We start from the raw sequence: 144,179 nt of genomic DNA, 5'->3' as shown, positions 1-144,179 counted from the left end.
TGACTAATGATGTCTGTAATAATTCTGGAATATGAATTAGACCTTTTCCCTCTACACTGACATGAAAAGCTATCTTCTGAAAACATAAGCAACCATATAAGGCCACAGGATCTATAACATCCTTAGAACATCAGTAGAAGCTGGGAGTGCCATCAATGATTTTGGGGAGCAGAGGGAACATGCAGTGAAGTTGTAGGTAGACAGTGTTCCTGTTCTTGGGCTTCCAGAGGGAGGGGATGAAGAATCCACCAGCCTCCAACAAATGGGGGGGCTCCGTCTGAGGCTGCACTGAGCAACATCACCTCTGTCTGCTCCAGTCGTGTCCTCCTTGCATGCTCGAATGAGGCAAAAGTCAGACCCCAGTAAGAGGAGTGGGGGTTGGGGGAAGAACAGCATGTGGTTTTGCTGACTGGCCTCAGGGAAGACCTGGCTTGGAGTTGGGAGAGGTTTGTACAAAACGCTGCAGGACCTTGTTTCAATCCTGTAGACCAAAGATAGGATCATAAGAAGATAGTCCAGGGTTGTAAAACCCGAAGTGCAGCTGGACCGAAGCTTTCAATCAGAAACTTCTTAAACTGGCAGACCAGCTGTCACCACAGCTGTGATCAAGGCCAGCAAACAAACTAAATATGCCCACACCCACCTCCCCACCCCTCTTCTATCTGGTGGCCTCGCCGCAGGCTGGCGAGGCTCCTCTGTTCTGAGGTTTGTGTGAATCAGCTTGTGCTACAAGAAACTGTGAGAGCCACTGGACTGGGCATCAGAAGACTTAAAAGAGACACAAAGAACTGGACTCCCTTGAAGAAGCTCACACATCAAAAACAGAAAATGGGGGAGGAAGAGAGAGGGAAAGAAAAAAAAAGGAAGGGAGGGAGGGAAGGATGGAGAAGGGAGGAAGAGAAGAAGGAAAAGAAACATGTTTTATGTTCACCTGTATGATTTCATGTGGTATTTATCAGTAATCTATAACTTTTTTTTTAATCAAAAGTCACCAGTTAGGTTGTGACTCTCAATGAAATCAAATCGCTAGTCCAAGTTTATGACAGAAAGGGAAATTTGGGGGCAGGAATTGTTTGTGTGGAGCCCACATGATCAGTGGTTGTAGATCATTGCTCAACATGGAGCATAAAAGATCAAGCTGCCCACGTGAATCCATCAGACCCCCATGAGGCTTCTCTCCCCTTCGGGCCATGTGGGTCAGATGAGCCTGATCTAAACCCCCAGTGCAGGGAAAGCCTAGAACTTACGACTGGCCAGTAAGATAACAACTGGGGACCTCAGCTAGAACCAGTGACAAAGAGAAGGCATCTCTTTCTACCGGACTTGAAGGGAGACACCCTTGGGGACCATTCTGTGGGAAAATCTGCCTATGAGAGTGGCCAGCAGAAGAGAGTGATGTCAAAGGGCAAAGAGACACAAAGCACTATTGACATTTGAACTTTTGGTTACACCTGTGCCGGAAATGAATTACCTCTGGAACTTTCCATTAAGTGAATGAATGACCCTCCCCATCCACATATATACACATTTTTGTTTGTTTTCTGCTTTTATTTTTCAATTAAATCAGTTTAAATTGAGTTTCTGTTACTTGCCAACAAACATCCCAATGAATACCCAACTCAGAATTGTTTTATGTTCAGCAATCAGCATTGGACCTTCTTTAGCCCCAGGGCCTCTGTTTGGACCCACCTGCTTGTCCCTGGACCACACTCTCTTTCCATACAGACAAGGAAAATCCCTGTCATGTGTCCCTACAGAGGCCAACAGTCTTCACCACCAGCTTGCTCTTAGTGACGCCCCTCCCCGGTCTTCACCACCATCTGTAAGCTGACCCACCCACAGCAAGGACCCGCTCCACTCACCCCCGTGCTGCTCTAACACCATCTGCTCAAATGCATCCTCAGCTCCAAGACAACAAGCCTGCACACGGCTCGTGCCTTGGCAGCATCTCAAAGGCTTTCCCAGCTAAGCAGTGCCCTGGGGTCAGGCTCATCTCCTGGTCCACTCCTCCTTGCTTTTCCTCTTTCCAGTCCACATATAAACGAAGGGATTTTTAGCTACTATAGCAACCTGCTCATTATCAGATGCAATAACCATTCTAAATGATGCTCACTTGTTGCCTACTTGCTAATCTGTAGGGAATAAAGCCAGGCACCGTGAGCATCCTCACACCACCATCCAACCCCAGTCCCTATGATCCCACTGGAGTCACAGAGAACTTTACCTAAATCCTCGAAGTGGAGAAGACATATACAGATGTCCCGAATCCCACTCGGTGTCCTCTTGCATGTCATCTCTCCCTCCCCCGCTGCGTCTATTCACTCCCCAACACTCCAAAACCTTTCAAACAGGCAGGAACATGGACAAAAGGAAGTGGCTGATCACACACCCTGGACGGGTCTTTATCCCTGTGCTGGTGTATCTCGGTTCCCAGTCAGAACGGCACTGTTCCAAAAGCATCCTTTAACTTTTATTATGCTGTGATTTCACCTAAAAATCCTATCTCCCTGGTTTTTGAGCAAGCTGTTGTTTAGTCTCTAAATCATGTCCAACTCTTTGTGACTCCATGGACTGTGGCCCACCAGGTCCCTCTGTCCACGGGATTCTCCCAGCAAGAATACTGGAGTGGGCTGTCATTTCCTTCTCCAGGGGATCTTCCCAGCCCAGGGCATTGGCCCACGGATTCTTTACCGCTGAGCCACCTGGGAAGCATTTGGATAGACTGAGGCCTGCTGTTCAGGAAATGGAGAGACACGTGCACACAGACGCAGCACGGTGGTTAACAGTGTGGTCTCCGGAGTCGGACTGTCTGAGTTTAAATCCTAGGTCAACCATTTGGACACACTACACAACTTTCTTCTTTAATAGAGATAATGATAGAAGCCACACCATTAGGTTGCTGGGAAGGTCAACAGTGATAATGTACACAAAGAATGCAGCACAGCACGCAGCCTAGAGAAAGTGTTGGAAGGACATTCACTATGGAGATGCTGACCCTCCGGTTGATGAAGGAGCTTGTTGGGTCCTAGAGCTCACAATGTCCAGATGCTCTCCGTGTCCAGTTGTCTCCAAATGTGTGCCTGTAGCTCTCAAGTAGAAGTACTGTCTAGGGCGGTAGTTCTCAATCTGGGTCAATTTCACCACCATAGGTCAATTGACAGCATCTGGGGACATTTTTAATTGTACCAGTTGGGAGGGGTGTTTCCACCAGCATCTAGTGGTAGAGGCCAAAGATGCTGCTGACTGCTCTACAGGACAGACTCCCCCAGCTAAGAATCACCAGCCTGAATGTCAATAGTACTGAGATTACATAACTCTGCTCTATGGCTACATTTCTTGAAGTTTGGTTCTCTGGTGACCTGCATCAGAATTAGTTTAGAGTACAGGCTAGAAATGCATATTTTAGGGACTTCCCTGGTGGTTCAGTGGCTAGGACTCTGTGCTCCCAATGCAGAGGGCCCAGGCCCTGTCCCTGGCTGGGGAACTAGATCCCACATGCTGCAGCTAAGAGAAAAGAGTTCACATTAAGCGTCAAGAGCTAAGAGTTTATGTTAAGATTTTGGACTCCAAAATCACTGCAGATGGTGACTGCAGCCATGAAATTAAAAGACATTTGTTCCTTGGAAGAAAAGCTATGACCAACCTAGAGAGCATATTAAAAAGCAGAGACATGACTTTGCCAACAAAGGTCCATCTAGTCAAAGCTATGGTTTTTCCAGTAGTCACGTATGGTTGTGAGAGTTGGACTACAAAAGAAAGCTGAGTGCCAGAGAATTGATGCTTTTGAACTGTGGTGTTGGAGAAGACTCTTGAGAGTCCCTTGGACTGCAAGAAGATCAAACCAGTCAATCCAGGAGAAATCAGTCTTGAACATTCATTGGAAGGACTAATGCTAAAGCTGAAACTCCAATCCTTTGGCCACCTGATGTGAAGAACTAACTCATTGGAAAAGACCCTGATGCTGGGAAAGATTGATGGCGGGAGGAGAAAGGGACAACAGAGGATGAGATGGTTGGATGCCATCACCAACTCAATGGACATGAGTCTAAGCCAGCTCCCGGAGTTGGTGATGGACGGGGAAGCCTGGCGTCCTGCGGTCCATGGGGTCGCTAGGAGACAGACACGACTTAGTGACTGAACTGAAGAGTTAATGTGCTGCAACTGAAGATGCCGCATACCACAGCAAAGGTCGAGGATCGCATGTGCCACAGCTAAGACCCAGCGCAGCCAAATAAATATTTTTTAAAAAGAATGAAAGAAAGAAATGCACATTTTGAAGATGACCCCCAGACCTACTTGGTTAGACCCTCTAGGGCTCCCTGCCAATTCCCAGGAGGACCATAGTTTCATGGGACTTCTTCCATGCATCATGCCTGCCTTCACAGACACCCCCAGACCCATAAGCCTGCTTCTGTCCTGCTGTTCCCTGAACTAATTGAGGAAGACCGCAGAGGATCAACACTGGGAGCTGCTGTAGGTACTGACTCTAGGTACTGACTTTAGGTACTGACACATCGCTCTTCCGGGTTCTAGAACACAGTGGGGTTGGTGAGTCAGGGAAGGAGACTATGAAAGCCGGAAAGCATCAGTGAGATCACAAAAAAACCCTTCTATTTGCAAAGAAGGAAACTGACATCATTAAGAGAGAAAAAAAAAGAAAAATCCATACTTGGTCAAATTCCAGAGTAGGTCACCGTTGGGTTTTTTCCTATTTTTTTCCATCTTAATCAAAATTGTATAAAAAGGAAGTGGAGGAGGAAAAGCCTCATGGCAGGAGGTAGAAAGAGAAGGGCTTGGTAGTTGGAAAGGTGAGAATAATGTGTTCTTGCAGTAACGGAAGAGGAGGCAGCAGGAGCACAGACAGTCGGCCCGAACTCCCAGCTAATAACCATTGAGTCCTCCACCCTTCTCCTGTCATCTCAGAGTAGCTCTGGCCCCTGCAGAGTCTGTGGGCCTGAGGCAACTCCGGCTGACAAGGCCGTCAGCTATGAACAATCAGGGAAGCATCAGTGGCCGTATTTTTCTATCTTTCCTTTTGGAAAGGAAAAGCAAGAGTATTATCAGCCTTGGATTATAACATAAAAAGGCAGACATCTTTCACATGCTTTTTATTCAGCAAGATCACCGTTCAGGGGAAAACTTTATGTTCTACACACAAGCACACACACACACATACACACACATATGTAACACTGACAGATATATATACACAAATAGATAAATATACACATGCACATATATATATACATGCACAGAGATACACGTATGTATTCACCCATGCACACACATACACAACATACACAGAGACACAAGCACACACATACATATGCATGCACTGAGAGTCACAAATTCATATACACAGACACACAAGCACACATATACACACAGTTATACATACACACATACATATACATACATAAACAGTGATACACATACACCCAAATACACACGAATACACATAAGGTACACACGGAGACACATACTGTCACAAACATACACACACACAGAGTCTTGGGGAAAACAGCATATGGACGCCACACCTGCATTTCCCATCCTTCAAGCCTGTCTGTCCAAGCTTCTGTCTACTTTCAGAAATGGCATCTCTGAAGTTCTCCAAAGGGCCTGGAGGAGTAGAAACCACACTCCCTGCCCTCAAGAGATTTTAATCTGGGAAGAGGACACACGCATCCCCATGAACACAGACAAAGCCACAGGAAGCAAAGTCAGCTACGATGTTAGTGAGGTCAGGTGTGTGAGTTAGAGGGACCACCTACATCTGTGTCTACCCCTCCCTGCCTGGAGCAGCCTCCCTGCCCGCAGTCTGAACTTCAGGCCAGTCCCTGAGCCTCCTACCCCAGGGACAGTAAGGAGACACTGACCTGCTGTAAATCTCAAGGCCTTAAGGATTCCCACATCCTTGACCTCCGCTCCCCACATCCTCTGCCCCAAATCCTTCAAATGGAATCCTTCCTTACATGCCATGGCTGGAGCCAGGATTACCCTGGGATCCTCCCTGTGGAAGGGAACATTTGGTTCCCCTGCAGAGGAAGAAGGTCCATTTCACTCCATATTAGCACCTGCCCAAGTGCAACAGGCTGAGGGCGGAGGAATTTCCCTATCTCTGAAAGTTGACTGTGTACCAGGAGGGCCTACGGTGGAAGTGTTCACCGAGCACTCAGACTCAAGGGGAAAAACAGAGGCACTGGGGTCAGGCAGAATCTAGTTCCAATCCTCTCACTGCCACTTCAGAACTGTGAAAGAAACTATGCCCTTACTTAAATGTCCTGAAGCAGGCACCCACTTTCCTGATTTCTTGGTTGACCTATGGATGGTCTCTTTCTTTTGCTCCAGGTAATAGAACCACGATTTTCCTCTATGGAGAAGGTATCTGACTACCCCATCCCTAGCTCCAAAGGGGGGCATCATAGCCCAAGAGGTCAGTCAGTATATTCCAACCCCTCAGTCACATGGATCAATTAATCAGCATGACCCATGACCCACATTAGACCAAGGAGATTCAATTCAGGGATTTAGAATTGGGACCTCTGAGAAGGAAATCTCCCTTTTTACTATATTTGAAACAAATATAGTAAATACTATATTTTACTATATAGTAAAATACTATATTTTTACTATATTTGAAACAAAGAAGTCATAAACCTGAAGTTGCTGGAGCTGTCACACCAAGAAAGCCCACCAACACAGAAGAAAGTAGAACCAAGACCATGAAATGGAGCCCTGACGACATCATGAAGACCCTGGATCCAGCTGTACCTGAAGCCATAGAATTTCTACTTACATGAATAAAGTCCTCTCTATTTGCCTCACACCAAATGAAACTTATTTCATGAAATTCTTAACATGTGCAAACATGAGTCCTTGGTAATATATCCTCCAAGCCTGTATTTCTTCATATTATAATATATATTTGTTTTTCATCTCATATGGTTGTGGTGAAGTTTAATCAAGATGTAGCAACAAATAGAAACTGTTTTCATGCCAGTTTCTCTTAAGGAAGAAACTCAACTAGATTAGATCAGAGGGTGTGGCAGAAACAATCACGTTCCTCAAACATTCCGTGCCTCACCCTGTATTTCCCAGCCACCCACATGTAGTGAGGCCATATGACCAGTCCTATCCAATGAGCTATGACCAACATTGCAGAGCTGGTGTGTTACCCTCCATCTCTCTCATCTTTCGCCCCAGTGACCAAGAAGCTTCATAAAGAGGTGATGGCGTCATATCAAAGCAGCCAGAATCTCTGAGTTATGGCCCGGAGGACAGCTGCCCTGAGTGTTGCTGAACCCAAACCTGCTGTGTGAAGCCACTGGGATTTAGACAGTATTTGTCACCACAGCATAGCTTATCTCCTACTGTGGGTCTTAGCTATGGCATGTGGGATCTAGCTCCCTGACCAGGGATCGAACCCAGGGCCCCTGCATTGGGAGCACAGAGTCTTAGCCACTGGACCATCAGGGAAGTCCTCCCTAACCCCAATTTACTAACAGAGTTCTCTTCTGAAGCAAGACTTCCACAGCCAGATGGGTGAATGTAGTAAACATTAGAGCCTGCACAAAGGGTGACTCATCCAAGGAGGTGGACGCTCCCACCCCAAGATCAACTGCAGGCCCTTGTGCAGAAGGCCCACCCCTCCCAACTCCTGAGACTCTACCTGAAATCTGTCAAGCACAAAGAGGGTAGGCCAGGTTTAGATGTCAACCAGAAGGAATCCATGGCCAGGAGGAGGGCAGAGGTTGGCAATGCTTTGCCAATGCTCTGAGGATCAAACATGCAATGCTAATTCACCACTATGACTCAGGAAACCCATGATGACTCAGAAAACCCATTACTCCATGCTGCAACTCATGTGTGGCCCCCTCAGTCATGACACCCCCACCTCATTGACCTTCCAACAATTTCTGGAATATCTGAGTCTCATTACTTCCTCAGGGCTTGTACACAGGCTATTGCCTCTGTTCAAATGCTCTTCACATGGTTGGCTCCCTTTCATTTTTCAGGTCTGAACTTTCATGGCATGTCTTTCGATGGGTCTTCTCAACCTCTCTTTTGGAAGCAACTCCCCTCATGCTGTCCCTCTCAGCATCCTTCCTGATTTCTCCTCCTCCTCCTCCTCCCCCACACCTTCCTCTTCCTCTTCTTCTTCATCAGCATAACATTGATTGGATGTTTCCTATGCGTTGGGTGGGACTCTAATCTGTCTACATGGATTATCCCATTGAATCTAGCAACAATCCTAGGTAGCAACTGGGAATCTTAATTTCACCAATAGACATGACTCATTTGAAAAGACACTGATGCTGGGAAAGACTGAAGGCAGGAGGAGAAGGGGATGACAGAGGATGAGATGGTTGGATGGCATCACCAACTCGATGGACATGAGTTTGAATAAGCTCTGGGAGTTGATGATGGGCAGGAAGGCCTGGCATGCTGCGGTTCATGGGGTCGCAAAGAGTCAGACATGAAGCTTATTTAGGACAAAAGTACATGTATTGGAGGGGTATTTGGTAACTCACAAAATAAGTAGGATGCCTAGAACCAAGCAGGACTGGATGGTCAGAGTCCCAGCCCCAAACCATAGGCAGAAACTGTCTAAGAACAGCTGCCACCAATGCTGGACATGGGCCACCATGGTTGTCACAACCACCCCCAGATCTCGATACACTTGCTGCCTTGGTCAACTCTAACTTCTCTTTCACCTCTCAGGCACTTCCTTGCTTGAGTCAAAGTATTAAGCAGGTGCATCCAATTTTCCAAGCTAAGACCAAGGCCCTTCCCTGGGGCAGGATAACATCTGGCAATGTCAGCCCACATGGATGGCAGTAGGGCTGCCTGGTGAGATGCATGGTGGGAGATTGCCAAAGCAGAAGGAGCTTCAGATGCTGCCCAGCTCTAAAAGTGGTGAATGCTCACTCACCTTGAAGCAGACAGAACATTCAAGTCCGAGTTTTTAAAAACTCCTTTCCAACACCAATGACACCCCTACTAAAAAAATACGATGAGCAAATATTTAAAGACTACCCATCTGAAGAGGAGGTCAGGTTTTTAGCCTGACAAGGGCACCCACACATTCCAATCTCATTCTGTTGATGAGGATGGGCAGAGAGGTTTTCCAGATGGATGTGTGCAACCTGAGTTTCTCGTGTTCATGTAGCTTCTGATAGCGGCAGAGCCAGACAGCTGAACCTTCTAGGTCTCACTATACAACCTGTGATCCTGGAACCAGCAGCAGTGTCACCTGGGAGCTTGTTAGACATGCATCTTCTCAGGTCCCACTACAGCCTACTGAATCCATATCCGCATTTCAGCAAAATCCCCAGTGATTCATGAAAAGTTTGGAATGTACTGTGGTAGCCCAGTGATTCTCAACCTCACCCACACGTCAGAATCACAGAGGCAACTTGTACAAATCATGAATGCCGAAGGGGCTTCCCGGGTGACTCAATGGTAAATAACCCTCCTGTCAATGCAGGAGACATGGGTTGGATCCCTGGGTCGTGAAGATCTCTTGGAGGAGGAAATGGAAACCCACTCCAGTACTCTTGCCTGGAAAACTCCATAGACAAAGGAGCCTGGGGGGCTACAGTCTATAGGGTCTAAAAGAGACTTGACTGAATACACGTCGATGTTGAAACTTCAGGAAGGCCAATGCAATGCTGAGATTCCACTCTGATTGTTGGGAGGTGTGGCCTGGTGTGGAGTATTTTGAATACGCCACAGAAAACTCTAATGAAAATCCAAGTCAAGAACTGCTTAGAAAGACATGATTCCATCCAATCTAGAGTACCCTTGGATTAAAAAAAATAAATAACATTCTTAGCAAAATTGTGTCAACCCAGGGAGTCATTTTTCAAATGACTCCCAAAGGCTCCCTGAGCATCTAGAGGTCCATTCCTGGACACGCAATTCTGAAAATCAAAGGGCGCTGATGAGGCTCTGCCACTCTGAACTAATTATTCTAGACTTTAGTGCGTTAATTTATTTTTTCCTACAAGTGTCCAAGTTTAATAAACCCTAGAGGTCACGGGGTCTAACCCTCTCATTTTACAGATGAGAAAACTGAAGCACAGAGAAAGGAAATGAGTTTTCAAGCAAAACCGAGGATCTGAACTCTAACTGCCCAATTCCCCAGGCAGCTCCTTTTCACCACGCACACTCCTTCTCCAGCGACAGGCACTTATGAGGAAGGATGTTTGATGAGCACATGGTCAAAAGTTCATCGCCAAAACGTTTATTATTAATAATAAGGTTAAAAGCTTCAAAGCCAATCCAGTGCTGGTGGCTCCCATGAAAGCCATTTTTCAGTTTGTTCTCATCTAATTACTGGTAGGTACAGTAATTGGAAACAGACTATATCCGACGGGCAGGGTTTCAGGAAATGGAAATCTCTAATACAATTCTGCCTGGGAAGGGTCAGCTGCCACCATCACGTGAGTGCAGCTGGGACTCTCACAAGGTCTGCCCTGGATAGAAGGAAAAGGGAGCACGTTCCAGGAGAAGTGGGGAAACAGACATAAAAGACAAGACGGCTGAGGTTGGGGAGAATTATGGCCCCACCAGGAAGCAAGCGCTAAGGGCCCTCTGGGTCGTGCCAGGGCTCCAGGGGCTGTTACTATGTCCACGTTATAGAAGCCCCTGCATGAGTGTGGTTGCTGGTGGTCTTGAAGTTACTCTTACTAAGTAGGTAATGCTGGTACAAAGTGGCAGGTACTGAACTAAGGGCTCTGTTGCTATTACCCCCACTTGTACCCATTCCATGAGATGGCACTGTGCTCAGTCATGTGCTACTCTTTGCGACCCCATGGACTGCAGCCTGCCAGGCTCTTCTGTCCATGGAATTTTCCAGACAAGAAATCAAGAGTGGGTTGCTATTTCCTTCTCTAAGGAGATACCCTCTTTGACAGAGGAGGGAGTTGAGGCTTCAAATGGCTTAAGTCACTTTGCCATAGTCCCGCAGACGGGTGTTGGAGCCAGGATGGGGACCCAGAGCTCTGTATCCACTGTGCTCCACTGTCCATCCTTCCTGGATGCAACAGTTTCAGCCTGATGGTTGCAGGTGGAGGTGAGCAGAACTGACTAGGTTCCATCGGAGCCGAAGGGCAGAGGCCAGTCAGAGGAACGGAAGAGAAAGGAAGGAAAGGGCACTCACAGAGCGAACAGATGCACCTCTCAAACGCTCAGAAGATGCCGGCAATGTTAGTTCAGCTGACCCGGGAGCTGCCAACCCCAGCATCTGCCAAGGTGCGTGTTGGGACCGTGAGACCACCACCAACACTGGCGCCATCTGGTCTTCCAGTGGCAGAGATTCGCCCCGTTTGCAGCTGAGCGTGAGCTGAGCCGGCCTCCAGCGGCTACCGTTTAACAAGTTCATGGCTCGGTGGTTCCTGCGATGGATTACTGGAAGCCCCATCCTTGGGTGCTGATTTTCTGCAAAGCCGGCTGCAGGTGGTTTCCTCGGGTTGCCATCAGCCTTGTTAACAGGCCCTGATCTGTAGATCATCGCTTTCCCATCTGGTGCCCACCAGCTGGGCTGCCTGTGGCTGGGGGATTGATTTTTCAATCTCTCTCTCTCCTTCCCCCTCCCTCTCTCTCCCATCCTCCCTCCCACCCTCTTTCTTTGCATTTTTATTCCAAGCTGACTTTTCTCAGCACTTCGAAACCCCATGCCTCATTTCAACCCCTTTGGTCCTTATTTTCCACCTCAAATTTGCATCGGCTAGGTGAACATATTCCTTCTGGTCTGATCAACCTGGTGATGTAACATCAGCTAATTCAAGTCCACCCTCCTTCCAGAGATCACACCGGAGGTTCAGGAAAGCCAACGCAATGCTGAGGTTTGGTGGGGGAGGCAGGAGAAAGGCCGTCTGGATGTGGTCATCAGCTGCCCCTGCAGGTCACAGCAGAGTCATCTCCACCCGACCCCCAGGGCCACTTTTGGCCTCATGACCCCCAACAATTGTCCACTGCTCGTTTTTCATTTTAGGTTGAGGAGACACTGAAGCTGTTAGTACGTTGCTTATCAAAACCCCTCAGGAAACCATTTCTTCCCCTAGTCCGGCGGCCCCAGACAGGGCTCTCTTCTGCTCTCGGCTCCCACAAACACATCTGTGTGGCTGCTTCTCTGCAGCTCAGCCAAGCTCCTCCAAGGATCTCTCTGGGTCTACACTGGGCCTCCTTCCCCTCCAAGACTCCTCCCTGCGTCTTCTGGGCAGAGACGGGAGTAGAAAAGGGCTTCTTTTCACATGCTTTGTTTCCTCCAAAATATTTCCCCTCTGATCTGAGCCCTTTCTGGTCCCCAAAGGGTCTAGGCTATTAAAACACAAGTAAGAGGGCTCCTTTTCCTTGTCCTTTCTGCTGTCACAGGAAGGGATATGGGGAAAGGGAAGATGTACCAACCAATGAGTGGAGGGGCCAAGAAGGAAAAGGAAAAATACAAGTTAACATTTTCAAAGTGTGACACTGTCACCGGTTAAGAGACAGTCTCTGAGACATGAGGTATGTTGCCCAAAGACACAGAACACATGATTGTGGAAGGATTTGAACTGGAAATTAGCCTCAAAAGGATGAAACATGACACCTTTAATCCACTGGGTCCGGCTGTGAGCCAGAATCACCTGGTCTCACGTGGAGTCTGACGTTAACAAGAGCCACTGGAAATTTTCTATGGTAATTCTGCACTCTTTGGAAATCATTTTCCAGATGAAAACACTAAGGCCCAGAGAGAGCAGGCTCTGATAGTTTGCTGTTGTTTATAATCTACCTCTGTCCAAAAAGAGTAGATACCATTCATAACAAGTTCACGGCATCACGGCTATACAATGAGGCTCAGGATTCCTTCTTCCAGAAGCCAACCTGTTTGTCCTCCATCCTGTCCACTCCTGGCAAGGGAAAATTTTATCCATCTTTTATGATTTGTAGCCAATGTATTCCCCAAAATCATCTAGGAGGCCAATGGAGTTAGAAGAGAAATGGAAAAGCTTGTGTCCAGGTGCAACTGCAGTGAGAAAGAAGTGATGTAAGTACACAGTCAGAAGTCATCTGTCCACCAGAGGGCGTGCACACGTGTTTGGGGCAAGCAGGCTAAAGATAGGGCTTCCTCAACAGCTGTGGATAAAGAATCCATCCGCCTGCAATGCAGGAGACACAGGAGACTGGGTTCGATCTCCATGTCGGGAAGATCTCCTGAAGTAGGAAATGGCAACCCACTCCAGGATTCTTGCCTGGGAAACCCCATGGACAGAGGAGCCTGGAGGGCTATAGTCCGTGGGGTCACAAAGAGTCAGACACACCTGATCACACACACACACATACACAGGCTAAGGATAACCCCCAAACACTGATATGACCAGTAATTAATTACTGAATTAGTCCTAGGAAACTACTGATCAGTGTCACTGAATCCTCCTATGTGCTCACCCCCACACTCAGACTGGGAATACAGGTATATATGTCTATAAGACCTCTATGCTCCAGGAATTTACATTTTTATGGGAAGACAGATCAAAAATAAAATTAAACATGAAAATATACACATTGATTTTTATATGTGAGAAATGACATCAAGAAAGCAAGCAAGAGAATTCCCTGGTGGTCCCGTGGTTAAGACTCTAGTGCAAGAGGCACAAGTTTGATTCCTAGTTTGGGAACCAAGATCCCATATGCTGTATAGCTTAGCCAAAATAAAAGAGCAACTACACTCCGATAAAAATGAATAAAGAGAATGCAAGCAAGCAAAAGGCTGAGCTAGAAGAGGAGTCAGCAAACGTTCTAAAAGGGGCCAGATGGTAAACATTTTAGGCTTTGTGGGCCAGATGGTCTGTACCGCAACTACTTGGTTCCGCACTTGTAAACCCATCACAGCCAAAGTTAACAGGTGAAGGAGTGGCCAGGGGCCATGAACCAATAAGCATTGTTTATAACACCAGGCTGCGGTCACATTTGGCCCACGAAGTTTGGTGACCCCCGAGTTCATGCGTGGTGAGTAAAGTGGACGTCTCTAAGGAGGTGACATTTCAACTGAGACTTGCAGGCTCTTCAGGAAAAGCAGCCACAGGAATTGAGGGGACAGCCTCAGGGGACATCAGAGGAGCCCAGGTCAGGCGGGCTTGGGCAGCGAGACAGCGGATGGAGGCTGGTGAGGAGCTGCAGGGCTGGAAGCCTCGCCAAGGACCCTATCTGTGGGCTGTGGGAGGGGTGGGAATTTTTATTCCAAGTGCAACAGAAAATCATGGACATTTTTAAGTAACAAACTGACAGAATCTGAGTGACTTTGATCCTAAAAGCATCCCCCCTTTTCAAGCTGCTTTGTGAGACACAGATGGTATGGAAGACACGAGTGGCCACACACACCAGGGAAGAGCTTCTGAGCAAAATGATGGTGGGGCCCTGGTGATGGACAGGGAAGTGGCATTAGAGACGTGGTCAGAGATAAAACTGCAGCTCTGGGGGTGGATTGCACGTGGAAGGGAGGATAGGATAGACTCAATGATGATTGCCAGGTCTCTGCCCTGAGCAGGTGTAGGAGATGGACCACATGGTCCCCTTCACTCTGAGATGCTGTACTTCTATACATGAGGGAGATCATGATGACACAGTGGATGGGTAAGTCACCAAAAGAAAAAAAAAATCATCTCAACTGCAAGTTCAGTTCAGTTCAGTTGCTTATCATATCCGACTCTCTGTGACCCCATGGACCGCAACATGCCAGGCTTCCCTGTCCACCACCAACTCCCAGAGTTTGCTCAAACTCATGTCCATTTGCTCAAACTCATGTCCATACCCTCCAACCATCTCGTCCTCTGTCGTCCCCTTCTCCTCTGTCCTTCAATCTTTCCCAGCATCAGGGTCTTTTCCAGTGAGTCAGTTCTTCACATCAGGTGGCCAAAGAATTGGAGTTTCAACTTCAGTATCAGTCCTTCCAATGAATACCCAGGACTGATCTCCTTTAGGAGTGACTACTAGTACTCAAGGCTATTCATCGACTCAGTCGATCTTAATTAAGCACTAACTGTGTCGTTCACTCGCTCAGTCACTCAGTCATGTTCGACTCTTTGCAACCCCATGAATCGCAGCACACCAGGCCTCCCTGTCCATCACCAACTCCCAGAGTTCACTGAGACTCACGTCCATCGAGTCAGTGATGCCATCCAGCCATCTCATCCTCTGTTGTCCCCTTCTCCTCCTGCCCCCAATCCCTCCCAGCATCAGAGTCTTTTCCAATGAGTCAACTTTTCGCATGAGGTGGCCAAAGTACTGGTGTTTCAGCTTTAGCATCATTCCCTCCAAAGAAATCCCAGGGCTGATCTCCTTCAGAATGGACTGGTTGGATCTCCTTGCAGTCCAAGGGACTCTCAAGAGCCTTCTCCAACACCACAGTTCAAAAGCATCAATTCTTCGGCGCTCAGCCTTCTTCACAGTCCAACTCTCACATCCATACATGACCACAGGAAAGACCATAGCCTTGACTAGACGGATCTTTGTTGGCAAAGTAATGTCTCTGCTTTTCAATATGCTGTCTAGGTTGGTCATAACTTTCCTGCCAAGGAGTAAGCGTCTTTTAATTTCATGGCTGCACTCACCATCTGCAGTGATTTTAGAGCCCCCCAAAATAAAGTCTGACACTGTTTCCACTGTTTCCCCATCTATTTCCCATGAAGTGATGGGACCGGATGCCATGATCTTTGTTTTCTGAATGTTGAGCTTTAAGCCAACTTTTTCACTCTCCACTTAACTGTGTGCCTGGCACAAAGCAGGACTTTCTGGCTCCACATGGATGGAGTGGGCAGCTTACTGAGAAATCAGGACAGGAACCGGGGACCGCAGGCCTCCTCTGGCCCGCCACTCCACCCCCTCCAGCCCCGCTTGTCTCAGGTTCCCGGACATCAGACAATCAGAAGGGCGGTGAAGACAGAAGCGGGGGCTGCAGAAGGACAGGAGTGACTTATCAGGCTACGCTGGTGGAAAAGCTAGGGAGTTTTTAAAAGTTTAACTTTTAAATGAAACAGAACTGCCACCTTTATTATCTTTAAGTAAAAGCTAGGCCTGATTGAGTGCTTTAAATGCCAACCCTGCAGACAGCCTATGGAGGGGTTCTCTGCTTCGTTTCTGATATGTTTTGTGCTTTTTTTTTAAGAGGAAAGAAAGGCCCTGGGGAGGACATATCTGCCTAGGGAGCCCTGGGTTCCAGGCCCACGCTGCCCGCCAGAGGGGACGCCCGAGTTTGACGCTCATCTAGCCACGGGCCCTCGTAGGATGTTGGTGGACCATATGCAAAATTGGAGAGGGAGCAGGCGTGCTCCGAGGCCCTGGAGTCTGGCCTGGGCCATAAATCTCTTCTATCGGGTGATGTAACTGCCCACAGTCATTTGGCCCAAATGGTCTGAGGCTCATGTAAATCATGCCCTCTCTCGGGGACCCATGAATCACAGCCCAGAGAGCCGAAGGCCTTTCCCGTAAACTCGGGGCGTGCAGAGCCAACTTCTGTCCATCTGGCAGAGAAGGCCGGCACAGCCATGAACCTCCCCGAGTTTAGGATGAGACCCAGGACTGGCACAGACCCACCTTCATCACCGTCTTCCCTGGAGGCTGTGGACTGGGTCGTCTGAGTCATTTCTGACCACCGCCCCCGCAAACCCACAGAACTCCCCTCCTCCTCGCCATGTCCCACTGACCCTGATCTGACCCTCCATACAGCCTCATCCCATGAAATATTGTCACTTGCACTTGTTGGCTTCATTTCTTCATCTGATGTTTATGAAGCCCCTACAACGTGCCAGACACACAGTACACAGAGCTGGAGATCCGGGACCAAGAAGACAGCCACACATGCCCACCAGGAGCCCACAGTCTGCTCAAGGAGCAGCACTGAAGTCTGTTTAAAATTACAACTTCTTAAAAGGTGCTATGGTGGAAGTTCAGACAGAATAAGATGTGAGAGACAGACGGGGGGACCGGGAAACGGGAGGTGTGAGAGGAGCACAGGCCCGGGTGGCAGGACAAATGGGGCCAGGGAACGCCCGGCTGGCAGGACATGCCGGTGGTCTGGGGTTTTAATCTAGGTGCAATCTTATTTTATTTTAAACTATTTATTTTGGCTGTGCTGAGTCTTCACTGCTGCACGGGCTTCTATTGCAGTGGCTTCTCGCTGCAGAACACAGGCTCTGCTTCCATAACTGTGGTTCCCGGGCTCCCAGGCATGAGCAGGTCAGGAGTTGTGACACGCTGGTTTTGTTCTTCCATGGAATGTGGGATCTTCCCAGACCAGGGATTGAGCCCGCATATTCTGCACTGGTGGGTGGATTCTTTACCACTGAGCCACCAGGGGAGCCCTATCAATACCATTTTGAATGCCATTTATGAAGCGGTGATTGGTTTCCTGCTGCTAAGTCACTTCAGTCGTGTCCGACTCTGTGCTCCTACCAGGCTCCTCCCCCCATGGGATTTTCCAGGCAAGAGTACTGGAGTGGGGTGCCATTGCCTTCTCCGGATTGGTTTCCTAGGGCAGCTTAAACTACAAAAATGTATTCTCTCACAGTTCCAGAAGGTGAAATCCAAAACCCAGGTGTTGGCAGGGCCCTGCTCCCTCTGAAGGCTCTAGGGAGGAACCCTTCCTGCTTCCTCCCAGCTTCTCTGAGCGGCTGGTGATCCTTGACTTTCCCTGGCTTGCAGGCATTAATGCAGTCCGCCACGGCCTTTATGTGGCTTTCTTCTCTCGGTGTCTCTCCATGCTCTCTTCTCATAAAGACACCAGTCACTGGGTTTAAGGCCCACCTTAACCTAGTATAACCCCATTTTAGTTACAAGTACCTTATTTCTATGGAAGGTCATATTTTGAAGTTGCAGATAGGCATGAGTTTGCGGAGGCGCGGGTCGGGGGTTGGGGGAGTGCTCTTCAACTCTCTACAGGATTTTCGGTAGAGAAGTATGATGAGATTCATGCTACAAAAATATGACTCTGGCTGCAGTGTGAGAATGGATTAGAATGAGGAAAACAGAAGCCTGGAGTTGGTGGGAAGCAGTGGGGATTTGATGGAGAGAATGGGACCAAACTAAAATTTGTTTGGGGGACTTCCCTGGCAGTCCAGAGGTTAGAACTCTTTGCTTTCATTGCTGAGGGCCTGGATTCAATCCCTGGTCTGGAAACTAAGATCCCACAAGTGCCAAGCCCGGCCAAAAAGTAAAACCTGTATTAAGGGTTGAGCTGACATAGTTGACCAGGGATTGGATGTGAGGGACAAACATGAGGGCTTGAGAACGCCTCCCTGTTCTTGGACACTGGTCATCAACTGGCTATAGTACTACATGCACACTGAGGGCACAAGTTGCCCTTTCTTCCCCCAGCACCAGTGAGGGCTCAGGAAATACCCTTGGGTAGATGGATGCTCCCAGAGCGAGCATCTCTCTTGCCAGATCAGGCATCCCTTGGAAGCTGAGCACAAGGCCTCTTTCTCCACTTTGCAGCTAACACCTCCAGTCTCTGTCTCCAGCTAGGATGGTGGTTTTTACCCAGTAGGAGAGGCGGAGAACAGACATGTGCTCCCTGCCCTGGCCCCTCTGTTTCCAGGGCATCCCCAGGGACCTCTGGCCGAGTGTTCGGGCAATTGCTGTCGCTGCAGTTTCCATGTCTGTTTGCCCCATCAGCCCAAGGGGCCTCCAGGGTTAGAAGCAGAGGTTCACGTTTAACTTCTCCACTTTGGCAGAGAACTGGTCCCAAAAGGTAGGCAGGAGCAGGAAGAGGATGCTAGGTCCTCAGACCTCGTAGGGTCCCTGACCGGAGAGACCCTGAGTCAAAACATGGGCAACAGAAGGAGGCAGGGGAAAGAAACTGGATGTAGACATCAAAATAAAATCTGTCTCCACTGAAGGTTTCTCCGAGGCAGCTTTCCAGGGGACTGGCTTGGAGAAAGTGTTGTTGTTCAGTCGCTCAGCTATGTCTTACTCCTTGTGACCCCATGCCAGCACGCCAGGCTTCCCTGTCCTTCACTATCTCCCAGAGTTTGCTCAAGCTCATGTCCACTGAGTCCATGATGCAATCCAACCATCTCATCCTCTGCCGCTCCCTTCTCTTCCTGCCCTCAACCTTTCCCAGCATCAGGGTCTTTTCCAATGAGTCAGTTCTTCGCATCAAGTGGCCAAAGGATTGGAGTTTCAGCTTCAGCATTAGTCCTTCCAATGAATATTCAGGGTTGATTTCCTTTAGGATTGACTGATTTGATCTCCTTGCAGTCCAAGGGACTCTCAAGAGTCTTCTCCAACACCACAGTTCAAAAGCATCGGTTCTTCAGCACTCAGCCTTCTTTGTGGTCCAGCTCTCACAACCATACATGACTACTGAAAAAACCATAGCTTTGACTAGACAGACCTTTGTCAGCAAAGTGATGTCTCTGATTTTTAATATGCTGTCTAGGGAGAGAGGGTACAGCTTGCATTCGTTCCTTGACAAGCAACCTTGAAGCAATTTTGTAACCTTGAAAGGAACCAGTGACCATGGGACAACAGTGGCTTCTGGGAGGTGGCCAAAGGCAGGAGAGAATAGCCCATATGCACGTGCGCGTTCACACACACGGGCATCCACACACACCATGCATTGCTCAGCAGGTGGTCGTTTAATTTTGTGCACTGAGAATGCTGGTGCTAGGAAAATTGAACCTAAATTGGTTGAAGCCACCAGATCGAAGTTCCAGGTGACAAGAAATACAGGGGACAGAGGAACAGGCTGTAAGGGACCCTGAAGACACCAACGGCCAGAGCCAGGTGGAGGGAACCACAGAGTAACTGACCAGACTGCTTAAATACGGATGTTGCAGTGGGAAAGAGAGAGGGAGAAAGAAAAGATAGCTCAAGGGAAACTGAAAAGATTTTTGCTGCCATGCGTGGCTGTTACTTGGATGCTGACCAACTGTTAAAAAAGAAAAACTGAGGCAATTGAAGACGGACTAGAATGAGTCCTGATGTTTTCAGGTGTGATAATGACATTATGATTATGGTTTTAAAACAGAGCCATTATCCTTTAGAGCTGCCTGCCGAAATACTTATGGATGAAATGATACAACATCAGGGATTTGCTCTGAAATAATCCATAGATGGTGGAGCAGAGAGGATACAGATGGAGCGGAACTGGCCCTGGGTTGGCAGCTGTTGAATGTAGGTGATGGAAGCGTGGGGCTTGTTACACTATTGTCTCCACTTGTGTGTGTGAAATTTTCTATGATGAACAGGAGTTTTTCTAAAAGATCCTTGACCTGCAGACTCCCAGCTCTCCACTGCCCAGCAGCAGCCCCCTGGCTGCCCCTGGCTCTCCAGGAGTCCCAGCCCCTTCTGGGGAGGGACTCCTGCCTTGCCGGGGCTGGATGGAGTCTACTTAGGACTCCATGACTACCACTTACTTTTTTATTTATTTGTTTGCTAGTGTTTATTCTCTTTGGGGACATTCTCAACAGGGCAGCAAATGATTGGCTTGGCCAAAAAGTTCATTTGGATTTTTCCATTACACCTTATGGAAAAACCCTAACAAATTTTTGGTCAACTCAATACTAGATTTTTTTTTCTTTCAACTACTTTTCACTTCCTCCATGAAGACTTGCTTGATACCCCATTCAACCAAGGTGAGTCCCTCCGCTGAGTCACCCTGACACCCGGCCTGGGCTCCCCACCACCCATATGTTGTAATGGCCTGTTGACTTGTCTGCATTCCCTACTAGCTGTCCTGGCCAACTCACATAAAGTGAGCACTCTGTAAAGATAATCTGACCAACTGAATAAAATGAACTCTGGGCTGCCCACCCTTCCGTGGCCTATTTTGTAGAAAGAACTTTGAAGATCGGGATGCAGAAATCTGCCTCCCCAGCCTTGCTGTGTCTCCACTTTACTGTGTGACCCTGGGCAAGAATCTCAACCAGTCTGAGCCTCTCTGCCTCTATAGTTGCGGTCACACTGCCACACAGAAAGGATAGAAAGCTGGCCACCACCCACTGCTTCTGGTTTCCTCCTGGAAGCTGCATTAGTAACACCACCCCTCTGTCATCCTCACCTTCAGAGGCATCACCATCTCCAACCCACCTGCCCCCTCCTTCACTGGATCCCTTCATGTTCCACGTGGGCTCTGCAGGAGTCCTCAGGCTCTGGACAATTGCCCTCACGAAGACTCTCATGTTGGAAATCGTCTGCCAATGACTTTTTAAATTAACATTTCAGACAAGCCCATTACACAACTAACCCAATGAGGGATTATTTTCAGCCTAGAGAAAAGGGTGTTGGAGACCAGCAAATAAGCAGGGACCTGCGGCTGCAGAGCAGAAGTGGGGAGGAGAAAGTGCAGCCTGGCCAACGTGCCTACAACCCACGTTACCAAAGCAGGAAACCCTCTCAAAATCTTAATGGAGCATCTTGATCCCCAGGTCCTGTGATGCTCAGAGATGCTGGTGGCAAGAACCACACCAACTGACACCCCTGCAGATGTGACCCCTACATCTGCAGTTCTCGGGGCTTCTGTGGACCCCATGGGGATCCTCCAGATAGCTCGGCCCCTATGGTTGAAGGCCAGGGAAAAATAAGGAAGACATTCCTCCTTGGTTGCCTAGCCCAGAGCAGCCTAGAGGTTAGAAGCTCTAGAAGCTGGGGGAAGAGCCAGTTTCATGAGTTAGTTTCCTGGGTCTCAAACAGCAGCAGCTGTGGTGCCCAGTGATTGAAACCCTCCCTGGATGTAGATTCCCCCACCCACCCACCCCAGGCTGTCTGAACCCTCCACCACACTTTCAGGAGCAGCTCACTGCCCTCCCCTGCCTCTTCCTCCTCCTCTTCTTCCTGCTCCCCCCCACACTGGGCATCAACAGCCTTTCGGCTGCTTCTGAACCCCACCCTGCACAACCACCACCTTCTCACCCACTCACTGGATTCCAAGGTGCTGCCACCACCCTAGCCAGCTGCCTGCTAGAAGCCACGCTCAGGAGGCACTGGGGCGCCCGTGGATTTGATGAGCTCCTACTTATTGCAGGATCCAGCCAGGCCCTGAAGTGCAGAGGAACAGAAAACAAATATTCCAAGACAGGTTCTCTTTCCCAGGAAACTCACCCCTCAGGGAGGAGGCCATAGGCACTTGCAGGCTCCTGGGCAGGCAGACCCAACTATGCACGCTGGAGCCAGTGCAGGCACTGGGGCGCCCGTGGATTTGATGAGCTCCTACTTATTGCAAGATCCAGCCAGGCCCTGAAGTGCAGAGGAACAGAAAACAAATATTCCAAGACAGGTTCTCTTTCCCAGGAAACTCACCCCTCAGGGAGGAGGCCATAGGCACTTGCAGGCTCCTGGGCAGGCAGACCCGACTATGCACGCTGGGGCCAGTGCAGGCCTCTGATGTTCATCACAGCAGCCCAAAGCCCCCACCTGTACCTGTACCTGGCCAGGGGTCCCTATTCCCCAGGGCTCATACTGGCAATGGTGGGGCCAGAGCTGGTCTATGAGATGCCCAAGGAAACAGCAGCCACATGTGAGCAGCAAAGCGAAAGAGGGGGCGAAGGGGATACAAGGCAGGAGTTCCAGACAGAATGGAATTTCTGAGGGCCCTGAGACACCTCTCTATCAGTGGCCTTTGAAGCTGCACCAGCAACTGCAGGGTGCTAGCGCCCTCTAGTGGATAGAGGGCACAGGATTCACGGGGACCTTCTTCCCTTAACATTCGCAGACAGGCGCCAGCCCGGGGCAAAACTGTGACGGACAGGACAGCAGCCTTCCAGCCTCAGCAGCACTGCCCTGGCCCTTCCTCAGCATCTCTCCATCTTCCCACCAGTCCCAGATGCGGTTCCCATTCCCCCTACAGCCCTTCCCAGCTTGCTCTGTGGATCTCAGTGTTTCTAAGTTACTTGACACCGTAAGATGGACTGTGATTCTAAGTTACTTGACACCCTAAGACGGACTACGACAGCCTTGTCAGAAGGAAGTCAGCTTAGAGCTGGCCAAGTCTTTGTTAGGAGTGAAGTCCCGATTTAACTCAGGCATCCAGGAGGCATTTCTGGGAGACATGGGAGGTCCCATTCTCCTCTTTCGCAGGGCAAGCTGAATTCTAGGGCTCCTGAAACCATCAGCACCCCACCTTCCAGAAGTGAAGAAGTATGCAGGTGGACCATTAAAAGGGAGGAAGCCGGACTGGGGTTCACTGCTTAGCAGCCACCAAAAGGACCAAGAAGACTTCGAGTCCCGGGCACAGAGCCAAGGAGAAAAGTGATAGCCTGACCTCTGCAGACACCACCAGCATCCTCAGTGCTCCCAAAGGGCAGACACCACCAGCATCCTCAGTGCTCCCAAAGGGCAGACACCACCAGCATCCTCAGTGCTCCCAAAGGGCAGACACCACCAGCATCCTCAGTGCTCCCAAAGGGCAGACACCACCAGCATCCTCAGCACTCCCAGGACAATCGCTGGTGGCAGGCAGTAAAGGGGGCCCTGCTTCGGTCCCCAGGGCACCCATGTCTCTAACAGTATCAAATCTTTACGTTTATTCTGCCAAAGGAAGGCCACCTAGGAGACGCTTTCTACAGTCACAATTCATCCAGTGCACTTCCTGCCCTCAGGGAGCTTTGCGTCCATCAATCAAATGTCAGATCCATCATCCATGCTCCAGCGCCCCTGAACCTCCCTAGATGGGGCGTGCTCAATCACGTGACTCTGCCCCTCCCTCACAGAGCCCTGGAGGCAGTGACCTCTCCACGGCCCTAGCCCCTGGAGTCAGTATCCAACTTGACACTCAGTCCCATGCCTTCATCACAGGGCAGATCTAGAACATCCCCACCCCCACCCAGTCCCAGCTGCCATCCTCTCTCTGCATAGCAGTTTCATTTCCTCCCCATCCCCCAAGCCACGTGCACAGAGAAGCAACTATACTCTCTAAAGAGCACCAACCCTGATGTTCCACTTCAGCGGCTTCCCTGCCTCCTGGTCTGGCAGCCTCCGGACTCAGGGGCTGCCCGGCCTCTTCCAGCCCTAAGCCTCTTTTGCAAAACTGGCTTTCTCAGCCTCAAGACTCTCAGCTTTGATGTCAACTTGCTCAGAGGAGACTCCCTGAACACACACCTCACAATTACCCTCTCCCACAGCGCCCAGTAGTTTCATTTACTACACTCACTACAATCTGTTTCCTCCTTTTCAGGGCTTCCCTGGTGGCTCAGATGGTAAAGAATTGGCCTGCAACACAGGAGGCCTGGGCTTGATCTCTGGGTTGGGAAGATCCCCTGGAGAAGGAATCTTGGCAATACTGGCAACCCACTTCAGTATTCTTGCCTGGAGACTTCCATGGACAGAGGAGGCTAGTGGGCTACAGTCCATGGGGTTGCCGAGTCAGACAGGACTGAGTGACTAACACTGACTGACTTTAGATCTATCTCAGCAACTAGAATGTAAGCTCCACGAGGGCAGGGATGGCAGCACTGTTTGCCTCTGCGCCCCCAGCCTCTCGCTGCGTACCGTAGGCGCTCCATGAATACTGGAACGGCTGAATGAAAGGGTCCGGGGCCACAGGAGAGATGCAGTACGGGTTCAGAAGAAGGAACAATCACCTCCAGGTGGCCCAAGGGGAAGAAAATAAGATTTAAATATGAGAGGGGGTGACAAAGAAACTCAGAAGCAAAGGAGAATGGAAAGGTGTGGTGGGGGTTGACTGCACGGAAGAGTGAGGGCAAAGAAAGGAGAGGTGGACTTGGGCTCTGAAGGTCTTCACAGAGGAGCAGAAAGGCTAATGGAAGATGCACCGCAAGGCAGAGGTGGGCAGGGGACCGGAGAGAGTGACAAAGTACCAGAGCCTGGACTAGCAGGGCGCAAGTTGCAGAAACGAGGCCACAGACAAGCCAACCCGGGGTTGCAGGAACCACTCCCGCTGCAGCCCCCAATACCTCACCCTTCCTTTCCCTTTCCTCCACTTAGGGGATTCAACCCGGAGCCTCATTTGTGACAATCGGTGAGGCGCTTCATTGCTAAGGCCCACCAGGAAGCACAAACTCCAGTCCCAGGGTCTGCGCGGCTGCGCCCTCCTTTCCGTCCCACATTAGATGCCCGAGATGAAGTTCCAGCGCCACCGCGTGGACCAAGCTGGAACCGCGGCCACATCCTGCATCCCGGTGGGGCCGGATTCAAGCAAAGTGCAAGTCGCTCAGTCGTGTCCGACTTTGCAACTCCATGGACGCATGGAATTCTCCAGGCAAGAATACTGGAGTGGGTAGCCTTTCCCTTCGCCAGGGGATCTTCCCAACCCAGGGACTGAACCCAGGTCTCCCGCATTGCAGGCAGATTCTTTATCAGATGAGCCACAAGGGAAGCAGATTCAAGCAAAGTTGCCCCTGAAACTCCACGGCCTCAGGAAGGCTTAGGAGGTTGGGGAAGCGCAAAGCACCAGGGTTAGGACCCCAGCGTCTTGCCAGAATATTCTGGGAACTGCTGGCTGAGAGAGCGAGAGGGTGGGTGGAAGTAGAAAAAGCAGAGGGGCCCAAGGAAAATTTTCTGAGTCACCAAAAAAGGGAAGACCTTTAACAGAGCTAACAGTTATGAAGCATTTACTATGTATGTGCCAGGCTTGGTATTAAATGATTCGTGAACATTCAGCACTTACTTGTACACTCGATTAAGCGGAGGCAATTCATCAAGAAACAGGCTCTAGCCACAATTACTAAGCCGGTGCTCTAGAGCCCGGGAGCTGGCAACTACCGAAGCCCCTACGCTACAGAGCCAGAGCTCCACGAAAAGAAAAGCCACTGCGGTGGGAAGTCCACGCACCACAGCTAGAGAGTAGCTTCTGCTCGCCACAGCTAGAGAAAAGCCTGTGCAGCAGTGAAGACGCAGCAGCGCCGAGAAATTAAGAAGAAAGAAGAGAGAGGCACCAGGTTGGGGCTGGTGAGCGCATAACTGGGATTCAAACCCACCAAGCTTTAGCCCGATCCTGGACACAGAATCACAAAGCAATAAACGCTTTGGCTACAGTCACAGCACAAAGATAACCCGGAAGCCCCCAGACTACCACAGGGGACATTACCTGTTCAATACTAGTTTGGTGGTAGATGGAGGCTCTGTACCCCCAAGAAAGCTGAGAAGATGGACTCACCTGTGACTTCTGTTCATCACCCAGAGGCTCCACACCTGGGACTGGCCCCCTGCATCATGCTCAAAACCAGCCGTCCCCTCCCTTCCCCTCCCCTCCCCTCCCGGAACACCTGTGGCCTCTTTGTCCTTGATTGGGCAGGTTTAATGCTGGAGGAATATGAGGAAGATGTGTCTGTCCTAGGAGGCAATCATAAAGCCCCACATCTTAGCACATCATCACTCTTTTCCTTCCCACCCTCATCCCTATCCCACCCCTAAATGTGGTCACAGAGGGGACTTAACCACACCAAGTTCAAGATCAAGGAAACTCCAGGGTGCCATAGAAAGAACAGGGGTTTGTGCAGCAGGCTGGCCAATGTTCCCTTAAGAAACCTGAAGCGCTTCCCAAGACTTCTCAAGGCTCCACTTCCCAGTCCTTAAAATGGGAGAAGCTAGTCATACCTGCGAAACTGTTGGCACAGAGATTGGCAGATCGTTTCAAGCTCAATACGTATTACTTTTTTCTCCTCACCTGCACGCTCAAAGGTCTTTCTTTCTCCACTTAGACATGTGCATTTAGAGACATTGTTGTTTGCTTTGGAAAATAAAACTGTATAAACCCATTGACTCAATGACCCCTGACCTCTGTCTAGCAGACAATCCTGCAGGCAGAAATGTAACAAACTGAAATGCGCATGCCCCTTGTAAATAACCTCGCCCCATTGTTAATCCATTGTTCCAAGTTGAGTGCAGACCCAGTGCTGCCAGATCCAAGTTTGTTTTTTTTTTTTTCAGGTCACTCCCAAACCCCATCTTTGTAAGGCACTGTCTTATCCTCCACACTGCACAACTGAGCCTTCTAATCAGCACATACCTAGAACCTGACAAGCGGGAGCCCCTCAGACCAGATCCAAGTTTTAACCAAAGCTACAATTTAGCTACAATTCTAGACTGCAGAAAAATCTGATGTCTTGAACTTTGACTCCATTCATTTATTTCTAAATTACCAAATGAGGTAAGTCTGCAGGCTGAATTATACCCATGGACACAGGTCTTGCACATGAGCCTTAGTATTAATTATTAGGTGAGATTTTGAAATAATTCTTTTTCACACTGTCTGGGTCTTTCCCTTCCTTCCAGGCACAATTAAAGACTGACTCTGCCAAGTGCCCCCTCAGTCACCACCCTCAGCAGGTTTTGTATTTTCCTGGACCAACTACAATATTGTTAAGTAACCTTTCTTGAGAAGAGTTGACTCATTGGAAAAGACCCTGATGCTGGCAGGGATTGGGGGCAGGAGGAGAAGAGGACGGCAGAGAATGAGATGGCTGGATGGCATCACCTACTCGATGGACTTGAGTCTGAGTGAACTCCAGGAGTTGGTGATGGACAGGGAGGCCTGGCGTGCTGCGATTCATGGGGTCACAAAGAGTCGGACACGACAGCAACTGAACTGAACTGAACCTTTCTTGGGTAACATCCTGGTCCCTAGGAGATGGCACTGCTCCCAGGTGAGCATGTGCTTTACGCTTGGCATCCTCTCCGCTGCCTACCTCTCATGCTGGTGCATGCTCATTTGCACAGTCATGTCTGACTCTCTGCCACCCCATGAACCATAGCCCACCAGGCTCCTCTGTCCATGGGATTTTCCAAGCAAGAATACTGGAGTGGGTTGCCATTTCCTTTTCCAATGGATCTTCTTGACCCAGGGACCGAACCTGCATCTCCTGCATTGGCAGGTGGATTCTTTATACCACTGCACCATCTGGGAAGGCCCCTGCCTACCTCTAGTCTGTCATTCTTGGTTACTGATAACTGTAACACTCCCCGAATCTTTACCACCCTGAGTTCTAATCTCTCTAACCACCATGTGGATCTTTCTCACTGGCAGCCAGCAAAGGGGGCAGGACGGTGTTTACCGATCCAGTCCTCATCACCATCTTCAAACACAGATGTCACACTGGGAAGTAGAGGTGTCGTGTTCTCTCCATCTCTACTTATTCTGCGTCGACAATGCATTGCTGAGTCCAGCTTAACAGTCTTTGAACAGTCTTTGGATAGCACTAGCTCTCGACATCACTTTGTGCTCAGCATCCAGTCAATGAAAAGTCATGAGGACTGTCTCAGTCTAAATTCCCCCCAAAAACAGCTCCCGAGACCACATTCGCTCCAAGTCCTTGATGTGTGAGCTCAGGTCAGGGAGCACAGGTAAGGGACAGGCAAGGTTAGACATGGGAGGGGAAGAAGGATTATTATACCCCAAGAAAAGGAAATAATGAATGGATCACTGCTGTGGCCAACTGGACTTAAACCCCATTGGGACCCTCTGAATTGTTCCAGTGGGGGGCTTTTTATCTTGTAGTTCCCAACTGTCTCTGATTGAGGGTCACTCCTGGGGTGTTGACCCCACCCCACCCCCCAGCAACTTCAGCAGGCTCTGTGGGCTCCCCATGCCCCCAAATCAGGGGCCACCCTCAGCAGGGACATCCAGGCAGACAAGGTGCAGGAATGTGCAGGTGACCTCTAGGTGGCCACAGGCGTATAGGCAGTTTCCTACAGAAGCCTCTGCCAGAACTCCACCTCAGGAAAACCCAGCACCTCACAGAAGCCTGTGTTTACATTTAGAGAATATATGACACTTTCCAAGCACCGCCCACTGGCTCTGGTGGCCTTTCAACTCTCCTGGTGGGCTGCCGTCTATGGGGTCACACGGAGTTGGACACGACTGAAGTGACTTAGCAGCAGCAGCAGCAGTGATAGACATGTGGGATGTTAATCTTTGCCCTAATTTACAGCTGGGAGAAAGTCGTGTAACCAGTTACTAACTCTTAATTTGCAGACCTGATGAACTTCATATAACTAAAGATCTTAAAATTGTATGTTCAGTTTACCGTTATGATTGGAAAAAGAATATTTTAAGCAGAAATGTGTTTTTTTTACTTTCAGTGAGTGATATTTTCTATAATATTTAGAGCAATAAATATTTGTGGGATGCACTAAAGCTTAGACAGGGGTTAGAGAAACACTGAGCTTCCCTGGTAGCTCAACCACTAAAGAATCCGCCTGAAAATCCGCAAGCATGAGACTCAGTTTTGATTCCTGGGTAGGGAAGTTCCCCTGCAGAAGGGATAGGCTACCCACACTCCAGTATTCTTGGGCTTCCCTGGTAGCTCAGACGGTAAAGAATCCACCTGCAATGCAGGAGACCTGAGTTTGATCCCTGGGTTGGGATGATCCCCTGGAGGAGGGCATGGCAACCCACTCTAGTATTCTTGCCTGGAGAATCCACATGGACCAAGGAGCCTGGTGGGCAAAGAATTGGATACGACCAAATGACTAAGCATAGCACAGGGCGTTACTTTAAATAGCAAAGCACGTAATACTTCGAAATTATTTTGTAATTTTTAAAACTGATTTCCTAACAGCTTTTAGGAAATTCACCTGGTTCTTGGTGCCATCTGTCTTGGTGTGCTTGTGCGATGGGCTTCGCCGCAGTGACACCCATGTAGAGGGTCTGCCACTTTCTGGCCCCTCACAGGATCCTGAGACCCAAATGCCCTCTCTGACAATTACTTTTTCAACCTCTGTACTTTACCTTTATTTGTCTAAAAGTATTTTCTGGGCCCTGACAAGATTTTATTGTTAATAAAACTGACTTAAAACAGGAACCATGGATATACCGTGTAAACCTACCCTCTTGGTTCAACAGATTAGAGAAACAATTTTCATCAAGAAGGATCTAAATGCAGGTTGCTGGCAATGAAAATTAAGTTTTATCCTGATCAGAGACAATGACTATGTTTCATCACCCATTTTAGACACACTTCTCAAATTAATTTTATTGCTTTATGCCTGCATTGTGCCAACGAAAGAATGTCACCATCTGGCTTTATAAGGATTAAGTCACCAGGCACTGCCACTGCTGACCTTTAACACATTCTGAAAGGAGATCAGGCCAAAGATCAGAAATGAGGCACTCTGTGCTCCGGGAAAACAGACAGAACAGGCCTTCAGAGAGTTAGCTATCTCCAGGAGAAAATTTTATGAACGTAATTTCTTGCACCTTCTCATACTTAGACAAGCTGCCCGTTTTCTTACAACCAGCGGCAACCTTCTACGGTGATGTGTGCCTGGTTGCACGCACCCCTTCGAAGTCCAAAATCACACTCAGGCCAATCTCCTCCCTACTTCTTTGGGGCAGTTCCTCACAGCTACCCAAGAGACCATCTCCCAAGATATCATCATTAGGAAGTCCCCAAATAAACTGAAATTCACAGCTCTCACACTGTGCATTATTATTTCAGTCGACTATTGGGAGGAAAAGTTTTCCATGAGGGAAAGTGAATGAGGCTGCAAGGCTCCAACAAAAGAGATTTTGTAAAAATTCCCAGTTCAGAGATGGAAGCAAACTTTATGGAAAACCTGACTTGCAGTTTAGAGCCTTACAGCATTACAAACGTGTGGGCCTGCTACCACCATTACTGTCTCAGGATTGCAGATTTAGAAGTGATTCATGCAGTGTCCTGGAGGGAGGGGACAGCTCCTGACTCCAGGTAGAGGGGCCAGGACTGAGTCTGCAATGAGGGCGGCCAAGCTGGAACTACATCTTCTTCGTTCTGCACAATAGGCAGAGATTTTCCAACTCAGCGAACATAGTGGAAGACGTCAGAGCAAGCACAGACAGCCTGTCCTGTGCTCGATACACCTGTCAAAGAAACGCCATCTCCAGATCCTGTTCCAGTATTATTCTCTCTTCTGGACATGGACCCTCAGAGAAGCCTGAGTGCCTCTACAGAGTGCTTATAAAACACAGTTTTGAAGCTCAAGTGGTCTGGTATTCCCATCTCTTTAAGAATTTTCCGCAGTTTATTGTGATCCACACAGTCAAAGGCTTTGGCATAGTCAATAAAGCAGAAAATAGATGTTTTTCTGGAACTCTCTTGCTTTTCTCATGATCCAGAGGATGTTGGCAATTTGATCTCTGGTTCCTCTGCCTTTTCTAAAACCAGCTTGAACATCAGGAAGTTCACGGTTCACATATTGCTGAAGCCTGGCTTGGAGAATTTTGAGCATTACTTTACTAGCATGTGAGATGAGTGCAATTGTGCACTCATCTGATCTGCCTCTTGAGAAATCTGTATGCAGGTCAGGAAGCAACAGTTAGAACTGGACATGGAACAACAGACTGGTTCCAAATAGGAAAAGGAGTATGTCAAGGCTGTATATTGTCACCCTGTTTATTTAACTTATATGCAGAGTACATCATGAGAAACACTGGACTGGAAGAAACACAAGCTGGAATCAAGATTGCCGGGAGAAATATCAATAACCTCAGATATGCAGATGACACCACCCTTATGGCAGAAAGTGAAGAGGAACTAAAAAGCCTCTTGATGAAAGTGAAAGTGGAGAGTGAAAAAATTGGCTTAAAGCTCAACATTCAGAAAACTAAGATCATGGCATCTGGTCCCATCACTTCATGGGAAATAGATGGGGAAACAGTGTCAGACTTTATTTTCTGGGGCTCCCAAATCACTGCAGATAGTAAGTGCAGCCATGAAATTAAAAGACGCTTACTCCTTAGAAGGAAAGTTATGACCAATCTAGATAGCATATTGAAAAGCAGAGACATTACTTTGCCAACAAAGGTCCATCTAGTCAAGGCTATGGTTTTTCCTGTGGTCATGTATGGATGTGAGATCCCAAGATGAGTGGATCTCCACCCCCATGGGCCAGAATCTTAAGTTATATTGGAGGCTTTAACTGGGTTCAGTCACGTACTCACTCAGTTCAGTTGGTCTTGACAGCATCTTACTCTCTTAAGGTCACATCCTTGTCACAGCTGCCAGCATGGGAATAGTAAGCAGCATGGACATTCCAAGGAAAAGGAGGGGATGAGGAACCTCCTATTGCTGAGATATAGCTCTGCAATCAACCAATGATCTCCTCTCCGTGATCTCCTTGGAACCCATTGCTGAATTTTGGCTCTGCACCATGACAAATTCACAGCAAATGGTCACAAATTCTAGCCATCTTTTCAACCTCAGAAACTCTCCTCCTGCTTAACTCTGGGCAAATGAGAGCTTCTGAGAAATCCTTTGAGCTGGACACATCACCTGAGTGACGTGGTTGCTCTCTGAACTGTACAGGGACACCCTCACAATGGACTTTTAAAGATGAAATTAGGTGGGATGAAGGAAGACAATGCTTACATTCTTTCCCCCCAGCCCGGATGAGATGTACTGCTTTCTGCCTTATTCCTCTGAGCCTGTCAGTCGTTCCAGGACAAGGGCAGAATTTACAAACCCAGGAAAACGTGTGTCCCTATGATGGAGAACAAATCTGAATTCTGCCTCGGCAGAAGCCCTCAGCAAATTGCCTCACCCTGAGCCTCAGTTTCATCAGTGGAAAGATGGAGCTAATTAATGGTACCAACCCTAGAGGACCGAGATGATACCTAGAAAGTGCTGGGCACAGTGCCCAACTCTGTACCCACAAATAAGTCCCAGGTACCAGCATGTCCAACACATGGTTTTGCTGGAACCAATTAACTTCCTTCCACTTTCACATCCTTATGTAACTTGCCAAGTTCCACACCAAACACAAGGATTGTCCTACTTCACCGGATGGGACTTGATCATTTTATTTTCTTGTGCTTTTTCATTTGGTTGGTGGTTATGGGACTTGTCGGGAGCCACGTTAGGCATTACTGACAAAATGGAGGCATGGCCCCAGCCCCCTCTCCTCATTCCGCAGGCATGGACCCGGGATGAAGGAGTTAGGCCTTGCAATTCTGACTTGTTTTTTCCTCTCCTCGGCTGAGTTGACTGAAAAGGAATATTAAGGTGCTTATTGTTCTTGAGAGGAGCATGAGAAGGCACAAAGCCTTCTGCAGCTGTGCTCAGAGAATAATTCATAAAGTTAATCATTGACATTTGTTTAAGGACTTTTACAAAAGAGTGTTCCAGGATGAGCACGTAGGCCGCAGCTTGAGGCCATGGGAGGGATTGCTATCTGAAGCCTATTTGTGAGGAAAATGTTTATGGCAAAGGAGTTTACTGAATTCAGGGCTTAGAAATAATTAAAATAGTTAGAAGTTAAAGATTTAAGGAATGTTGTAAAGTTATTATAGAAGTTAGGAATTTTTAGAGACACTATAGCTAGAAGCCTTTTTAAGAGATAGTGAGCTCAGGATGTTAGGGGCAAACAGGATTTAGGAAGATAAGTAGTAAACTGAGGAATGTAGCATGAGTTACAATGTAATCACAAGTTAACTATAGGACACATTAGAGGAAGTAGATAAAAGATGGTAAGGCTGATTCCCAGAGAATCACTGAAGCAGGAACTGTTTGAAGAGAAACAATGATCTACGGACATAATAAATCTGGGTGAGGGGGAACTGAAAATGTCAAACCTCTGACCATTTTGTAAAAGTATAAAAGAAAATCTTAAACTTGAAATAAATAGGCAGTCCAAGAAAACTGAGAGGCTGCCTCATCACCGACACCGTTCATTTCTTCAGGTTGAATCCCTGGCTGCTGGAGCTGGACTCTGGCAGGGACTGAAGAGTCAGACAATGCTGCTTCTGTTCCAGATTCTGTCATCACTTACTGTGTGAGCACCAGTGGTATTCTCTACTGTAAAACATGAGTGCCGAATGCCAAGTGACTCCTAAGTTCCCTTTCAGAGCTAAATTTTCTTTCCTAAATATGAAATGAAAATGAAGGTGAAAGTGTTATTCACTTAGTCTTGGTTGGCTCTTTGTGACCCCATGGAATGCAGCCTGCCAGGCTCCTATGTCCACGGGATTCTCCAGGCAGGAACACTGGAGTGGGTTGCCATGCCCTCCTCCAGGGGATGTTCCCCACCCAGGGATTGATCCAGGTCTCCTACTTTGCAGATTGATTCTTCACCATCTGACCCACCAGGGAAACCCTAAATATGAAATGGAGAAAACAAATACCACACAGTTGCCACACTTTTAAGTTTACAAAACACTTCTGCATTCATTCCACCTCATTTCATCAAAATCCAGGTGTCCCCATACAACACAGAGGATGCCCAAGTTCACTGGGGCGAGGTGACCAGCTCAGAGGCTTCCAGCACGTGCCAAGCCAGCCAAAGTCAATCCTCTAAGTTCTGTTCCCCAGACCCCATGCTCTTTCTGCTATATATTCCTTTTCTTTAAAAATAATAAAAACTGATCCGAAAGGCCATATAAAATCCACACACAGAACACAACTTTGACAAGTTTTCTTTTCCTCAATTGAGGGCTGAGAACCGTCCAGATGCCAAGCTTTCTGGTACAAGTCACAAAGTGCAGGCGCTACGCTGGTATCTACAGAGATGGCTAATACTGGCCATCCTATGGCCATCACAGGTGCTGTGGACAACATGATGCTTTGTATTTGGAGGCTAGAATTTTACTAGCTGTGTGTGTACCAGACAGGTGTTTAAAAAGGGAATAAACAGGACTAAAATCAGTGAATACAGGACTAAACATGAAAAGACCAGGCTTCAAAATTAATATCCAGTTAAAGACAACGAGTGGCTGTAAAAGTGGGCATTTTGCTTTGATCAAGGGAAGGCCGTGTTTGGCAGCAACAAGAAAGTTGCTAATGCAAAGGAAAGAACGAGTACACCCAAGGGTGAGGACACAGTCATGGCAACAACACCCAGAGGAGACCAAAGGGGCCCAGGTACAAAGTTCAGACGGAGGGGCTGGCACAGAACAGATGGGATGGCCCTGGGTGTTGCTCGTGTTCACAGCTCCATCAGGCGCTGTCATGCACCCCAAGGGCATGGATGGTGTCGCCAGGCACCCACACTTTCCAGGGGGCACACTGTCGACAGAAGGCTGCATCTAAGCAACCCAAAGCATCCACTGAAAACTGCTCCAATAAAGAACTTGTCGTATTTGTCAAAAAAGTAACCTATTTTGAGCAACTATTATGAACTAGTGGGAAAAACCCAAGACTTCCATTCATACTTTTATAAACTTAAACATATTAAAATGACAGAAGCACCATGTTTAAAGGAATATTCACAGAAACCCAAAGAATATTTCTGTGATGTGAATATTTACTGAGAAGGGCAGTAGCTAAGCTGTAGATATCTACAAACCCAAATGCTTGATCAAATTTGAAGAGCTCTGGCTCAATAATAAAATCATGCACTGCAGGTTCACAAATGTATTTAAGATTGTTTCCTATAAGCATTTTAATCATGGTCTATGTGAAGTCAAACAAGAAGTGTTTGTATAACGAATTATGTAGGGAACTTTTAACTACAGATACAAGACATCAAGAATATATTCACTTTTTGGTTTATTAAAACAAAGCTACACCTCTGTGCTTCTTACAATATATTAACAGGCATAAAAATCAATCCACATTTCCAAATCAGTTCATTCACATCATCACACCATGCTATTTTATGGTACTCTATAATCAGCCTTTTTACAACAATCTAACATTTCTTTGTACAACAGGCAAACAGTTTAACATATTCCATCAAGGCATTTCAGAACTCTAGATGTTTAGAAATAAAGTTGAAAGTCTCTTTCAAATGCCATCATTTTATATTAAACTGAAATGCCAGATGCCAAGTCTCAAGTTCCTAAAAAGAGTGCTTTAAAAAACAGATTGACATCCAAATTAAGTCTTATGAACCTCAGCGGTAGGTCCTGTCATTTCTAAACACTAGAACTATTTGTGGATAAAAAGCTGCATTTGATTGTGCAATGTCTTCTGCCAGGTCTGACTTAAAATCTTAATTTTTTACCCCAATTAATCCTAGTGTTAATTTTGCTCCTTTCAGGTAAAAACCCAGACACATTGAGGGCTGATCTTTCATCGAAGAGTTCTGACCACCTATATGATAGTTTCCTGTGCTTATTGTCTCCAGAGGAGGAAGTACACATCCATGAAACACAATGTTTGATCGTACAAGACGATGCAGATGTGCCTCTGTTGCAGTTGCTGTCTTGTCCTCTTACAGAAATACATAACATAGTGTTTCCCGGAATGTTTTCTGTGAACCTCAGGAGAGGTCCGTAGGGGTGTTGCAAAGGGGAAAAAGGCTCTGGGGTCGCACAGATTCGGAAATGCTGGGTTAATACAGGCTTGGGACCGGCGGGCCCTGAGCCCTTACTGTGCTAAAGTGCACTGTGAGTTTCTAGGAATGAGGGTTCATGTGCAAATTAATTTTATCAGCAACACTTTTTCTACAAAACACCTAAGAACATCTCATAGAGCCTTCGTACACACGGAGAACTCTGGGAAATGGTTTGTTCCTCAGACTGGAAATGCCACAACCTGAGCTTACACTCACCGCGGTCCCTGGTATGTTTTCTCGTCACCCTCATGACTTCAGAGACTTCAGACTTGTGGTCCTTTCTCTGTTACTAGTTCTACACACCTCACGCTACTTCCTTCCTCTTAAGAGGAATTTCTTGAATTTCTTAGGACTTTCTCATTTTGAAAGAGTGTAGCTTCATATTGCTTATTATTGGGTCCTTTTGTTTGCTTTTTAACTCGACTCACAGTCTGTCTTCCCCTGGAGGGCATGCATTTCAGTATTATAGAAATGCAGTAAACGGTAATAAATTATTTACAAGCACCTAGTTCGTTTAATCTTACGTGAAAGCCATTCGCTTTTGGAAAACAAGGAGAATAAATCTTTTAGCAAAACAGTGGTATCTGGAAGCCTTACTGGGATGATGGATGTTTGTTCAGTAACGAGGCACGAAAGAATGAGCTGTGCTAAAATTAACTAGAGGGTGAGCTTGTCTGGATGAGCAGAACTTTGGTTGAGATTTGTCTTCCTTAAAAAAGGTTTTCAAAGCACCAGTTAATTACAGAAAGCATGCATATTTATTCTCACAGTGAGTTAAGTGGTGAGAGAGCTAGCAAATCATACATTGCATTCCCCAAAGCATCTGAGTAGATTTCTAGAAAACAAACCAACTGAAAGGGCAAGTTAGAGCCAGAGAAGCCACTGCTCCTGCTCAGGCTGGCGGAGCAGCAGCTCTTAGTGGAAGTCACAGGCGGGGGCAGCAGAGTCCAGAGAGGTCAGTCCCAACCTTGACTCAGACAGTCTGAGTAACCCTTGGTCTACAATTTCATGGATGAGTAAAAAAGACTAGTGGAACGTTTGCTTACCTAGATAAGGAACACACAAGGGGATAAATAAGCTTCCCTGGCTGTTCCCCAAAACACAGAGTTCAATCCTACTTCGAATGTAAAATGGAATGTAACACAGTGAAGATCCCACCCCACATCAGAGCCGCTGCAACACTGACAAGGCTTAATGGGACGTGAGCTCCTATAAAGAAACATGTTTTAAATGCGGAATTTGAGAAGAGTGGAAGAAAATCACAACGGCATGGCATTATTGCTCCGAGTTTCAAAAATTTCATACAATGTGAAACACCAATCAGTATTTTTCCCTCTCCCAACACACACAGAATACTCACAAGACATTATTAGTGTTTAAAATCCAAGCTGATAAAAGTACAAACTTAATTCTCAGTACCTTTCTATTAAATTCAAAGATTACCTGCAGTATTTGTCAGGAAAAATTCCTAATTCCATAATACTACGGAGAGAAGAAGAAACAGTCAGCTGTTAGAAAACGTTTTCTATCACATGATCTTTAAGAAATCACCATCATTACCACAATTAGTGAACAATTACGATCCCTGCTCACAAAAAAGGCACCTACCTGTTATGAACAATTTTTCATAATTATCTGCCACTATATGGCATCAGGGTTTAGGAAAATAACCCATGCGTATTTTTAAAGAACCATGGTTTTCTTTTTCTCAAAGCTAAAAACATCTACAAATGCCAGTCCGCAGGGCCATCACATATGTGATGTACAACCCACAGGTTGGTACTCTGCCCAACTTGAGTGGGTACCAGCCACTCAAAAGCGTACAACCAGTCTACAGGACGTAAGAGGCCTGGGCCATGAGGCTGCAGCCAGAGTGCTTCACACTTACACAGGCAATCAGGCCAAGCTAATAGGTTAGAACAGTTGCTATCTCCAAGAAACAACTGTACCTGAGAGGCAGGTACTGCCTGAGGCAGGAGGTGGGCGGAGGGTGGCAGGGAAGTGACACAGACACGAAACAGGAGTTGCTCCCAAACACTTGCCAGTCATTTAAAACTCAATGGCACTTTTTCACATGAGCAAACATTTTCAAAGTCAATTTTCCGGCTTAGTTTATCTTGAATTTCACCAGCCAAATTTATTTCCTGGTACAAGCTGACTGGTCAGATTATCTCTATTTCTGACCTAAATTAATATCGTGTTTTCATTTAGCTCTTAAACACTTCTATACCTGACTACAACAGACAGCACAGTGACACCTATGTGTGAATAGCCCATTCATTTGTAAAGCACTTTGTGAGGGAAAAAAATGCTCCCATTTAACAGTTAGCTACAGTTGACATAGATAAAACCGAAAAAAAACAGAAAAAAATGAAAAAAACAAAAAACGGTGAATGGATGACTCAATTATTTTTAAAGGAAGCATTAATCAGAACATATACTAATAAATTACCTGACAGCATTAAGTGTACTAAACAAGATTCAGTTTTAGAATCAACTACATTTGTGTGTCCATCACAGTAATAAGTCCCTAACTGTTATATTTAGAATGTAAATCTTTAATAAACTCCAAAATCTCATTTTGCAATCTATTGATCGTGAACTGCAAACGGAGGCTGGGGCCCCCGTGGTGTGATCTGCAGGCTGCGTGTCACCTCAGTGCCCAGCGATCACAGATCACGGAGGGGAGAAGGCACTTGTCTTCCAGGAGGTCGCGTCAGGACAGGTCAGGCCCGACCACACGGTGGCGCCGTCCACTCTCGTGCCACAGGCGGGGCCTACGAGGAACCGGTCCCGCTCCCTTCACTTGCCAGAGGTGCCCGAAGTTACCTACAGCACCACAAAACTCAGAATATATTCCAGGAGTTTTTGCCGGTTGCATTGAGGTAGAAAAGTGTTGCTGAGTTCTAAAACAGACACTCTCTTTTGTTTGGTCTCTTTGAAAACCTAGAGAGAAAGTTTAGATTAAATTAAAGACAAATGAAAAAGGGTAAGGGGGTGGGGAGACATTCCTGTCACCAACCCTTACTTGATGTGCAGTAAGGTACATAAAGCCATATCCAGGCTTTAAGAAAATGTACGTGTAGGGTGTGTGTGAGCACGGGGTAGGAAGGTTACGGGGGTGGGAGATTATGGGCGCAGGAGTGGGGTTTACTAGTGTACTAGATTTTAAATTTTATGTTAGAGTAAAGTCACAGAAGAGTTCCTTACAAAGACCACTAGTACCTCCATGGAACTCATGTCCCAAGTAATTTGTGAAGATAAAGGATAGCTGAGGATACTTCTAGCAATACTGGTAAAAACACAAGAAAATAACTGAAAATCATATGGCATAATTAACATTCCCACCAAAACTGTAGTAGAATCTTGAAACACATGGACACCTTCATTTAGGATGAAGATGAAAACCAGGACAATTTTGGAACATTCAAGTAAATCTGTGCAGAGGGGCCTCACCTTCAACATGCCCCTCCTCCTCCCAATCCCCAGAAATGCCTGCATGATTAATCCTGCAGAAACTGCTTCTCTCAGGGTCCAGCCCAACACGAAGGTGACTCAGACAGCCTAGATCTAAACAGAGAGAGGACAGAAGTGAACACGCGCTCTCGTACCATAAGCGGTGGACACTCACCCCGATATCCTTAAACGTCTTCACAGCATTCTTCACGAGACAGTAAGTGGCGCTCTCAGCTGTGGAGACAGAATCAGGCCCCGTCAGATGTTTAGGCCCAGCGACAAAGAAAACCCCAGTACCCACAGGAAGAGAGTGTAGGAGGCTGGGAGGAGGTCAGAGCAAGTCCGAGGCCTGCGCCATGCTCCCTTTTCTACCAGTCACCTGTGAGGCCGTGAAGGGTCTGCTCTTTCTTTAAATTTACTGTCATCTTTTTGGGGAGGGGGGTGGTGGGGTTGGAGAGAGGGGTAGGGAGAGAAAGAGAAAAAAGGGAGAGAGGAAGGGGAGGAAGCAGGGAAGCACAGAGAGAAGAGGAAGGGAAACAGAAATACCCAAAACATCCATCTTGAAGGCCTTTTGTGAGACTCAAATGAGCCAGAAGGTAGAAGTTCTTTTAAACTGTGCAGGAATGCATAGGTGACTCCTACTGCAGTGAAACCAGAAACAGCGCAAGCCCAGAGGTCAGAAAAAAGGAATTCTAAACCCAGGTTGCCCTTTAACTAGCTGCATGATCTGGAACAGTGTCCTCATCTCTAAAGTGAGGTGATTCTGGGTCTTGATCTCAATCTAGAGATACAGCTATAGATGTAGCTATACATCTCTCTATATACCAATCTGTAGAGTTCTAGATATCTCTAGATAAATATCTAGTCATCGATTATCTCTAGATCCGTCATGGCTTTAAAAATTATTGAATCAAAGTAGCTGCAGTCCTAAAGCATAACTGTAGAGAATGCTACTCCCACCCCAATCACACCTTTTCCATAAAAGACAGAACCAGGTGTCAGCCGGGGGGAGGCCACAGAGGCGCACACTGCTGCTGGGAGTTCCCGGGTTTAGCACTCGGGAATGTTGGACCACACCTAACTAACGCCAAACACACCACACCCTGCCAACAGGCAATTCTCCTACACAGGCCTACATAAATAAGTCCATTTGTTCACCCAAGGACACACTCAAACATCTTCACGGCAGCACTATTCAGAGGAGCTCTGAACTGCAAAACCCAAATATCCATCAGTGATGGATACGAATCAGCGAAATGTGGTAAACATTTATACAGTGGAATACTACAACACAGCAAGAATAGACAACTACACGCAACAGCACGTATGAATCTCGCTTACAGTGTTAGGAGAAAACTGCCAGACATGAGTATATAATCTGTGTAATTCAATTTATACAACACACCCAAAGAGGAGCGATCCATGGAGTGAGAGGTCAGGATAAATTCTGCATTCTTTTTTTCCAACTATCTGCAATGAGCAGATTCCTGTAAACAAAACCGACATAGCTTTCAAAGAAGCCAAGAGAGGGGCACACATACCGTACACGGCAACCCTCCTCTCGGTTCTCGTGATCAGGTACTTGTGCAGCTTCTGCAGGAATTCAGGCTCGGGGACAGGACCGCCGAAGTTGTGAATGAAGACGGCGGCAGAGCTGTACGCCTCCAGCAGAGGCCCGAGGAGCTTCTGCAGGAAGGTGATGAACTGCTGGTGCTCCTTGGACTGGCTCACCTGGGAGGCGAGAGTGGGAGACCCAGTTGTGGGGGGACAGACGCACCACCTTGGAGCACCAGCAGCTCAAGAAGGCGGTCCCTCGCTGTCCCACACAGAAGCAGCCTACTGCTCCGTGGGCTCAGAATCGCCCCTGGAGACAACTGCTGGTTTTGAAATGTGTTCTTTATTGTAACCGGTGACTTTCGTGGTATTTGAGGTTTACGTTCATTGAATAGCTGCCTAGGAAAAACGGTTGTACTTGAATGACATAATTATGACATACTGTCATCACCGAAAATGGCTGGTCCCCAGGCTGGACCCTCCGGGCTTTGAAGCCTGGCTCAGCAGTCACTCAAGTGCACAAAAGACCACGTGCTAAGACCCCTGACGTCATCTCAGTCCCTCCCAGCCCTCATGGCCCGCCACTCCTACGTGGCCTCTGGCCCAGTCCAGCACCGCAGGAAAAGGTGGTGGTGGTGATGGGGTGCATAAGCCTCCCTGGGGCAAGATTACTGCCCCATTTTGAAACTAATAACACCTAAAAGGAAAAAACCCCCAAAGTCACTTGGACTCTCCTGACTCTGTATGCACATGTATGTCTGTGTGTGCCTGTGCATGCACGCATGCGTGTGTGTGTGTGTGTGTGTGTGTGTATTACCCACTGCAAAGAAAGCAATCCACTTAGGGTATTCAGGGAAGTAGGGTCATTATTACTAATTGCTAAAATTAAAATTAGACCAAATCGCTTTTACTAAAGCAGGGACAATCAATCTTTTAAAAATCAAATTTTCTCATAGGATTTGTTTAAAAAAAGGCAAAGAGCCTGATGCATGAAATTCTGGAAGCGATGGCAAGATGGAACACGACTCAAGCAGAGCAACTGGGCCAGCGGCAGCGGAACGTGAACGACTCCTCTCCCTCACCTGGCACCGCACTGCCTTGCCTTGGTGATGCCTGAACAGAACCTCTGCCTCTTCAGCGGTGAGTGCAGGGATGGCTACCGGTCTGTACCCGTGCATTCTGGTGAGAGTGTCACGAAGGGTATCATCTATGACGTTCATCTTCCTGAAAGCTGAGATTTTTATCTCTTCTTCCATTTATCTATACCCCAGACTGAATCGTTTCAGGTATTAATTCAGTTCAGTTTCATTGTCTTAACTGGGCAGAAAGTGCCACGGCCAGTTTGTGAGCTCTCTGAGTACATCACCAGAGGCCCAGTTTTTAAGCACCCTGTCAATCTGTGGCAACATGAGCCTCAACTCAGCACTGTGGTGTCCACCCAGATTCTTCACCCAAGTACCTTCAGGTAGCAATCTCGTTGCTCCTCACCAAAATCGCTGTCTTCATCTTCTTCATCACTTCTCCAAGACAAAGGTTCCGGAAGCTTCTTGTCCCACTGCTGCTCGGCAAGACCAGGACTGATATCTTCCTGATCATCTTGCTATGCCAGGGAAATGACCAACAGTTAATAAATATGCACAGGCACACAAACACCCGCCCGGCTGGACCCCAAAGTTGCCCTCTCTCATGCCCTCCCCTACTCTGTTCTGTCCAGCCAGTCATGAGATCAGCCCACCACCCTCTCCAAACCTAAAATCACTTGGGAGACAGCAGGAGAGGAAAGAAGAAAGGAGAGTGAGGGTGAAAGCTACCAGCATGTCAATTAAAGTACCATCAGCTCTGCTAAACTGGTATCTATTTTCCCAGGCCACACCCTTTATACAAAAGCTGCCAAAATTAAAACACAATCTCAAAAAAGAAAAATGTACACATGAAAGCTACAAGCACATAGATATGCAGAAGATCTGGTCTTGGAACACAGGCTTCTGGATGCCATGGAACCAAGTCAAGATATGCTTTATGCAACACCAGTTACATAAAAGGACCCAAAATAATGTTAGACCATTTCAAAAGACATTTACTCTCCATTCCTATTTTTCTCATCTCATCTTGGACATGACTCTCTCTCTATACACACACACACACACACACACACATCAAACGGAATCATTGGTAAAGCGGGTGGTAGAAAAGATAATAAAGAATAAGAAACTAAAGGCAAACAAAGGCAAACTCGTCTTCTTACCTCCGCCACTATAAGAATGCCATACTGGATAAACCTGCCCACTGTTTCATGGCAAATTTGGTAAAAGGTCTGGCAGGGCTGCAAAGAAAAGGCATTTCAGTGTAAATGTCATGGTCTCCCACTTATTTTTTTAGAGACAGAAGACAGCGTACAAAGTGGCTGCCAAATACTTTCATGGTATCCCCTGCCTCACTCCACTAGTCAAGCACTAAGATTTCCGACGCCACCCTCTTGACAAGCTCACACTGTGGACAAAGTCTGAGAAGAGACCTTGTTATCTGACTGGCAGGGCGCCCAGTGAGGCACCACCTGCAGACGGAGCTCCTGAGCTGAGTCCCCCGAGCCCCACCCCTCCAGGAGAGTGCGGCCTCCGAAGGGCTATGTGTCCGGCCCCTACACCTATTTTTTCCCATTATAAGACAATTTCCCTGCAAAATCTATCTTACAGTAAATGCTGTGCACAAGGTGGTGGATGAGGAAATGCAATATGTATTCAAGTAATTAAAAAAAAACCCAAGTGAAAGACAACACCACCTTGAGAGCCTTATCTACCCTTTTCTCTCCCATCCTGCCCCCCAGATTCATACAAAACAGATTCCACAACAGGACACAAATATAACATATACAGACAATGCTGTGGAGGAGGGCAGTACTCCCAACACCCGTGCTCAGAAATGTTGCAGGACACATTCCCATAAGTGGAAAACAACAGACTTTAAAATAAGAATTTTACTCATTGATGACTTTGAGGGAAAAAAAAAATCTCTCTACTGCTTAATATGTATGCCTCATTATAAATGTCAGCTGCTGCTGCTGCTAAGTCGCTTCGGTTGTGTCCAACTCTGTGCGACCCCATAGACGGCAGCCCACCAGGCTTCCCCGTCCCTGGGATTCTCCAGGCAAGAACACTGGAGTGGGTTGCCATTTCCTTCTCCAATGCATGAAAGTGAAAAGTGAAAGTGAAGTCGCTCAGTCATGTCCGACTCTTTGCGACCCCATGGACTGCAGCCCACCAGGCTCCTCCATCCACGGGATTTTCCAGGCAAGAGTACTGGAGTGGGGTGCCATTGCCTTCTCCGTATAAATGTCTAGAAGTGTTTAAATATAACATAAATGCTCGTTAGTTCTGGTGGGCCTTAGTTTCCCCATTTGGAGGAGGGGCTGAGCAGATGAGTTTTAAGACTGTTTCTGACTCTCATCGTCTAGGTTTCTCTCATCTGTGGGTGGGCATGTTAATCATTTGCAAACCCTTAACCCAGTGGCTTATGCATGATAAGAGGTTCTGTGCCTCTGGATCTGAGTGACGGAGAACGCTGAGCCCTTGGAGCCATCACAGCACAGGAAGGGTTCTCTGGAGCAGTGACCCCAAGAGCAAACCAAGACAGTAACAACCCAGTGGTCTGGTGGTCAGTGAGACCCAGGAGGAGGATGTAAAGCTTCAGTAATAGACCAAAACTTCTCTAAGAGGAAAGCATTTTATGTTTTCATTAAGATGCTCAAGAATAAGAGAAGAGGACACACTAAAGAGTCTTCACTTACGAGAGAGATGGTGCCTTCATTGGAGAGCAGATAGCACAGGCTGGCAGCCTTGTGCACCAGCTGCTCCTGGCTGACCAAGCTGGGAGACGTGGGTCCTCCTGGGCCCCTCTTCTTCAGAACTGCATAAAGGCTGCAGGCTGAGAAAGTAAAAGCATCAGCAAAGCTGCAGCCTTAGATCTCCAAGAAAAACCTCAGAGAGGCTCAGACTGGCTGGACTACCACAAAAGATCACTGATACATCCAAAATAATTATCTGCGTTCACTGGAGAAATTTAAGAAACTCCCTCCAGAATTTACTTCTTCGGATTCCATGTGCTTCCAACCCTGTCAAACCTTCCATCCCCTCTGCTCTCCGTCTCCCCTGTCCCCCAGCTCACTCCACTGCTACAAGTATGTCTCATCTCACCTAGATTTCCAGCTCCTGGGCAGCAAGACATCTGACCTCTCCTACTTGGTAAATCAGGTAATACTATGTATATAGTAGTTCAGTTACTACTCACTGAATAGCAAATACAAAAATAAGCTATAATCAGTGAAATAGCAGATGACACTTTTATTTTAAAACTATAGCAACACATTCCCTGAAACAAGGGACTATCATCCAAACTGAAGTAGACACCATCACGTGCTTCTGGCCACTTGATTTGCCATGAAAATACTTCAGGGCCTGACATACCTATGATGGCCTCCATGATAAAGACATGGAGCACCCCATTGCTGTAGAAGTTGAGTTCAAAGACTGATGGGATAGTTGTGCTAGGAGTAATAAAAAACTCATCATTCTTGCTGGTGTGGGTGATTGTGATACAATTTCCCAGGAGCTGTATGGCATGCATGACTACATCTTCTGAATTTCCTGAGAAACCCAAGTCAAAATCACGAGCCAGGACTTCCTCCTTCATCACAAAGAAGTCTTCCACCAATGTGGAGAGGCCAATTCCCTATAAAAACAGACAGAAGTGGTCTCATGAGAACACAAAACCCACTTCTCAAAAGATGGAAAGACTGCCCCATGGATTTTTTTTTTTCCCCTTGCCTTGGCTTTCCTAAAGTTTGCTGTCAGGAAAAAAAAAAAAAAAGCCAGAACACCAGTGTAAAGAAAGTTAGAAAACTGGTTAAAAAGCTGTCCCCCAGGAATGTCAAGATATTTCATGTCCAGAGCATACTCTAGCCACAAAACATGATGTAGCATGTAAGATCTCAAAGGAAAAAAGCCACCTTCTGGAGAGAAGCACTACTTATTTCTTAGCAAGAATTTCTCAAATTTCTTAGCTGGTATTTACGTAATGGTACTGCGTTTGGTGTTCAGAACATGACTGTGACAGAGACAGGCAGTCTCTTTCCCATCACAGGGCTTAGACAAGTGTGTTGTAGGAAAGCAGAGCGCAAGTCCTAAATACAAGTCAAATAGCTTGGAAACCATTAGCAATCAGAATACTTTCTATGTGTCGAAAGACATGCCTTATTTCCGTTAACTGTATTCCTCAAAGAATGCCTTCCTGTCAGATAAAACAGTTCTGAGGCTTTTTTCAGATAGATGTCTTCCTCCATTGGGTTGTAAGCCCCTGTGGGCAGAGTCCTTAGATTATTTTACTGTTCACCTCACAGGACTGTGCTTCCCTGGTGGCTCAGATGGTAAAGAATCTGCTTCCAATGCAGGAGACCTGGGTTCGATCCCTGGGTTGGGAAGATTTCCCTGGAGAAAGGAATGGCCACCCACTCCAGTATTCTTGCCTGGAGAATTCCATGGACAGAGAAGCCTGGAGGGTTACAGTCCATGGGGTCGCAAAGAGTCGGACACGACTGAGTGATTTTCACTCACAGGACTAGCTGAAAGGGGGCCAGATCTATCAGTGGACAAGCATCTGAAAAGCTGACACAGCATTTCCCTGCTTCCGGCTGAACTCCAGCGACGCTGCAGACGTACCTGCCTGTGTCTGTAGAGGAGCAGACAGGCCACGATGTGTGTGGACATAATAGCACAGGACTTGCTAGCAGCTGGAAGGCAAACACAAATCTTTTAGTTCTGCTTTTTTAATATAGCTGAAACTTTTTTTTAAAGTACCTAAATCTTGGAAAAAAAAAGTATCATAATTAGGAGCATATAAAACTATAAAAGACCTCTACCATATCTCTTATATCTGATTCACCAAAGGGAAATCACAATTTGCTCTGGACCAGTGGAAGCTCATTAGAGATCATTGCTCATATAATAGAATTCAGTCTAAGATAGGTCTACCCTCAACCCAGAAATCGATTTTAACTTCCTCTTTTCAACCTGGACCAGAGGCAAGTCAGAGGTAGGAAGGAAGGGTACAGACAGACATCTGAGAATGACTATAGTCCCAAACTCAATATTCCAAATTGGTAGAAATTTATAATCATACATATCAAATATGAGAACGTCTATGGAATAATCTAAGACAAAGACACCATTTATGGGTTTTCTGAGATGATAATGAATTCACGAATACTTCATTCATAATTAATGTTACCTCCAGTGTTTAAGAAACGAAAAAGTTCCCAGTACCACATATATTTGGCCTTTAAAAAGTATATTTAAAAAGCTTTCAAAATACTTGTTTTATAAATGGAAAACAGCACAAAACTGCAAAAAAAAAAATATTTTTATACACTAGTCAGCAACCCATCTGGTCATCTGGGTAGTGGGTTTTATCTTTACTTTCCAGTTTTTCAACATTTAAGGATGTATTATTTTCGGCATCCAGGATTTAAGCAGAGACTCCATCAGACATCCTCAGAAAAGAGGATCTTGGTCCAGCGTAAAGCAGTAGCAGCAGCGGCTAGACAGAAAGGAGCAAGATGAGGTGAGGATGCTCCACACTGACAGCAAGAGCGGAGGGCCCAACCTGATGGGGAGGAGGCACAGGGGAGGGTGAAGAAATCCCAGCAAGAGCGGAGGGCCCAACCTGATGGGGAGGAGGCACAGGGGAGGGTGAAGACGTCCCAGCAAGAGCGGAGGGCCCAACCTGATGGGGAGGAGGCACAGGGGAGGGTGAAGACGTCCCAGCAAGAGCAGAGGGCCCAACCTGATGAGGAGGAGGCACAGGGGAGAGTGAAGACATCCCAGCAAGAGCGGAGGGCCCAACCTGATGGGGAGGAGGCACAGGGGAGGGTGAAGACATCCCAGCAAGAGCGGAGGGCCCAACCTGATGGGGAGGAGGCACAGGGGAGGGTGAAGACGCCCCAAGCTGTTGCTGCTTCGGACCTTACAGCAGCCTCTACAATGTAATACAACGCTGCCATCTGCAACTTAAGAATGGCTAATTCTGCATGTAACTCACTCCACTCTGATTCACTCCCACTTGCATTATTAGTGTACAACCACCCCACTGAGAAGAGCAGAACCTCTTTAGGTACAGAGCCAATACTCAATGTGTAGTCCCCACAGGCAGAAAAAAGCTTTACATGCAAAAGACACACAATATTTACCAAATAAAAAGATCACGAGGTCACAGGGGAAAGGGACATGCACCATAAACCCAGAAGCTGTGCCACAAATGGGTTCAAAGAGACTAATTCATGAGCACCTACTAATTATCTGGCACTGTGTGAGATGTTTCATTTAGTTATCTCAAATCCTCTCAGCATGATCTTCCTTCTAATAACTTACTTAGTACCCCCCGCATGTTAGTTCTAGAACCAGAAGTAGAATCTAACTTTGGCAGATTCCAAAACCTGTATGGTTTACACTGCATCACACTGAATCTGAATTACGGAATGAAAGAGTGGAATTCTACTTACTGAAGAGAATGTGCTCAGCCAGATGTGCAATCAGTCTTCGGCGGGATTCATCTGTTGCATTTCTGGACTCATTAATGGACATGTCTGTACCTTCGTCAGCAGCATCACTGGGTCTAAAAAGTTTTTTGTGTTTTTTTTAATTAGACTTCTATAACCCCAATCTTTCACAAAGCAAATGACATGAGATACAAATGTATTAGATACTTTAAACTACTACATATTCTAAATTTAAACCACAAATAGATTATTTCTATGAGTTGTTTTACTCCAAAATATACTTCATTATAGGCTTCCCTGGTGGCTCAGATGGTGAAGATTCTGCCTGCAATGCAAGAGATGTGGGTTCGATCCCTGGGTCAGGAAGATCCCCTGGAGAGGGAATGGCTACCCACACCAGTATTCTTGCCTGGAGAATTTCATGGACAGAGGAGCCTGGTAGGCTACAGTCCATGGGGTCGCAAAGAGTTGAACACAACTGAGTAACTAACACACACATACCTCATTATATTTAAGACACTCTCCTGAACACATGTTATTTATTTATGACTAAGTAATCTGTTGGTACATCACTTTAAGAACTCACTGGCAGAAAGAATGCATAAAACAAGATGCTCCATTTTAAAAGTTTCAAAAATTCGATATTTGAACATATAAAAAGAAAGGCTTAATATTTCTCTCAGTGACCATTTGATTTGAATTCTGGAAAATTCACATAAGAAACTCTTTTACATGTTACATGAATGTGCAATATGGATAAGCTAAATTACTACCAAAAAGAACATTTCAAGTATTCAAAAACAGAAATCAAATAAGAACTCATATATGATTCACAAAATCAAAAGGATTTTAAGATCCAAATAATCAAAAACCTTCAAACTAATACACAAAAACATTATTTCAAGATCCTTTACTAGACCAAGAGAAAAATTACTCAAGTGAGGAAGTAAAAACAAGAATATAAACGTCCTTAACAAAGTTAACCAATTTTTTCCATGCAATATAAGAAATCTGTGTGTGCTGAGTCATTTCAGTCATGTCTGACCTCTTTGCAACCCTATGGACTTTGTAGCCTCCTCTGTCCATGGGATTCTCCAGGCAAGAATACAGGAGTGGATTGCTGTGCCCTTTTCCAGGGGATCTTCCTGACCCAGGGATCAAACCAGTATCTCTTATGTCTCCTGCATCGGCAGGCAGTCTCTTTACTACTGGCACCACCTGGGAAGTCCGATATAGAAAATAACAGATATTCAGTATAAAGAAGTTCCATAAATCTTCAGTTCAGTTCAATTCAGTTGCTAAGTCACGTCTGATTCTTTGCGACCCCATGGACTGCAGTGCGCCAGGCCTCCCTGTCCATCACCAACTCACGGAGTTTACTCAAACTCATGTCCATTGAGTCAGTGATGCCATCCAACCATCTTATCCTCTGTCATCCCCTTCTCCTCCCACCTTCAATCTTTCCCAGCATCGGGGTCTTTTCAAATGAGTCAGTTCTTCGCATCAGGTGGCCAAAGCAATGGAGTCTCAGCTTCAACATCAGTCTTTCCAATAACTGATCTCCTTTAGAATGGACTGGTTGGATCTCCTTGCAGTCCAAGGGACTCTCAAGAGTCTTCTCCAACACCACACTTCAAAAGCATCAATTCTTCAGCGCTCAGCTTTCTTTATAGTCCAACTCTCACATCTATACATGACTACTGGAAAAACCATAGCTTTGATTAGACGGACCTGTGTTGGTAAAGTAATGTTTCTGCTTTTTAATATGCTGTCTAGGTTGGTCATAACTTTTCTTCCAAGGAGTAAGCATCTTATAATTTCATGGCTACAATCACCATCTGCAGCGATTTTGGAGCCCAAAAAAATAAAATCTGCCACTGTTTCCACTGTTTCCCCATCTATCTGCCATGAAGTGATGGGACCAAATGCCATGATCTTAGTTTTCTGAATGTTGAGCTTTAAGCCAGCTTTTTCACTCTCTTCTTTCACTTTCATCAAGAGGCTCTTTAGTTCTTCTTCACTTTCTGCCGTAAGGGTGGTGTCATCTGCACATCTGAGGTTATTGATATTTCTCCCAGCAATCTTGATTCCAGCTTGCGCTTCATCCAGCCCAGTGTTTCTCATGATGTACTCTGTATATAAGATAAATAAGCAGGGTGACAATATACAGCCTTAATGTACTCCTTTCCCTATTTGGAACCAGTCTGTTGTTCCATGTCCAGTTCTAACTGTTGCTTCCTGACCTGCATACAGATTTCTCAAGAGGCACGTCAGGTGGTCTGATATTCCCATCTCTTTCAGAATTTTCCATAGTTTGGGGTGATCCACACAGTCAAAGGCTTTGGCATAATCAATAAAGCAGAAATAGATGTTTTTCTGGAACTCTCTTGCTTTTTCCATGATCCAGCGGATGTTGGCAATTTGATCTCTGGTTCCTCTGCCTTTTCTAAATCCAGCTTGAACGTCTGGAACTTCACAGTTCATGTACTGTTGAAGCCTGGCTTGGAGAATTTTGAGCATTACTTTACTAGCGTGTGAGATGAGTGCAATTGTGCGGCACTTTGAGCATTCTTTGGCATTGCCTTTCTTTGGGATTGGAATGAAAACTGACCTTTTCCAGTCCTGTGGCCACTGCTGAGTTTTCCAAATTTGCTGGCATATTGAGTGCATCACTTTCACAGCATCATCTTTGAGGATTTCAAATAGCTCAACTGGAATTCCATCACCTCCACTAGCTTTGTTCATAGTGATACTTCATAAGGCCCACTTGATATCACATTCCAGAATATCTGGCTCTAGGTCAGTGATCACACCATCATGATTATCTGGGTCATGAAGATCTTTTTTGTATAGTTCTTCTGTGTATTCTTGCCACCTCTTCTTAACATCTTCTGCTTCTGTCAGGTCCATACCATTTCTGTCCTTTATTGTGCCCATCTTTGCATGAAATGTTCCCTTGGTATCTCTAATATTCTTGAAGAGATCTCTAGTTTTTCCCATTCTATTGTTTTCCTCTATTTCTTTGCATTGATCACTGAGGAAGGCTTTCTTATCTCTCCTTACTATTCTTTGGAACTCTGCATTCAAATGGATATATCTTTCCTTTTCACTTCTCTTCTTTGCACAGCTATTTGTAAGGCCTCCTCAGACAGCCATCTTGCTTTTTTGCACTTCTTTTTCTTGGGGATGGTCTTAATCCCTGTCTCCTCTACAATGTCAAGAACCTCCGTCCATAGTTTATCAGGCACTCTTTCAGATCTAATCCCTTGAATCTATTTCTCACTTGCACTTTATCATCGTAAGAATTTTGATTTAGGTCATACCTGAATGGTCTAGTGGTTTTCCCTACTTTCGTTAAGTCTGAATTTGGCAATAAGGAATTCATGATCTGAGGCACAGTCAGTTCCCAGTCTTGTTTGTGCTGACTGTATAGAGCTTCTCCATCTTTAGCTGCAAAGAATATAATCAATCTGATTTTGGTATTGACCATCTGGTGATAAATCTTACCTTGAGGGAAGTATAGCTGGCAACAATGCTTGCTCCAAAGAAAGTGGAGCAGAAACAGGTTTCTGACTTTGGCTTTCTAAATATTCCTGGAAAAATAAAACACAACCATTTATTCCCACTGTTTCACTTCCATAAACATATATAAAATATAATTTCATCTTCAAAAAGTTAAAAGTGAGTTGTTAATAAAATGTGCCATACTATTGATCTATAACATGAGAAATACTTTCTATTAGCCTAAACTATCTTCAGAAGTGCAGAATGACTCATAGAATGTTGTTAAGCATGAAATCAAAGAACTGAAGCTCCAAAGACAGGATGACGCTTAAGAAAAATCATTTAAAAATTAAGTGCAAAATTTAACTTTTCTCACGTCTTCATGAAATTAGTTGGCATTCCCAATATTAATAACAGTGATAATTGACCAACTATACCCTTTTAAAGGAAATCTGACAACCCGAAGGTCATATTATATTCAAAAAATCTCAATTCAAAAGCAAAAACACGAGAAGCTCTGCAGCATTAAAAAAAAAAAAAAAAAAAGTGGTAAGAAATGACAAGGTCCTTAACCAGAAAGCATATAGCATAGCAGTTAGACTTCCTTAAAATAAAACCAAGTGGAACAGAAGGAGAGGCAGGACCTCTGTGCCTTATCTTGGGGTTCCCAACTCCCCATCCTCCTTTCTCCTTTCCCAATTTGAAAATCTGAAGAATTTAAAGCTGCAGGACCTCCAAGACCCAGCAGCCCCAGGCTTCTCATGAGGATGGTACTCTTCCTCTGAACATGTGGGTATCAGACTCCACCCAGTAGAACAGAGCATCACCCTGGACCATCAGTGTTACCCAGCTGCGAGACATGTTTTTAAAAATGTCTCCTGAAGGCAATTTTAAGACATAACATATAAAATATTGATATATGTAAAGCAATATGCAAAATTCTCATGAATTATAAAAGATAGCAAAAAATTATGAAACTGGTGTTTCCCAAAGACAGACATTTAGTCTCCTTTGTCAACAGGCATATTTTGGTGGGAAAATTCAGTTAATACTACTCTCGTCTGACTCTTGTTCTACAAGAGAAGAAACTGAGGCCCTAACTCACATGGAGAAGAGGCATCAGAGGCTGGTCTGGAGCCCAGATTTTCTGACACTGAGCTAGACTGATGCTTCCACACAGCTTCAGCTCAATAGACACTCACCTTTAAGGAAAATGGTTGTGCAAAATCCACTCTGACACATCCGTAGTTTTTTCGTAACATTCTGATAACGCCTCTTGCTATGCTCCAGAGGCTCTCATTCTTCTTGGGTTTTCCCTAGTTTGCAATTTTGAAAGAATAGTATGGTAAGCAACAAAGCTAACAAATATGCAAATATTATTATCCAAAGATAAAGTTTACGAATTTTTTTATGGAAACTGAAGGTTTATCTGGAAAAATAATGAACGAAGGAGGAAAATACCTATCCATTTGCTGAGACCTGTCAGAAAATGTTGAGCATTCAAAGATGCTAAAAGATGTAATGATATTATTGCGAAGGTAATTTGGCCAATGAAAAAGGAAACATTTAACACAACTTCTTTTAATGCATTGTTTACATCATTCACAAAAATACAATTGCAAACTACTGAAGGGTAAAGATGACATAATGGCCTGAAAATCTGTTCTACATTCTCAGATAAAATCAAAGAGACCACCTTATTGTGATCTGATGATCCTGATGGTCCAAATTCAAAACATTAAGCAACCAAACACCAAATTCAGCCCCAGAGTGCATTCAGTGAGTGTTTCCTGAATATTTAACATGCATAAGGCACAATGACAGCTGTAGAATGGACACAGGACTCAAATATGACATCATGAGACCCCATCAGGGTGCGGGAGCATATGTTCAGGATGCGCACAGGCAACACAAGGAGGGGGTCTCACAAGAGAGATACAGATAACTATCCAGGTCTATCACTTTATTTTTTATTAGGAGTCCTTGAGTTTTTAGTATGTTTTGAGCAATAAGCTTGACCTAAGTACCATGACCAGGACTTTCACACTAAATAAGAACAAAACTAAACCCCTCTGGAACTTGCAAACTGCTGGGGGGAACAGTAAGTTGGTAAAACCATTCTGGAAAACTGGCAGCAACTACAAAACTGAATGTACCTATGCTTTATGATCTATCAATTCCACTGCTAGGTACATACTCAACAAAATGCATACATATGGTCAAGAGAAAGGTTTAAGAATGATCACAGCCAAAACCAGGAAACCAAACCTTTTTTTCAACAGTAGAATATTCATACACTGCAATATTACACAGCTATGACAATGAACAAATTCTAACTATCTGTAATAAGTTGTTGCTTGAGCAAAGGCAACCAGAGACAAAAAGTCCACACACTACATAATTCCATTTATATAATGATCAAAAACAGGCAAGTCAATCTATTCCGTAAGAAGTAAAGATAACCGGCTACCCATGAGGGGACAGCAATGAGAGAAGGGATAAGGGGGATTTCTAGAGTCCTCGACCTCAGTGCGATTATGTAGGTGTGTTCACTTTGTGCTAATTCAAGCTACACGCATATGATGGATGCATTCTTTCATAACTGTTCAACAGAAAGTTCAACAAAAAAATCACTGCCACTTTTTAAATTAACTTGTAGCTGCTTTGCCAACATGATCCCACCAATTCTTCAGGTTTAACTTAAAACTCTACACATAAGCAACAAGCTCTGACTACACCAAGCCACATATACCCTTCCCAGGGCAAAGATGGTAACTCAGTATCAAGTATTCTTTCATTTCCCAACTCTATGACTAAGGCTGGTGTTGATTAATCTAATGGCAATTCCTCCAAATGCAGGAAGACACATTAGCACTACCAACCAGGCTGCGATAGGAGATGAAAGCCCAGCCTACCATGTCTAATAAAATTAGACAGTACCAAGAATATTCTCAACTAATTCTAAAAGCACTTGTCTAAAAGCAAAAGGCTAAAAAAGCAAAGATGACTTTTGTGCAGGTGGTCTTCTTACCAGTTGTTCGCCATTGTAATGACCTTCAATAATGCGATCGTAAGAGATCCCAACAGGTATTATCAAGATGTCTGGGATCGTATTGGTGGACAGCGTATCTACCACAACTGACAGAAGTCCTGCCCGAGCACAGGAGATTTTTCCACTTCTTGAGCGTGTGCCTTCCAGAAAAATCTCCAAGAACTGCTGCTGTCGCAGTAGTTCAACTATATGCTGGCATATAAGAAGAAAGGAAAACATGAACTCATGAACTCAGAATAAGCTCAGCAAAGTCAAATCTTAAAAACAAAAAACCCTTAAAATTCACTACAGACAAAATATTTTACACAAATAATAGCAAAAGAGCATCTCCAATGTTATATTTTGATGATAACAAAAAGTAATCGGCAAACTCATACCCAAGCAATAATCATTGAAATAATTACTCAGACAACTGTTTTTTAAAAATCTCAATCAAGTCTCTCTTTCTTCTGCTATAATCACTACCATAACAACTTTAAGGATAATTAGAGATTACACATACCCCATGGAGTAAAGCTCTATAGAGAATATCTTTCCGTCCATCTGGCGTCTCATCTAGCCTCCGTCGTATGAAAAAGCCTCCAAGCTTATGGATCAAAGTACTATAAATTTAAGAATGCATTAATTTAAAAAAAAATGTAAAAAGAAGACTCAAGTTCCAGTGTGGATATAAGCCACAGGTGTTGTTTGAGCTGCTGATTATGAAAATCTGGACATTACCCATATAGTTGACACATTTCTGTCATTTACATTATGCATTAGCTTTCAGAATGTCGCTGTGTATAATGAAGCTCTGTTACATCTGTTATATGCCAAAAGGAGTTTCCATGATACATTACCCTGCAAAGGTGCTGGTACAGATTTTAAGAGGATTATAAAATACTGCTCAATTTTAAAACCCTATCCAGGGTCTCAAGACACTGATCTTTAGACATCCCCAAATTTTCCTATGGCACATTCACTTCAAGATGAATGTGATATTAAAAAAGCTCCTTTGGGGAAATTTTCTCAAATAAGTTATTTCTTAGAGAGTATCCCAGTGAGATAAGGATAAGTTTATCAAACTGGAACCAAGCATAACCATCCTCCCAAAGCATGAAATAAAAATTTGCTTCATTTACGCACACATAGAACAAACAATTCTTATAACCCCATGTCTCTGCCTACAAAACTGATGAATTATTTTGATAGGAGGCAGAATTTTTCCAATACTTGTCAACCTTTCCAAGCTCAGAGCCTCCTCCTCTGTTCAAATAGTGTGATATTAATGTAAATATTAATACACAGTTTTGGCACCTTCTATAGTCAGCAGTCCATTCTGAAGGAGATCAGCCCTGGGATTTCTTTGGAAGGAATGATGCTAAAGCTGAAACTCCAGTACTTTGGCCATCTCATGCGAAGAGTTGACTCATTGGAAAAGACTCTGATGCTGGGAGGGATTGGGGGCAGGAGGAGAGGGGGACGACAGAGGATGAGATGGCTGGATGGCATCACTGACTCAATGGACGTGAGTCTCAGTGAACTCTGGGAGTTGGTGATGAACAAGGAGGCCTGGCGTGCTGCGACTCATGGGGTCGCAAAGAGTCGGACACGACTGAGCGACTGATCTGATCTGATAGTCAGCATAAGGAGGACAGTAAGATATCCCTGGAACTTAATGTCTTTGAAAGTTAACTTAACTCTCTGAAAGTTAAACTTTGCAGAACAAATTCTTAAGGAGATGAACCATCCACAAAAATAACCCCTCCTGAAAAGTGCTTTGTGACTGTACAGACTGACATGCAACAAAAGAACACTGCAAATAAACAGGTCAGATTATTTAGAGTCTGTCATAGCTGAAGGAATAATAAGCTAACTGGCACAGAGGTCACGAAAAGGGAAGAAATTACCAGTGTTTATTAGGCAATTCCCAGAGAGCCACCTTGAGAACCAATCCAACATAGAGGGAATGAGGACATAAATTGTTCTGATTATAGAAGACGCAAACTATTATGGGCAAGGCTCTCTAGAGCCCAGATGAAATAGCCCTCTTCATGCTCAGTCTATGCCTAAACACTTTTTGGAAAAAGTGAAAGTGAAAGTCGCTCAATCATGTCCAACTCTTTGTAACCCATGGGCTATACAGCCCAGAATAATGGAGTGGGTAGCCTTTCCTTTCTCCAGAGGATCTTCCCAACCCAGGGATTGAACCCAGGTCTCCCGCATTGCAGGCGGATTCTTGACCAGCTGAGCCACAAGGGAAGCCCAAGAATACTGGAGTGGGTAGTCTATCCTTTCTCCAGCAGATTTTCCCAACCCAGGAATTGAACTGGGGTCTCCTGCATTGCAAGAGGATTCTTTACCAACTAGTTATCAGGGAAGCTCCCTTTCAAAAAAGACATATTTTTTGATGACTTTCTAATTCAACTTTCCAGGTTCCTTGATGCTAGGAAGAGGTATCCATGAGGAAAAGCATAGATATTCTGATCCTTGGAAAAGCATGATACTTGGAAAAGTCTGTACCATCATATCACAGTGGATTAGAGTTAGCTGTTTGTCTATATTCCCCACTGTTTTATATGAACTATTTGAAAGCAAGAACTATGTGTCTTATTCACCCTTGCCTGGAGAACATGTGGGCAAGCATCGGCTGACTGCACGTATGAATGGCTTCTCTTCACTCATGTGAGTCAGATTAGCTACAGAACTCTGAACCGAGGGAATTACGAAGGAACTCCTTGGACTGTGAGGCTGAGGATCAGACTCCCTGGCATGCAAAGCAGTGACCGCCCCCTTGTGAGGCCCTGCCTGCATGACCCGCCAGCCTGCTCCCCTCGGGTCACTCTCACACTCATCCTCCTCTCGCTCTCTATTCCTCACACAGCTGACCTGAGCGATGCTTTGTGCTCCGAAGTTTGAGACTAAACACTTCTCAAATCTATGACCGCTTCTCTGAGAGAACTATTATACCTTTAAGCCTTCATCATCTTTTGTCTGAACTAATACAGTCAGAATTGATCTAAGTGTTAGTTGCTCAGTCTTTTTTGTACTTTTCAAATTTCCCACAACATGCATTCTTTTAAAATAAAGCTAAAAATCCTAATGTCCTCATTACAATAAAATGTATCTAAAGTTGTAATAGAAAAATAAAAATTCAAAACATAATCTTCATACCTTAACTTTCAAAATAAGGTGATCTTACCTGAAGACGGGGATGTTGAGATTATTGCCTGAAGCAATGTACGGCGCTTTGATGTTATGGCAGAAGAGAATGAAAGTGAGCAGGAGATAGTCAATGTGTGATCTATGAACTGGCAGAAATATAAGCGGCAAATTCATCTAGCAAAAGGAAAGATGCCAAATTTAAAATTAAAATGGAAAATTGAATTACAAATTCAAACACTAGCTAATTAGTGACTCATTCTGTAAAAACATTTTTCAGTAAATAAGAATGGCAATTAATATTTCAATTATATATTATCTAGCTAAAAACAACTGCAACAATGAAAAATAATCAGGGAAGAAAGAGAGCAATCAAGAATTCAAGGTGACTCCATCATATATCTTCTGAGAGGAAGCCCTAATTATATAAAAAGAATGTAGGTTTTGGACACAAGGTTGGTTTGGTTTGAAATTCTAGAGAAATGACTTATTGGCCATAACTTGGGACAGTTTCTTAATCTATATGTGCCTTTATTTCCTCATTCATAAAATAAGGACTGTTCTATCTGATTTTCAGAATTATTGCAAGGTAACTTACAGAAGGAATCCTGCATGTTGCTGACAGGTCCTTCTTTACACCACTTGTCCCCCCAGATACAAAGCTACTGTAGTTATCTCACATGGGGGAAACTTGCAAATGTGTGGGACTGCACAAGAGTATACAAAAAAACATTCCCCCAAAATTCCAAAATCACTCTGCAAAATGTGGAGAGAAAAGAATGATAGATTCCCATAATTCTTGCCTCAGTCGCAGCTTTAACCATCTCAAGTTGACCCTTGTGAATCTGAATATTCCAAAAGAAGCTGTTGAACAGTTTCAGCAGCACCCATCCAGTCAGTCTGAAAGGAAGTTTAAAAAGTTTTTTAATGTATACACATATTTATATATATACACATACATAGTTTGACAGCTATCTACCTAAACTTTTGAACCTAAAACCTAAGCGTGATTGTAACTGACTTCATGTTATGAGCACATGTGCGTGTATATATGTGAATGTGTACATCTGAATTGTGGACTTAAAGAACTGATTTTACATACGTACTACTCAGAAGCATCCATTTATTGTGTACTAAAATCTTATATTTTACTCTACTTGCATAATTTATACTTCAGAAGCTATAGTCAAGCAAATAGTTAGGTGAGCAGAGTGATCCCATTCCTGAATACAAATCACTCCCTTTAAGACATAAGTACGTGCAGATTCATCAAGAAAAAAAGAGGGTGGGCTCAAATAAATAAAATTAGAAGTGAAAAATGAGAAGTTACAATCAACACTACAGAAATACAAAGGTCATATGAGATCACTACAAACAACTGTATCCAAATACTGATAAAATGGACAACCTAGATGAAATGGACAAACTCCTAGAAATGTACAATCTCCCAAGACTGAACCAGGAAGAAATAGAAAATATGAACAGACCAACTACCAGTAATGAAACACAGTCAGTAATAAAAAAAAATTCCAGCAAACAAAAGTCCAGGACCAGGTGGCTTCACAGGTGAATTCCGCCAAACATTTGTAGAAGAGTTAACACAAACCTTTCTCAAACCATGCCAAAAAATTGCAGAGGAAGGAACACTTCTGATTCTGCCCATCCTAAGAGGGCAGCATCACCTGATAGCAACACCAAAGACATCACAAAAAAAGAAAATCACAGGCCAGTATCACTGATGAACTAGATGCAAAAATCCACAACAAAATATTAACAAACCAATTCAACAATACAGTACATTAAAAGCATCATATACCATGAAAAGCAGAATTTATCCCAGGATGCAAAATGATTCAACATCTGTAAAATTAATGTGATACATCACATTAACAAATTGAAAAATTAAAAAAAAAATATGATCGTCTAAACAGATTCAGAAAAAGCTCCTGACAAAATCCACCATGCATTTATAATTAAAAACTTTCAACAAAGTGAATACAGAGGGAACATACCTAAACATAAGAAAGGCCATGAATGACAAGCCCGTGGCTTACATCAGACTCAACGGTAAAAAGCTGAAAGCGTTTTCTCTAAGATCAGGAACATAACAAGAATGCACTTTCCTGCCACTTTAATTCAACACAGTATTGAAAGTCCTGGCCATAGCAATCAGAAAAGAAAAACGTATGAAAGAAATCCAAAGTGAAGACAGCCTCTTGATGAAGGTGGAAGAATAGAGTGAAAAAGCCAGCTTAAAACTCAACAATCAAAAAACGAAGATCACAGCATCCGGTCCCATCACTTTATGGCAAATAGATGGGAAAACAATCAAAACAGTGACAGACTTAATTTTCTTGGGCTCCAAAATCACTGCAGATGGTGACTGCAGCCATGAAATTAAAAGATGCTTACTCCTTGGAAGAAAAGCTATGACCAACATAGACAGCATATTAAATAGAAGAAACATCACTTTGCTGACAAAGGTCCATCTAGTCAATGAACAGTATCAAAAGGCAAAAAGATATGGCACTGAGAGATGAACTCCCCAGGTCAGTAGGTGCCCAATATGCTACAGGAGAAGAGTGGAGAAACAGCTGCAGAAAGAATGAAGAGGCTGAGCCAAAGCAAAAACAACACCCACCTGTGGTTGTGGCTGGTGGTGGAAGTAAAGTCTGATGCTGTAAAGAAAACACTACATAGGAACCTGGAATGTTAGGTCCATGAGTCAAGGTAAACTGCAAGTGGTCAAACAGGAGATGGCAAGAGTGAACATCGACATTTTAGTAATCAGTGAACTAGACCAGGAGCTGACTGTGGCTCAGATCATGAATACCTTATTGCCAAATTCACACTTAAATTGAAGAAAGCCGGGAAAACCATTAGATCATTCAGGTATGACTTAAATCAAATCCCTTACGATGATACAGTGGAAGTGAGAAATAGATTTAAGGGATTAGATCTGATAGACAGAGTGTCTGAAGAACTAAGGATGGAGGCTCGTGACATTGTACAGGAGTTAGTGATCAAGACCATCCCCAAGAAAAAGAAATGCAAAAAGGCAAAATGGTTGTCTGACGAGGCCTTACAAATAGCTGTGAAAAGAAGAGAAGCTAAAGGCAAAGGAGAAAAGGAAAGATATACCCATCTGAATGCAGAGTTCCAAAGAATAGCAAGGAGAGATAAGAAAGCCTTCCTCAGTGATCAATGCAAAGAAAAAAATAGAGGAAAATAACAGAATGGGAAAGACTATAGATCTCTTCAAGAAAATTAGATACCAGGGGAACATTTCATGCAAAGATGGGCTCAATAAAAGACAGAAATGGTATGGACCTAACAGAAGCAGAAGATACTAAGAAGTGATGGCAAGAATACACAGAAGAACTATACAAAAATGATCCTCATGACCCAGATAACCACAATGGTGTGATCTCTTACCTAGAGTCAGACACCCTGGAATGCAAAGTCAAGTGGGCCTTAGGAAGCACCACTTTGAACAAAGCTAGTGGAGGTGATGGAATTCCAGCTGAGCTATTTCAAATCCTAAAAGATGATGCTGTGAAATTGCTGCATCCAATATGCCAGCAAATTTGGAAAACTCAGCATTGGCCCCAGGACTGGAAAACGTCAGTTTTCATTCCAATCCCAAAGAAAGGCAATGCCAAAGAATGCTCAAACTACAGAACAACTGCACTCATCTCACACGCTAGTAAAGTAATGCTCAATATTCTTCAAGCAAGGCTTCAACAGTATGTGAACCGAGAACTTTCAGATGTTCAAGCTGGATGTAGAAAAGGCAGAGGAAAGTGAAAGTCACTCAGTCATGTCTGACTCTTTGTGACCCCGTGGACTGTAGCCCGACAGGGACCTCTGTCCATGGAATTCTCGAGGCAAGAATACTGGAGTGGATGGCCATTCCCTTCTCCAGGTGATCTTCCTGACCCAGGGATTGTACCTCAGTCTCCTGCATTGCAGGAGGATTCTTTACCATCTGAGCTACCAGAGAAGCCCAGAAGCAGAGGAAACAGAGATCAAATTGCCAACATCCACTGTATCATAGAAAAAGTAAGAGAATTCCAGAAAAATATCTTCTTCTGCTTCATTGACTACATTAAGCCTTTGACTGTGTGGATCACAGCAAACTGTGGAAAATTCTTCAAGAGATGGGAATACCAGACCACCTTACCTGACTCCTGAGAAATCTGTATGCACGTCAAGAAGCAACAGTTAGAAAAGGACATGGAACAACAGACTGATTCCAAACTGGGAAAGGAGTACGTCAAGCCTATATACTTTCATTTTGCCTATTTAATTTATATGCAGAGTACCTCATGTGAAATGCCAGGCTGGATGAAGCACAAGCTGAAATCAAGATTGCTGGGAGAAATATCAATAACCTCAAGATATGCAGAAGATACCATCCTTATGGCAGAAAGTGAAGAGGAATTAAAGAGCCTCTTGATGAAAGTGAAAGAGGAGAGTGAAAAAGCTGGATTAAAACTCAACAATCAGAAAACAAAGATCATGGCATCTGGTCCCAACACTTCATGGCAAATAGATGGGGAAACAATGGAAACAGTGACAGACTTAATTTTCTTGGGCTCCAAAATCACTGCAGATGGTGACTGCAGCCATGGAATTAAAAGATGCTTGCTGCTTGGAAGAAAAGCTGTGACCAACCTAGACATCATATTAAAAAGCAGAGATATTACTTTGCCAACAAAGATTCATATAATCAAATATATGGTTTTTCCAGTAGTGATGTATGGATGTGAGAGTTGGACCGTAAAGAAGGCTGAGCGCTAAAGAACTGATGCTTTCAAACTGTGATGCTGGAGAAGATTTTTGAGAGTCCCTTGGACTGCCAGGAGATCAAACCTGTCAATCCTAAAGGAAATCAACTCTGAATACTCATTGGAAGGACCGATGCTGAAGTTGAAGCTCCAATACTTTGGCCACCTGATGTGAGGAGCCAACTCAATGGTAGAAGGCCTGATGCTAGGAAAGATCGAGGGCAGGAGCAGAAGGGGTGAGAGAGGATGAGATGGTTGCATGGCATCATGGGCTCAATAGACAGCTTGAACAAACTCTGGGAGATAGTGAAGGACAGGGAAGCCTGCGTGCTCTAGTCCATGGGGTCATGAAGAGTCAGACAAGACAGAGCAAGTGAATAACAACAAAAAATGAAAAGGAAGTAGTGAAACCATTACTGTATGCAGATGACAAAGACACTAGGGAAATCCTAAAGCCATCCAAAAACTACCAGAACTCTTCGATGAATTTGGTAAAGCTGCAGAATACAAAATTAATATACAGAAATCAGGTGCATTTCTATACACTAACAACAGACTATTTGAATGAAAATTAAGCAAACAATCTCATTCACAAATGCATCAGAAAGAATAAAATACCTAGAAATAAATCTAACTAAACAAGTATAATACCACACTTGGAAATATATAAGACACTCATGAAAGAAATTGAATATGACACAAGTAGATGGAAAGATATACTGTGTTCATGGACTGAAAGAACTAATATTGTTAAAATGACCATATATCCAAGGCAATCTAGAGAGTCAATGCAATCCCTATCAAAATGCCAAAGGCATTTTTCACAGAACTAGAATAAGTAAGTCTAAAATTTGTATGGAAACACATCTGAAATAGCCAAAACAATCTTAAGAAAAACGAAAGTGGAAGCATCACGCTCCCCGATTTCAAACTATCCCCCAAAGTTACGGTAATCAAGACAGACAGCATGTACTGGCACAAAAACAGATGCATAGATCAATGGAACAGAGAACCCAGAAAGAAACTCACACTTGTATGGGCAACAAATTGGTGACAATGGAGGCAAGTATGTACAATGGGGAAAAGAGTCTCTGAACGGTGCTGGGGAAACTGGACAACTACATGCAAAAATCAAACTGGACTACTCTCTCACATTATGCTCAAAAATAAATTCAAAATGGATTAAAGACTGAAATCTAAGACCTGAAACCATAAAACTTCTAGAAGAAAACATAAGCAATATTCACTTTGCAATCAGTCAGTAATTTTTTTTTGGATACGTCTCTTCAGGCAAGGGACACAAAAGCAAAAATAAAGAAATAGGATTACATCAAATTAAAAAGCTTTTTCAGAGTGAAAAAACTCTCAACAAAACAAAATGGCCACCTATTAATGGGAGAAGATAATTGCAAAAGATATATCTGATAAGGGGTTAACACCTAAATAGACAAAAAACTCAAACAAGACAATAACAACAAAAAACAATCCAATTAAAAAGTGGGCAGAGGATCTGAATAGACATTTTTCCAAATATACACAGATGGCCAACAGGCAGATGAATAGATGCTCAACAGCACAAATCATTGGGAGTATACAAATCAAAACTATAATGAGTTATCACCTCACCCATCAGAATGGCTGTTATCAAAAAGACAATAAATAACAACAAGTGTTGGAGAGAATGTAGAGAAAAAGGAACCCCTGTACGTGGCTGGTGGGAATTTAAATTGGGGCAGCCACTATGGAAGACAATATGGAGATTTCTCAAAAAATGAGAAATAGAACTATCATAATCCAGCAATCCCACTACTGGATGTTTATCTGAAGAAAATGAAAACACTAATTAGAAGCCATATATACACCCTTATATTCACTGCAGCACTATTTATAATAGCCAAGATGTGGAAGCAACCTAAGTGCCCATCAATAGATGAATGGATAAAAAAGATGTGGTGTGTACACACACTCAAAAATGTGCAATGGATTATTACTCAGCCATAAAAAAGAATGAAGTTTGCCATTTGTGACAATATGGCTGGACTTATGCTAAGTGAAAAAAGTCAGACAGAGAAAGACAAATACTGTATGATTACACGTGGAAACTAAAAATCAAGACGAAACTATAAACATAACAAGACAGATACAGAAAAAAACAGGTGGTTGCTAAAGGAGAGGCAGGTGGGGAGGTAAGAAATAGGTGAGGGAGATCAAGAGCTACAAGCTTCAGTTGTAGAATAAATGAGCCACAAGTATGAAATGTACAGTCTGGGGAATTTAGTCAATAATGTAGTATCTGTGTGTGTTGGCAAATCATAACTAAACTTATAGTGGTATCATTTGGAAATGTACAGAAATACTGAACTACTAATGTTGTGTAACAGGAGCTGGTTACACAACATACAGGAGCTGTATGGTGTGGTAGATCAATTGTACTTCCATGCAAACTCAGAAAAAGCGGTCAGGTTTGTAGTTACCAAAAGGTGGCCCGGGGGTAGGAATTGGATGAAGGTAGTCAAAAGATACAAACTTCCAGCTATAAGATAAATAAGGACTAGGGATATAATATACAACACAATAATATTAATTAACACTGCTGTGTGTTATATAAGAAAATTGTTGAGAGTAAATCCTAAGAGTTCGCATCACAAGGAAAAAAAATTTCATTCTATATCTTTAATTTTGTATCAATATGAGATGAGAAACGTTCAGTAAACTCATTGTGTTTTCATAGGGGATGTGAGTCAAGTCATTATGCTGTATACTTTCAACCTACAGAGTGCTGTCTTTCAGTTATATCTCAATGAAACTAAAAGAAAATAAAAAGACACGAGCATGTGAAACCTAACTCACAACTAGTATAGAAGGCAGCAGCAGTAATACAAGAGCTGCTATCAACTGACAGAGACTGAGGTACCCTGAAGCATCCCAAGCGCCACTTCTCCTGAGAGTTAAATAAGAATATATGGAGGAGTCAGTTTTTAACATCAGAATATGTTAAAAACCTCTTTTGGACCAAGAGCAGTATATTAGGAAAGTCCAATGGTTCCGTCCTATCTGATCAAAACCAGATGACCCCTGATTAAAGTTTTTTGCTTTGCCTTTTAATACCTGATCATTGCCGGTGAAACGGTGGCAACCATTTCTTGAAGGATCTTTCTGGCTTTCTTTTTCACTTTATTCACAGCTTTTGATTGCTGCTGAGCAGAACCATCAGGGTTTAATTCACCAGCCACTTCTGCAATTGCCTCTTGTACTCTGATTTCAAAATGGAAAGACAGACAACGTAACTGGCTCTATGCTACAGTCTGTATTATTTTATAAACTACAGATACAAATCACAAAGCAACCAATACAATACTGTAAAGTTAAAAAATAAAATAAAACAAATCACAAAGCAAAATATAGTTTCTCTTTTAAATGTGATAACACAGAAGAATAAACTCAAGTTAGAAGTGCTTTCTTTGGCTGTTTATTCAATATCAAGTATATTATATTCCTAAATCAATGACTCCCTGAGGAAGCTGGAAGGCATATTTAAAATTTTAATTCAAATTCACTGGGTAACAACCATGTGAATTTAAATGTTCCAGCTATGCTGTGAGGGACACAAAGTTACACTCTGGCAGAAGGGAAGGAAAGAAAGATTATCCTTCTAGATATGTAATTCAGAGGTACCCCAAACCCACTGCCAAAGTAACATAATTTTTTCTTTTACTTATTATTCATTTATATTATGACTCTATGAGTGGGATATCTGCAAAACTCTCTAGGAGGGATTGAAGGTGGACATAAATAGTCACAAGCGTTTTCCAAACCAAGTCAGTAATTTTAAAAGGCACAGCTTTAGATTTAAACAGCACAGACCAGTAAGCTATAAGGTAAAAGGGAAGATTTAACCCAATCTTGTAAATCTCCCACATAACTTAGGGAAGAATGCATGAGGTTTAAACCTCCTAAAAATAACTTCTAACATCCTAGTTACAAGTCAAAACATCTGGATGAAATGAAACACACTTGATGGGCTTTACCTAGAAAACAGAATACAGAATAATCCAAAGGAGTTTCTCAAACAACTGTTTTTTTCTTTTCACTGCTGCTGATTTTAGAATAATGTACAGCAAAACTCCCCATCATTCATTACTACAAAAAGACCGATTCCACAGGACTCTGAAATACCATCCCTAAGCCTATCCTTGAACAGCATTTATATCAGTATGACCAGGAATGCTTTCACAAGTAATTCACGTAGTTATTACACCACCATGATCAACTATTCACTTGTTCATTCAGTAAATATCAAGGTACCTACTACACGCCACTACTGCTCAGCCCTTAACAACTGTACCACTGGGTTTGCATTTCTAAGCATTTTTCAATCCACTCTGGTCTCCAGCTCCCCAAATCCAGATAGGTATCTAACACGGGCCACAGCAATGCGGTGGAATAGAGATCAACCTTCACCCAAACTCCCACAGTTTAATGATTTCCCCACTCCATCAGAGTTCAGGTAGGTCTCTCCAATTTTTAATCAAGATCCTCTGAGGGCAAAGACAATTACTTTATTCTCTTCAAATTTCTAATAATGCCTTTCTAATAAAACAATTTGTGCCTACGTGCTTAACAATTATTTGACAGAAATATGAAATGAGCTTCTCTTCTGGCTGTAAAGTAGGAATTGCATGGTCTCCAATATTCACATTACAGAACACTTAACAGAGAACTCTGGAAATATCTGCCTATCTGAATTCCAGCTCGCCTTTCATATTAGAACCCCATTCCACTATTCATGCATAAAACAAGGCTGCTCTTCCCACATGGCACCAAAACCATCTGTTCTCTTGCCTTTCCTTGCTTTCTTCTGGAGCTATAACGTTTAATGTTTGGAAACACAAACTGCTCTTGGGACAGAGTCCCAGAGAAACTAAAGGTTAATAAAGGAAATTACTTCCCCACTCCCATCCCTGCCTTTCCCCCTTACAACAGTATCCCACCCTTACCGACTGCTGTTCAGCACGTTTTCAGTTACGTTGGTGGCAAACATGCCTTTATGGACATCTCGCTCTTGAATGAAAAGCACATAAGAAAGACGTCTTGCCAGCCACCCTCGGTGCCTGCAACATGAAAACGATTTAGCAGAGAAGTACTCTAGGAATACCTATTATTCAGAGGCTTCCCTTTTGTAAAAACAAATCCTCATTTCACCTGTTCCAGAGATTTAGGGTTTTCCTGTAGCAAATTCTCCTTAGTAAGTAGTTCAGGATGCTATGAAGACAGTTTTATTTCTTTTCTTTCATGTACTCTCAGCTAAAATTTAAACTTGGAATTTGTGTATCAATGCTTGAATAGTATTGCTCTGCAAACTAATAATCCAAATATAAAAACAAAAGAAATGTAAGCATCTTACTTTATTAATACCACTTAAAAACTAAATATGTTGGATGCTTTATATGCAAGCTTATATAGCTTATAGCTACAGCTACAGGCTATAAAAAGTAATCCAGCAATCTTTTTGTACCACAAAGGCTAATTTTCTTTTTGTTGTCATTACAGTAATTCTTCTAAGGTGATCACTGACTCACAAATTGAATTGATAAGGCTGATCAGTTGACAGAAGTCAAGGTTAACTAGACAGCAGTCTGAGTACTTGTACTCTGGACTTATGAAGCCAGAAGCTCTTACTGAGTTTTCTTGCTATGTTTTTGTTTTTGGCTTTTTTATAAAACACACTCAACATACCTAAGAAACAGGACAAACTTCCAGCAGTGACAATGACTATGTGTTAACTGAATGAGGGTTAAAGACAGGGATCTCAGAACAAGAATCCTGTAAGATTTCATTATGCAACGATTTGAAACCATTTGTAATGATTATATAATGCCTCATTATCATTTCCTCCATAAAGATATCCAGACAGTAGAAGATTTCAATTACAAATTAATTCTGAAAATACACAAAAGTCTTCAATCAAGAAAAAGTAATTTGGGGGAGAATTGTTTATGAATCACATGTTCCTTCAACTCTCCTTCCTGGCATTCTTTTTCTTCCTCCTTCCCTTTGTCTCAGTTCTCTGAACAACTTGGCCCAATATGTTAAGTGTTTAATTCTAAAATCTTTCAGTGAACAGTTTACTGGAATGTACAAAGTCCACACTCTTGATGAAATCCCTTTGCAACAGACTGAAAGCGGTGTGTGTGTGTGTGTGTGTGTGTGTGCAAAAACTGTTTAGGCTTTGCTCCCTTCAACACAGAGAAGGGCTAAATAGCCAATCCACCTGTACAGGAAGCTTATTACACTGAATAGTTTCATATTGTCTAGTCAATATAACATGCTAAAAAGTGTATGTTTATCTCACATGTTTTTTGTTTTTTTTTTTTCCTTGACTGCCTCCAAGTGAAGACAACAAATGAACTCCTCAGTTTTGTATGTAAAATATCTACTTACATAAGGAAGAGACTGAATGGGATTCTTTTGCTTAGGATTTTAATCATGTCAACCAGAGGAAAAAAAATTGCTCTTTCCTTTTAACTTAAGAAAACAAGAGAGAAAGGAAAGGAAGGGTAGCATAGAAATTGGCAAAACCACATCTTTTGATCTTAGTTCTATTAAAAAAAAAAAATTTAGCTAACATATATGCAAGTATATGCTCATTTATAAAAACATTAAAATATGAGCAGTAACATCAGAAAGCCTTAAAATTTAAGTATCTGACTTCTTGGGCCAGTTTTTTCATGAGATTTCACGTATTTCTCATCTCCTGAGCCTCCAGGAATTTACTCTTGGAACTACAAGGACTGGTAGTGGTTTTGGCTCCCATTCTGCTCTTGTCTTGCAGACATTCACCCTCCTTCCTCATCCCCCAGCCTAAATCCACTGAGAATAAAGCCTCTTTTTCTCTCACTCTGATGCCTAGAATTTGGAAGTAAGAATTCTAAAAAAAGACTTAAGCCAGTAATAAATCAAAGAATACTCACTCTATAGATCAGGCAGATTTCAGAAAGTGATACTTTTTTAAGTATAAAATAATAATATAACATAAGACATTCAAACCTACACCTCTCCTCCGACAAATTTCTATCACATTTTGGCACATTTCAGCAGCAACATCATTATATAAATAAGTTAAAGAAACCTCTAAGTAATATCTATAGTCTCATGAAAATATTATATAATACAGCAGGAGAATAGTAATAGGTCTCTCAGGTTCCAATTTTTAGATAAAGTATTATATGTTAGAAGTTAATACCCTATTAACTCTTCAAAAAAAATATAAAGAGATTCATCTTAAAGTACACTGGTTGGTTATTATGGAGTCTTTCTCTTGACATGCATTAGAAATATAAGAAATTTATTTTTACCTTGTATGCGTTTCATTGATATAAATAACATTCCGCAAACCCAAAGACGGGATACTGGGGTTGAAAAATTTATCCTATATAAAACAAAATAAATATAGACATAAATATACAACTGGATTGTTGAGCTCACTCAAATTAATAGTTTTTGAGGACTTTCAAAAATCAGAGATGAAGAAAAATGTGTTATTGAAAAGTACTTTTTAGCTTTCAAAAGTCACAAACTCAAAACTACTCCTCAGCATCTTGCAAGGAAATAGTGCCTCTCCCTTTGCCTAGACCCCCACCCTCAATCAGAAAGAGTTAAAGTCACGATGGCTTGTCACTGAAAGGAATACTGGAAATTTCACTGTTTTCAAAATACAAAAATACTATGCTAAGTAGTAGTAGTGAAAATTGCTCAGTCTATGCTAAGTACCATGTATTATTATTTTGAGATTACTAAATCTTCCAATAATCCTGACACATAAGAATTATTACCCTCATTTTATTTTATTTTTTTGCCTTTCTCAGTTTAATGGTATTTTAATATTAAGAGACATTAGAAGTCTCTTTTTAGGAACTCTCTTTTCTGCCAATTTTGGTTTAATTCACTCACTTTACTAGCTGAGTGGATAATAATGTATTCTAAATCAACATCTTATCTGTGGCCGTCAGAGAAATGACTTCTGCCCATAATTGCTAACATATTCTTCAGTTTATTTAGAGATTAAGAGGAGCATGATTTTAAAACTTTTCTTAATGTAGTAAATGGCTTTATGAAGTATATGAAAAAGTACAATTGGAAGAATGGAAAATCATAAATAAATATCTTCACATTCCATCATAATCAGACTAGCAGTAGAGAGGGGAGATGAATCCCAACTATGCCACTGATCAGCTATATGACCTTGAGCAAGCTTTTCCTCCGTTCTCTCATCTGAATAAGAATTATAATAATAGGACTTTTGTGAATATAAGAACAGTTTTTATTTTTAATATTATTTGTCTGTTTTTATATATTTTATATGTTTCTTTGGGCTTCCCAGGTGGTTCTAGTGGTAAAAAATCCACCTGCCAACGCAGGAGATATAAAAGATGCAGGTTCAATCTCTGTATCAGGAAGATCCCCTGGAGAAGGGCATGGTAACCCACTCCAGTACTCTTGCTGACAGAATCCCACGCACAGGGGAGCCTGGCAGGCCACAGTCCATGGGGTCGCAAACAGTTGGACAGGACTAAAGCAACTCAGCATGCACACATGTATATTTCTTTTATATATTAAATGACTTGGCAAGGACAAATCATTCACTCTAATAACAGTAATTCTTGAGGACTATAACATACATTATCTCATTCATCCTCAGGGTAACCCATATGCCCATTTTAGAGGAGGAAAACTGAGGCTGGCAGAAGCTAGTAGTCAACCCCAGATCTTGCTTCAAAGTGTGGGGTCTTTCCAGTCCCCTAAAATGATTGTCTACTTAATGAGAAAACATATGACTAAAGGTCACCCTTTTTGTGAATAATCCTGGAAGATAATCCAGAAATAGTTCTGCTAAACAGATAAAGGCCATAACTTTAACAATGTAGGCAAAAAAGGTAAACCTTCCACAAATAAATGCTGAAAGCATAATAGACCCACAAAAGAAGATGTCAAAATACTTAAGTGTTATCTCTTTAGAGAAATAGGACTTCAGAGAAAAGGTAGCAGAAAATCACTATAAAAATACTGTCAAAAATTATTTTATATAAACAGGCCGTGGAAGAACTTAAGATCAAGTTCAGCACCATCAGGTACTACATTTAAGCAAAAATCATTTATCTATTATGCTACTCATCTCTGCCCACCCCAAACCATTACCACCACCAAATAATTTCTGACTGAAGAACACATTAAAGTATTGTTTTGCTCTTTTAACCATTCAAAATTAGAATTAGATGAGATGCCAGATCTAAAAGAAAAGCCACATGACCTTCTACTTAAATCTTTATTTCTACTGGCCTATTAATCAGAACTGGCCTTACTCCTAGACTAGAAATTTCCATGATCCTTCACGTCCACCAAACTATTTCAACAAGGTTATGTGTGATTTAAGAGGAACACTATTTCTATCGTGATGTTCTTGAGCAGACCTGAATATTTAACATAAACCGCTTGTTAAACAAATCTCTCCCAGATTAATAAACTCCTTATGCTGGGTCAGAAATTCTACTTCCTGCCCAGCCAACCCTGAGTGGAAAACTCACACAGCACCAGTAGTTATCCACACAGGTTAGAAGCAACCTCAATAAATGGCAGGGTTAATAAACAGCACTTAAACGCTCTAATAACTAGCCCATCCCAGAGAGAGTTTACCATCCAGGTGACTCTACTGCCTGAGATCACAGCCATATTAGAGTCTACATTCCGGAACGAGCTCACACTTCTTGGCAAAATGCCCTCAGATGCATACTTATCCAATCAACTGAGATACTATGTGGAAGATTTTGCATGGCTTTTTCCCACCAAAATACAAACAACAAACCCATCACACCCTTTCTTAAATCTTCATGCTGACATTTTAATGACCATCCTTCACTATCACAGAGTCAAAAGAAACCCCCTTGCACTCCCCTCCACTGTGGGAACAGACACTTAGCAAAAGGGTAAAGCCACAGTTTTACTTTCTTTTTCTGTCCCACTCACACTCACATGTGTGTGTATGTGCATATGTGTATGCACACTTTCTTTCTCTCTTTCTCGTTCATCTTGCTAGCATTTTAAAGTTCAGTGCTAAATTTCAATGTCTTGAAGTTACATGAAGGATCCCATTAACTCTTTGGAAGAGTTATCTGAAAGGAAGACCCACTCTCCCCCTAAAGTCATACTAAGACAAAAACAAAACAAAATATTGCCTGGCACCAACTATTAGACCAATATTCATTGAATAAACGAATAGAAAGAAAAATTAGATCAACATTTTTACTTGGGATATTTGGTTCATAAACGTGGACCTAAGTTCCAAAAATGCATTAAGTCCATTAAGACTAAGCAAAAATAAAGTTTACACAAAGTTGGAAATCCATGTCACATATTTCACTCTGTTTTTTTGGGCTTCCCTGGTGGCTCAGACGGTAAAGAATCTGCCTACAGTGCATCCCTGGGTTGGGAAGATACCTTGGAGAAGGGAACGGCAACCCACTCCAGTATTCTCGCCTGGAGAATTCCATGGACAGACTCTGTTTATTAAAGGTCGACAAAGGTATTAAAGGTAACATTCTTACCCAGCTCTGAGGAGTACAGGAATAACAGCACCTTCCCACAAAGGGCCTCTTCCGGCTCATTAGGCTTTCTTTCCACTTCAAGGTTGCAGATCTGAAGACAGTAGGCCTGGAACCACACTCACCCTAATAAATATTAAGGAAAAGTAGTGTATGAATGGGCAAGAAAATTCTACTTGTCTACTTGATCTCAAAACTCTAAAAATCTCTTAAAACTAAGCTGTTCGAGACAGAAGAGAAATTTCTGACACATTTTCCTTTTGGTAGCCCGCATTTCTGTTTTTCGTTTCAAGGACTCCGTCCACGACCGACACCTGGAACAGAGCTTGGACCATAAGCAAAAGCCGAGCACCTAAGAATAGCAACAGCCGGCAACACTCAAAGCAGCATTCAAAGGTTTAAACATTAAGTTGGAAAAGGTCAGACAGCCTTCTGACAGTAGCAGGAGGAATAAAGCCAGACCCCTGGAGCCCTATGCTAACAGTTCATCTCCCTCCCTCTTAAATCACACACTCCTACAAAAGAACTACAAAGACCTTACTTAAGAGTAAGCAAGTTGTTATACCATAGCTTAAAATAATTCACTTTAAATGAAAAACAAGGTCAACTTATATAACATTCCTTTATCCTAACAAGTGAGTTTAAAGTCTAGAATTGAATTTACAGCCATACTATCCAATTAGGGTCAAATTCTGCTCTTCTGTCTAAATAATTTTCTCTTAACTTTGAATTCATCAGTTGCTCAAATCCCAGTGATATAACATTCTCAAAAAGAAACGCAAAGACCACCTAAAACTCCAACCCCCCAAAAAAAGTTTTGTTTTTAATCTGAAGCAGACTGAAGAAATATCTGAAGAAATATTGAAAACATCCCATGTTATGCTGACATAGAGAAAACAATACAAGAACAACAATAACAAAAAAAAAAACCGCCAAAAAATGCCTTTTGGATTGGGATTCATACTAAAATTTCTATTTTCCATTATTTAAATAAACTTCATTTCCACTACAAAATTCACACTTCTGAAATGTAATTATATAAAACAGATACAGAATTTAAAAAAAAAAATTCTGGTTAAATTACACCACCCAAAAGAACAAACAGGCTTTTTTCCTCTGCAAAAGTATTTTGCTTTTTAACATAATCCCCGTCCTTACACTTCTTACCCATTTTTTTTCTTCCCAATAACATAATACCATAAGAACTTTTAAATATTAGACTTCATAAACTAACCTTCAAACAGCTGGAGGCAGTTTCTGTAGCTATTAATGTCTATTTGAATTTATGCTTCCCGTACATCCTCCTTCATTAACACTGAGAAGAACATCTTTAGGCTGGATGCTTTTAACCTGTATCTTAAACTTACCCATTCCTCGGTGGCATGCTTACACCGACCAATGCTGTATTCAGAAGAATTTGGCAAATAAGATACATCTATCGTGCCAAGGGTCAATGCAGATTCATCCATGTCACACAGCGTAACTCCCAAATCATGTGCTGTAAAAAATGTATACCGTTTAAGTTAATAAGGGATCCAGAGGGTAAATAGTAGAACTCAAAATTCTGATTTCTATGTTATTTTGCTTCAGGGTAGGATGTCAAATGAACTAAGGAGGACTTCTTAGTCATTGTATAAAACTGGACTTTGATGTATATATATGAACTCAGGTCATCCAGATTTTAAAAAAATTTTTGTATCTTTAGACTTCATGAACAAAACAGCTGTGAATTCACAAGGGTAATTATCACCCTATTTCAGGTATGTGACAAATAATATTTTATTTGTGTTAAGTGAATAGTTCCTGGAAGGATGCAAATATGCATTTACTAATTTAAAGTTACATGTATGCACACAAGTAGATAATTTTTGAAAAATTATGTGCTGGGAATTTTTGGTCATACATACCATGCAATGTAAAATGGACAAAGGTAATGAGTGCACCTCTAACGTTTCCCACTTAAACTGAATTAAGTTTATTTTCTTGTGCTGCCTTAAATGAAATGGTATTTGCACTTTTAATACATCTACAAAGCTCTAAAACAAGAAAACACTGTTCTGAAATATCTGATTTATAAGTTTTCATATCTTTGCAATAAGCCTTTTCCCACCCTCAGAAAAAACATTCACTAACAGTGAACTGCTAAAAAATAAATAAATAAATAAGATATTAAAATATAAGAATTTTCTAACCTAATCCTCAAATTATTTCAGCTTTTGATTATTTCTCACCTGGCCTTAAATCAGTTTTTAAAACCTTAAAAACTCATGTTCAGGTTAACACAGTTCCTTGGAGGGCAGATTCCCATTTCTTTACAATCCCCATCTGGATTTATAGTGGTAACTGTAATTCTCAGGATAACTATACACATTCTTCACAATTTTACCTAGGTAACAATCTAACAAATAGGCGAGGGGAAGGAAGAGTAAACCAATGCACTTGGCATGAAAGCTCTTCTTATTATAAAATAAAAGTCAGCTATCAGTTTCAGGCGCAAAATGTAGGTACGACAGGGGGAGCCGGTGGCTGCCTGGGAAAATGAAGACTTGGCTGGCCCCAGTGATGAAGGGAGGACGAGAGGGGGAAACGGTCCTGTGCCAATAAGAAGCCCACGCTTCGCTCCTCCCTCCACACGTTTGTCCAAGGTTGAAAAGTGCCCCGATCCCACCCCACCCAAAAAGAAAAGCCAGCCTATGCGCTGAGGGGAGCCAACCGTGGGTTTTGAAAGCGAGAGAGGCAGGAGGGCCGACTCTGAAGCCAAATACATCCGAGCTCGAATCCCTCCTCTGTTTACCATCTGTGGTCACCAACCAGATGGGTTAACAACAACTTAGACAAGCTGGTTCATTCCCATGCCTTGGTTTCCCCATCTGGCAAATGGGCATGATACGATAAATCTTACCTCCTGGGTTGCGGGAGTTGTGCATAATACCCCTAGGGCGCCTGGCACTGTGTCTGACGCCCAGTGAGTGCTCAGCTCAATCAGTGGTCATCTGTCATGGAACTGTCCCCTGCACCAGCTTGCTTTCAGCGTACCCCTGCAGCCTCAACCCCAAAGTCAATGCCTCCACGTCCCCTTCGAGTGTGAGGGGGGACTGAGCCGAGAGGGACTTCCCTCCCACCCGGGGGAAAGCCCTGCCGCAACCCGGGGTTCCCGGGAGAGAACGAGCTCGACCCCCACGCCGGCACGAGCCGGGCCCACCGCTCAGGGGGAAACCCGGAGGGAGCTCGAGAGAGAGAGAGCGCCGAGGCGAGCGAACTGCCGGGCAGCTGGCGGGAGCCGCACTGGGTCCGGCGAGAGGGCGATCACGCACCTGTCCCGGCGCTCCCGGCCCCAGCAGCCTCCCGCAGCCCGTTCCCGCCCTGGCCGCTCGCACCCGCAGCTCCGCCGGCTATAGCGCTGCAGCTGCCAGCATTTCAAGCCTCAGCCGGCGCTGCTGCGCCGTCGCGCCCTGATGACGCAACGAGGGGGACGAGAGTGACAGGCGCAGCCCACACTGGCCAGTTCCTGGCGGGCAAGGGCTGGGGACCCACGCTGCGGGCCACTCGGGCGTCGTGCACCGCAGGGGGTGGATCTGAGATTAGCAGGTGTGCTCGCAAGTGTGTCTGTGTGGTGTGTGGCCAGGCGTGTGCTGCCTAGTCGCGTGGCGATTCTGCCTGGGCGCGGAGTCACGTGAGTGTGTGTGGGCCTGTCTGCGTCTTGTGAACGCTGCTCTTCGGAAAGTTTGAATCTCCGCCCGGCTCCTCTGGGAGCATGCACGTGGGCCGTCTGAGTTTACTTGTATAGGTGTGGGCCGTCTTCTTTGTGAGATTTGTAAGACTGCAGAACTTACTGGGCATGAGAGAGGTGGGGACTGGAAAGGCCCTGTTGGGTAATTTTCCGAGGAATTCAAATAGAAACAAATAAGGCTTGGAAGAACCTGAGTCCAGATTTCTCGGCCTTGAGTCCTTGAAACAAAATAGCAAGGAGCCTGAAGAGTTTTTTCCACAATATTTGTCTTGCCATTGACAAGGCCAGTGGTTATAAAGAGATTAATCATTTATTGATAGAAGGTAAAAGATAACCTTTTACCTGCACTTGAACAAAGGCATGCCATGTGAAGTAGCAAATGGGGAGGGGTGATGGGCTTCCCTGGTGGCTCACAGGTAAAGAATCCGCCTACAATGCAGGACACATGGGTTCAATCCCTGGGTCAGGAAGATCCCCTGGAGGAGGGAATAGCAACCCACTCCAGTATTCTTGCCTGGAAAAATCCCATGAACAGAGGAGCCTGGTGGGCGACATAGCATAAGAGTGGGACTGGACTGAGCACCCACATAGGCAGCAGATGGAGATACAAAGATGATTAAGGCATAATCCCTGTCCTGGCGCCTCTGCCACCAGTCCTTACCTCTTCTGCACACATGAACCCTAACCCTCTCTGCCAGACAATCTCTGTCTCTGTCCACCCATCAGAAACCATCCAGAGCTCCCCACAGTCCAAATGCCTAAGCCTAGCATCGAAGACTTTCACAGAGAAGCCTCTTCTTTCCCCACCGTTCTCCATCAGGAGCCCCTTCCTTTAGCCTCTCTGATTTTCCCTCATCAAGCCCTGGGCACTGGTACTCCTAATTGTGCTCACACCACTCTCCCCTAAATTTGACAGTTCTTTGCTAAACTAGGTCTCCAAGCCTTCCCTCATCTTGTCCGCCCTCTATACTCACACTGTCAAGTGAAATCTCACAGATTTCCTGTGGTACCACACCTTGGGTCTTTATCAGTTTGTGTCATTCCTCCACAAGATCATGAACTCATCATCAGTGCTTGTTTCCCAGGTAATGCTACAATGTATTCTTGTAGGAAACACTAAGTAAATACTTGTTGAAGCTGAGGAACAAGAAGTGAAAGAAGCATTACTTCCCTTGCACTTTCTACTGTTTATAAATCCATCCCCAAACAATTCAAAACAGCAGGAGTGCTTATTCATTTTAAAAAAGATTTTGAGCTTGAAGTCAAGGACCCTGTTTTTATTCAACCCTTCTCCACACAAACACACACAAACACACACACACCTTTGCCCCAAGCACACACCTAAGTATTCAAGGCCAATGTTGACTAGAATAAGATGAATTCTCATCCCCAAATATCATGAAATTTGTGTACAGACTACTGGCCCCTGACATGAAAGAAAGAAAAGGAGGGAAGAAAATAGAGGAAAGTCACAGGATTTGAAGTCACTGTTAAAGAGAAAGTAATGAGAAATGAAGTACAGTATCACAGGAATGAAAATGTAAGCTAGAGGGGAAAATTAGTTGTCTTACATAGACTTCATTTGTATGCAACTCTTCTGTAACACCCGTTGCACAAGAGTTTACTTCACCCAAAGGAGATGTGGATTGTGAAGCACAGATTACTTAATGAGGATTGTTTTGGAAACAAGTGACAACCTTGGCAGTCTTTCATCAACAGAACAGCAATAATTTATAGTAATCTAGATGCAGTCTAGCCAGCCAAGGCAGAGCAACAAGAACTAAATTTACTCTCCTGCTAACACGAGAGCAAAAACAAAACAAGCAAAATATATTAAAAAAAGCAGCTGTGCAGGACAGTGCTCCATAAGGGAAGGGAGATGAACAAGGTTAAACATTGTGATTGCCTCAGCTTACTGCCTAGAAAGAGTTGCCAGGCTATAGTGCAGACAGAGTAATCCAGGAAGAACTAGGCAGACTTTCTGAGTTGAGGAGTTAGAACCAGGAGACCAGGAAGACCAAAACAGTTGGAGTTGGGAGAAGAGTACCAGAGAGGTGTTCTTATTCCCACAAGGCAGAGGGAAAAGATGCCCAGTGAACCTACAGGACCAGGAATATAGGGCTTGATTCTGGCCCCTAGACTGGAGAATCTCATAATTTGTAACTCAGAAAGTCCCTCAGTGCTCAGTTGCATCTGACTCTGTGACCTCATGGACTGTAGCCGGCCAGGCTCCTCTGTCCATGGAATTTTCCAGGCAAGAATACTGGAGTGGTTTGCTATGCCCTCCTCCAGGGGATCTTCCTGATCCAGGTATCAAACCCATGTCTCCTGCATCTCCTGCATTGGCAGGCGGATTCTTTACCACTGAGCCACCTGGGAAGCCCCTTGCCTCAGTAGTGGGGTAAAACTAATCCTAGAATAAACACTGCTCTGGTCCTACCTAACAAATAAAAATAAAATAAAACTTTCCAAAGCAGAATGTCCCAAAACAAAGCACAAGAATACTTATAGGAAGTCAGAAATATTTAGCATCCAACAAGGTAAAATTCAAAATGTTGTCCTTCCAATCAAAAGTCATCAGGCATGCAAAATGAAGCAGGAAGCAGCAATGAACCACAGTGAGCAGAAAAGTTAATTAATTGAAAGAATCCCAGAAATGACAGAGGTGATAGAATTGGTAAATACAGACACTAAAAAATACTTACAACTATATTCTGTAAGTCCAAGAAAGTAGAGGAAATATTAAGCGTATTAAGTAGATCTGGAAAACCTAAAAAGACCCAAGCGAACTTTGTGGCCAACCCAACTCTTGAAGGTCAACTGTGGTAAGTTAAAGATGTATACTCCAACTCTTAAAACAACTGCCATAAAAGCAAAATAAAGAGTTGTAGCTAGTACATCAATGAAGAAAATAAAGCAGAATCGTTTTTAACAAGTCACTCAATGAATCCAAAAGAAGGCAGTAAGTGAGTAGAAAGGGGGAGGAATGGATTGATAAAGAGAAAACACATAGCAAGATGGCAGATTTAAATTCATGCATGTAGGTAATTATCTCAGTCAAAAGGCAAAGATTGTTAGACTGGAGAAGAAAGAAAGAAAGAATCAGCTGTATGTCAGCTATTAAAATCACTTTAGATGTAAAGACAAATTGGTTAAACAATTGAAAAATAAGCCTCCAATTAAAATAAATAAAATTATATTAAAAAAGAAAAATAACGTACCATGCTAATGCTAATCAAAAGAAATATGGGTAGCTATATTACTGTCATAAAAAATACATTTCAATACAAAGAATATTATCAGAAATAAAGAAGATCATTTCATAATGATAAAGGAATCAATCCAACAAGGGGGAAATGATTTTAAATATTTATGTCTAATACAGAGCTTCCAAATATATGAATCAAAAACTGACAATCTTGCAAGGAGAAATAGAAAAATCCATGACTATAAACAGCAGTTCAATCTCTCTCTCCATGACCGAGCAAGTAGGCAGAAAATCAGTAAAGATATTTAAACCTTGTACAATACCATCGACCAGCTTGGCCTAATTGACATTTATAGAACACTACATCCATCAATAGAATATCATTTTTTCAAGTGAATACAGAACGTGTTTTAGTAAAACTTGCCATAAAACAAGACTCAATAGATTTAAGGTTTCAAATCACATGAAACATACTCTGACCACAATGGAAATTAGAAATCATTAATTTAGACATACCTGGAAAATTTCCAAATATTTGGAAACTAACATGTTTTAAAAAAACAAAAACAGACCAAAAAACACCCCATGGTTTGAACAAATAAGAATGAAAATTAGAAACTAGTCTGAACTGAATGGTGGTGAGAACACCCCTTATAAAGGCTGGGACTCTTAACACCTTGAAATACCACCTTGAAATCAGTGATTGGAATTGAGAACTGTATTTTCTTCTAATACAGATATTTTACTGCTATAAACGTCTCGCTGAGTATGGCTTCAGCTACATCTGTCAAATTATGACACGTGCTTTTTTTTCCTCTGTGAGAGTATTATGAGCAACAATGTCAACTGACTTGCCAAAATTCAGTGATAAAATATCTATGACATTCCATGATCTGAGATATAACAATTACTCTATCAGAAACTTTTATAGGAAATAAAGTTTGTCCTGTCTTACTCTTACTGAATCCATGCTGTTCTCATCATCTGCTTTCCTCTAGATTCATTTCCTTTTTTTATAAATATGTATAGAACTCCTACTGCCTGCCAGGCAGCATAGAATGAGACCGTCTAGAAAACAAACTCCTGTTTGATTATTGTGTCCCCAAAGATTCTAAAAGCAGCATGAAGTTCAGTAGACTGTGGCCTCTAGAACTCTGTTGATTTGGGGCAAACACTGAGACCCCTCAGTCTGCCATCCATTCCTTGCAGGTTCCTGGCTATCTGAAGCCTGATTTTATTCAGGGTGATCTTTTGTCCAGCCCTGAGATAATAGTGAATCAAAGTATCTGAGTTAATGATGATAATCTTGCTTTCTACTATTCTAACTGTTCCTGCAGCCGAGATTGTCTTATGATCCAGTTCTGGGCAATGACACCTAAAAGAAAATCAAACTTGAGGATTTCTGGAAAAGCCTTTCTTTCCTGGTAAAGATAACCGATACATTTGGCATATTTCTTTTTCAATCTTTTCCGTATTTGCTCTGCAACTTATTATCCAAACCCCACACTACTAATCACACAAGACTGGTTTTTAAGCCACTTAAATCTTGTTTTCTGTTGCATGTTCTGTCGCTCAGTCATGTCTTACTCTTTGTGACCCCATGGACTGTCACCCACCAGGCTCCTCTGTCCATGGGATTTTCCAGGCAAGAATACCAGAGTGGGTTGCCATTTCCCACTGCAGGTTATCTTCCCAACAAATTGCATTCCTGACTCATCTTTAATTTTTAAGCACAGTCCTGGCTGCTAGAGTAACTCAGGTATATGGAGGGGAAAGAGTGTTGAGAAATAGTCCCTGCTAGTGTATCACCCTGGGGAATGGCGATGGATGTGACCTTGGAGCCTGCCATTTAGAAAATACCTTAGGCCAGGAGAGAATGGGACCCCGCCCCCTTCCCTGATTCACATTTACAACATTTATGACAGAACCGGTACTTCAATTTGACTGAAAATGGCTTCACAATAGACTAAGTTAAAAACTTCAAATAAGCCAGGTAGGAGGCAATCTAGCTTCTGGGAAAGTTGCCTTGGCAACTTCCTTCAAGCTTGGCAGAAGCCTTCAAGCCTCTGCTTGACAGAGCTTCTGCTTGATAGCCCACCCTGACCCAGGAAGGAAGGTGGGCAGAAACTAGGTAGGGTTCCAGGCTTTTGGTCAGTAGCAAGGCCTCAGGCCCTGATGGCTCAGCAGGTAAAGAATCCTCCTGCAATGCAGGAGACACAGGAGATACAGGTTGGATCTTTGGGTTGGGAAGATCTGCACTACAGGAGACACAGGAGATGCGGGTGGGATCCCTGGGTTGGGAAGATCTCCTGGAGTAGGAAATGGCTACCCACTCCAGTATTCTTGCCTGAAAAATCCTATGGACAGAGGAGACCAGTGGGCTACAGTCCAAAGGGTCACAAAGAGTCAGACATGACTGAGTGACTATGGATGTTAGGGCCTCAGGGCAGGACACTGGTTCTAGAGTTGGAAGTGGGACACTGGATCAGTAACTGCTAGAACTGGGAAATTAAGGAATTAGCTTCCCAGTTACTTGTGTGTGTGTGTGTGTGTGTGTGTGTGTGTGTGTGTGTTTTCAGTTTATAACTGTTAGCTCATTCTTAAGAAAGGAAAATTATTTCTCCTTCTTCTAGGGGTGTAGCCAGGCTCTGTGGTTTAAGTCCCAAGGTTCTGTTGAAGGAGCCTAAGTCAGTGCCATTAGCAGTCTTTCTGTTCCTGAAAGAAGACAAAATCTGAAGGGACCTTTGCTTTCCCTGTGCAATCAAGCTAGATTGGGTGAGAGGGAGAGGTTGTCTTGAGTAGGAAGGGGTGGGGTGGGGAGAGTCCACGAGGCATGGACGCTGCAATGAAACTCCAAGAGCACCTGGTCACCTGTGACCAATATTAGATAAAGTAATGGGAAGGGCCTCTCCAAGTGAGGAGCAGCTACGTTGAGGCGAGGATGTGAGAAGCATGGGAAAGAAGACCAGAAAAGATCTTTCCAAGAAGAAGGGACTATACCTGCCAAAGCCCCAAAGGAAGACAGAGCTTGGCAGAGAGAACTGGACAAAAGCCAGTGCGGGTTGGAGGGAGTGAGGGAGAAGGTGGTGGAGGGAGGGGTTGGGAAGACGGAAGGGGCCAGATAGAGCAAGGCTTTTTAAGCCATTGTAAGAAGTTTGGAAAATCAGAAAGAAAGTGATGACGTGTCACAAATGTTGAGGAGGAATCCACATGCCCTTTACCCTATAAAGATTAGAGAAGAATGCATCAAAACAAACCCAGGTCTCAGGACTCAGACAGCCTGGAGAGAGAAATGAGCCTTGATTCAGGAGCTTTGGGGGAAGCAGAGGCCTGCCTGGTGCAAATTGGCCTCAGAGCATCTAGGTAAGAGGTAAGTCAGTACATTTTGTAAGCTGCCACTCACAAGGCAATTATTACATGCCAAGCACAGTTCTTAGTACTTCATAGGCATGATCGCAAGCAATTCTTTGTATTAGTCACAGTGCAGTATGGAAAAGAGCCCGTGCCAGACAGCCACTAGAGAACTTGAGTAGAGTTCTACTCAGACAGTTCTTAGAAGAACAGAAAGGACCAAAGGGAACGTGATCTTCTTAGCAATAGAAGATCACTACCTTCCCTGGGGCTGGAGGGACAAAGCCAGGTGCTAACAGAGCCAGGAACCAGAACCAACCAGGCAACAGCTGGGACCAAGGAGAGACAGGCCGCCCACGAAGAGCCGAAATCACACTGGACATGTCCCTAGAGAAAGAGGAGGCCACCCTCCCTGGCTTTAACCCCTTTCCGGCCTCCCATCACCTGCCAGTCCTCCTATTGGCTGAAGTAAACATCAAGGGAGTCTAAGGAATGAAGGTGCAGGGGCTACCTCCCCCACTCGCTCCCCAGCCCCTCCCCAGACAAGCAGTAGAGTCGAGGAGGGTGGCGACTGGATCTGAAAGCAAACAGGCAAATAAGGTGCCTGTCCTCCTGGCAGCCCCAAGAGCCAGGAACTATAAATCCCCATTTTCCATATGGGAAAACTGAGGCACAGGGAGAGGTAGATCTGGTATGTGGAAGAACCCCAATTTGAAATCAGTTGCCTCCAATTCTAGAGCGCAAATGTACGACTGATATGTTATTTAGTCAGTGTAGATGAGAGCTGGAGAGTTAGGACTGGGCCACCAGATCCCAGGTGTGAAAAGCATATCTTCATGTTAAACTGCACTCCATGAAGGAGCTGAGGATAGTGATACTCAGAGGGGGTTGAGTATCACTCAGCTGAGTAAAAACTGAGCTGCTGCCAGTCAGGATATCCCCAGTGGACTAACCCCGAGTCCTTCCAGCAGAATGTCTGAGAGTTATACCAGGACTTTGAAGACAGACCACCTAGGTTCCAGTCATGAAAGTGAAGTGAAAGTCACTCAGTCATGTCCAACTGTTTGTGACCCCCGTGGACTATACAGTCCCTGGAATTCTCCAGGCCAGAATACTGGAGTGGGTAGCCTTTCCCTTCTCCAGGGGATCGTCCCAACCCAGGGATTAAACCCAGGTCTCCCACACTGCAGGCTGATTCTTTACCAGCTAAGCCACAAGGGAAGCCCAAGAATACTGGAATGGGTAGCCTATCCCTTCTCCAGCAGATCTTCCTGACCCAGGAATCAAACCAGGGTCTCCTGCATTGCAGGTGGATTCTTTACCAACTGAGCTACTAGGTTCCAGTCAGAGTTCTGCCATTTACCAGCTGTGCGACCCTGGGAAAGTTATTTAACCTCTCTGAGTCCCTATTCTCTCATTTAAAAAGTGGATTTGCTACATATGTACACCTATGGCTAATTCATGTTGATGCATGGCAGAAATGAAACCAATATTGTAAAGCAATTATCCTTCAATTCGAAATAAAGAAAAAATTTTTTAAAAGGTGGATTTGCTAACAAAACCTTACTTACTGGGTTACTTTGAGGTAAAATGAAATAATGTATACAAATAATTAGCATATTGCCTGCCAAGTGGTGAGATTTACTAGATAGAGGGCAATGGCACCCCACTCCAGTACTCTTGCCTGGAAAATCCCATGGACGGAGGAGCCTGGTGGGCTGCAGTCCATGGGGTCGCTAAGAGTCCGACACAACTGAGTGACTTCACTTTCACTTTTCACTTTCATGCATTGGAGAAGGAAATGGCAACCCACTCCAGTGTTCTTGCTTGGAGAATCCCGGGGACGGTGGAGCCTGATGGGCTGCTGTCTATGGGGTTGCACAGAGTTGGACACGACTGAAGCGACTTAGCAGCAGCAGCAGCAGCTATTATTATGATTGTTGTTAGTCTCCTCTTGCATAGACTCAAGAGACAAAAGAGATATCCTATTCCTTTGAGCTGAAATCCTGGCAAAGTATTTGTCCTGAAACCTTCCAAACTCATTTGAGCCATTAAGGTTACTTTGTTCGGGAGAGAATGTCATGGTATTGGTCAGGATGGGCTAGGTTGCAATTCAGTAACAAATGTCTCAGAGTCTTGCAACAAAGATTATCTACCTATGCTACATGGAAACTGTGGGTTATTACAAGGGCTTATAAGGTCACTGAGGGAGGCTCCAACTTGACACGTGCTTCCTTGATTGCTGAGGCTGGGACCAGAGAGTGTAGTGAGCCATGCAGTAGGTCTTAATTCACATCACTTCTGTTCCCATTTCATTAGATAAAGCATCATATGTAAGCAAGAGAGTGAAGAAGTGTAATCCCACCATGTGCCCAAAACAAGGTAACTAAACATTTATGAACAACCCTAGTGACTATCAGAACAACCTCAGTGAATCTTTTGATTGGGCTGGATAAAGCAAAGGCCCCAGTCTGGAATGAAAAGATTCAGGAGCCTCTAACAGGCCAGAACTACCCTATATGACATTATAAAAGTCTGTCTCTTTTGAGAAATGTTTTTGTTGTGGTAAAAGTCACACAACATAAAACTATTTTAACCATATTTAACACTACATTTCAGTGGCACTAAGTACATTCACAATGTTGTACAACTCTCACCATCATCCATCTCCCAAATTTTTCACTAAACCGAAGAGTTTCCTAAACTGAAACTCTGTCCCCATTAAACACAAAGTCCCCCTTCCCCCATCCCATCCCCCACTCCCCCACGCCAGTCCCTGGCATATACCAATGTACCTTCTGACTTTATGGATTTGGCTATTCTAGGTACCTCATATAAGTGGAATCAAACAATATTTGTACCTACTGTGTATTAGAATGCAGTTTTTAGGTTGACTTAATGTATGCCCTACAATTAGGTTTCTTCTTCCCCCCTCTGCTACACAGTAGGTTCTCATTAGAAATCTATTTTATGCATAGCCATGTGTACATGCTTATCCCAGTCTCCCAATTTATCCCCCTTTTTTCCCTGTTGGTGTCCATACATTCTTTCTCTATATGTGTGTCTCTATTTCTGCTTTGCAAATAAGTTCACCTCTGCTATTTTTTCTAAAAGTTTGCCTTCGTTGTGCCTAGAATTGCACCTCTGAAGACATTATGTCTTTTAGGAAAACCTTTTCTTTCTAAATATTGCTTAAGACCACTTCTCTGAAAATCACTGTCGGTTGTTGGAACATATGATCCAAGATGGTTTGTGGAGCTGAGTTGCTGACTGAAAACAAAGCATCTTGTCTTCTGAAAGAGGGATCCTAGTGTGGGCTAGATTGTGCTTGCCCAGACTTACCGAGGACTTTTGTACTGTTGCATAACCTGCTGAGTAGTGTTGAGCAAGCTCAAGCTATGGGTGTAAGCCTTTTCTCAGCTTTCACAACCAACCCCATGTCCTGCTGGATTGCTTTCTACCTACCTGAGTATTTTTTCTTGGCATCTTTTGCTAGCTCAAGGCCCTCCTTCATTCTCATTTCACACTCTGTCCTTAGCAGACCAGGAACCTAGGAGTTGTTCTTAACTTCTTCCCACATTCAATCCAATACTAACATCTGACAATTTTACCTCAGCTTTCAAACTCATCTCCTTTTATCTTCCTCTCTACCTGAACTGTGTTGTTTGAGGACCTCACCATCTTCCCTGGAAGCATAACAGCTAACGACTAGGATGCCTCAGGTCTGCTTTCTACCCATCACCCTCCCAAACATGCCACACATCAGCCAGGATGAACATTTGAAAGTACAACACAGACAGTGTCAAACACCTCCATTTCTCTGCCTGATCCCCACTCCAACTGATGAAAATCTTTTCAATTATTCCTTTAGAACTGCCAGTGCCTGGCACATTCCATCCTTGTTAATCTCACCACCCTCATCTCTCTCCACCTGCCCTCTTTTTCTCTGACTTCAGTCACTGTGGCTTTCTTTTGGTTCCTAAGAAAAAGGGACTCTGCTCTCCCTTTGCACAAACTACCTTCTCTGCCAGCAGTGATCTCCCCCACAACTCTCTTTTTCCTCCCACTTATGCTTCATAACATAGTTCAAATCTCACCTCCTCATGAAAAGCTTTTTGACCCTCAGACTAAGGCAGGTCCCCTGTCATATGCTTCTTCTCCAGGGAACGTATCACAATTATAATGAACGTTAATTAATTGTAGAATTAGCCATATATAATTAGCCATCGTCTCTCCCTCTTAAATGTCTATCTTAACATCTCCCATCCGCTTCCTTTGTATCCCTAGCGCCTAATAGTGCCGTGTGCAAAACAGATGTTTAAGAATCTATTTGTTAAATGTCTAAATACAAGACACAATTAATTAACAATTAATAAAGGAGGTGTGAGTGGCTATTACACCTGTCAAGAGTCCTGGACAGATAGCTCCAGGGACAGAAGTATTCAAGGAGAGGTATATGAACCTAGAGTTTTAGGGGCTCAGGACTTACGTGTCTTGGGGAAGGCATGTACCCAATCTGATAGGAAGGTAGGAAGCAGATTTCCCATTCCTCTCCCACACCCACTTCCTGAGCCATAGTAGTGGGAACAATATAATGCAAGGGAGAACAGGGGCCCAGCTCCTCAGTGGTAACCAGCAACACAGTGGGAGGTGGCCCACCATGGATAAGAACGCCACGACCGAGAGCGAGGTGAAGCGCACAAGTGCCCTATAAACCTAAAGGAAGGAACTGGAAAACACTTAAAAGGGAAAGCTAGACATGGCTGGAGACAGACTTATTTTTATTTTCTTCTCCTAGAATCAGTCTTTGTCAAAAAGGAAAAAAAAAATCATGAAGAGGACAAGGAGAAACAAAACTGCTGCTGCTGCTGCTAAGTCGCTTCAGTCGTGTCCGACTCTTCACGACCCCAGAGACGGCAGCCCACCAGGCTCCCCCGTCCCTGGGATTCTCCAGGTGAGAACACTGGAGTGGGTTGCCATTTCCTTCTCCAATGCATGAACGGAAAAGTGAAAGTGAAGTCGCTCAGTCGTGTCCGACTCTTAGTGACCCCATGGACTGCAGCCCACCAGGCTCCTCCGTCCATGGGATTCTCCAGGCAAGAGTACTAGAGTGGGGTGCCATTGCCTTCTCCGGAAACAAAACTACTCTGCATTTTTTCTTTTTTTCTAATGAGTTCAAAGTCAGCTAGCAACTTACTTATTAAATCTAATTAGAGGAAGGATCAATTGCAGTTTAACAAAGGCTCATTTTTAGAACATTTTTAAATAAATTTACTTTCATTACTTTTGGGGACATAGACGTTCTAAGATTTTCTTTTGGGAAAGTTATTCTCCTGTGTATTCTAAACATACTCCTTAAAACTATCTCTTTTAACTTACAGTTTTCCCAAAAGAAAATCTGTTCAAAGTAAAGAGTGTTATCAACCCAGTTGCCAGTGATCTAAATTACCTGATATAAAGTGAAACCCCAATAAGCATAATACAGTTGACTGTGGCTTTAACCTAATATATTCTGCTGGTCATCATCATATTATTCCATAAAATATTTGAAATTTGTTGCAAGGATGACCTTCAACATGAAGTAAGGAATTAAATAACAGGCTTTCCGTAATTGAGGGTCATAGGTTGAAATCCTCTCTCCACTTTGTCATTCTGCTGGCTTGGTGTGGGATTAAGTCTGACCCTTCACTCAATTAAGATGATTATACATCACCTGTTCCCATTGCATATTCAATTTTGCTTAGAAGATGGCAAAACATTTCCCCCTTTATGAAATTATGTCAAGTGATTTTTTCTCAGGGTCTCTGTTCTAGCCCTGTGTTCCTATCTTACCTCTGTATGTAAATTTAGCCCACATACATGAATTGTAGAATTCCTAGTAGCCACTAGAAGATATGGGTGGGATTAAACAAACCTTAATATCCACAATGTTGGTTTTCCTATAGATTATTTATACGTGATTTTCTTAGCGAACAGGCCATCTAAATTTCTGGGTCACCTTCTCATTAATTGTTGAATAAATATAATCTAGGCAAAGGGTGAATTATGTCTAAAGTCCCATCAACTGATCAACTCCTGGAATGAAAGAACTTTAGCCTCCCAAAGATAAGGCTTAGCTATCTTTAAGCTCTACAGGGCAATAGTATGCCTTACGTACACAGCAGAAATTTCTTAGTGATAATAATAGCTACAATAATAAAATTATCTACTTGCTCACTCACCACACTTTATAAACCATTGTGATTCAGCTAAATTCAAACTAAGTAGTCAGCTGGCTCTCCTCTTCACATGACCTGCAATCAGGTCATGACCTTCAATGACCTGTTTTTATTTATGAAACCAGAGCTGCCACCTTTAAAAATCCTGTCATTAATGAATTCTGGGCTTCATGGTTACAACATGGCCACTATTCAGACACATCCAAAATGATACTTATTCTGAACTATTAATTACAGCTGGACAAACTATATTATCCAGAACAATGAAGGGTCTTGGGATGCTGAATATAAAACTTAATGTATGGTTTTAATCTCTGCGTGCTTCATTTCCCTCATCTGTAAAATGAGACCAATAATTGTGCAGGCTTTATAGAGTTACTCTGAGGAATAAAAGTTAAAATCCATACGGCTCTAGGACGATGTCTGTGAGAACTATATAATGTTTGCAGTCATGATAAATATTCCCAGGAAAATGTGCGGGTCCTCTAAAAGGAAGGCTGCATTTGATCCAGTTATCAATCCCACTTGCTTTCACAGATCATGCTTGATAAATGTGATCTTTGAGAATCACCGGCTTCCCCAGCTCCAACTCAACAAATTTTCCTTTTCCACTTACAAAAGTTCTAGAATTTTCCTTTGAAACTCACACTATAGATTGAGTCAGTAAAGTCTTTAAAGCAGTAGTTTGTAACTTCTTGGAATCAGGGAAACCTTTGAGAGTCTAATGAAACTCTAGACTTTCTCCTTTAAAAAAAATGTATATGTAAAAAGTTTCTATTCCATTTCAGGGGGTTCGTGACCCCCATCCGTGATCATTTATGGACCCAAGATTTTAAGAATCTGTGTTTGAAAGCATAGCTTGGAAGAGAGCCACCTTCGTATCTTGCTCTTTTAACAATGTCTGAAACCAAATGAGACAGAAACACATACTCGCACATTGTAAAGGAAGTATTAATTACTGTTAGCCAGGAGCGAAGAGGGTCAATAAATAAAGGGTTTTGATGAGGATAAAGATGACAAAGGAGGAGGAGAATGAAGAAGAGAACATGAGAGGGAGGAGGAGTCACCCCAAGTGAATCAAGGTTGATAAACTAAATGCACATTTTTATGTGTAAGTGAGCCACATAAGCAGCAGGGCTTTGAACTGGCAAATACTGTATGACTGTTATTATTGGCAACTCAAGGCAGTTTATCTGATTGTATCACAGCTTTCTTTTCAACCCCAAACAGGTACAATATTATCACTAGGATTCTTCACCCCTGTTCCTTGGCTCACATACAAAAGAAATGCTAATTATGGGAACTGAGCTATGAATTTTGAGTGACCCTAGGGACCAAATGATTATCTGGATGTCTTAAGTTGTGGGAAATTTGTTAGGAGGTTTTAAAATTACATTAACTGTTTTTTACCTTAAGTGCTCCACCTGGAGAAGCATTCAAGTCTCCTGATAAAGAATGATTTCAAAGAGGTAATAGCATTGGCCAGAAGACCTTTGGGGTGAGTCAAAGGCACTGTAAGGAGAAAAGCCCAAGCAAGGCAGGTGTGCCCAGCTGGGGTGGTGTGATGTGTTTGCCACTCTGATTCCAGCTCACTAGGCCCCCTACTCTTCTCCTGTTTCTAACAGTGATGAATGCCAGAAACCAAAAAGGAAGAATAATATATTTACAACAAAGGTCACATAACAAGGCCAAGGACTCGGTTACATTTCTGCCCCATTACGATCTTAGATTGCATCCATTCCTCTAAAAGCCATCTTCCCAGGGTCTCCAAGCAATGACATATTCTTACCTGTGCTGACTTCTGCTCCTTCATCTTCTACCATCATCACCCCCTGCTTACTGTGCCCCAGTCCCCAAGGCCATCACTTTGTTCTTGGACCATCCCAAGCTCACCTCTGGCTCAGGGTTTCTGTATTTATTGTCTCGGCCAGGAACATTCCTTCTCTAGATATTTGCATGGCTGACTCATTCTTACATTTAGGTCTCAGCTCAGGTAGCAACTGAGCTGACTCTGTCCCCTGCCTTCATACTATCCTGTTTTATTTAAAGCACTCATCACTAGCTGGAAATAACCTCTTGATTTGTTTTCTTCATATTGTCTGTCTTCCCCACTAGAATGTAAGCTCCATGAGGGTGGGGATCATTTATGCCTTGGTCACAGCTGCAGCAGCCGAGGCTTAATGCAGAGAAAGCACTAGACATGTATCTGTTGGCCAAAGGAATGAATGATCATCATAATAGCGACATTTATTGAGCCCTTGCTCTGTGCCAGGCACAGAGCTGCAACTTTTTATAAATACTATCTCACTGAAGTCTCACAGCTACTCTCCAAGGTGAGTCTTTCTTATCCCCATGGTACAGATTAGGTATCAGAGAGGTGATGAGGCTTTTCCAATGTCAAAGTGAGTGAGTAACTAAGACCTGATTTGAACCAAGGTGTATTTAACTCCAACGCAGACACTCTAAATTAGGAATCAGTAGGCTTTTTTTTTTTTTCTGTAAAGGGTCAGATCATAAATATTTAAGGCTTTGCAGGGTCTCTGTCACAACTACTTGACTCTGTTGTAGAAAACAAGCATGACAAGACATAAACAAAAGGATGTGGCAGCGTGCCAGCACAACTTTGTTTACAAGCGGGGGAAGGGTTTGGCCTCCAATTTACAGACCCCTCCTTTAAGTCATAATTCTAGCTATGCTTTCCTAGAAGGGGATTAAACAAAAGAGGAGGAGGGGAGTCCAAGAAAAACATCACAATGTGTGCTCATCAAATAAGAAAGACAGCAAGTGAATTAACTAAGTTTAAAAAGGCAAAATAGACAATGAAATTCTGGTGGGAGTTATGACTCTCCTGATTCAACTTTTCAACTGAATTATAACCATCACTGAAGATAACAGGAGAGTTTGATGCAGACAGGGAAGCCTGGTGTGCTGTGTCCATGGGGTCGCAGAGTCAGACATGACTGAGCAGCTGACCCACAACAAGGTATTCTGTTTGAACCACGGTCCTATTTTATTGTAATGACAGGTTATCTCACCTGCCAACATGCGAACAGACCCACATAACCTCCATCCCAGCAGGCCCAAGGTAGGCAAGATTGAAGGACAAAGTAAGCCAAGGCATTCTGATTGCTAAAACTCTTCCTCTCTCCACCACCAAGCCTGAAAACTTCAGTCTTTTCTTCCCAAGCAAATGTCTGAGTTCACTGGAAAGAGGTGAAAGATGTGACTCACAGGTCGCAGCCAACCCAGAGACACCTCTTGAAGCCTCGTTGAGGAAGTGAACATACGGGTTGCCCAGCTGTTTAATCAGAGTGGCTCTGGAGACTGAATATCAGCATTAAAGCAAAAGATCAGCTCTCCAGAACCTTGAGCCTGGGTTGAAAGGTAAGAGCTGAACTTTGGGAAGGTGGGAGGCGGGAACAAGGTGGTTTCTGTAGTGCTTAGCTGGTGTGTGAGCAAAGGCTGGTGTGGGCTGGAGCCGTGGAGGACAAGGCCTCCTCACTGCACAGCTTTTCTCTCGGGCAGCCCTAAGGCATTAGAAACACGGTAGATAAAAATTCTTATTTCTATCTTACGCTGAAGAAAGAATCCCTCTGGAAACAACATATGATTCTTATCTTAGACCAGTAGGTGAATTTTCCTCAGTCTGTATGCAATTTTCTAAATATGGGCTTTAAATGTTTGAAGAATGACAAAGATTCAAACCTTAGTCAGAGTCCTGAACCTTCTCTTCTCCAAGGCCTGCATGTGTGCTTTCTTATAAAATCCAATTCTCATAAGAATGCTGCTGAGTCAGTTTAACCAGAGTCCCCACCTTTGACCTCTGATTAGGTTCCTTATCCTCTGCCATCACCCCCAGGTGACATCTGACACCTTAGACTTTCAGCAAAGAATCCTATGAGGTCAGTCCACCCAGAACCCCCCTCATCCATGATGTTTCCTCTTGGCAATTTTCTACCCACTGATCCCCAACCTGCTCCTTAGCTATAAATCCCCACTTGCCCAGGCTGTACTTGGAATTAAGCCCAGTCTCTCTCCCCTACTGCAAAATCCCATTACAGTGGTCCCCATATTTATCACAGTGGTCTTGAGTAAAGCCTGCCTTGTCATCTTGAACAAGTGCTGTTGAGTACGTTTTTTTTTTTCTTCTAACACAGAAAGGCAGCTCCAGCATGGTAGAACCAGCATCTGAAGGGGAATCTAGAGATGCAAGATCTGCATTAACAAGCAATGATGTCCTGGGTACCTCTTCCTACTCTCTTTCTTTTTCTGAGCCTATTTTCTTATCAGTAACATAGCAAGTCAATTTCATACCTTTTCATCCACGTTTTTGTTGTCTGTTTAACATCTACTATATGTATTGTTATTAATAGTCATATTTAATTTCCTTTCTACTATTATAAAAATTGATTTCTATCAAATACTTGGTATTTACCAGAATTGTGCCATATGTTTTCCATATGTTCTTATAGTTAATTCTCACAACATCCCTATGAGAAGGAACCCTTCTGATTGCAGACTCACCAGTATGACAGCTCAGGTTCAGGACGGTAACATAAATTGCCCAAGATCAACTGGAGAGTAAGTGGCAGAGTTGGAATTTGAGCATGAACCTTTTTTCTTTGGGAATTGCACTGTCTTCATGAGCCCTGGCGCCCCTGGTCAGGGTCTAAATGGAGAGGAAAAATGCAGATTCAAACTCTCTTACCTAACTTTTTATTACTGCACCACAATTTCTCTCGCTGGGTCAGTCTACAAAAGCCCAGGGTGTTTTTCCTGGAGAGATAGTGCTGGACCTGCCAGGGATGTTCAGTGCATGGTCTTTGCCCTTTGAGACACTTAAAACCCAGGAGAGATGATAAAACCCATGACTTTATCCATGCCCCAGGAGTCCTGATAACCCACAAAGTGAGGGTTCTCTCATCCTCAATTCCTTATAGTCATTTTTGTGCTAAACCAACAGCAAGCAATGGCATCTGCAAATCTCCGGATACTGGAGAAATCTTTTCTCTCTGCTAAGGAGAGGCAGTCCCTTTATGGATGGACCAAGTCAACAGTCTAGTGATACAAGCCCTCCTTGAAACAAACAGTTAGAGATTTATTTTTTGAAATGGCATATCCATATTGGCTTGACAGGGAGGAGTTGCAGGCACGTGGTAGGATAAGAGCAGATTCCCAGAAACAGAAGAGCAAGGCTGGCAAAGTTACTGCTTTGTGCAGAGCTGGCGCTTGGGGCGGGGGAGAGAACCAAGGAATGATTTTAATTATTGAATGTCTACTATGATCTACGTGCTTTTATATACACTAAGCATTAGGTCCTCACAATAATGTATAACGTTTCTATTTTACAGATGAGGCTAGCAAGATAGACAATGGGAATTTGCTGTATGACTCAGGGAACTCAAACAGGGGCTCTATAACAACCTAGAGGGGTGGCATGGGGAGGGAGATGGGAGGGGGGGTTCAAGAAGGAGGGGACATATGTATATCTATGGCTGATTCATGTTGATGTTTGGCAGAAACCAACAAAATTCTATAAAGCAATTATCTTTCACTTAAAAAATAAATATTTTTTAAAAAGAACATCGTTTCAATAAAAACTAACAACAACAAAAACAAAAAAAACCCAAATAGGACTTCTAGCTCTTTTTTTTTTTTAATCTTTACCTCAGTGCCTGTGTAGACACTTTCCTACTCTAATTCAGATTTTCATGAAGCAAATGGCAGTAGAACATCAGTATATTTAGGCTGTAAAAACTAATACAGTACAGAACATACAGTCAGAGCTCAATAAAATAGGATGAATTAACAACTCCTAATGTGGTTTCTCAAACTTAGATGTCATCTGATCCAATAGTTCCCCACTGAGGATATTTGGAAATATCTGGAGACACTTCTTGTTGACACAAAACAGTGGAGGTGTACTACAGGTATCCAGTGACTAGGATGCAATGCACAGGAAGTCCACAAAAAAATGATGACCTTTAACGTCAATAGTGCCAAGGTTGAGACATTCTAATCCAACCAAACGTGTTTCACTAGGACACCATGACCCAGAGATGAAGAGACTTGTCCAGGGCCATACATCAACAGCTGGTTGGTGACAATCCCCTGGAACCTTCTACAATTGTTTCTTGCCAGACCTCAAGGCTAACCAGCCAGAAGGCTGCCTATGGTAAGAGAGATGGGTTCAGTGGGAAGGAAAGGTCATGTTGGCATAATGGCCCAGGTAAACCAAACATAATCACACCAGTTCAAAAGGACCACAACTCTTCAGTCTGGGCCATCCCCTGAATAAGCAGCAAGGAAGGTTCTGGAACTAGGAGACCAGAACTCAGAACAGAGTATTCACCTGGAAGCCTTTACTGCTCACCAGCTTCATCTTCCCACTCCTTCCTTTCCTTAGGGTTCCAAACCAAACACAACCATCAAGTCAAAAAAAAATTGTTTTTTTCTTTTAATAATTAAATAGGCAAGTTAAAAATATTAATGATTAAGTGGTCATATTAGGTCAAGTAGAAATTGCCAAAAACTGAGTCTCTCTAAAACATATTAGTCATTTGCATTGTCATTGTCACCATCAACAATTTTTTGACCTCTTATGTGTTAAGAGACATGCTGGGACCCAGGGGAGAGATGGGCAGAAGGAGAAGAGGGTCTCCACCAAAAACACACAGAAGTCATATCCTTGACCCCAAAACGCACTAAGTCCAAATGTGAGGGTCTCCTTTGCGAATGCCAGCACAGAGCAAAGCCCACATTGCAAAATGGGTCAAACAAAGCACTTCTTACAGCTAACTAGCTAGACCTTGTATGAGTCACTCATTTTAAACACCTTTTAACACAAACATTCAACTTTAGCCCAAGAATTTGGACTTTACCACCTTGTATAATATTACTGGGATTTGGTTTGCCTGGTGGACATTTTCTTCTATCCATCAAGCTTCGGGGGGGATTTTCAATGCCCTAGTAATACCTGGAATGGCAGGGTAAGCAAGTGCAATATGAGACTTCATCTAACCAGAGCAGATGCTTGCACCCCAAGGCCCTCTAACCTAAGAATGTAGACAGAGGGCAGAGGCAACTGTGAGCTAGAGTACCAGCATCTTTTCCAGTCAGTCTCTAAGCTGCATCTCCGTGGAAGATGGGGATCTCAGTTAACACAATTCTGCAAGATCAACTTTTATCTTGAAATTTTAATGAAAAATTAAACATCCTGATAACAGTGAGTACTAATGGCTTTTATTTCCATTGCAACTGCTTTCTGAGATGGATAATTCCCTTTTAGATTTTCATGAGTTTGACCCAGAAATTGGATATTCAAGGCATTAAACATACAGGAGCCTGGGCTGCCAAGAAAACAGTAGAGTCTATTTAAGGATTGGGCTGCCACAGGCAGCTAAGTGTCTTGAGAAAGTGAGTGGAATTTGAATACAGCAGCTCGGCCACTCTGCTGCAGACTGGAAAATCAGATACTAAGACAGACGCCCCAGGGGCTCCTGCTTGGGTTTGGACATAGGTGCTAATTTCAGTGATGAGCAGCTTTTTGGGTAGTGATTCCCAAGCCTTGAACTATTGCTTTTTTATTCAGCCCAGTCAAAACATTCAAATTCAACTCAGCAGAAATTGACAGTCTACAAACATCATCATGTAATAAAAGAAAAGAATGTTTTAACAGCCCAACAAGCAGGACGACAGCTTCTCAGAACAATGGGAAATTTCTAAAATTGAATATCCATGGCCATCTTAAAGAGCTGCTACTTTGTCCTCAGTTCTTATGTCACCATAGACTAGAAAAACCTCAAAGACCAGCACCTATCTTCAGTCTGGAGTCTGGGTACTGTGAGCAGCCACTGGAGTTGTGTGAAGAATTAGGCTTGAGACTCAGCTTAAACAGAGAAGATATTCCAGGGCAAGGATAGGGAGCAGTGAGGGGGTGAAAATGGGGGGACAGCAGTTTCCCTGAGAATAAGCTGCTCTGCTCTATGGAGGCACTCTGCACACTGTAAGGCCACGGTACGTTGCTTGCTTAATTACCCATCTCTTCCATTGGGCTTTGAGTTCCTTGAGAGCAGTGTCTGTGCCTTGTTGCCCCGAGTCACAGAGCTAATTAGATGTGGTTGTGTGGCAAGGGGGCACTGGAAGGAGCAATGGCAAAGCACAAGGGACACAGCGTGCTGCTCCAAGGACCCATATGATCTGAGGATTTGGAGGGCACATTTTCTATTATCTAATTATGCATGCAGTTTCTGCCTGCTGGAGTGAAAGGGGCTCCACCTCCATCCTACCTGGCAGACTCATCCTGAGTATCAGCCCACAAGATAATTAAAATGTGCCCAGAGGAGCTTGGTGGGGGTCAGGATTGCTGCTGCTCGGGGCAGGTGCCAGGGGACCACTGAGCGATGGCTCAGGTCGCATCCCTTGATCCCTGAAGCTGTTTGGGCAGGAGCAGGGCTACAAGTGGGAGCAGCCAGCCTCCTGCCCACTTGCTGCTCGATCCTCCTGTTGCCCTACTGCCAAGACTGAGAAGCGTTCTCAGTTCCAAGGTTTACACTTTTCCCAGGCCCTTGTTCCTCATAGTCACATTCTGGAATTGACTCAAAGGAAAACGCCACTGACGCTGTTACCAGGAGCTCCCAGGGTGAAGCTCCACAACAAGCTCCCCTTCCCTGCAGAGAAGGTCCAGCCCACAGGGAAATGGATGTTGCTTTCTTTCAAGACTCATTTTGGGTGTTTTGTTTGGTTTGGTTTGGTTTGGTCAACCTGATTTCTGGCAGGACGCTGAAGCCCAATAGACAGAGCCAACCTCAGCTGAACTTCCTGCCAGCCCCACTGGCCACTGGATGGAAGCCAGATGCAACACCCAGCAAATGAGCTGAGAGAAGGGGAGGATAGGATGGGGAGACAGCACAGGAGCCCAGGAGTGATGATTGAGCGTTTTCATTAGCTGACTCAGTGTGACACCAGGAGCCCCGTCAAACATCTGAAATATTGCTCAGCGGCTGAAGAACTAGGTTCCACGTTGATGGGATTAGCGATGGTGTGGGTTCTGGGAACTGAATGCTGAAGCTGAGTTTCCCATTGCAAACATCCTGCCATTTTCCTCTTTTGACCTGTTGGGGAGAACTGACCTCAGGGTACCACTTGCTATTTAAAGTCTTATTGGAAATGGTCTTGTCTAGTGTATTATTTACGGGATGGCATCTCTTTTCCTTTCTCAACATCCAGTCTTCTGTGACTCTCCCACCAAACAGGGTCTGAAATTCTGAATCCAGGTGAAAACAGTTACGTGCCTTAAGATATCAATCCTGCTGCCTGCTACCTATTGCCATGCCTGCTCACTTCAGCCATCACTGGCTAGAACACTGATGGCCCTGGGAGGTCCTACGAAGCCTTGTTGTGACCAGCAAGCAACAGGTGGGAGTTGGCTAGCAGACATGAAAGCAGATAAGGGAGAGGGAATGGGCAGAGAATTGATTTGTTTCTGAAGGTCATGGGCACAAGGTCCCCAGTGGGAAGGTGGAGAAGAATTGAAGATGTTGACACTGTTCTTTCAGGAACCTGAGACTGACCATTTCCTTTCATCACTCTTTGCAGGCTCAGGCTTCCCGTCACCTCCCGGAACTTCTGGCTTTGTCTGGAAAAAATGCTAACCAGCTCCTTTACAAGAGCTGTCACTGAAGCCCCGGCCAGAGGGCTCACAAAAGACACTGTGTGCAGTGGGAAGGGAACGTGGTGCTCCTGGGAGGCTGAGTGGGTGGGGAAGGGGGGCAGTCTGAGTGCACTGCTAGGCAGCCGGAGATGATGATGCGCCCGCCCCGAAACACTCGCCCCTCCCCTGCCGCTCTCCTCCCAGCCTGTCCATGCTTGGCATTTCACCTCCAGAGATGACCGCCCCGGGTGGGTTAATCATCCAGGATGGAGGTGTAGGAACCTGGGGGAGGAAGACACAGAGAACCTGTTTTCTGCACCTCCAGTCACCCCTGCCATCCCTGGGAAGGGGTTAGGGATTTTCAGCTGATAGAAACAATCCCAGGGGAGAGAGGATACTGGACTCCAGCGACCAGCCAGCTCTTCCTCTATCCTCCTGGAGTTTGCGCCCGCCCCTCTCCAGCAGAGGAGGCAGCCAGGTAGAAAAGCACTGGACAGGGAGTCAGGAGGCCCCTGTTTCATCTGCCTCAATCCTGCTGCAGGTCAAGGAATCGTCAAACACCAGAGAGCAGCAACTCAGTCAGGAATCATTCAGCTCATCAAAGAGGACTTTCTCAACTAGCTCTCCACCCTCGTCTGAATCAAGTCCTTTGTTCTTGTTTCTCATCACAAATGGGAATGACCTATTTATTTATGTGATTGTTTTGTTCGTTTGTTTACCACCTCTCATCCCCCATCCTGTTGAACTGTAACCTCCCTGAGGGCAGGGAGCTTTCTCTGCCTCATTCTCCACTACATCCCAATGCCCCTCACACAGTAGACACACACTGCTATTTATTGAAAGCAGAGTCTCTATTACCAAGGTAACCCCATGAAAGAAGTCTTAGAACCCTTTTACAGATGAGGAAACAGGGGCTTAGACAATTTAAACAGTAAGTGGAAAAGGCAAACATCAGCCGTGGATCTGAATGGCCCTTCCCCCATGCTCTACTACCTTTGTAACAAAAATTACCAGATGACCAGACAAGGGAGATACCCTTAAGCTGTGGGCATTGGCTTAGGCTTATCAGGCTGTGATGCTGTAGGACCAGACGCCCAATATGGCTGGAAAAGAGGAGGCGGGAGGAGGGAGAGGGGTCTCTTGAGAACAGAGAGCAGCTCAAATTCAGTGTCCCCAGGTTGGTGCCTGGTCTCGCCACGTCAGGTGCTAGATCAGGATCAGGAGCCATAAGTCTGTGCACTGGGCTCACCCTCTACCTCTTCACATTTCCCTGAAAATTATGAAGCGGAAGCAGGATTCACTTTGATGAACTTCTCAGACCAATGACTCTGAACAGTCTCAAGAAATCCAGCGGGCTCAGTAGAGAAAACTCCCTGGGAACCACCCAATGTCAGCAGGAAGAACAAACTCCCATCCTGTGGGGCAGCTTTATGGGACTAAGCCCTGATACCCTCCCACAGCAACTAACAGCAGGGACAACCAGGATACCAACACCTGAGAATTAAGACAACACAGATGGAAACATCTGGAGATTAAGACAGCCACGGAGACAGGAGAAGGGCAATGCACTCGGCATGGCTATTTCTTCATCTAAAGTGCATAGGGAAAAATCAGTTTTAAGAATAACCATTTACTATTCATCATTTAGTTGCTAAGACATATCTGACTCTTTTGTGACCCCCATGGACTGTAGCCAGCCAGGCTTCTCTGTTCATGGGATTTCCCAGGCAAGAATACTGGAGTGGGTTGCCATTTCCTTCCCCAAGAGGTCTTCCTGATCCCATATCAGGATTGAACCCATATCTCCTGCATTGCAGGTGGATTCATTACCACTGAGCCACCTACCATAAAAGGCTTCTTTTCCACTTAATGCCAAAATAAGGTTTTTTTTGTGTGTGTGTGTGTTTTTTTTTTTTTTTTTTTTTGCATCACATCCCCCCTCCTCAGCCACCTCCAGATAAACCTAATAATTAGACAAGACAGAATCCATCCTTTCGTCTCTCTTTCATCTTCACTCCAAGAATGGTTGGTTAAGTCCCTCCTCACACCACAAGGAGCCCTGCTTCCATCTGTAGCAAGGAAGTTCTTTGACATCAAGCTCTGTCTGTCTATCTCAAGCTCGAAACACACCACTGAGGTGGGACTATGATGAGGGCAAGAATGGACAAAGCACATCAAACACAGATCCCAGACAAAGTGGGAAACAAATTCTCCTAAACAAGGAACTCAGTCCACTCTTCCTTCTCTGATGCCAATATCACAAGGATCGGTACCACCAAGAAACACTTCTGAAGATCAGATGTGACAATGTTTCAAGCTGAAGCAAATGGATTTCTCAGCAAGTGTGAAAAACCCTCTCAGCAGTGAGCCAGGGAGGAGGATGACAAAGAGACCAAGGGAGCAGCTAGACCTGGAAGGATTTCATGGAGATAGCAGCACGCAGCCCTAATGGCGGCGCATTACCTACCATTGCACTCACACCTCTCCAGGTGCAAACATCTCATGCCTTGGCTCTGCCTTTCCATAGAATTCAAGATTCTGACATCTCTTTCCTTCTACTTCCTTCTTCCACGTCCTCTGCCTTTCCCAGGCAGTTCTCCACCCCAGCCCTGCCCCAGCCCTCCCACCCCAGCCCCATTTCCTAAGAAATCAGAATCCCCTCCCCACCCTACCCCCAATTTTTTTGTTTAAATACCTGTATCCTTGACTCTGTGCTGATTGAGGAATTACTTCCAAACAGCTGATGAGCAAAGCCGATGGAGATTCTGAAGAAGACTGCCCCAGTCTGAGTGGGGAATGAAAGAAAATCTCCTCTGGGTGCTTGTTTGTATGGCTAGAAATGGAAGGACTTTGGGTGCTCAGTAGTAACCTTGGGAAAAAAAAAAATCCCCAGGCAGCAACAAACTCTCCCAACACAGTTGTCAAACACTACAGGAGGAGGAAGCCCCCTTTGATCAAATAATAACCAGCCAGAGATAAGGCCTGCTAGGCCGAGCCCAGCCGGCCAATCACATACTCCCTTCCCACTGCAAGGACAAACAGACCCAGGCTTCTCACTCACCCCGGAGTGAGTTTCAGGGCTTGTGATAATTTAATGATGCTGCCACGGGTGTCTTCTGGACTTTGCCTGGCCGGGCTTTCTGACTAGGAAGTGAAGCTCGCAACTCAGGAACCTCACTCTCACGGGAGGCACCCGGCCAAGGGGCTGCAGCTGAGGACCCCGCGTGATCACGTGACACCCGGCTTCCCACGCTGGCGCTCCCACCTCACCGGCGAGAGTCCTCGCTGCAGCTGGGGTCAGCAGGGGGTGAACATATTTGACTCATTGACTGTGACCCAAAGAGGTGGTGGGGACCTCTGTGACTCACCCTCGTGTGTTTGAGATGCTTCACAGGCATTTCTTAGGGGTCCTTTGTTAGCAGTGACTTTGAGCTTTTCTCCATCCTCCAGCCTTCCCAGTCACCCTCCCCTTCCAATACTATCATTGCTCCCTTAGGCCACAGAGGTATAGATAGAGAGAGGGTGGGTTCTGGAAACTTAACAGGCCTTGGAGTGAGTAATGGCCCTCCAGCTCTTTTCCAGGTCACTATGAGGTTCTTACAGACCCTGAGGAGATGTAACAAACCCTTCAGTAGTACTGTTATATTAGAGATTAATATCTAAAGGAACCTAAGGAGCACCCTCTTTGGCTTTTTTGTGTTTTTATTTTTTGATCTGGACCAGTTTTTAAAAGTTTTTATTGAATTTGTTACAGTATTGTTTCCGTTGTGTGTTTTGGTTTTTTGACAGCAAGGGAGGTTGGATCTTAGCTCCTCCACCAGGGATTGAACTCGTACCTCCTGCATTGGAAGGCAAAGTCCTAACCACTGGACTATCAGGGAAGTCCCAAGCACCCTTTTGTTAGTAACATTTAGCATCACTACAAACAAAGCCAGTAGAGGTGATGGAATTCCAGTTGAGCTCTTTCACATCCTGAAAAATGATGCTGTGAAAGTTCTGCCCTCAATATGCCAGCAAATTTGGAAAACTCAGCAGTGGCCACAGGACTGGAAAAGGTCAGTTTTCATTCCAATCCCAAAGAAAGGCAATGCCAAAGAATGCTCAAACTACCGCACAACTGCACTCATCTCACACGCTAGTAAAGTAATGCTCAACATTCTCCAAGCCAGGCTTCAGCAATATGTGAACTGTGAACTTGCTGACGTTCAAGCTGGTTTTAGAAAAGGCAGAGGAACCAGAGATCAAATTGCCAACATCTGCTGGATCATGGAAAAAGCAAGAGAGTTCCAGAAAAACATCTATTTCTGCTTTATTGACTATGCCAAAGCCCTTGACTGTGTGGATCACAATAAACTGTGGAAAATTCTGAAAGAGATGGGAATACCAGACCACCTGATCTGCCTTTTGAGAAATCTATATGCAGGTGAGGAAGCAACAGTTAGAACTGGACATGGAACAACAGACTGGTTCCAAATTGGAAAAGGAGTATGTCAAGGCTGTATATTGTCACCCTGCTTATTTAACTTACATGCAGAGTACATCATGAGAAACGCTGGACTGGAAGAAACACAAGCTGGAATCAAGATTGCTGGGAGAAATATCAATAACCTCAGATGTGCAGATGACACCACCCTTACGGCAGAAAGTGAAGAGGAACTCAAAAGCCTCTTGATGAAAGTGAAAGTGGAGAGTGAAAAAGTTGGCTTAAAGCTCAACATTCAGAAAACGAAGATCATGGCATCCAGTCCCATAACTTCATGGGAAATAGATGGGGAAACAGTGGAAACAGTGTCAGACTTTATTTTTCTGGGCTCCAAAATCACTGCAGATGGTGACTGCAGCCATGAAATTAAAAGACGCTTACTCCTTGGAAGGAAAGTTATGACCAACCTACATAGCATATTCAAAAGCAGAGACATTACTTTGCCAAGAAAGGTTCGTCTAGTCAAGGCTATGGTTTTTCCTGTGGTCACGTATGGATGTGAGAATTGGACTGTGAAGAAGGCTGAGTGCCGAAGAATTGATGCTTTTGAACTGTGGTGTTGGAGAAGACTCTTGAGGGTCCTTTGGACTGCAAGGAGATCCAACCAGTCCATTCTGAAGGAGGTCAGCCCTGGGATTTCTTTGGAAGGAATGATGCTAAAGCTGAAACTCCAGTACTTTGCCCACCTCATGCAAAGAGTTGACTCATTGGAAAAGACTCTGATGCTGGGAGGGATTGGGGGCAGGAGGAGAAGGGGACGACAGAGGATGAGATAGCTGGATGGCATCACTGACTCAATGGATGTGAGTCTGAGTGAACTCCGGGAGTTGGTGATGGACAGGGAGGCCTGGCGTGCTGCGATTCATGGGGTCGCAAGGAGTCGGACACGACTGAGCGACTGAACTGAACTGAATACTTAGCATCGATTTTAGGGCATTTCATCACCCCCAGTAGGAACCCCTTTCCACTAGCAGTCATTCCCCCTCCCCCAACCTCCCCATCAGCCATCACTCAACAATATGTATTCGGCATCCATCGCTGGAGGAGCGCCAGGGGTGAGTTCTCCACCCTCATGAAACAATGTTATAGTACAGGAGGCAGCAGTTTTAATAGAGTTCTCAGTGCATGGAGCCAACGGCAGGGCAGTAAAGGGGGCTTGTCACAGAGGATCTGCTCCCCTCCCAGGGCAACAAGGGAGAAACCAGCAGCGGTGCAAGGGAAATGGACTCAAGTCAGAGGGCTCTGTGCAGCCAAATCTTCCCCAAGGGAACTTCCTGCAGATATCTAGGAAGGGAAAAGAGGGAAAAGAAGGGAAAAGACTAGGGGGGGGGAGAGGAAAAGCAAAATCGTATCTTCTCTCCTTAAAAAAAAAACAAAAAAAAAGACTGTCCTATATATATTGGGCTTCCCTGGTGGCTCAGAAAGGAAAGAATTCACCTGCAATGCAAGAGGCCTGGGTTTAGTCCCTGGGTTGGGACAATCCCCTGGAGGAGGACATGGCAAGCCACGCCAGTGTTTTTGCCTGGAGAAGCCCCATGGACAGAGGAGCCGGCAGGCTACTGTCCATTGGGTCACAGAGTCGGACACAACTGAAGTGACTAAGCACAGCATATATATATACAGTCTTGTGAAGAATAATTCCCGTACGATGCAATTCTCCCATTTAAAGTATATCGTTCAACAATTTCTAGTATATTCACACAGCTGTACAGAATCAGTTTTAGAACATTTCATCACACACCACCCCCCGACCAAAGAAATTTTTTTCTCATTAGCAGTCATTCCCCATTCCTGCCCTCCATTCCCAACTCTGCCAGCTCTCGGCAACCACCAACCCACTTTGTCTCCCTCGGATTTGCCTCTTCTGGACGTTTCACATAAATGGAATCATATACTATGGGGCTTTTGTGACTGGCTTGTTTCACTTGCCACGATGTTTTCAAGGTTCACTTCATTGCTTTTTATTACTAAATAATATTCCATCGTAAGAATATATGACAATTTGTCTTTCTATTCATCCATTGATGGATGCTTGGATTGTTTCCACTTTTTTTGCTGTTACAAATAATGCTGCTGTGGACATTCACGCTCACATCTCCACTCCCTTTTTCCCCTCAAATTCACAATCTCATAGCAGGGGAATAAGAAGGGAACAAAGCAAGTGAGAGAACTAGCTTTTGAAAGACATCTCTCTAACTGGAAGGTAGATTAGCACAACAGTGGCTCGGCCTCCTATCTGTGTACATTTTCACAACGCGTAAAGCACTGTCGTATATTCTCTCTTGGCATATAGTCTCTCTTCAGCCCTAGGGATGAGGGAGGTTTCATGTCTATTGCCATTTTAAAGATAAGATCATAAAGAATAAGAAAGTTGAGTAACTTGCCAAATGTCACTCAGTAAAGAACTGAGCCAGAATTGAGTGCTCTGTTCTTTTACTCCAGCTCTTCACACACAAAACAGGCTTTATTCTTCTGTTATATACTCAGACTTGGCTTCCAAGATGCATAGCTCAAGGGCGTAGGGGTGCAGAGGAAGAAGAAGAGAAATGAAAGAAAAAGAGATTTGGCATTATTTATGGAGAAAGTGGAAATTAGGCCAACAAATAGTTGTCATTGTCTGCATTTAAAAAATTTGTATTTAAGGCTCAGGAAGATTAAATATCTTATCTAAAGGCACAAAACTAGTGAGCCAGCCATTGCTGATTTAAAGGCAACTACGTGATTTCCAAACACAGAGCTCTTGGTTATTCAGATGGAAGGATTAACTTTGGAGAGAGCGCTGCAGGTAAGGGTGGGCCTGGGTGATAAAGAGGCCGTACACAGTAGGGAGTGCAGAAGGGGGTAAAACAACACAAGAGTCTGAAGATGCAGAGAAAAGACAACTATGGAGGAAAGAGCAGTAAAGCAAAACAGAAAGAATGTGGAGCGAGTCCAGTTGAAAGGCTGGCCAAGTTCCCAGCTTGTCCCGTGGCCAGGAATGTTTCATCCAAACCCTTGCAGTCACTTGATAAACAATATGAACAGATGTTCTGGGTACAACAGTGTGGGAAAAATATCAACCAGGGACAGAGCTAGAGAATCCATCCAGCTTCTCATCCCCTGTCCAGTCCCAATCGAAGAGCCCAGCCCTGCACCACCCAAGAGGGATTCCCCCAGAAGCAGGTGGGCAAAGAACTCTGTAGGGGAGAGATGAGGTCAAACAGACCGGGTGAGCACAGGTGATGGCTGGACACAGCTTACCTCCCTGTGAGGTGGGGATTCCAATGCAAAGTGCTTCTCACCTGGGAGTAGGGATGACAGCATGAACAGCAGGGGTGTGGGCATGCCAGAGGTCTGGAACCAACCAGGCTTCTCGTGGCTCTGGCTCTTGACTCACTGCACCAAGACCATGCCAACTGTACTGGGTTTCCTTGGGCCCATTATCTGCAGAATTCAGTACACAGCAGGCAAACCACTGTCAGGAAAAGTGGGTTAGAAAATCTCTTTAAGGTTAGGAAGCAGACCTAAACTAGTCCCAGGCCCCTCAAATCTGTGAGCTGTCTACAAGATCCACTTCTGGAAAATGATGGACTATCTTTGGAAAGTCTGCATCATGGGCCAGGTCCCAATAGACGCTTTCCCTGTCACATTTTCTCTTTACAAAAACCTATAGGGTAGAAATGGGCTTCCCAGGTGACTCAGTGGTAAAGAATCCACCTGCCAAAGCAGGCAATGCATTCCCTGGGTTAGGAAGATTCCCCTGGAGAAGGAAATGGCAACCCCCTCCAGTATTCTTGCCTGGAAAATCTCAGACAGAGAAACCTGGCAGGCTACAGTCCATGGGGTTGCAAAGAGTCAGAACAACTTAATGACTCAGCATACATGCATGCATAAAGTAGGAATATTTATACCCATTTTGCAGAATAAAGGGGTGCCCTGGTGGTTCAGATGGTGAAGAATCTGCCTGCAATGAAGGAAACCTGGGTTCAATCCCTGAGTCGGGAAGATCCGCTGGAGAATGGAATGGTGACCCACTCTAGTATTTTTGCCTGGAGAATTCCATGGACAATCCATGTGGTCACAAAGGGTCAGACACAACTGAGGGACAAACACTTTCATAGGATGAAAAAGTAGAGCTCAGAGAGATTAATTAGTTCACTTGAGGTCACACTTAATGGGTGGCAGAGCAGGAACTTGAGCCTAAGACCATCTGACTCCAAAGCCTATAATCTTTCTATTTCTTGTTACCACTCTTTTCTTAGATTCATTTTTTTCTGTCTCTGACAAGTTGCCACTTATTCCCATTCTTCCTTCAGTGATTTTTCTAGCACTCCCCAAATCATGTGTGTGCATGTGATATATAACATACGCATCTAAGTTCATACTCATATGGATCTGTGAGAATATATATCTGTGTACACATATTCACATGTATGCCTCCTGCTTTTAGCTATGTGTGTTCTGTTGCCTTCATAGAAGGGAACAAGTGCCTTTTCTTTTAACTTCCTTGGGGCTGTGGATAAGTCTGTCCTGAGACGTCTGAATGGATGTCAGCTGTTGGAAAAGACCCTGATGCTGGGGAAGATTGAAGGCAGGAGAAGGGGACGGCAGAGGAAGAGATGGTTGGATGGCATCACTGACTCAATGGGCATGAGTTTGAGCAAGCTCTGGGAGTTGGTGAAGGACAGGGAAGCCTGGCATGCTGCAGTCCATGGGGTTGCAAAGAGTCTGACACAACTGAGCGACTGAACAACAGCAAAACCAAGTAGAGAAACTGGCTCCTGTGACCAGGGCAATTTCCCTACTGTAGGCATCTTCTGAAGATCTGGTCCTGGGATGGGGTTTTCCTAAGGGTTTCTGAACCTGAAACTCAGGCTTAAGATTCTCAAGAACAGAATTTTCAACAAACAAGGAAAGATCAGAGAATCCTGGCCCAAACCTAGAACCAGCAAAGGCAAACACTGGTCCACAGTGAAATGGTTCTACTAACCTCAGATACGGCGCTCCTAACTTCTGTATCAAGATATGCGATCTTGGGCAAGTTCTTAAGTGGAGTCCTCACCATTAGACCACCAGGGAATTCCTTCATCTCCTCATCTTTAAAACAGGTGTTTCATAGGATTGCTGTAAGCATTGGCTGCGTTAAGATATGTAAGTTCTTAGAAGAGAGCACAGCATGTGCCAAGCTCACAATAAATGTTGACAACATACCCTCTCAGGTCCACTGGAGACTCCTGAAAAATCTGCCCATGGAGCTTCAAGCTATGGCTCTCCACTTCTCAAGCCAACCTATCTGGCAGTAGTCGGGCCAGACAACTTCTGAAAGCTTTTGTTCACAGGAGCAAGTTTGCACTCTGATTTTAGCCTCTTCTCATTTCAACAGTTGATGGAATAGTCCTGCCTTGAATATGAACTTTCAGTGCCTCTGCAGTGAGTCCATGCACTGGGATCGGGTCCCTGAAACCACAGATTCTGGAGAAAGATGCTGCTGCTGCTGAGTCGCTTCAGTCGTGTCCAACTTTGTGCGACCCCATAAACGGCAGGCCACCAGGCTCCCCCATCCCTGGGATTCTCCAGGCAAGAACACTGGAGTGGTTGCCATTTCCTTCTCCAATGCATGAAAGTGAAAAGTGAAAGTGAAGTCACTCAGTCGTGTCCGACTCTTAGTGACCCCATGGACTGCAGCCCACCAGGCTCCTCTGTCCATGGGAGTTTTCAGGCAAGAGTACTGGAGTGGGGTGCCATTGCCTTCTCCGTGGAGACAGATGGCCAGTCTTCAAACCCCAATGTTGCCACTTATGTTACTACAGTCACACCACTCTACCTCTTTGTGCCTCAGTGTTCTCATCTGTAAAATGGGGATAATAATGGTGCTTATAGGATGACTGTGAGGATCAAATGAGTTAACTTATGAAAAGTTCTAAAAACAGCTCCTAGCATATATTAAGGTCTATATTAGTATTATCGTCATGACTCTTATTTTTACTGTAGAATTTAAAATATTTTAATTGTGGTAAAATAGTTATTGCATATCAGCATCATTTCTATTTTAAAAAAATTTTATTGAAATATCATTGATGTACAATATTATATAAGTTACAGGTGTACAATATAGTAATTCACAATTTATTGTTATTATAAAATATTGGCTACATTCCCCATGTTGTATAATATATCTTTATAGCTTACTTTAAATATAATAGTTTATACTTCTTAATCCTCTTTGCCATGTGATGCGAAGAGCCGACTCATTGGAAAAGACCCTGATGCTGGGAAAGATTGAGGGCAAGAGGAGAAAGGGATGACAGAGGATGAGATGGTTGGATGGCATCACCGACTCGATGGACATGGGTTGGAGCAAGCTCCAGGAGATGGTGAAGGACTGGGAAGCCTGGCGTGCTGCAGTCCATGGGCTCACAAAGAGTTGGACACAACGGAATGAACAACATTTCTTAATCTCCTACCCTTTTTTGGCCCCCCTTTCTCTCCATCGTCATCACTTTTAAGTGAGAGTTCAGTAGGATTAAGTATATTCACATTATTGTGCAAACATCATCACATCCTCTCCACATGGAAACATTTTTCATCTTACAAAACCGAAACTCTGTACCCATTAAACAGCAGCACCTCATCTCCCCTCTGCCCAGACCCTAGAATTCATCGTGCAATTGACTCTTTCTGCTTCTATGAGTCTGATTATTCTAGAGACCTCACAGAAGTGGAATCAAACAGTATTTGTCCCTTTGCAGCTACTGTATTTTCCTTAGCATTAAAGTCTTCAGGGTTCATTTATGTTGTAGCATGTGTCAGAATTTCCACTTTAAGGCTGAACCATATTGTATGTATAGACCACATTGTGACTATGCACTCATCCATCCACGGATTCTTGAATTGCTTCCGTCTTTGGCTATTATGAATAATGCTACTATGAGCAGGGGTGTCTAATATCTCACTGAGTCCCTGCTTTGTATTCTTTTGGGTTTATACCCAGAAGTGGAATTTCTGGGTCATGTCACAACTCTGTGTTTAATAGTTATGAGGAACCGGCATATCATTTTCCATAGTAGCTGTACCATTTTACATTCCCAACCAACAGTGCTCAAGGGAGCCAATTTCTCTACATTCTTCCCAACGCTTGTTACTTTCTGGACCTTTTGTTTGTTTTGTTTTTATAGAATCCATCCTAATTAGTGAGAGATGGTATCTCATTGTGGTTTTGACTGACACTGTCCTAATAATTAGTGATGCTGGGCATCCATTCATGCACTTATTGGCCACTTGTATATCTTCTTTGGAGAAATGTCTATTCGAGCCCTTTACGCATTTTTAAATCAGGTTGTTTGCTTATTTGTTGTTTAGCTCTCATCATGATTCCTAAGCACTGACCCCTGTAATTTATATTATTTGGAGCTTGGTAGCATTTAGAAAACAAAAACTGCTTGTTTTCCAAATAGTTTACAGGGAAACAAACCAACTTCTTAAAACTGCTGACAGAAAATGAAAAGAAAGTCCAAGTTATTGAATTCAGTGCCTTTCCTTCTTTGTACTTGTATAAACTCTGAGACATCAGGGTATTAGCATGAAATAGCATTTGCCACCAAAAGAAGAACACTTCCTGCTGATAAATAGATGTCCAGGGAATTTTATACAAATGGCCAATACGCTGAGGCAATTAATACAGATCTTGAGACATAAGAACGTTAATAATAATATAAACTGAAAAGACTGGCAAAATTCAACTCAAAAGGCCCATAATTGGAAGTAATAAAAGCTACCACCATTTCCAAATCTAAAGTGCAAAAAAAGATGCAAGGTCTGTGTGTGTGCAAGACGGATTTTGTATGTTTGTGTGATGTTATGTATAGACTGTGCAAGAAAGAAAGACTGTATTGTGTACATGTTAAAACAATCAGGTGATATAACTTAATTCTGGAATAATCGGGCAATTCAAGAATTGGTACTCTGTTTGGTCTTTTGTCAGCTAGTTATTTAAGCAAGCGTTTCTCCCTTGACATATTAATAGATTCTGAACATATTAAAATGTCACTGCATTTCATGGCAGAAAACCAAATGCACCAAATATCATTTCCTGTCTATTCCGTGAAAGCAGAAAACACAACCAATACATTTCTTATCTTTCTAGTTAGACTGGAAAGTATGGGCGCAGAAATCATGCTCTGGGGCTCTTTAATTTTCCTCCACATTGCCTAGCAGAGATCTTCCACATTATAATATGAACATGATTGCGACTAGCTACTGGGCTAAGCTTCTTCAGCGTTACTGGTTGGGGCACAGACTTGGATTACTGTGATATTGAATGGTTTGCCTTGGAAATGAACAGAGATCATTCTGTCCTTTTTGAGATTGCCTCCAAGTACTGCATTTCGAACTCTTTTGTTGACTATGATGGCTACTCCATTTCTTCTGAGGGATTCCCGCCAGCAGTAGTAGATATAATGGTCATCTGAGTTAAATTCACCCATTCCAGTCTGTTTCAGTTCGCTGATTCCTAGAATGTCAACATTCACTCTTGCCATCTCTTGTTTGACCACTTCCAATTTGCCTTGATTCATGGACCTAACATTCCAGGTTCCTATGCAATATTGCTCTTTACAGCATCAGACCTTGCTTCTATCACCAGTCACATCCACAGCTGGGTATTCTTTTTGCTTTGGCTCCATCCCTTCATTCTTTCTGGAGTTATTTCTCCACTGATCTCCAGTAGCATATTGGGCACTACTGACCTGGGGAGTTTCTCTTTCAGTATCCTATCATTTTGCCTTTTCATACTGTTCATGGGGTTCTCAAGGCAAGAATACTGAAGTGGTTTGCCATTCCCTTCTCCAGTGGACCACATTCTGTCAGAGTGATCTCTGTTCGTTTCCAAGGCAAGCCATTCAATATCACAGTAATCCAAGTCTATGCCCCAACCAGTAATGCTGAAGAAGCTGAAGTTGAACGGTTCTATGAAGACCTACAAGACCTTTTAGAACTAACACCCAAAAAAGGTGTCCTTTTCATTATAGGGGACTGGAATGCAAAAGTAGGAAGTCAAGAAACACCTGAAGTAACAGGCAAATTTGGCCTTGGAATACGGAATGAAGCAGGGCAAAGGCTAATAGAGTTTTGCCAAGAAAATGCACTGGTCATAACAAACACCCTCTTCCAAAAACACAATAGAAGACTCTATACATGGACATCACCAGATGGTCAACACTGAAATCAGATTGATTATATTCTTTGCACCCAAAGATGGAGAAGCTCTATACAGTCAGCAAAAACAAGACCAGGAGTTGACTGTGGCTCAGGCCATGAACTCCCTATTGCCAAATTCAGACTTAAATTGAAGAAAGTAGGGAAAACCACGAGACCATTCAGGTATGACCTAAATCAAATCCCTTATGATTATACAGTGGAAGTGAGAAATAGATTGAAGGGCCTAGATCTGATAGATAGAGTGCCTGATGAGCTATGGAATGAGGTTCGTGACATTGTACATGAGAGAGGGATCAAGACCATCCCCATGGAAAAGAAATGCAAAAAAGCAAAATGGCTGTCTGGGGAGGCCTTAAAAATAGCTGTGAAAAAAGAGAAGTGAAAAGCAAAGGAGAAAAGGAAAGATATAAACATCTGAGTGCAGAGTTCCAAAGAATAGCAAGAAGAGATAAGAAAGCCTTCTTCAGCGATCAATGCAAAGAAATAGAGGAAAACAACAGAATGGGAAAGACTAGAGATCTCTTCAAGAAAATCAGAGATACCAAAGGAACATTTCATGCAAAGATGGGCTCGATAAAGGACAGAAATGGTATGGACCTAACAGAAGCAGAAGATATTAAGAGATGGCAAGAATACACAGAAGAACTATATAAAAAAGATCTTCATGACCCAGAGAATCACGATGCTGTGATCACTCACCTAGAGCCAGACATCCTGGAATGTGAAGTCAAGTGGGCCTTAGAAAGCATCACTATGAACAAAGCTAGTGGAGGTGATAGAATTCCAGTTGAACTATTCCAAATCCTGAAAGATGATGCTGTGAAAGTGCTGCCCTCAATATGCCAGCAAATTTGGAAAACTCAGCAGTGGCCACAGGACTGGAAAAGGTCAGTTTTCATTCCAATCCCAAAGAAAGGCAATGCCAAAGAATGCTCAAACTACCGCACAACTGCACTCATCTCACACACTAGTAAAGTAATGCTCAACATTCTCCAAGCCAGGCTTCAGCAACATGTGAACTGTGAACTTCCTGATGTTCAAGCTGGTTTTAGAAAAGGCAGAGGAACCAGAGATCAAATTGCCAACATCCACTGGATCATGGAAAAAGCAAGAGAGTTCCAGAAAAACATCTATTTCTGCTTTATTGACTATGCCAAACCCCTTGACTGTGTGGATCACAATAAACTGTGGAAAATTCTGAAAGAGATGGGAATACCAGACTACCTGATCTGCCTCTTGAGAAATTTATATGCAGGTGAGGAAGCAACAGTTAGAACTGGACATGGAACAACAGACTGGTTCCAAATTGGAAAAGGAGTACGTCAAGGCTGTATATTGTCACCCTGTTTATTTAACTTATATGCAGAGTACATCATGAGAAACGCTGGACTGGAATAAACACAAGCTGGAATCAAGATTGCTGGGAGAAATATCAATAACCTCAGATGTGCAGATGACACCACCCTTACGGCAGAAAGTGAAGAGGAACTCAAAAGCCTCTTGATGAAAGTGAAAGTGGAGAGTGAAAAAGTTGGCTTAAAGCTCAACATTCAGAAAACGAAGATCATGGCATCCGGTCCCATCACTTCATGGGAAATAGATGGGGAAACAGTGGAAACAGTGTCAGACTTTATTTTTGGGGGCTCCAAAATCACTGCAGATGGTGACTGCAGCCATGAAATTAAAAGATGCTTACTCCTTGGAAGGAAAGTTATGACCAATCTAGATAGCATATTGAAAAGCAGAGACATTACTTTGCCAACAAAGGTTCGTCTAGTCAAGGCTATGGTCTTTCCTGTGGTCATGTATGGATGTGAGAGTTGGACTGTGAAGAAGGCTGAGTGCCGAAGAATTGATGCTTTTGAACTGTGGTGTTGGAGAAGACTCTTGAGAGTCCCTTGGACTGCAAGGAGATCCATCTAGTCCATTCTGAAGGACATCAGCCCTGGGATTTCTTTGGAAGGAATGATGCTAAAGCTGAAACTCCAGTACTTTGGCCACCTCATGCGAAGAGTTGACTCATTGGAAAAGACTCTGATGCTGGGAGGGATTGGGGTCAAGAGGAGAAGGGGACGACAGAGGATGAGCTGGCCTGATGGCATCACTGACTCGATGGACATGAGTCTGAGTGAACTCCGGGAGTTGGTGATGGACAGGGAGGCCTGGCGTGCTGCGATTCATGGGGTCGCAAAGAGTCGGACACGACTGAGTGGCTGATCTGATCTGATCTGATCTGACTGGGCTAAGCACTCTATATTAAACTCCAGGAGCCCTGCAGAATAGATATCATTACGCCCACTTGACAGATAAGAAAATTGAGGCTCAGGAAATTTAAATGTGTGATAGTATCGTGGATATGTTTTAAAAGAACAGTGTCCTTATTCTTCAGAGATTTCACCAGTGAAATTATAGGAGGTTAGGATAGGAGGAGCCTGGTGGGCTGCAGTCCATGGGGTTGCTCAGAGTCTGACAGGACTGAGTGATTTCACTTTCACTTTTCACTTTGATTTATTGGAGAAGGAAACGGCAACCCACTCCAGTGTTCTTGCCTGGAGAATCCCAGGGACGGGGGAGGCTGGTGGGCTGCCGTCTATGGGGTTGCACAGAGTCGGACACGACTGAAGCGACTTGGTAGCAGCAGCAGCAGCAGGGATTTGCTCCAAAATAATACAAGAGGGGGGAGCTGGATGAGGCTAAAGGTAAAACAGAATTTGCAGTGAGTTGATAATTGTTGAAGCTGTGTTATGAGTGTGTTGATGGTCTATTACATGATCTGTTAATCTATTTTTTAATGTCTTTTCTATGTAGTTTTTCCCTATTTTGTGTGTGTGTGTGATAAATGGAAAGGCAAGACTTCCCACTACTACCTCATGCTTCCCAGAGCTTAACAGATACATGGTACTGAATAGCTTCGTCCCTTGTTTGCACCCACCATGTATATCAGCAGGATTCCAATCATTAGGAGCCCCACACAGTCTCACATGCCTCTATAGGTTTTTTTTAATGACTCATCAGTCTACAAGGCCCTTCAATATCGTAAGCTTGTTGATGATCCACCTAATTACTGTACCTGGCATGGAGCCTGGTAGTTGATAGGTATTGGGTGAATGTCAAGTGGATGGAGGCAAAACGTGGGCGTGGGGCAGGCTGAAATGACGCAGAGTACCTGTACACACACCTATCACATTGCCTAATGGGAACATCCTAAGCTCTCCTCCAGCACACATCACCTTTGAACCACCAGCACACATCACCCCCCACAGTCTCACACTGCTCCGTTACTCTCCTGTTACTATTGCCTTGGCCACTATTTAATTCACATTCCATCGCTGAGGTGCGCATGTTTGGTCCTCTGAGCTAGACAATGAGCTCCGAGGGATGGGAACCATGTTCCTCAGATCCCTGTAGCCTCCAGGCTGAGCATGGACCCTGACACAGGGGTGCAGGCAAATACTGCACATCATGTAGCCGCGGAGGTGCACAGCTCAGCTGCACCGTCATGGGAACCTGCTGCAGCAGCGTGGTTGACTGACAGCCGCTAGGTGCCGCCCCCTTGGACCACAGCATGTTCCCACCAATGCCACACTTCCAGGGGCTGCTGCTGGCCGGTGGCTGGGCATGGCAGGGCCCTGGAGCCAGTCCCTTCCTGCCCGCTGTGACATTCTTTCACCAGCTCAGCAGAGATGTTCCAAAGCTGCTCTGTGGTCTGAGGCTCTTCCTACCGAATACGACCGTCCCCGTCTCCTGCCACAGGGCTCAGACCTGCATCCTGGTCCAAGGTTTGCCTATGTCTGCTCCTTCCTCTTTATCCTTCAGAAGCATCCCCCTAATAAATCTCTGGCATATCTGTTCCTTTAGCATCTGTTTCTCCAAGGACCCAAAGTACCTGAGCTCTGATAATATCCAGGGACTTTCACAGTTCCATACATGTGTAAAAAATGCTATCGACCCCAGGTGACACCAGAACCAATGTAAATAAATTAAATAAATTGCACACTACACTAAGCTGCTCTCTTCTATGCTGAAGTCACAAGCCGCAGTAGAGTGAATCAAGGCTCCCTATTCAGTTACATGTGACCATGGAGACCTTGAGCAGAGCACTTTACCTCACAGTGCTTCAGTTTATTATTATTATTATTTAAGTGAGGCTAATAAGATCTTCCTTCTGTTGAAATAAATGTCTAGGCTCAAGATGGAGACACTCCTGTCTTGGATGCCACATCAGCAACCTGAATCTTAGGTAATATTAATTTTCCTGTAATGTTCCTCTTGTATAACCACTCGCCACTCCTCAAGCACCAAGCCACCTCCGGGCTCTATATTTATTTCCTTTTTCCTTATTAAGGAAGGCCATCAGTGGGCAGAGGATGAGAGGGGAAGGAAAAGGGATTTGAAGAGCACAGGAATTAGAACCCAGAGGTTGGAGGGGAGTGGGGAGCTGTTTCTCATTGGAAACATAGAAGGAGGCTTGCAAGAGATGTGGGGAAGTTTTACGATGCCTGGCATCCAGGTTACACCCTAAATCCATATGACCCTGGGCACACCACTCACTCTCTTGCTGCTGCTGCTGCTAAATCGCTTCAGTCATGTCCGACTCTGTGCGACCCCACAGACAGCTGCTCACCAGGCTCCCCCGTCCCTGGGATTCTCCAGGCAAGAACACTGGAGTGGGTTGCCATTTCCTTCTCCAGTGCATGAAAGTGAAAAGTGAAAGTGAAGTCGCTTAGTTGTGCCCGACTCTCAGCGACCCATGGACTGTAGCCTACCAGGATCCTCTGTCCATGGGATTTTCCAGGCAAGAGTACAGGAGTGGGGTGCCATTGCCTTTTCCAACTCACTCTCTTAAGCGTCTCCATATCAGAAAGGGCAATTGGTGGCCTAAATGGCCTCCAAATCCCTTTAAGTGCCGACATCTATGATCCTATCTACCCCAGCCAGCATCCTCCTCTTTTACCTCTTATGGGCCCTCTCCTGATGCCTCTGCAGGAAAAATGACTTAAGGTGTTAACTTAATGTGGTCCTTGAAAAAAGGAGAGTCTTTAAAACATTTTACTTCTTAAGGAAAGTTAGTTTGGGGGATGAAGGAGCATAACAGAGTTGATTTCTCTATTCTATTCTTTTCAACTAACCCCTGAGCCCTCTCTCCTGCTCCATCCTCCTCCCCTGCACCTCTCCTTCCTGGAGCCCAGTCATTGGCTGTCCTTCTTCTTCTCTTGCTCAAGTGACTCACCTGATGGGCTGTGAGGTCAAAGCCCCTTCAGCTCCTACAGTCACCAAGGGGCCTTGGCTTTTAGCCCTCTGGCCTCCCACCAAGCGGAAGCTAAGATTATCCTCTCAAGAGATTTCTTCCTGGTCGTGCTGTTCCCCCTGGATGAAGAAGATGGATTGAGCCAGGCAAACGAGACATGAACTGAAGGCGTTCACTGAACAGTTGGCTCTCATCCTGCTGCTGCAAGTGTCCAGGCAGAGGTCAAGGTTCCCACCCCCACCCCCAACCATTGCGCAATGGCACACCAAGGAGAGCCGCATAGCAAGCACTTGGTGACTTTTGAAACCACAAACAGTTTGGGTCAATGTGATCTGAAGACTTATTGGGCAACCATACTACCCTTGCCTTCTTTTTCTGCCTTGCCACGAGACTCCCTGATGACTACCTGCTCAGACAGGCAAGAACACCAGCTCCTCAATTATAAGAGAGCACATCACCAAGCATATAGTTCAACTAACTGACCACCTCCTGTTAGTAGACATGAGCAGAACCGTAGCCTCCTCACTAATCATTTCCAGATCTTTTCAAACAAAACCTTTCTTTCAAAAGGTTAATCTTACCCCTGGACTGAGATATGAGGTAATAACAATGGATGATGGGCAGCTGAAAATACCCCTTAAGTGAAAGAGTACTGTAGTGTCGTTTTGACCACTCTGCTTAACATTTTAAAAAACATTGTTCTGTGTTCATGCATTCTGTGAAGACCTCTAAATCAACAGTCTCAGAAATTCTGACTAATTCAGACATTCTGTAACCAAGAGATCAGAGAGTTAAAATCAGACAATCAAACCACTAATTTATTGAGTATCTACATTTCACAAAGCACTGTGCTATGAGCTGATACACTGAAATATAAAGCTTCGCTCTTGATTTGGGGATGGTGAGTGGGTCACTGAAGGAGGTTTAAAGGCATAAAAATCACAAACCTACATAAAAATCACTGAATGAAAATAGCCAGAGGTTATGAACTCCCATTGAAATGAACATGTGAATAGATTCCTTCCTGGATTAAGTACATGACTGTGAACATGGCCCCACCAAGTTCAATAATAGAAAGAAAGAAAGTGAAGTCGCTCAGTGCCTGACTCCTTGCGACCCCATGGACTGTAGCCTACCAGGCTCCTCCGTCCATGGGACTCTCCAGGCAAGGTTACTGGAGTGGGTTGCCATTTCCTTCTCCAGGGGATCTTCCCAACCCAGGGATCGAACCCGAGTCTCCTGCATTGCAGGCAGACGCTTTACCGTCTGAGCCACCAGGGAAGCCACTAATGAGAGTTGGTAATTTTGCATGGAGCAAGGAGAGATAAAGGACAGACTTATTTAATACTGAATTCTATATGAATCTCAAATCAGTTAGGAGGGAAATCATAAATAGTGGCTGTAAAACTCACAATGACGATTTAAACAAGTTCTCACTCAATAAGAATTCCAAAAGTAGACAGCTCAGAGCTGGAGACGCTATCATGATATTTTATCAACAATTTCTTCTTTGCTAGTGGATTTGTCCTCATATTTTCAAAACGGCTGCTACACTCTAGGCATCACATCCACATTCTAAGAAGGAAAAAGAAAGGGTAGTGTAAACAGCAAAAGTTTTCTAATTTTATTTTCTTTTTATTTGGGAAGAGAAGCCTTTCTCAGATATATGCTTTCATTCTCTTGATCAGAAGAAATAACGTGACCACACCCAGCAGGCTTCCCCTGTGGCTCAGATGGTAAAGAATCCACCAGCAATGCAGGAGACCTGGCTTTAATCCCTGGGTTGGGAAGATCCCCTGGAGAAGGGAAAGGCTAACAGCTCCAATATTCTGGCCTGGAGAATTCCATGGACTGTATACTCTATGGGGTTGCAAACAGTTGGACATAACTAAGTGACTTTCACTTTCACACCCAGCAGCAAGGGAAACAGTACCTTTCATTTTCCAGGTTCCATAGTAGAGAAAAAAGGAAGAAGGTGATTTAAATAGGTTTCACTGGACCAATAGCATCTTCCGTATTCTATCACATAATAATCATGTTATGTATGAAACACACTGAATTTTAAGTGGTCATATTATAAGAGATTATTTCCCTGGCCTTACTAAATGTGCAACATGGCCCAATTTTTATTGGAATTTTTATTAAGGCTAGCTTTTAGACATAATTATATTTTAGGAATATGTTTTTAAAGAATAGTTAGGTATATATTTTATAGTCATTATCTTTGAATTGTGAAATCATAGATTTTTAAAATTTCTTTGTGCTATCTGGGGTTTTTATTTCATTTTATTTTTTCTAGTTATTTTATTATTGTTATTTTACAATAGGAAAACAAAATTTCTTAAATAAGAATACTTATGATGGTTTATGACATAGTCAAATGAAAAAGCAGTACATGACATGTTCCCAATTTTCATAAGCATATATGACAGAAGTAAATATTATGTATATGAGAGAAGTAAAAGCCTGGAGATTTCTCTGAGTGCTGGGAATATGGATAGTTTTAATTTTCTTCTTTCTGCTTTTTTGCATTTTCCAAAATAATCACAGTAAAAAATATTAGAAACAAACAGCTATCTCAGGTTAAGCAGTTCTCTGCCTAGTCTTGAAGGAAAGACAGCCTTGCTTATCACTGAACAACAGGATTTGCGAATGAAAATTGCAGCAAAAAAAAAAAAAAGAAAGAAAGAAAAGCATTCACCAGAGTAACAAGCCTGATTTGCTGATAGCAAAAAGGATACAGGAAAAAGCTTCCCTCATTCCTCTTTTCCCTTTTCCAAAAGCACTTTCTGCTGAGAAATATTAAACCCTTTTAGCATCTTCAGGGGATTCTCAAGTCCGAGGCTCAGAGCCCAACAGAGGGGTGTCTGTTCCTTTCTGGTACATCAGCTGTGAAACATGGCGGATTGTTTTTTAGCAAATGTGGCCACTGGAAGGGACATTTTCCTAGCCTCCTTTCTTCCCAGGAGCAGGAGAAGCTGGGGACCAGAAAGATGGCTGATGGCTCCTTTGCCCTTCAGATGGCCCAGTCCATATTCAAATTCAGCAGCCATTCCCTTCTCTCTCTGGTTCTTTCTCTCTCTTTACTGCTTTCTCCCAGAAAGTAAAAGGCCATCTACAATTCTCCTGAATATGCAGAGGCAGAGGCTGTAATCCCAAAGGCCTGGGAAATTAACAGTCCTGCCCCCACTGGCTCCATCCCAATGATGGACAGCCCATTCCTCAGGCATTCGTTCTTTCTTTCATCTACTCACTCTTCCATCTAACCATTCAACAAGAGTGCCTGGTGAGGGGATACAGTAACACCAAGACAAACAAAACACGGGACTTCACATTTGCAGGGCACAGGGGCGTGGGGGGCCAGACGATAAGAAAACAGGAAACACAGCAATACATGCTTTCATAAGAAATGTAAAGAACTATATTCATACTGGATAGGAATATAAAGCAGGGCAAGTTTCTAGAGAGTCACAAAAGAGCACAGTAGTCAGGAAAGGGTCTTTCAGGAGATGATATTTGAATTGAACTTGAACAGTGGGAATGGGGGAGCCGTGAGGAGCTCAAGCATGCTACAGACAGGCTGCAGCCGGAGGTGAGATCAGAGCACTGTGAGCACGGGGTCTTATAGGGAGGAGGACAAGCGGCCATCAACAGGGTAATGGAGAACAGAGCGAAGGAGAAAAGCTCTCAGCGACTTTTTCCAGCCCTGCTGAGTGGGAACACAGAAGACTTCTGATTAAAAGTTTCTTATTTCCTAGGAGTATCCAGTCTTAGGAGGCAGAAACGACACCTAACACAACTATGGAAGAATTCAAGGCCAAATTGTGTGGCTCTGGTTCTACGCAAAGGCATCTGGAGATACTGAGATCAATGTGAGCAGAAGCGGTCAGAGGATTTCATGACTGGGGTGGGGAGTGGGCTGGACACAGGTGAGGGGAAGGTCAATCCCACGGTGAAGACTGTGCTGCACACATGCCCCTCCCCCCACTGCAAACGCCTGCACCCCTTCACTGCTCTCTTTTCTATTCACTGGGGTCTCCAAAGCCTTCTCAAACCAGCATTCAGGCAGATGCCTTCAGTTAATCAGAGTTAGCACAGGAGGAGAAATTGCAGCCTAAGCCCAAGACAGTGGGTCAGGAAGACTGGGTGGAGAAGTGAAAGTGAAAAGTGAAGTCGCTCAGTCATGTCCGACTCTTTGCGACCCCCTGGACTGCAGTCTACCAGGTTCCTCCGCCCATGGGATTTTCAAGGCAAGAGTAAAGGTGCCTCCCAAACAGAGTGGCCTAAGGATCAGACGGGAGTTTCCCAAGTGAAGTTGGAAAAGATAGTGGTCCCAGCTAGGAGCAGGGCCCGTGTGAGGACTAGGAGTTGGAAAGGGGGCAAATGATTCCATGTGGCTGAGTTTATAAAGTGCAGGGGGCAGAAGAGGCTGGAGACATGAACACAGAGGGCGGTGAAGGTCCTGGGAAGAATCGGAACTTGACAGGACAGCAGTGAATAGTCTTTGAAGGGCTTATGCAACAAAACACAGGGAGATGGACAATATCACAGTTTAACTTCAACCATCATTCTAACTACTCTACAAACCAGGGACAGTGCAGGAGAGGGGGCTATTGCAGGAACCAGGGGGTGGGGTGGGGGGTTGGGCTAGAGTGGTGTCTGGGGAAATGGAGCTAAGTCGGTGACTTGGAGGAAATTTAGGACAGGGAATTGCTTAAAAACAGTGATTAGACGTGAGCACAGAGAAGAGGGTTGAGGACAGAGTCCGGCTTCCTCACGTGAGTCCACAGGTCCTCCCACTGACAAGGGAGAACTGAGCTGGGTATTCATATCTGCAACACCCCCAGGAAGCATCAGTGCCTGAAGTTTTTGCAAAAGCTGTCTACATCTCTACTGAGAACTTTACACACCAGACACGCAGCTGCTTCTCACTTCCACTTTAGGTGTCAGGCAAACTGAACACAAAGACCTGTGTGTCCCAGGCATCTCCTTGTACAGGCACCGAGCAGGAGCCCAGCCTTTGAAAACCACTTGATATTGTAATTTGCCGATGGATGATCTTTGCAGAGGCTCATCCTAAGGCTCAGAAAGGGAAGGGATGTCATTCAACATCACACAGCAAGTTGGAGATGAGCAGAGAATTAGAACAAACCAGTCCCAATCCATTAGATGGCTTGCTACTCAGGCTCCTAACCAACCCAGCATCTTAAGTTATTATGCCTCTTCCTGCCTTAGCATGTTTAAGCAATAGCACCACACACAGGAGAAAATGACAAAGCTCTCACCCTCTGTGCGTTGTGCCAGCATCTCTACTAGACTCCCTTGTACATTATAAACACCCTTCAGGGTTTGCCTGAAGAGATAGATGGGTGAGCAGGGATTCACAACATCTACATGCATCCCAGTTCCTCCAGATTCTACCTCTTCCTTCTTTGATGGACTTTTAAAACCTGAAAGAAGGTGGAGCGGGATGTGTTCAGATTCTGAAACATGACATTGGAATGGGACCTCACTTCTGAGAGCGAGCTGTGAGCTGACTCCTCTGACTCCTCTTTTCTAGAGACTCCCCCAGCAGGCATGTGAGCACTTTCTGTGGGCAGGACTGCCGTCAGCACTGCACACTTGCTACCCTTGCACTTCTGTTCAGGCCTCTGCACTTTATGCAGACAGGAAGCAACAAAAAAAGATTTTGTAAAGTTCACCTTCTCCTGAACTCTAGGCCCCTTTTGACTGACCTCCTCGTGTGGGGCATGCAAATTCAAAGGAGCTGAATTATAGTGTGAAGGGAAACGATGAGACATCTAAAGATCTGGGGGTGGAAAAGATGAGGGGAGGGGAGATCCTGGCATCTCAGAGGCTGGGAAATCCCCACTGGGGTTGAGCCCACAAAGTAGAGAGTGAATATTGACAAGCCAGACAATATAGGCTTTCCCCATCCTCTACATCATTCATGCATTCAACAAATACTTTCACAACATCCTATAAAGCCTTCTGGATGCTGGAACAATACCACGAAACTCAGAAGATCAAAATCTGTTCTCATGTAGCTGATGTTATGGTGGGGAAGACAGCTGATTAAGAAGAACACCAGATGTTAGGTAATGATATGTGCTGGGGGAAAACCTAAATCAAGGAAGGAGACAGATGGGGAGGGTAGTATGTGAGGAGTAGAGGGGTGGTGTGGGGGCAGGGAATACAAGGGATTCTCCTACAGGTTTTACAGGGAGCATGGCTTGCTGCCATCTTTTTTTTTTTAACACAAAATCAAACAAGTAGTTTTTTTTTTTTTTTAATTTTTGAAATATACTTGATTTGCAATGCTGTGTTAATTTCTGCTGCACATCTACTGACATCCTGATTTTTGGAATTCTAGCCTCCAGAACTGTGAGACAATAAATTTGTGTTATTTTAAGACAAAAAGAAAGAAATGAATAAAAAGGAAGGGAAAAGAGAAAACTCGGAGAACAATGAACCGTCATTATTATCATCCTTCTGTAGATGAAGGTAAAGCAGCATCCTTCAGGCCCCAAGTGAATTAACTAAGAAACCTCTGTTAAGAACAGGGCTCCTCATGGGCTAGAACTTTTACGTAGTTCAGTAAAGCCTTGTCCCTGATCCTGACCTTGGCCAGAACAAGAGTGGGTCCCCCTAGTGATTTGCTCCTCTTGGTGCTTGGCTTACACAACCTTGTATTGCAGCTGTTTCTTATCACTTCATCTTCATGGTGAGTGCTTCAGAGTCGTGCTGTATTTATCTTGAATGTTAAAAGCATACATCACATACTTAATATTTGGGGTAATATTAAGGAAATCAATCCTGAATATTCATTGGAAGGACTGATGCTAAAGCTGACGCTCCAATACTTCGGCCACCTGATGCGAAGAACTGACATTGGAAAAGACCCTGATGCTGGGAAAGATGAAGGCAGCAGGAGAAGAGGGAGGCAGAGGATGAGATGGTTGGATGGCATCATGGACTCAACAGACATGAGTTCGAGCAAACTCTGAGAGATAGCGAAGGATGGGGAAGCCTGGTGTGCTGCAGTTCATGGGATCACAAAGAGTCGGACATGACCGAGCAACTGAGCAACAATTGTGTTGGGTGATAAGTTTAAAATGCATTCAGTATCAGACCATCTCTCCCACCCCAGCTGCTATCACTCTGGTTGAGCCCTAAGTCCCTGCAATGTTCTGGCCCCTGGTACCAACAACTCTGACCTCGTATCCTGTGTGACTTCTCCCTAAGGCACTGACCCAGCCACATTCCCCTCTGGGCTAGTCTTCCATCTGCCAGGATGGCTCTTGTCTCTAGAACTTTGTGCTTCTTCTTCCCTCTGCACGGAATAACTCCTCCCCAGTCACTGATGTGGCTCCTTCTCCAGCCTCCTACAAGTTTTTGTCCCTTTCTCGGTGAGGCCTACTCTTAACTCCTCATCTCCTGAACTTCCTGTCACCTTCTCCTTATCACTATTAAATATTTTACTTATTCATTTATGATCACCTCCCCCCATTAGAAAGGTCTACGGCAGAGCTTGGCAAGAGTAAACATAGGTGCTTGACAAACACGTGCTGAATGAATAATCAGTGTGTCTCATCCATAGCTCACTGTATCTATACTGCATTTCACTCCCGTGACCTGACTATCAGTTCCAAGTTTAACTCAGGCTCTGAGACCAGACAGCATCTTTCACAACTAATAATGTTCAAGCAGCAAAGTGTAGTTGTAGTAAAGCATTCTTAGCTCGTGTGAATGCCAAGTGTCCCAGAGCCCACCTGACTCTGCTTACCCCAAACCCAGAAAGACAAGTCCTGGACATAAACACAACCCATTAAGTGTTACCAATAATCATCTCAGCAATGCTGAAAAGTGATCTCTGAACTTCTCCTTGAGTGATGCTCTCAAAAGAGGCTTTTCCTCTCCAGATTCTTCTTCCCTAGTCAGACACACAGACACTCACAGAAGTATGGAATGATGGAGCAAAGGAGCAAGGCAGGTTTCAGGGTCCAGAGGGTTAAATTCTAGTCTAGCCTCTTATACTTTGTAGCCATGAGTTTGCACAAGTTCCCTGTAGTCTCTGAACTTCAACTTACAAAACAGCATCTAATCTTAATCATCTCCATATGCTCCTTTTTAGCTCTGAAACTATTAATCTCCTGTGAAATCTAAGTCTCTGTAAAGAGGATGCCAGAAAGATTCAGGATTGCATCTTCTCTCCTCTTCCACTTGACCTGTCTCTGCTCTCCATCTCTTCCCTCTGAAAAGATCATTTTCAGTCACACTCAAGGGGAATTTTGATTACAAGTTTCTTGAAAGGGTCTCTTGAGCTTCGGGTAGATTATCTCTGAAATGCAATAAGCATACTGACCTCTTGGGATGAAATAAACTCATATACACAAAGCACCCCCCTCAGTGCATGACATAGAGCAAGCTCTTGGCAAACATTCATTCTATCCCTTTCAGGGCCCCTCACGATTGGTTTGGATGAGTCCAAGGAAAGAGAGAGTATACCAGATCATTAACTCTGGCCTCCATCTGATCTCTTTCCCATCTTCTCTTTAGAGATAACAGGCCAGGCCAGTTTGCCTTGGTCTGTACGCTTCCTCCTGAAATCATCATGATGTCAACAGGCATTTTTGTGGATCACTCACAATGGCAACCCACTCTAGTACTCTCGCCTGGAAAATCCCATGGATGGAGGAGCCTCATAGGCTGCAGTCCATGGGGTCCCTAGGAGTCGGACACGACTGAGCGACTTCACTTTCACTTTTCACTTTCATGCATTGGAGAAGGAAATGGCAACCCACTCCAGTGTTCTTGCCTGGAGAATCCTAGGGACGGGGGAGCCTGGTGGGCTGCCGTCTATGGGGTCACACAGAGTTGGACACGACTGAAGTGACTTAGTAGCACAATATTTATTTAACTTACATGCAGAGTATATCATGCAAAATGCCAGGCTGGCTGAAGCACAGGATGGAATCAAGATTGTTGGGAGAAATATCAATAACCTCAGATATGCAGATGACACCACCCTTATGGCAGAAAGTGAAGAGGAACTCAAGTGCCTCTTGATGAAGGTGAAGGAAGAGAGTGAAAAAGCTGGCTTAAAACTCAACATTCAAAAAACTAAGATAATGGCATCCGGTCCCACCACTTCATGGCAAATAAATGGGGAAACGATGGAAACAGTGACAGACATTAATTTTTTGGATTTCAAAATCAGTGCAGATTGTGACTGCAGCCGCGAAGTTAGAAGATGCTTGCTCCTTGGACAAACCTAGACAGCATATTAAAAAGCAGAGACATTACTTTGCTGACAAAGGTCCATATAGTCAAAGCTATGGTTTTTCCAGTAGTCTTGTATGGATGTGAGAGTTGGACTATAAAGAAAGCTGAGCGCCAAAGAATTGATTATTTTGAAATGTGGGGTTGGAGAAGACTCTTGAGAGTCCCTTGGACTGCAAGGAGATCCAACCAGTCCATTCTGAAGGAGATCAGTCCTGAATATTCATTGGAAGGACTGATGCTGAAGCTGAAACTCCAATACTTTGGTCACCTGATGCAAAGAACTGACTCCTTGTAAAAGACCCTGATTCTGGGAAAGATTGAAGGCAGGAGGAGATGGGGACAATAGAGGATGAGATGGTTGGATGATATCATCTACTCAATGGGCATGAGTTTGAGCAAGCCCCAGGAGCTGGTGATGGACAGGGAGGCCTGGCATAGTGCAGTCCATAGGGTTGCAAAGTCAGACACGACTGAGCAACTGAACAATAAGAACCCAGTGGCTTGGTTTTTTGCAACAGGCAGTCTCTCGTTTAATCTTCACAACAGCCCTCTGTGAGACAGATATCATATCCCCATTTTAAAGATGAGGAAACTGAGGATTGGGATGTTAAGTAGCTATTCACAAGTTAGTGAGTGAAGACTGGGAACGAACTTCTAGTTTCCAGATGCCCTGTTCCTTCCTCCTTCCCAATGCTGTCTGGTGAAATGGGTTGGAAGGAATGAGTGGCTGCCTGGGAAGCTGGGCAGACAGGGGACAAGTTGAAGGAATTAACATCACCCTGGCCCCTGACCTACTAAGGGGAGAAAACTAACACACCTTAACCTGTTAGGCAGCCACATGTCTATGGTATTACATCTTATTTCTAATTTTTCCAATGATCTTATAGAAAATAGGGGTTCAGAGAAATTAAGGAACTGGCCTGAGGACACCCAGACAGTGACTGATGGAGTCAGGATTCCCACCCAGGCTGCCCTGGCTCCATGACACCCCCGATCACTCTGTAATTATTTCCAGTAATATTGGATGCTGGGTCCTAGGGGTGAAGTCTAACAGCTGCATTATTTGAGCACTTACCCCACATGAGCCCTGCTCTGAGTCTCATCATAGGAACCAACAGCAAGGATTTGACCTCGACTTCCCCTCCTCTCACCTGAGCCCACCAGGTACCCTCCCTCTCACCAGCTGTCCCGCTCACCAGGCCTTGAAATGGCTCTGCTTCAGTACCACTGTCCACACTTTCTCAGAGACAAAGGACAGCTCGGGGCAGAGACTGTCTGGGTTCCATCTTTGCCCCCTCTGTGGCACCTGGCTTAAAGTCTCTTTCTTAAAGCTTGAGAATGAATGGCTCTCCTCTCAATACCATGGGAACTGTAATGAGAAGCACATTTTACTTCATTACCAGATTGTTGTTGTCAATTCTGAGATGAAATGGGCTGTGAAATTCACAGTTAAGCAGTAAATACTCAGATTGAGTGACTTGAGAGCTGAAACCATCTGATTCAAGGTTGAGCCCTTATCCATGACCTCAATGCACAAGCTCTGGCAGGTCTAATAACCCTTTAAAAATGTCTGTGAGTATTTTTGAGGATGTTCATTTGTCCACCACAAGAATTTGTAGCCTTATTCAGATTCCCAGAGTGGATGAAGACCCCCCTCCCTAAGTACACAGTACACACCCAGTCATCCATCTAACCAATGAGGAATGAATGCCTCCTTAATAACCATTTGCTGCCTGGATTAATGGGCTTCCCAATTGGCTCAGAGATAAAAGAACCCACCTGCCAATGCAGGAGATGCAGATTCTATCCCTGAGTTGGGAAGATCCGATAGAGGAGGAAATGGCAACCCACTCCAGTATCCTTGCCTGGGAGACCCCGTGGACAGAGGATCCTGGAGTGGCTGTAAGTCCATGGAGGGATCCAAAGAGTTGGACATGACGAAGCAACTAAACAATGACAACCTGGATTAATAGCTAAAGGAAGAGAAGCGTGCAAAGTGCAGACTATTTATTTCACTGGTCTTAGGTAAAGCCTTTGGGGTTCTCCTAGGTGACCAAATTCTTTTCCTCAGTCCAAGTATCATGTAAATCAACATTCACAGGCCAAATCTTAAAAGTGAAAATGTTACACAGTTTTGGACTGGAAACTGGGAAACCTGAATTCTGATTAAAGTCGTTGCTTAATCAGTCAAAATAGCCAAAGGTAAATCCTTGAAAGCAAGGTGATTCATGGCAGTTCTTAACCTGTATTCTCTAAAGGAGATCAGCCATGGGATTTCTTTGGAAGGAATGATGCTAAAGCTGAAACTCCAGTACTTTGGCCACCTCATGCAAAGAGTTGACTCATCGGAAAAGACTCCGATGCTGGGAGGGATTGGGGGCAAGAGGAGAAGGGGATGACAGAGGATGAGATGGCTGGATGGCATCACTGACTCGATGGACATGAGTCTGAGTGAACTCCGGGAGTTGGTAATGGACAGGGAGGCCTGGCGTGCTGTGATTCATGGGGTTGCAAAGAGTCGGACACGACTGAGCGACTGAACTGAACTGAACCTGTATTCTGCCACAACCAAATGACAGATGACTTTCCCATTGGAAAACAGGTATGTGTGTTTTTTTTTAATGTACAGAAAAGTAAAATATGACAAAAATTCCCACTCAGTCTGCATGCATCAACAGCATATTCCAGAACAGTCTTTATGACACCACACACCTGCATCCTTCCAGGTCCCCATGCTTCTCACCCACTTCTGTCCTTCCTTTTGTTTCTATCCAAGAAAGCATATGAACAGGTGAGCAACAGAACTCCCTCCCAATTTAATTTAAAAGTTAATCGTTTCCAGATGCAAGTGCTCCGGTGAGTGTGTGTTACAAACTCATGTAATATCCCTCCAGCAGACTGTGAGCATACAGAGCTAAAGAACCACAATGTGCGTGGATGGCGAGACTGTGACTTTATAGTCAGGTCACTAGGAGAGCACATCTCAGCTTTGATGTTGGGCTGTGTGACTTCAGGAAGTTAAGTGACTTCTCTGTTTTTTCCATCTGAAAAACGGCAATGATGGCCCCTTACTCATAGGATTGTGAGGAATAACCAAGACTGGTGTGGAAAGGACTTACACAGTCCTGTGCTCAGCCCATGGAAATGAATTTTGGTGCCTGTCTCCTCCTATTCCCCTCTCTGGGCCTCAGTTTCATGGTCATCAAGATGAGAAAGTTAAATTAGATCGAGGTCAGAAGACATGTGTTGGCCTCTGTCACCTCCTGCCTCTAGCGTGGCTCCCAGTTACTTTGGGAAGAGTCTTTCCTAAAACGGAGGAAACAGACAGAAACCCTGTCAGCAAAATGATGCAACAAAAATTTGCTACTTGAAAACGGGCCGATATTTTTAAGTGAATCTTTGTTGCAGCTATTTCTCCCTGAAGGATAGGAAAGGTCTGCCTTCACCCCTCTAGCACCCACAAAGGGAACACATTGTCCAGGCTTTCCACACTTGACAGACAGAATTAAGTGGCTACAAACCCTCATTCTCAAATTAAGGGACCAGTATCCTTGCAGGAATATGGCAGGAGCTGAGGACACGCAAAGGCACAGGGCAAGCAACTCACCCTCCTGAGACACCAGTTTTATTCTAATTCATTTTTCAACTTTAATTTTTCATGCTAAGTTTCTAAAGTGGCTATATAAAACCTTAGTTTTGCTTTTTAGAAAAAAACACACACAGAGAGAAATAATGCAGTGTCAAAAGTTTTTATGGCTGTTTAAGACCAGGGAGGAGGCATAATCCATGCATGTATTCCACTGTGAGGGAGAAAATTTGAGAAACATAGCACAGAACAGTCTCCCTCAGATCTCCTGTGGTCGTGTATCTGTGTCAGGTCCAGGCCTGCCTTGGACTATCAGAGCTTACTAAAAGTAAACAGATTCATTAAAATACACAGCTGGGGGTGGGGGTGGGGAGTGGGGATGAGGGGAGATGCAAGTTCACCTTGAGAAGAATTAGCTCTGAAGGCAACCAAAGCAGGGACAGCTGGCATACTAAGAGCTCCTGGCACCAGGCTGTAGGATCCTGGGGGAATATCTCCATTCTGTACCCTGGATGAAAGGCTTTCATGGACATCCCACAGCCTGCCTTTATGATGTTAAAGGCAGGTAGGGAATGGGTCCATCCTTCTTATAGTGTGTGAAAGGAAACCCAGAAGCTATAAATGTTGCCATGGAAAGAAAGCTCACAAATCAACTAAGCATCAAGGATGACAGAAGTCTTCCCATTTCTAGGCACTGCTTACATTTTGAAAGCAACTCATTTTCTTATGTACAATTGGAAAGTATAGGAAAGCATAAACCAGAGGTAAAAGTCACCCACAATCCTTGTTTTAGTCCATCTAAGCTGCTATATCAGAATACCAAAGACTGTTGTTTAGTTGCTAAGTAGTGTCTGACTCTTTTGTGACCCCATGGACTGTAGCCCACCAGGCTTCTCTGTCCATAGGATTTTCCAGGCAAGAAAACTGGAGAGGGTTGCTGTTTCCTTCTCCAGGGGATCTTTCTGACCCAGAGATCAAACCCATGTCTCCTGCACTAGCAGGCTGATTCTTAACCACTGAACCACCAGGGAAGTCCTACCAGAGACAGGGTAGGTTACAACAATAGAAACTTATTTCTAACAGTTTGAGAAGCTGGGAAGTCCAAGATCAAGGCACCAGCAGATTCGATGTCAGGTGATGGGTGACTTCCTGGTTCATAGAAGGCTATCTTCCTGCTGTGTCCCCATGTGGTGGAAGGGGAGAGAGTTCTCTGGGCACTGATTTCATTCATGAAGGCTGAATCCTCATGATCCAGTCATCTCCTAAAGGGCCCACCTCCTAATACCATCACACTGCAGGGTTAGAATTTCAACATAGGAATTTTAGGGGAACACGTTTAGTCCATAACTCTCTCTTCTCCCAGAGATAACAGCTGTTAGCATTTTATATAGTATATATATATACAATATACATATGTGTATATATATATAATGTATATGTGTATGTACAATCTAAATTTGGGATCATACTATACCTAATGTTTTATAACGTAACCAATTTTTTTCACTAAGCATTAAATTATGAGCATTTTTCCATGTAAATATTCTGCCTTCTCAGAGGTCTCCAGAAATATCCAATCTGCTTTCAGGAAAAAACAAACAAACAAAGATTTGGTTTTATTTCTAACTAGGTGAGCGCCGAAGAATTGATGCTTTTGAACTGTGGTGTTGGAGAAGACTCTTGAGAGTCCCTTGGACTGCAAGAAGATCCAACCAGTCCATTCTGAAGGAGATCAGCCCTGGGATTTCTTTGGAAGGACTGATGCTAAAGCTGAAACTCCAGTACTTTGGCCACCTCATGCGAAGAGCTGACTCATTGGAAAAGACCCTGATGCTGGGAGGGATTGGGGGCAGGAGGAGAAGGGGACGACAGAGGATGAGATGGCTGGATGGCATCACAGACTCGATGGATGTGAGTCTGAGTGAATTCTGGGAGTCGGTGATGGACAGGGAGGCCTGGCGTGCTGCGATTCATGGGGTCACAAAGAGTCAGACACGACTGAGCGACTGAACTGAACTGAACTGAGTAAGAGACAGAGATGCTGCTCCTTAGATATTTTTGAACCCAAAAATTGACCATCCCAGGGAGGTAACCACCTTCCTCGAGGCCCCAGGACTTTACTCAGATGGCGCCTTAGGAAAGTGGCATCTGTAAGAAGTGAGAAGGCGTTAACACTCAGCTTCCAATGGCGCTTGGCACTGCGGTTGCTGAACCAACTCACCATTTCCCTGCATCTTTCAGTCACTCACAACCTTCCTGAAAAAGTGGAAGCAGCGAGAGGAGGCCCTGAAACCAGCCAAGAGGAAATGCTCGCCGTGTTCCCCCAGCCCCCGCATCTACACCACCCTCACCCTCTAGCGCTTTTACAAATCTGATAAAAATCGCATTTTCCTTCCTTCCAGTTTCTCATGTTTTCTTCTAACACAGGAGGCTGTTTCAGAAGTTGGAAGATGGCCACTTTTACCCCGAAGCTCCCCTGCCCTCCCACCCAACTCTGAGAAGAGTTTTTCTTTTGGAAGCCAATGCAGACCTTTCTCTATTTTGGCCTTGGGACAGAGGAGGAGGGGGTGGTCACTCTGGAACAAGGGAACAGGCCAAACCTGTCAGCTTCTCCCTCAGGACCCTCTCTTTCTCCCACCACTTTGGGAGGTTAAAAGGGGGCTTTTTGAAAAGCAGAAGAAAACAGAAAGCCTTTTGGAACAATGCTTTAACTGTTACCAGATCCCTCTCATAATATTGGGACAGGAGCCAGGTGAAACCAGACTGGAATGTTCCATATATTCTCACACATTTCCCCTCCACCCTGCCCCACAAAGTGTATCCACTTGCAAGAGAAAAAACAAAAAACACCCAAGAGTAGTATTGTAGTATTGTTCACCACACTTCCTGGTCCTCGGCTCCCCGCAAAGTGGGCAGATAGGACGGGCTTGCAGAAAACCAGATTGCTTCTCATACAAAACACTGCCAGGCATTTTTTTTTTTTTTGCATATGTTTGTTTTAAGGCAGATTCCTCCTCCCTCGGTAGACTTTTAAAACCAAGCCAAAGCACCAGATTTATTTGTAAAATAATAAAACACTGACTCTATCAAGTGTTTTTAGAGAAACTTTATTCCAAATTCTTTGTTTTGCTCATTGGAGACACCAGGAGATGTGCCTCGTTTCAGGGTCAGATATGGACATGGTGGCCAGGAAGGAGGTGACTCCTCAGCATTTGTGGAGGAGGCCAGGGCTGTGATAGTGACCTTGGCAATGCACAAGCCTCCTCCACCACCTCACCACCCCAGAAGAGAGTTTTGAAAGAAATTGCTTTTTTTTTTAATATATATACTTCCAAAAAAAAATTAAAAATTCAAAACTGCGTTGGATTCTTGATATCTATTTTGCTGTTTAGTATTTATATTTGAATTACAAATAGGACAAGAGGTGACATAAGACTTTAAGAGCTTCAAGCCCTGCAGTCTTAACACAGCCTGTGCTTAACCACTTCACCAGGCCTCAGCTCTTCCTACGTCAAACATCGCGCTCCTGCCTCCTGCCTCAGTCACGTCCACAACCCACTCGCGGGGGCAGGTGGGGGGTGCATGCTGACTTCCTGTGACATGTTCCTCCTTCAAAAGGCTGCCCGTGATATTTTCGTGGACCTTCTGCTGTGGGAAGTGCTGGAAGCTGGTGGCGGAAGGAGAAGCGGAAGGTGCACGGGGATTTCCCCTGTTGCCCTGAATAGGAGGGTTCAGAATTAATTCTACACGGAGATAAAAGAAGGTGGGGCCAGGATCTCTGCGTGCCATCCTCCCACTGCACAAGTGAGGTAAGAGAAACCCAAGGGAGGACTCAGCTCACCTGTGGGCAGAGTCAAAACTCAATCCAGGAATCGCTCTCCTATCAGTTCCTTCCCTTTTAGTTCCATTTGTCTTTGACCAAGAAAAGCCTCCAGCCATGAACTTGATTTCTTTTTGGGCAGGACATGGTGTAACAGTCACTTTCAATGAATTTTCAGTGCCTCCTTCACTGAAGTGCAACCTTTTCCCATGTTGCAACAGACCATAGAACCTGGGACTTTTCATTAGGTCTCTTTCTAGGCTAGACAAATCTTGTCCACACTGGGCAACCCCCTAGAGCTGGAGTCCTCTCTGCCTTCCATACTCCACATCTCATTCTTCGTGGTCTGCCCACATAAGTACTGATGGGCCCCAGCCAGAATGGGAAGATTCAGGCTTTCCTCAGATCTCAACCCAGACATCTCCTCCAAGTCTGCAAAGTCATGTTCTAGGTGTTTAGTAATTCTTTAGAAGATATCCTGAGTGTCTTGGGCTTCCTTGGTGGCTCAGATGGTAAAGAATTTGCCTCCAGTGCAAGAGACTGGGTCCAATCCCTGGGGCGGGAAGATCTTCCCCTGAAGAAGGGAATGGCTACCTACTTCAGTATTCTTGTCTGGAGAACTCCATGGACAGAGTGTGTCTTACTACTACTACTACTACTACTAAGTCGCTTCAGTCGTGTCCGACTCTGTGTGACCCCAAAGACGGCAGCCCACCAGGCTCCCCCATCCCTGGGACTCTCCAGGCAAGAACACTGGAGTGGGTTGCCATTTCCTTCTCCAATGCATGACAGTGAAAAGTGAAAGTGAAGTCGCTCAGTCGTGTCCGACCCTCAGCGACCCCATGGACTACAGCCTCCCAGGCTCCTCCATCCATGGGATTTTCCAGGCAAGAGTACTGGAGTGGGGTACCATTGCCTTCTCCGAGAGTGTGTCTTAGTTATATGTTATTTTCAAATTTTTATTGTTTCACTTAAAGCAGGAGTTGCAAACACAAATGCCTTAAGAATTGAGACAGGAAATAGGAATGTGAGAGCCAGAAGCAAGTGGAAGCACAGCTAGAGACTCTGAGTGGCAGTGACAACTGGAGAGTTTGTGGTCTGTCAGTGGGGGCCAGGGGCATCTTTGCAACCACAGCTACCACTGTGCACAGCTACCACTGTGGGCACTGTATTGCAAATTAAAAGTTAAGTTGTTATGTAAATTCTTATTTTAAAATGTGGGCTCAAATTCATAAAGCCCTATGAGAGCCAAACAAGTCATGTCACCTGCTGGCTAAATCGGCCAATGGCCTGCCTGCTCATGACCTCTGATCTAGGGAATGCTCTTCTGTAAATAGTTACAGATTCGGTAAGTAGTGGGAAGTGACCCTGGAAAGAAAATAGGGAACAACTATCAACAGAGTGGAAACACTTGAGCAAGAGTTGAGGGGTTATTAGTCCATGGCACACAACGGAGGAACTGTGATTAATTTACTAAGAGGGATGGAGAAGAAGGAAATAAAACCAGAAGCATAAGTTAAGGGAGGCCATTGAGGGACCTTAATATTGATATCCAGGGATTTGATTTGATCCTGGAAATCCACAAGGAGCCATTAAATATGTTTGAGCAGGAAAATGATTGGCATTGTCCTGCAGAAAGATCTTTGAAAATCTGGCCATCCCTGCTGCTAAGTTGCTTCAGTCGTGTCCGACTCTTCACGACCCCATGGACTGCAGCCCACCAGGCTCCCCCGTCCCTGGGATTCTCCAGGCAAGAACACTGGAGTGGGTTGCCATTTCCTTCTCCAATGCATGAAAGTGAAAAGTGAAAGTGAAGTCGCTCAGTCGTGTCCGACTCCTAGCGACCCCATGGACTGCAGCCTACCAGGCTCCTCTGTCCATGGGATTTTCCAGGCAAGAGTACTGGAGTGGGGTGCCATTGCCTTCTCCAGGCCATCCCTAGAATCTCCTTTTCTGAAGAATGAAACTGCCTCCCTCCCCTTAATTAAACCAGTTGACTACAATTAAAGGAAAGCAGTGGAAGCTGCAGCCTCTTTGGCAGTACAGGCACAGCTGAAACCCAAGCGCAAACTTGCCAACTTGACTTTGTTCTTTTTCCCAAAAGCCACTTTCTGGTCATTCTCTCACTTGCAATGTGTAAGCCGCCTCTAAGGGCCACCTAGGAGTTACTTAATATGGGCTCTGAAAGGCCTGGGACAATGGGGATGACGTGATCGGCTCCCTTGAAACCATAAATGTAGAAAAACAGGGATTGCCCAGCAGGATAATGGTTTCAGTGTATTCAGAAAAGGAGGCCCTGGCGCAAAGTCATGGGCTTGAGTGATGCGAAGGAAAGAATTCCGATCCCCACTCAGGATAAGCTCAGGGGCACAGGGGAGAGACTGATATTTGCATTTTTTCCAGTGGCCATTTGATAGGGACCCTCTCCTGGACCCTGATGAAAGATTCAGGCATGTAGTTTATGGTCACAGTGCTGTTATCCCTACCTCAACCCCTTTCACCAGCTGGGAAATAAAGATGTGTGCTCCCCCACTCCCTGGATGGCTATGAGGCTAAGTGAGGTGATTCTTCAAGGCTCCAATTCCCCAAACTCCACCTAGGAGATGAGAAACAAAATCTGGTACTGCCCCTCTCCTACTCAGCAGTGTGGGGACGCGGGCATTCTTGACACAGGAATATTTGAGGTTGAAACTATTCACAAGTGATCCTGAAAGTCCAAGACATGGAGTCATTTGCTCTTTCGAGTCAAGTGAATTGAGTTTCAAGTAGTGGGGGACTAGGTTATGGGATCTGATTCCATAGTTAGTGGTGGAGCCCCATCAACAGGTCAGAGTGCAATGCAGTTTATTGTCACGTGGGTACTAGTTAATGACAAGTTGTGGAAAATACCCTGAGCAGAGTCAATTGCTGGTGAAATAGAGAAGTTTTATTTAAAAGGTGAAAGTGAATAGGGCTTCCCTGGGGGCTCAGATGGTAAAGAATTTGCCTGCAATGTGGGAGACCTGGGTTTAATCCCTGGGTGGGGATGATCTCCTAGAGAAGGGAATGGCTACTCACTTCAGTATTCTTGCCTAGAGAATTCCATGGACGGAGGAACCTGGAGGGCTACAGTCCATGGGGTTGCAAAGTGTCAGATACTACTCTTATCATTATTGGGGAAACCATATTCTATGCAAGTATTATCAAAATTGGGATTCAAGAAGGTGTGGGGGACTTCTTTGGTGGTCCAGTGGCTAAGACTGCTGCTCCCAATGCAGGTGACTTGGGTTCAACCCCTGGTCTGGGAACGAGGTCCCACGTGCTAACTAAGAGTTTGCCTGCCATAACTAAGACCCAGCATAGCCAAACAAATAAATAAGTAAATATCTTTATAAAAAAAGAAGTTCCTGAGATCCATCCCTAAAGATTATCAAGGTTCTACTACAGTAGAAATAAGAAAGATCAGGATACCAAAATTTCATAAATAATAGACTCTTAATGATGTTTTTTAAATGCATAGCTTAAAAATAATAATAAAAACAACAAAAGAAAGAAAATACAGAATAGTGTAGGAGTTGCCTCAAGGGGCTAGAATTATTCATTTTCTCAGCTTAATATTTTATAGACTTTCTAGATAGTCTGCAAAGAGAAAATATTACTTCTATAGAAAGAACAAGTAAAAAGGAAGCTAAAGGGGAGAGAGAATGAAGGTAAGAAATTTGAAAGAAGAGGACAATAGAGGATGCTAAGAGCCATGTCTTAACCCAACCTAAACTTAACTTTAACCTAACCCAAGCCTGCAAGCTCCAGCTCAGAGTCACTACTTAAGCCTTATCTCTATTTGCACATTCAGTAAATTGTAATGTGCACAACAGTCTAGCCTTCCCACAAGATAAAAACACCACCAGCCACAAGGCCAGCTTTAGTGTTGGAAATGGTGATCTCTGTAGTGTGTGTGAACTTATAGTTTTTAAAGTGGAGCCATTTGCCCAAGGATGCACAGAGAGTTAAGAGCAGAACCAAACTGAGCATGAGGGCTGGGTTGGAGGAAACTCAGGCTTCCCAAGACCAAGGGCAGACCATGATGTCCTGTGGTTACCTTGGAGTGTGCACAGAGCAGCAAATGGATTTCCTATCAATTTTAACCATCTTTTAAGTCCACTGGGGAGGATAGATGTCCACAGCTTTTTAATCCAATGTAAGATGTAAGAGAATAGGGTTGATTGCAAATCCAAAACTAAAGCTGTGTAAATAGTATGAAGTAACTAGTGAAGGCCATAGGGTGCAAAGGTCAGGGCAGGAAGCCACAGAACCATTCAGCATTTGCAATACTTGAAACAAGTCCAGGCCTGATCATGCAACTCTCCAAATTGCTCAAATTCAACTTATTGAGCTACTCTTTTGTTTTCAAAAGGAAAAAATATATATTATTGTACCACATACTCCCATAAAATATCTCACAGCTTGAGAAATATTCAGTGACCACAAAAAATCACTTAATCAGCTGGCTCCATAAAGACAGCTAATGACAATAAAAACATATGGGAATGAAACCAGAAAGACAGCTCATTGGTGTCCCAATCTTGCAGGTGAGAGGTGGTAGGGATTTGGACCAAATTCATCCTATAAGTTCTAACTATGCATGTTCTTTTGCTTTGACCCAATTTCCCAACCGATGAGGAAATGTGGGCTGACAAGACGGAGTTGGGGGATAAATGGTCCCTTAGGATGGGATTTGAAAGTGAACTCAACGTCAGAAATACTGGACTGCAGGCCAGAAGTACCTTAAGGTCTGAAGCTCACAGAGTGTTGAAGACAATGGTTTGGATTTCGTGCAAAAGAGACTCACAATACCACATACATGGGGACCTCTGAGCCTCTCCAGTGGAAGCTCTGAGAGTTCAGAAGAAAGATGTCTTTTATTATTTTTTTTATTGGAGTATAATTGCTTTACAATGTTACGTTCAGTTCAGTTCAGTCGCTTAGTCGTGTCTGACTCTTTGCAACCTCATGAATCGCAGCACGCCAGGCCTCCCTGTCAATCACCAACTCCCAGAGTTCACTCAAACTCACGTCCATCAAGTCAGTGATGCCATCCAGCCATCTCATCCTCTGTTGTCCCCTTTTCCTCCTGCCTCAATCCCTCCCAGCATCAGAGTCTTTTCCAAGATCAGACGAGATCGGGCGTGTTCAGGGTGGTATGGCCGTAGACCAGAGTCTTTTCCAATGAATCAACTCTTCGCATGAGGTGGCCAGAGTATTGGAGTTTCAGCTTTAGCATCATTCCTTCCAAAGGACACCCAGAGCTGATCTCCTTTAGAATGGACTGATTGGATCTCCTTGCAGTTCAAGGGACTCTCAAGAGTCTTCTCCAACACCACACTTCAAAAGCATCAATTCTTCAGCGCTCAGCTTTCTTCACAGTCCAACTCTCACATCCATACATGACTACTGGAAAAACCATAGCCTTGACTAGACGGACCTTTGTGGGCAACGTAATGTCTCTGCTTTTCAATATGCTATCTAGGTTGGTCATAACTTTCCTTCCAAGGAGTAAGCGTCTTTTAATGTTACGTTAGATTCTGCTATAACCACCCTGAATCAACTGTGTGTGCTAAGTCACTTTTGGTTCAGTTGCTCAGTCATGTCAGACTCTACGACCTCAAGGACTGCAGCAAGCCAGACTTCCCTGTTCATCACCAACTCCTGGAGGTTGCTCAAACTCATGTCCATCGAGTCGGTGATGCCATCCAACCATCTCATCCTCTGTCATTCCCTTCTCCTCCCGCCTCCAATCGTTCCCAGCATCAGGGTCTTTTCCAAGGAGTCAGTTCTTCGCATCATGTGGCCAAAGGATTGGAGTTTCAACTTCAGCATCAGTCCTTCCAATGAATATTCTGGACTGATTTCCTTTAGGATGGACTTATTTGATCTCCTTGCAGTCCAAGGAACTCTCAAGAGTCTTCTCCAACACCACAGTTCAAAAGCATCAGTTCTTCGGTGCTCAGCTTTCTTTACGGTGCAACTCTCACATCCATACATGACTACTGGAAAGTCCAAAGCTTTGACTAGACAGAACTTTGTTGGCAAAGTAATGTCTTTGCTTTTTAATACACTGTCTAGGTTGGTCATAGCTTTTCTTCCAAGAAGCAAATGCCTTTTTAATTTCATGGCTGTAGTCACCATCTGTAGTGATTTTGGAGCCCCAAAAAATAAAGTCTCTCACTATTTCCATTGTTTCCCCATCTATTTGCCATGAGGTGATGGGACCGGATGCCATGATCTTAGTTTTCTGAATGTTGAGTTTTAAGCCAACTTTTCACTCTTCTCTTTCTCTTTCATCAAAAGGCTCTTTAGTTCTTCTTCACTTCCTGCCATAATGGTGGTATCATCTGCATACCTAAGGTTATTGATATTTCTCCCAGAAATTTTTATTCCAGCTTGTGCTTCATCCACTCCAGCATTTCGCATGATGTACTCTCTATATAAGTTAAATAAGCCAGGTGACAATATACAGGCTTGATGTATTCCTTTCCTGATTTGGAACCAGTCTGTTGTTCCATGTCCAGTTTTAACTGTTGCTTCCTGACCTGCATACAGATTTCTCAGGAGGCAAGTCAGGTGGTCTGTATTCCCATGTCTTTAAGAATTTTCCACAGCTTATTGTGATCCACACAGTCAAAGGCTTTGGCATAGTCAATAAAGCAGAAGTAGATGTTTTTCTGGAACTCTCTTGCTTTTTTGATGATCCAGTGGATGTTGGCAATTTGATCTCTGGTTCCTCTAAATCCTCTGGTTCCTTTTCTAAATCCAACTTGAACATATGGAAGTTCACGGTTCACGTATTGCTGAAGCCTGGCTTGGAGAATTTTGAGCATTACTTTACTAGCGTGTGAGATGAGTGCAATTGTGCGGTAGTTTGAGCATTCTTTGGCATTGCCTTTCTTTGGGATTGGAATGAAAACTGACCTTTTCCAGTCCTGGGGCCAATGCTGTCTTCCAAATTTGCTGGCATATTGAGTGCAGCACTTTCACAGCATCATCTTTCAGGATTTGAAAGAGCTCAGCTGGAATTCCATCACCTCCACTAGCTTTGTTCATAGTGATGCTTCCTAAGGCCCACTTGACTTCCAGGATGTCTGGCTCTAGGTGAGTGATCACATCATCATGGTTATCTGGGTCATGAAGATCTTTTTTGTATAGTTCTTCTGTGTATTTTTGCCACCTCTTAATATCTTCTGCTTCTGTTAGGTCCATACCATTTCTGTCCTTTATTGTGCCCATCTTTGCATGAAATGTTCCCTTGGTATCTCTAATTTTCTTGACAAGATCTCTAGTCTTTCCCACTCTACTATTTTCTTCTATTTCTTTGCATTGATCACTTAGGAAGGCTTTCTTATCTCTCCTTGCCATTCTTTGGAACTCTGCATTCAAATGGTATATCTTTCCTTTTTTCCTCTGCCTTTAGCCTCTCTTCTTTTCTCAGCTATTTGTAAGGCCTTGTCAGACAACCATTTTGCCTTTCTGTTTCTTTTTCTTGGGGATGGTTTTGATCACTGCCTCCTGTACAAGGTCATGAACCTCTGTCCTTAGTTCTTCAGGCACTCTGTCTATCAGATCTAATCCCTTGAATCTGTTTCTCACTTCCACTGTATCATCATAAGGGATTTGATTTAGGTCATACCTGAATGGTCTAGTGGTTTTCCCTACTTTCTTCAATTTAAGTCTGAATTTGGCAAGAAGGAGTTCATGATCTGAGCCACAGTCAGCTCCCGGTCTTATTTTTGCTGACTGTATAGAGCTTCTCCATCTGGTTGCCAAGAATGTAATCAATCTGATTTCAACATTGACCATCTGGTGATGTCCATGTGTAGGAGTCTTCCCTTGTATTATTGGAAGAGGGTGTTTGCTATGACCACTGTGTTCTCTTGACAAAACTCTATTAGCCTTTGCCCTGCTTCATTCTGTACTCCAATGCCAAATTTGCCTGTTACTCCAGGTATCTCTTTACTTCTTACTTTTGCATTCCAGTCCCCTATAATGAAAAGGACTTCTTTTTTGAGTGTTAGTTCTAAAAGGTCTTGTAGGTCTTTGTAGAACCATTCAACTTCAGCTTCTTCAGCATTACTGGTCGGGGCATAGACTTGGATTACTGTGATATTGAATGACTTGCCTTGGAAATGAACAGAGATCATTCTGTCATTTTTGAGATTGCATCCAAGTACTGCATTTCAGACTCTTTTGTTGACTATGAGGGCTACTCCATTTCTTCTAAGGGATTCTTGTCCACAGTAGTAGATATAATGGTCATCTGAGTTAAATTCACCCATTCCAATCCACTTTAGTTCACTGATTCCTAAAATGTCAATGTTCAACTCTTGCCATCTCCTATTTGACCACTTCTAATTTGCCTTAATTCATGGACTTAACATTCCAGTTTCCTATGCAATATTCTTCTTTATAGGATCAGACTTTACTTCCATCACCGGTCACATCCACAACTGGGTGTTGTTTTTGCCTTGGCTCCATCTCTACATTCTTTCTGGAGTTTTTTTCCACTGATCTCCAGTAGCATATTGGGTACCTACCAACCT

At 44.1% G+C, this 144,179-nt stretch overlaps 1 protein-coding gene across 6 annotated transcripts; it reads right to left on the bottom strand.

Moving 5' to 3' along the window:
* Positions 1-35,384: 35,384 nt before the first annotated feature.
* On the bottom strand, positions 35,385-102,908 carry GPAM (glycerol-3-phosphate acyltransferase, mitochondrial). Of its 6 annotated transcripts, XM_027528588.1 has the most exons (22): positions 102,685-102,908; positions 94,862-95,006; positions 75,198-75,328; positions 73,834-73,956; positions 70,591-70,664; positions 68,233-68,346; positions 66,344-66,490; positions 59,249-59,345; positions 58,486-58,622; positions 55,807-55,906; positions 55,284-55,496; positions 53,455-53,568; positions 52,256-52,341; positions 48,752-48,864; positions 46,914-46,984; positions 45,663-45,927; positions 44,987-45,123; positions 43,448-43,525; positions 42,662-42,802; positions 41,190-41,379; positions 39,824-39,882; positions 35,386-39,138 (listed from the first exon to the last, which is right to left on the bottom strand). In XM_027528588.1, the coding sequence occupies exons 3-22, from the start codon at positions 75,297-75,299 to the stop codon at positions 39,022-39,024; spliced, it is 2,478 nt and encodes an 825-aa protein (XP_027384389.1). In that variant the 5' UTR covers positions 75,300-75,328; positions 94,862-95,006; positions 102,685-102,908; the 3' UTR covers positions 35,386-39,021. The 6 variants fall into 6 exon arrangements, with proteins under 6 accessions (XP_027384384.1, XP_027384390.1, XP_027384389.1 ...); XM_027528583.1 differs by lacking the exons at positions 94,862-95,006; positions 102,685-102,908 and adding an exon at positions 92,127-92,232 and having other exon boundaries at positions 35,385-39,138; XM_027528587.1 differs by lacking the exon at positions 94,862-95,006.
* Positions 102,909-144,179: the final 41,271 nt, after the last annotated feature.

The sequence above is a fragment of the Bos indicus x Bos taurus genome, chromosome 26 (genome assembly GCF_003369695.1).
Source record: "Bos indicus x Bos taurus breed Angus x Brahman F1 hybrid chromosome 26, Bos_hybrid_MaternalHap_v2.0, whole genome shotgun sequence".
Taxonomy (NCBI): Eukaryota; Metazoa; Chordata; class Mammalia; order Artiodactyla; family Bovidae; genus Bos; species Bos indicus x Bos taurus.
Note: the sequence above shows the minus strand (reverse complement) of the source record. Positions and strands in the feature narration are given on the sequence as shown.

Coding starts and splice junctions, on each gene's coding strand:
- GPAM (XM_027528583.1), bottom strand. CDS start 92,163: ATGATGGTAGAAGATGAAGGAGCAGAAGTCAGCACAG. Junction 70,665..73,833: donor CCTGTACTCCTCAGAGCTGG/GTAAGAATGTTA, acceptor TGTTTTATATAG/GATAAATTTTTCAACCCCAG. Junction 45,124..45,662: donor TATCATGGAGGCCATCATAG/GTATGTCAGGCC, acceptor TTACTTTCTCAG/CCTGCAGCCTTTATGCAGTT.